Below are 144,179 nucleotides of genomic sequence, written 5' to 3'. Positions count from 1 at the left end.
ATCCTGTCTAGGTAGGAATGGATGAGAAAAGAATTTTTAAGCAATTTTTTAATGACATCCCAGTCCCCAGTTCCTGCTCCCTGATCTAGACTGCAATGCCTATAATGCCCTGCCTTGAATACCCTGAAAAAGTCCATCTTCCTCTTGACAACTTTTCATTCTAAATTCCAGTGTCTATATTCTAATGTACAATTAATCCTTTGGATTATTGAGGTGCATTATATAATAGCAAATGTCATGTTTAGCTTCTATATTTTGATCTGCTTATCTGATAGCAAATATATCCAATGAGACGAAAATGGTAAAGAAATCTAGCAAGGACCAGAGCTCTGTTTCCAAGAAGTTCTAAAGAGACAATGGTGTCAACTACATTTGTGTACATGGTAGAAAAATGTGACTGGCTGTTATAAACTGAATTGTGTTTCCCCAAAATTCATATGATGAAGCCCTGTTTGGAGACAGGGCCTTTAAGGAAGTAATTTAAGTTAAATGAGGTCATAAAGGTAGGGCCCTAATTGGATAGAAGTGATATCTTTACAAGAAGAGGGAGAGCCCCCAGGGACGTGTACACACAGAGGAAAGGCCATGTGAGGATCTAGCAAGGAGGCAGCCATCTGCAAGCCAAGAAGGGAGGTCTCAGGAGAACCAACCCTACCCAATATCTTGATCTTGGATTTCTAACCTCTAGAACTGTGAGAAATTCATTTCTGTTGTTTAAGCCACCCAGTGGGTGATATTTTGTTATAGCAGTTCTAGATGACTAAAACGCCAGCTATAGAGGTGGGTTGTAGCTGACAAGCAGTGCTAATCAAAGACTAGAGCTGAAGAGCAGGCAGCCTAGACGATAAACAAGAAGCATCTAGGAAGCAATGTGGCCTGGCACAAGAGCACCGGACCAGGAGATGGCCAACGCTGCGCAAATCTCCACTCTCCATTTCCTCAACTGCAATAATACCAAAAGAATTGGTTGGACAAGGTGGCCTCTAATGTCCTTTTCCTTCCTGTCACTGTGTAACTGAAAACATGCAATGATCCTCACCATCCAGGACCCTCTCCTGAAAGAGTTGATCAGTAAGTAGGACATGGTTGCTGGTCGTGCAGCCACTCCATGGAACAGCCACTAGAGGTAGCACATGGTAAGAAATTACAGGGGAGATAGAAGGGTCTACAGTTTATGATCTCTTCAAAGAACCAGAACACGCACAGGTGATGAACACTTCGGGGTGCGTAAAAAGCAACACAAAAACATACATGAATTGTGGGGTTCAACTAAGCAAGGAAACAGAATGGAAAGAAAACAAACCAGAATATGAAAGATAACACTGGCGTTGCATATGGAAGGGCTCTTAACGCAAAGGGAGGAATAGTAGCCTCATAGGTACAGAATACACCTAATCAGGATCTACTAGCCTGAACATCTTTTGGAGTAAGGGTCAGGCTTCAAAATGAAAAGGCATCTATTCATAAACTGAAAGCAGATAAAGATGCATCTGACTTACCTTTTATTTAGAGAAAGGTAGAACATAAATTGAGATACCCTCATCCACGTCTGGAGAGATAACTCATGACTCTTTTATAGGACTGTTGTTCAGTTTGAACCCACTTTTTTCTAAGTATTTTTCTAGACTAATAATCTATCTGATTTGAGTCAATATAGTTTTATTCTATTTTTATCAGCTCGTTAAATTGTGGCAAAGTGGCCCCATCAAAGGAACAGATCTTCTCCAAACTTAAAAACAAACAAAAAATGTTCATGTTTATCCCTTTAGTTATAACTTACAGAAGTCCCAAAGTACATATCACTTGTAAGTATTAAAAGCTCACTTTATGAAGATGTTAATTCCATCTCAAATTATTTTATAAATTCAATAAAATACTCATCAAAATCCTACAAGGATTTTTCAGGGAACTTGACAAAGCGATTCTAAAATTTATATGGATGTATAAAAGTGTCCAACAAGGTAAAAACAATTTTCAAAAAGAATAAAGCATAAAAGACTTCCCCTACCAGATATCAAGATATGTTACAAAACAGTAATAATGAGACAGACTGGCATTTGACAGGAATATAAGTAAATCAATGATACTGAAGAGAAAGCTCAGAAATAGAGCCACAGACAGATGGGAATTTGGTCTGTGACAGAGATGGCATCAGAAATGAGTGAGGCTCAGGCTGGGCACAGTGGCATATGTCTGTAATCCTTTGTAAAACTTTGGGAGGCTGAGGCAGGAGGATCACTTGAGGCCAAAAGCTCAAGACTAGCCTGGGCAACATAGCAAGACCTTGTCACCACAAAAAAAAAAAAAAAATTTTAAAAATTAGCCAGGTGTGTTGGTGAGCACCTGTAGTCTCAGCTATTCAGGAGGCTGAGGCAGGAGGATCGCTTGAGCCCAGAAGTTTGAGGCTGCAGTGAGCTATGATTGCACCACTGTACTCTACTCTGGGTGACAGAGCAAGATCCTGCCTCTAAAGAAAAAATAAAATAAAAAACAAAAAATCTTAATTAATAAATAAAATTTAAAAATAAATTATCAAAAAAAAAAAAGAAAAGAAATGAGAGAGGCTCACTGGTATTGAGACATTTAGCTCTCCCTATCAAAAAAAGAAAACTAGGACCTAGTGATGTGCAAAAAATGATGAGTTATAACTGTTTTTAATAACTGGATGTTGTAAAATAGATGCTTTTTCAGTATTTTCATATTAGTTACCTCGGAAGATTGTGGGGTTTGGGAGGATATGAACAGGGAGAATTTCTGAAGAACAAAGTGAGTAAAATGAGGACTTTGTACTTCTTACATTTGCTTTGAACTTTAACAAAATGTTCAATAATTACTAAAAAGAAAGAAAAAAGAATTTGAGGAAAATGTGAAAGAGGTCAGCCAAGTAGAAACTCTCCCTACCCAAAGCCTCTCCTTTTCTTGTTCCTCCCACATCTGTGAATGCTGTTTTCCTTTCCCCATGACTTGCTAAACTGGGGGTTCCAAACTTTTTTTGCAAAAATAAATTTAATTTTGGTTCAATCCATAATATAAACTTCAGGCTATGTTCAAAATTAAGGAAATTTCACTTTCTTCCACTTACAAAAGAGAAAGGTAAAACCAGTTACATAGTTTAATATGCAAATCACTGCTAAAATTCATATTGCACTAAACGGTTGTTTTTGCTCCTAAGCATGGTATGCACACACATCACCTGTAAGGCATAAATCAAATACAATGCCGTGTGTGCATGAAGCATCTTCATTATCGAAATAAAATGTGATAGTAACATTAAAATGTAATGCTTTATAAACATTTCCACTGGTAGAAGCTCTTGCCAAATGCCCTTAGCCACTTGCATGTCTAAGTACTGCAAGTAGTCTGTTATATTCAAATAATCACTCTCCATTTAAAAATCATTTTTAAAAAACTGGCCTTGTTAAGGTAAATGGCATGCACCTTTCACTCAGTCCATTCGTGATGAGAGGAAACTGTCCCAAGTGTTTTAAACAGGGTGTCTAAAAGTTAAAAGGAATCTTATTTATCTAAGTCTTACCTGATTAAATTCTGGCAGACCTGGCATACTGGAGCACACCTAATTAAAGAAATAAAACCTCTGTTAGTTTACTGATGCATCTGAAAACGTATTTAATGCATATACAGTGAATATCTATTATTTTCTGTGGTCTAGAAATCAATTTACTATCTTACTCCTTTTTGAAACAACAAAAAAAAAAGAAATCAATTTACTGAATTTTCATTTATAATTTCCCAGATATTCTGTCATTTATCACATATATTTAATTGTACTGCAACAATTAGGATCTAATTAATGAAACATTGAGTTTGGAACCAATACCTAGATTTGAATCTCGTTGATTTAACAATTCCTCTGGGCCCCCATTTTTACATCTGAAAATAATATCTTCCTCATAAGTTTATTAAGATGATTATCTGAGATAATATATGTAATGTGACTTATAGTACCCATACATTACAATGTGTGTAATAATAGCAGTTGTTTTCTTTTTTTAGAGAGAGTCTTGCTATGATGCCCACGCTGGTCTTGAATTCCTGGCCTCAGGTAATCCTCCCACTTCAGCCTCCTGAGCCGTCTGCCTCAGTAGCTATTATTGTTATTAAACTATGATCATGACAAAAACTTCTTGATAAAAAAAAAAAAGAAGCAGAAAAAAATTAAAATTAAAAAATATAAAAAAAGAAAAAAACCAGGAATCTGGCATGTGGTTCTAGAAACAAGAAAAAGAAGCAGAAAAAAATTAAAATTTAAAAAAAAGAAAAAAAAACTTCTTGATAATCAAGTAAGAAAAAATATGTATAAACAAGTTTAAAGCCATAAAACACTATCAAATCAATGGACAGTTGGTATGATTATAATGATCGCCTTGATTGATCTTTATTTTATGATTCAGAAGAACTTTCTGTATTTGGGGGTTAGCGTTGTGGTCATCAATGATAATATTTTCAATGCAAAGAATTGTAACAGGCAACTCTAGTTAAAATAATGGGAAAAAGGGTAGTGCTCATAAAATAAAGGTCACACTAAGTTATTCAGAAACTAATGTTCAGGCCTTTCACATCTTTCTGTCGCAGCCTTTTGGGAATGTCATTTCTCAGAAACTTTACTTCAACAAGTTGAAAATGCGAAGGAAAAAGACGTCATCATTAAGTCTATCAGATTTGTTTCTTATTGGGAGCTACAAGAAGAATCCACAAAAGAGATAAACTTTTATCAAAAACTATGACAGTGAACTATCACCCTTTTCCTGTCCATCATAGTGAAGAAAACTGCACATGAGCTACAACTTGGGGAATCCTACTAGAATCTTAAAAAAAAAAGGCTGGCATAGGAGGAAGAGCCATAGTCATCCATTAACTTTTTTTTACAATCCCACAAAAATGGAGACTGCTTTTTTCCCTGCATAAAATGTAGCATGCCTTGGACCATTCATGGAATTAGGAGCATTAATATTCTTTTGGAGTTCATAGGCTAATAATAGACTTAGTAATTTCACCCCTTTTTTGTGAGGTTCCAGGTGATTGTAAAGATGATTATCCATTTACAGAAGCGAAAGGAGCCAACTGAGCTTAATCTGCTTTCCACTGCGGGCACCGTCACATTACGAGACATTATAAAAAATGAAGGGAAAGAACAAGGTTACCTTGGCATCCTGTAAACATTTTGTAGGTAGGTAAAATGAGAATTTCCAATCACAGGGCTTACAAATCCTAGGTAATTCCATGAGGGTGGGACTAGTAAATGTTTAACCAAGTCAACGAACACTATTTCAGTCATTTCCAAAGAACTAGAATTTCGAGAACCTCAGCATGCTACCCCTTTATAAGCATCTGGTTATGACTACTAAACTTTAAATGAATGTAAGGCCAACTGCCCAAAGGAATCTAAAACTAGAGTGATTGCCCTAATTAAAATATTGATTTTCCTTTTCATTTTTTTTTTTTTTTCTCAAGGGCAATGCCATTCAATTTTAATTTCATGGACTCATTACCCTGGGGAATTTTCCATAGCCCTTTCTTCCCCTATCTTTCACTGGCAGCAGCTTTTCTGAACTTTGTCCTACAAGTAGAGCTTCCAAAGGATTGTCATGAACTCTGAGTAGTCAAACTCATTCCATTCTGCTGCCCATTAGCTGCTCAAATGAAAATCTTATGGGGGGGGGGCGGGAAATGGAACTAAAATTACCTGCTTGTATACTCTGAGCACAGGGTCCTGAAATATCCCAGTCATTATTTTCCATAAATACTTTAGTTGAGGATAAGGAACATTCACAATATTTTGAATATTCAATATTCAGAAGTTGTAAATTATTTATCCAAACCTGGCAAAACGGATGCAGCACTAGACAGTTCCCTAGTGTCTAACCCTACATCAAGAGGCACAGGAGCATCAAGTGGAATGAAATCCATCACAATATTAACAGTGATGCTGTTACAATTCAATTCTTTCTTCTTTATACTTCATTAAACAGACATTTATATCAGGAGCCAACTATGTGGCAGGCACTGTTATAGGCCTGGAGTTGGAGAGAGGTACAAAACTGACAAGGTTCCTGTTCTTACCAGATTTTCTACAATAACCATGTAATACTCTTATAAAGTGAAAGAAACAAACATTGAAAATACTAACTTTATAGATATCACCAAATCTTCTAGACAAATCATATGTCTAAATTTCTATGAACAGTCCTTCAAGTAGTATTGCTTTAGAAAAAAAATGTATGATTAAAAATTGTACCTGTGAGGAACTTTTGAGCTGGGTATGACTTTGTTACATTCTCTCTTGTCAAATATTCCTTCAATCCAGGATTTCTGGGCCTAAACAGAAAATGTCATCATTTAATACCCTAATTATGTAAGAAAACAGTGTAAGCACAGTAGTTCAGGTAGGTAAGATGCATATAAGGATTGTGGATGATAATTAAAATGCCCAGACTAAACATAAACAGGCTAAACATTTACCAGCTTCTGTTACTGATGACACAGGCACAGTTAAGCCAAGTGTGAACATTCAAATACAAGTTTACTGGTCCAAAAATCTCACCTTAAGTAACAAGATCCCTAAATATACAAACCTCTGGCAAGGAAGTAAAGATATAACTGGTGTGTTCTCTTAATTCTGCTAAAAGGCACTTTTATATCTTGTACCATAAGCCTATGGAGAGAATATCAAGCTCTCAAAACTTCAAAATTCTCACTCATAAAGTCCCACTTTGGCTAAGATTTCACCGGAAGCTGGAAAGAGGAGAGATGCAACCTCAGCAAGATTTGATGTGCATTCTGCAAGCATAGCTTAGCACTGGCTGTGCAGCTTCATGTTGCACAGGCTATACCTGTCCCTAAATCCAAGTGGGACATGGGTACTCACTCCTAATAAAATAAAATTCTCTTCCATTCTACAAAATTCAAAGCACAGCCAAGCTCCTCATAAGCCGTATCACAAGTCTAGGTAGAGTACACTGCATCCACGATAGACAACTAACTAATGAGGTTGGCCTTGTCCTAATATGAAAATATTTTGTCCTACTATGAAAACATTTCAACATAGCAGTAAGTGCCCATGTACCTTCATACACACATATGTATGAGAACAGAGTGAACGTGAGCTTTTTTCTACAGGGGGCTTTTTCATACTCCACATTGGACCAGTTGCCACCTCACTCTTATATCTACTCACATCCTACCATGGATGAAATAAATGCTTTGGGCCAGAAAACATGTTACAAATGCAGCTGTGGCATCTCATTATCACACTATCCTCAGGTCTCCAGATGATTTACAAATAAGGCAACTTACATAATCCTTTACATGGTTCAATGAATCTTGTCCAACGTGTGCCGACCCTAAACATAAGTGTTCACCACTGAATAGAACGCTAGATAATGGGCCCTTGTTAAGCAAAAGGGAGGGAGAAAAAACCAGATTGACTGATTGGTCCCTGTGTATTTAAAATGTATCTATAAGTAAGGAAAACTTCCCAGATCAAGGCCAGATTCATCTCAAATCATTCTACCTTCTTATCCTTTTGCATAGTCAGCAATATTTTTATACATTAAAAGAAATTCACTAAACTGGCAAAGCACTACAAACAAAAACTTGGAAAAATCCAGAGTCATAGAATTTAAAAGGAACTAAACAGAGAATTCACAATCTACTTATATCAATAAGAAATGACACAATTTTTTAGAATCAGTAAGCCCTGTCCCTTACTCAAAAAGGATAACAATTTCATTTATGTATTCTACAGACATTTCTTAAGTATTAATTTTTTCAAAGCACTGACAAAGGTGCTACAGAGGAGTCAGTTTGTCCTCAAAGAATTCTTCATTTTGAATTTCAAAATATCTGAATCTATGAATTCATTCAACAAATATTTTAGACAGGTTGCCATGCTGCAAAATTGATATTATTAAACTTCATGTACATCAATTAGCTATTAAAAACAGATGCAAAAAAAAAGTCTATAATTCAGGAGCCTAAATATATAAATTAAGCAAGTGGTGCTCAACTATTCCCTCTTTTAAAAGGCTGGGAAGTAGGATTATCTGGGCAAGTTTACTCCATTTCTTCATGCCTGTTTGCTCATTTATTAAAATGGAGATAAAAAAAAATAAAAAATAAAAATAAAAATAAATAAATAAATAAAATGGAGATCATAATAATACCTCATAGAGCTATTAGATAAATTAGGCTTAAATTAGATAAATTAAAGATTTAAAAATGCTTCCTGGGACTTATTAAGGCGCAATAAAATTTAGCTATTATTGTTAATATCAAACATAAAAATCAACTTTTGGTCGGTGGCCTGGGAACTGAACTTTGATGTATTTGTTTTCATAGAAAAACCCATCTTGACCTCCACATTTCCCTCACAGGTCGCTCATGCTCCTTTACTGTCCGCTTTCTCCTTCTGGACTCCAGCTCCTATAGGCCCAGTGCCAGTCATTTCTGTTGCCCCAGGGCCAAGGCAATGGTTATAGAACGAGTAATAAAATGAACACACTTAAAATAGAAATTGGGGAACGTGTGTATACAATTTTCCCTCCAAAGGTGTAAACAGGAAGCCTGTGTCTTAACAGGAACATAGAAATTTTCCTCCTGCAATTCCCATATCTTATCTCAAAACTACCAGGAAAAGAAAAACAGCCTTAATTGCAAGTGTTTCAAACTGTTCTCAGTTTAGAACTTTACTTTTCCCCCTACCTCGATCAAAATAGTACCCTTCTCTTTATATTCCCCATCACACAGTGGGGAGGCCCCAAATTCAGTTCAACAGAGAACCAAATGTTTGTTGGTTCTGATGCAACAGCATATGGGACAAACATCCAACATGCTGGCATCCACCACTGGAGCAGCAAATTGTTGTGGCCGTGATAGTTGAGAGTGGGGATGATGCCATTTCTGCAGTATCATGGCAGTCTTCAGAGACTGGATGTTTTTGTTTGTTTTTTAATTGTTGTTATTTGTGGGAGAGAAAGAGAAAGAAGGGAAGTAGTGTTGGTCTCAGTGTGTCTCACCCTAAAACTTAATCAGACTTGCCATCCAATCTTAGGCCCGAATGAAGGTGGAGATTTCCAAAGAAATGTACAAAAATGAACAAAATGAGATATTTGGGGGACAGCACCCAAGTCTAAATGAGATAGAAAATCAGCAGGCCCAACTCTATAAAGAGATGCAAGACCCGAACCAAGGTCTAGGACAAAAACAGGAAAATTGGATGCAGTAAAGAAGCAGGTTCAGGCCAGTAAGAGCCAAGATGGTCATGTAAACTACCTCTGCTTGCACTCTTTGCTCATTATCCCCTGCTTATAACTTATTAGCATGCTAAAAGAAACTCCCACCAGCGCCATGACAGTTTACCGTCTACATCACAACCCCTGGAAAGTACCTTACGTGGTATGAAAAGAAGAGGAGCCCCTCAATTCCTGGAAATCTCTACCCTTTCCCCAGAAATCCCATGAATATCTACCCCTTATTTAGCATATAATCAAGAGATAGCCATAAATAGAGTTCTCCAGCAATGTACAGGTGCTATCCTGTCTATGGAGTACCCTGCTTGCTGTTTGTTTGTTTAATAAATGTTGCTTTTGTTTCCAACTTAAGGTTCACACTTGAATTCTTTCCTGAATGAAACCGAGAACCTTCTTGGCCTTCAGGCCAGACCCCAGTTTTGGGGTCCATTTTCCTGTGTCATCACATGAAATTCATTTATTTTTCATACACAATTTATATACACAGCCTAAAGTTAGCTTTATACAATATTTTAATTTTGTATGTGAAATAAAGTTTTAACTGCATTTTGGCTGCCACTTATCACATGAGGTCAGGTGTGGAATTTTCCACTTGTGACATCATGTTGGCACTCAAAAAGTTTTGGATTTTGGAGCATTTTGGATTTCAGATTTTTAGATTAGTGATGCTCAGCCTGTGTTTTCTGCTCTAAAGCTTTTTAGTGTTCCCAGATAATAGATTCTCTCAGGGGAATTTCTGAAAAAGCATGATCTTAGAGGTGTTCCTTAATTTTCAGAAAACGATTTTTTTGTTTAACATCCATTAAGGCTCCATGATTGGAGGTAAAAGGAAACTATGGTAACAGGTCATTTGTCTTCTTTTTGCGTCTTAAAAAATAATCTAACATCTATCAAATACTTCTGCGGTGGAACTGACAGCTTACTCCCATTCTCCTGTTCCCCATTCTATCTTAACCACATCCACAGCACTAACAGTGTTTATTTGTATGCACTGGGCTACCCTTTCTCTCCTAACTTTATTGTAATCCACTTCAAAAGCAGGCATTCTTATTTACCTTGAAATCCACAACACTAGAATGCATCAAATAGGTAAGTATAATCTTATTTCCAGACTCCAGATCGACATTTGCCATTTTCTCTACAGAGCTTCTTGGATTGAGAACCCCTTCGAACTGAGTGCCAGGCAGATGGACTCCAGGATGTACCAACCATCAATCTGTGGGCTCAGGAAAACTCTTATCAGTGCAAAGCCAGCCCACTCACTTGGAAAAGTCAGCTCAGGGCCTTCTGCCCGCTTTTGTCAGGAATGATGCGGGGATACTTCATTTGACTCCCTTGATCCAAGAAGAACAGTCTCAGAAAAACAGCATCCAAACCCAAAATCAAGGGCCTGTTCCACCAACACTGCCATGAGTTATACTGACTGAGTTTCTACTATATAGTTTGTCTAGGAGGTAGCATTAGGCAGAGCTTCATAAAGAGTGCATAAGACAACCTTATACATTTTTCTAGTTTGGGGTGGGAAAAGGTGCACACTATTTGGCTGGTAGTCTTTGTTTTCGTAACATCTCTAAAAAATGGAATATTAAATGTCACTGCTGTGTAGGTGAGAAATTTTACTAACATTTCATACACTGGATTTGTCAAACAAAGACATTTGGAACCTCAGAAGGAATTTCTAGATCATATAAATTCATAAGAAAATGAGTAAAACATTTATGAATCCTCTACAAGGCCAATAAGAGGAATTCAACAGTGACCCTTCAAGTAGAGTTTATCATAAAGGTGAAGACTAAAGTAATATCATACCCCTTCTTCTTTCCAAATTGGATAAAGGCCTGATGATTTCAGCCTAAAAACTCAATTTCAAAATAGTAGTAAAAGACACCCTTTCACTCAATTGTTATACACACTTCAGGGTTTGACTAGTCTCCTAGTGAATTAAATATACAAATGAAACATTTATAATTTCAGATCATGTTAAGTCATTTTGATAAGAAAGAAAGAGGCAATGGAAGCATTGTTGGTGAGTGTTTTTTGCAACTGCCCCTGGATAGTAAAATATAGAGCCTTAATTGAATGCTGGGCTTACTTGCAGTATAACTACTCTAATCTATTAAGATTTTCCAATTAGATGCACTCAATCCTTCCAATTTTCAAGCAACCAAAAACCCACAAATTTGTTATCTGTGTACACAGATGGACTTTATGCTCCAAATATCCTTTTACATTACCCAAAACCTTACTGAGGCTACATCTCAGTGATCTATATAGTCTAAAAAACCTCTTCTTCGGTTGACCAGTGAAATTTATACTTTTAAATACTGACTTTTAGGAAACTTATCATCCTCTGGGACAATAAAGTCTTTACTAGGAGTTACAGGTTAAATTCTATTTATGTCATGCATAGTCAGGTTTAGATATACAATGAGATTATTTGTCTTATTTTGTTAGGGTAACACAGCAGAAAAAAAAAATGCCACAACAGGAATTTGCTTCATAAAATTTGGTAGAAACACATACCACATATGCAACTTAGACAAATTAAAAAGCTTTGCTAAAAGAATTAGAGAGAAGACTGGAAAGGTGAAAAGTAAGGCAGAGAGAGAAATGATTTTAAAAATGGGGGCAGTTTCATTACCACTCCACATTCAGGAATATATCATGCCCAACAGCAGTAGTTCTCAAACTTTTGGGGCTTAGGATCCCTTCCTACTCATAAAAATTATCAAGGACTCCTAAAAAGCTGTGTGTGTGTGTGTGTGTGTGTGTGTGTGTGTGTGTGTGTTTTAGAAACAGGATCTTGCTCTGTTGCCCATGCTGGAATACAGTGGCATATCACAGCTTACTGCAACCTCCAACTCCTGGGCCAAAGTGAGCCTCCTGCCTCACCCTCCCTAGAAGCTGGAACTACAAGCATGCACCACCATACTTGGCCACTTTTAATTTTTTTTATAGAGATAGGGTCTAAGTATGTTGTCCAGGCTGGTCTCCAATTCCTGGCCTCAAGTGATCCTCTTACTTCAGTCTCCCAAAGTGTTTGGATTATAGGCATGAGCCACTGCACCCAGCCCCCCAAAAGCTTTTATTTATACAATTCATGTTTACCAATATTTAACATATAAGAAATTAAAACTGGAATTTTTAAAAATATCTCCTTGTTAGTTGATTTGAACCTATTACATGCTAACATAAAAATTTTCAAAAAAATAAGTTTATGAAAAGAGCATTGTCTGGTAGTTTTGCAAATCTCTTTCATGTCTGACTTAAGATGGCTGTATTCTCATATTTGCTTCTGCATTCAGTCTGTTTCAATAAGTGATTCTGTATAAAGTATAAAAAGAAAATCAGCCTTACACAGACACGTAGTTGAAAAAGGAAAGAGTATTTTAATAGTCTTGTGAGATAACTGTGTATTCATCATGTAACCTTTGGAAAACTCCACTGTTTTGTAAAACTGCACTCATGAGAGAAGGAATAAAAATGGCAAATAGCATCTTAATGCCATTATGAAAATAATTTGACTCTGAAGACCCTTTGAAAGGGTCTCAGGGACTTCTAGGAGTCCTTGGACCACACATAGAGAACTACTGCCCATGAGTGACTGTGTGTAGACACCAGGGCAAGGTGTGTGAGAGCAAGAATATACCATTTCCCAGGTGGTCTCAGTTCCCACATGCATAGCTTAGTCTGTGTATCTTAGTCTACATATTTTAGTGCCTACCACACCCACTCTCCCAAAGACTTCATTAAAATCAGTGACCTTGGCCAGGCGTGATGGGTCATGCCTGTGATCCTAGCACTCTGGGAGGCAGAGACAGGAGGATCTCTAGAGCTCAGGAGTTCGAGACCAGCCTGATCAAGAGTGAGATCCTGTCTCTACTAAAAATAGTAAAAATTAGCTGTGTGTGGTGGTGCAAACCTGTAGACCCAGAGTTTTAAAAAGCCAAGAATTTTTGGAAACATCTAAACTTGAGGGTGCAGAAAAAAAGAGTTCAGGGAGTAAGGAAAAGAGTTACTAACCAGGATAGTGGCATGATTAGGGAAAGGAGAAAATTTCTCTCCTTAATAAAAATTTTTGCTTCATTAGAAAAGTAGGAAATTTCAAAGGAAAACTGGTAAGATGTGTTTAATACTGCCAAAAACAGTAAAGAGGATGTCAGTTTTGTTTATAATGAACAAACTGAGAGAGATTCAGGAAATAGGCTGCAATATAGAGGAGTCAGCTAGTCAGTATAAGATGCTCTTGGGAGAAACAACAGTAAAAACAACAGCCACTAAGTCAAATATATAAAGCAAAAGCCAACACTAATGTAGCCTTTTATATATGCCAAAGATTGTGCTAAATGTTTTATGTGCTTCAGCTAAAGTAATATGCCCAGTTATGTGACTAAATAATATTTACTCCCTCTTTATATAGGAGGGGCAGGTTCTAACTAATACTAATGCCAAAGGTCTTTTACGGTCACAACATTTTGTAGAGAAAGTTAAGATACAGTTTATTTTAGATGAGAAAACAGGACCTTATCTGTAGACAAATGAGAAGTCAACAAAAAGAGAGAGTGCGGGCACAGTAGCTTATGCCTGTAATCCCACCACTTGGGGATGCTGATGTGGGAGGATCACTTGAGGCCAGGAGTTCGAGACCAGCGTAGGCAACATAGCAAGACCCTGTCTCTACAAAAAAATTTAAAAATTATCTGACTGCAGTGGCATGCTCCTATAGTCCCAGCTACTCAGGAAGCTGAGGCAGGAGGATCACTTGAGACCAGGAGTTTAAGGTTGCAGTGAGCTATGATGGTACCACTGCACTCCAGCTCAGACAACAGAGTGAGAGGTTGTCTCAAATATATATAAAATATAAAACTAAGATTATTTTTAAAATGTTTAACTTAACAGAAAAATCTTTTAACTTCATTTAAACGATCTTTAAAATCTTTAATATTTTTATTATAATTTAAAATAATGATTTAGGGTAGGGTCCAAACCAGTTTTTTATTCAGGAGAGAAAAACAAAACCTCACATCCAAAATAACTGATTCCCCTAAAATTCTAAGAGGAAAAAGATGTTTTAATAGAATAAGGGTGGTCCAGGAAGTTGAGACTCAGAAGTCGGCCAGTAGGATACTAAGAATCCCATAACAAAAGTTGGCAGATGTGAAATATCACTTGCTAGGCTAAAATTTCCCAAGTCCTGCTTCTTGCTGTTACACTTGATATTCAAAGTTCCAATGTTGTTATTTAGAGACTAACTGTGCTTTCAGTGCAATTAAGGAAGGAAAGAGAGGATTCCTGCCCCACAACACCTTTCTCTAAGTCACTGAGGAGCTGAAATGCAGAACAGGTTTCCATTTTCACTGGGTTTTGATTACAAAGACATTTCTTCTCTATTTAATTTCTTCTGATATTATTAGATGAGAAGAAATACATTTTACCCGTAAGAAATAGACCTTGAAATTACCCAAAAAGGCAATAGTAAAGGAGAGATTTAAAAAACAGAAAAGAAGCTTTTCTTTTTTGAATAATGTGTCCCTCAAATGCTTATAATATTTTGTGATTGTATAATAAAGAGGAACATTATACCTTAGCCACCTCCAGTTGCAAAGCTAGGCCACCAAATAAATATATAATTTTTAAAACCACCATTATTATCTATAGGTCAATGAGTAAAATGGAAAAACACTGGAATTCCAGGCCTCACTCTGCACCTTACAGCCGCTCTTCCCTTCAGTTAAACTGAAAGGAGAGACCCTGCCACAGAGAGGACACCCACAGCGAAGGACCCAGGAAGGGCTCCCTCGGGGAATAGGATTCCTGGTCTTTCACCAGCCCTGCCCTTTAGCCAGATATTTGCTAAACCCAAGTGCCCACCAGAACGATGCAATTTCTTTCTTTCTTTCTTTCTTTCTTTCTTTCTTTCTTTCTTTCTTTCTTTCTTTCTTTCTTTCTTTCTTTCTTTCTTTTTTGATACAGAATCTCGCTCTGTTGCCCTTGGGTAGAGTGCAGTGGCTTCATCATAGCTCACTGCAACCTCAAACTCCTGGGCTCAAGCGATCCTCACATCTCAGCCTCCCAAGTAGCTGGGGCTACAGGTGCGCACTACCACGCCCAGCTAATTTTTCTATTTTTAGTAGAGACGGGGTCTCGCTCCTGCTCAGACAGGTCTCGAACTCCTGAGCTCAAGCAGTCCTCCCGCCTCAGCCTCACAGAGTGCTGGGATTACAGGTGTGAGCCACCTTGCCAGGCCAAGATGCAATTCCTTTCTGAATTGTCTTTGAGAGAAGAGTTGCTTCTCAAGAACAGTTTTCTTTTTTAGGGCAGTGGTTATGTGGAGCTTAAGAAAGCCAAATATAACCCCGAGCTTCTTTGTTCCCTTCAAGAATAAAGATCCAATCTGTAAAGTCTTACACCAGTTGAAGAATTCCCCCCCTCATTTGGCATTCCGAAAGCTGTCCTAAAAACTCTAGTTAATTTTAGAAAGATTTTACATTCTAAGACTTTGGACCTTCTTCTCTCTGTTTGCTTGACATTGGGATCAAAGAGAAAAACATCCTGCTTAGGAGGCTGAGTTTCTCTGGGCCAGATAAGGACAAAGATTGTTTTTTTTTTTTTTTTTTAAGCCCTCTAAGGCAGATACTAATAGTGGTGACAAAGGTTAGTGGGGATTAACTGATACAGACCAAGGATCTTTTACAGGGTACTTTTACCCTGTAAACTTAAATTCACCTGGGAGGAAAAGTCTCTTTCCTGAGAAGATTACAAGATTCAATTTAAAAAAAAAAAAACCTCCTTAAAAGATCAATGAAAGATATATCTACTTTCTTCAGAAAGAAGCAAGAATGTTTTCATATTCACAGGTTCACCTGCTCTGTAAGATAATATTAACTGCAGGGTAACAATTTATTCAGCACTCTCTAAGTGCCCACCTGCGTAATGCATAGCACTTTTGTTTATTAACTCACTTAACCTGCCCAAGAGTGCCTGTGTACAGTTATTATCCCCATTTTATGAATGAGGATACTGAATCTTAGAGAGGTTGAGTAATTTGCCCAAGTGACACAATAGCTCATAAAAGTGACATTAGGATTCATACATAGGCAATCTGACTTGAGTCCACACCCTTAGGAACTTCACTTCACCTCACTTACTCACAGAATTTGTGCTAATACCAATCCCTGAAACAGTATAGTGTTTTACAGTTCTCAAAGCATTTTCCTAAATATCTGATCATCACACAAATCCTTTGAGGTCCCTGGTAAATAATAATGAATGAGATCAAGAATATATAATGCCCTGAAAAACCTCTGCCACATGGAGTGTTCTCTTTGGGAATCCTCGGACCCACAAAGATATCAGGAAGATCATGAACCCTTAGAAATTGTACTAAATTTTTGTGTGGATATGAATACATACATTTCTCAGGAGAAAATCTCAAGAGCTTATCGAAACTAAGTGCCATACAAAGGATATGAATAGAAAGTTCACCAGAGACCAAATGGCTAATAAGCACATGAAAAGATGCTCAAAATTATTAGTCTTCAGGGAAAGGCAAAACCATGTGGTACTTCCTCACAACCACTAGGGTGGCTATAATCAAAAAGTCAGACAATACAAAGCATGGGGGGAAATTGAACTATCATAGATTGCTGATAATAATGTCATATGATGCAGCTGTTTGGGAAAAGAAAATTCTAGCAGTTCTTCAAAAGGCTAAACACAGCAATTTTACTCCTAGGTAACTACGGAGTCCAGCCAGTATGCTGGAATTCCACAGAGAAATGACAGGAAACACCTAAAGGAAGAAAGGAGAGGGAAGCAAGGAAGCCTGCTCAGTTGAGATCAGCTGGGAGCTTGAAGAGGCTCCCCAGTGCTGGGAAAGTGAGTGACCCCCAATGGTCCACATTCCCTCAGTGGACTCCTGCCAACCTAGCCATGGGAAAGCCCCTCGACCCACCAGACCCTGAGAGCTGCCTGGAGACCCCATGATGCATTGCTCCAGAGAGGAAGCTCAGGCTGGGTCCCACACACCCAAATCCTAAGCAGCTGTAGCAAGCACAGCATCATTTTGAGATCCAGCCCCCACTACACTGCATCCCGCCCTGGGGACCCAACAGGCTCTGAATCTTCACATCCTTGGAAGCCCATTGTCAACCCCTGCCCACAACTAGGCGCTCCCACTGGCTACTGCCACCAGGGCCAAAGCATATGCCATTGGTGGTGACCCCACTGCCCTCCGTAGCAGTGTTGCCACGTATTTAAAAGCACTCAGAGTTGCTGGGATGGTAGCTCACACCTATAATTCTAGCCCTCTGGGAGGCCAAGGCGGAAAGATCGCGTGAGGTCAGGAGTTTGAGACCAGCCTCAGCAAGAGCGAGACCCCATCTCTACTAAAAATAGAAAAAATTAGCTGGTGGTGCACACAGAGCAAGACTCCATCTCAAAAACAAAAAGCTCTCTGAGGAAAGACTGTCCTATTTATAGATATCACCTGGAGCTGAAACAAGCACTCTGCAGCCACCTGTTTATGGCTGCTGGCACTGAAACAGCCTGCCAGCCCTACCCCAGCATTCCACCACGGGTCTGGGGATCACCCTGTTCCTAACTTAAACAGCCAGTGCCCACATGTGCCACATGGGGCAGGGGCTGAGGACAGGCCTGCCCAGCCCAACTCCACCCCACCCCCAATGCCTAGACCCACCAACAAAATGCCTGGGGACAGCCCTATCCCATCCACCACCACTGGCACCTGAGCACTCCTCCTGGGGGCATAAGGATGGTCCCAGCCAACCTGCCAGTACCACCACAGATGGCACCTACTCCTACACACCACCTGCAGGCCTGGTAATTGCCTGCCCACCCTGTTCCAGTTACTGCCAACACCAGTGTGGACCACTTAGGAGCCAGAGAATTGTTCCAACACTGCTACTGCCATCACCTACACCACACCCACTATTCTGGGGCCTGAGAACATGTGTGTCCACCTGGTCCTCCACTGCCACTGCTATCACATAAGCAAGCTGTCGGGAGTCCCAAGAATTGGCCCACCTGAACCCACTAACACCCGTGCCAATGTACACTACCCTGGGGCTGAAGGACAGGCACACTTGGTCTGCTGCTGCCATCACCGAGGTCTAAGGATTGGCCCACCTGACATCCCTATTTCCTGCAAAACTTCACCACGGCCTCCACTGAGAACCACACTCTAAGCAACTGAGGAAATCTCAGATATTACTGACACTGGGTACAGCTAAAGAAATCGTATGGACCACCAGATGTGCAGATAACAACATAAGGACAAAATATAGGCTGGGCCCATTGGCTCACATCTGTAATCCAAACACTCTGGGATGCCAAGGTGGAAGGACGCTTGAGCTCAGGAGTTTGAGACTAGCCTGAGCAACAGTGAGACCCCGTCTCTACTAAAAATAGAAAAAATTATCTGGGTGTGGCGGTGTGCACCTATAGTCCCAACTACTCAGGAGGCTGAAGCATGAGGATCACTTGAGCCCAGGAGTTTGAGGTTGCTGTGAGCTAAGCTAACACCATGGCAGTCTAGCCTGGGCAACAGAGTGAGACTGTCACAAAAAAAAAAAAATGAGGACACAATAAACATGAGCAAGCAAGGAAATATGACATCTCCAAAGGAACATTAGAATTTTCCAGCAACAGATCCCAATGAAAAAGAAATTCATGAAACTCTGGGGAAAAAATTCAAAATATTGATTTTAAGGAAGTTTGCTGAGATATAAGAGAATACTAAAAATAAGACAAAGAAATCATATAAATAATTTAGAATAGAATGAGAAACTTAATGAAGAGATACATATCATAAAAGAGAACAAAACAGAAATAGAAATTCTGGAACTGAAAAATTAATTGAATGAAATACAAAATACATTAGAAAGCTTCAACAGTAGACTAGATAAAGCAGAAGAAAGACTTTCAAGACTTGAAAAGAAGTATTTTGAAATCACCCAGTCAGATAAAAATAAAGATAAAACAATAAAAAAGAATAAGCAAAGCCTACATGATGTATGGGACACTGTAATGTGAACAAGTATTCAAATTGTTGGTCTTCTAGGAGACAAAGACAAACTGAAAGGGATAGAAAATACACTTAATGAAATAATAACTGAATACTTCCCAAGTCTAGCAAGAGATTTAGACATCTAGATACAGGAAGCCTAGAGATATTCCCCAAAAAATAAAATTTAAAAAGGTCTTTTCCAGGACACATTATAGTTAAACTGTCAAAAGTCAAAAACAAAGAGAATTCTAAAAAGAGCAAGAGAAAAGTGTCTAGTCACTTATAAGAGAATCCCCATCAGACAAACAGTAGAATTCTCAGAAACCTTAAAGGCCAGGAAAAAATGAAATGATATATTCAAAGTGCTGGGAAAAACCCCTGCTTGTCAAGGATACTATACCCATAAATTAAGGAGAAATAAAGTTTTTCCCAGACTAGCAAAAGCTGAGAGAATTCAACATTGCTAGATCAGCCCTACAAGAGATGCTTATGGTCTGGTTCAGGTTGGTGTTTGGAAAGAAGGGGAAAAAAAAGAAGAAGAAATGTTAATGGGAGTCCTACACATGAAAGTGAGAGGATGATATTTACCATTATGAAAACAGATGAAAGCATAAAATGCACTGACAGAGCAAACACACAAATGAAGAAGAGTAAGGACTCAAATGTAATCACTACAGAAAACCACCAAACCACAATGATAAACAATAAAAGACAAAGAAAGAAACAAAGGATATACAAAACAACCAGAAATCAATTAATAAAATGACAGGAATAAGCACTTACATATCAGTAATAACCATGAATGTAAACAAATTAAGCTTTCCACTTAAAATATATAGACCAGCTGAATAGATAAAAAAATCATGACCAACTATATGCTACCTACAAGAGACTCATCTCAGCTGTGAAAGATTAAAAGGGATGGAAAATGGTATTCCACACAAATGGAAATCAAAGTGAGCAGGAGTAACAATACATATGTAAGATAAGACAGATTTTAAGTCAAAAACTATAAAAAGATAAAAATTTAATGAATAATCTCATACATAATCCTTCACTCATACCTATGATTGTACCATGAAACTCAGAAAGTTCATTTAAATTTTAGCAGTACAATTGGTGTTCTGTGACCTGTGCTCTTTTCTTTATCGTCAGAGGTGCAGGACTCTGTAATGATTATGGAGCACCTATTTCGCTAAATTCTAAATCCAGTCATAAAGTAAAACTCTGAACAGAGGATCTCTGAATTATGTTCAGGAAATGATAGCAAAGATAACAAAAATGTTCTTATGTAGGACTCAGGTTGCTCTTACCTTACATTGGTATGGAACCAGCTACAAATGAGCCACAGAGTACATAACTAGTTACTGATAGAGTGAAATAGAAAGTTGCCATCTACAAAAATAAATATTTCAGCAGACTCTAGAATACATATCTAGTATATTTTGAATTTCTAGGTAATCTTCACCAACTATTTGAACTATCTAAAGTTTAAAATGTTTCTCTTTATTATGCTTTTTAAATTGAATATATTTAAGATGTACAATATGATGTGGGTTTTTTGGTTTTTTGTGGGGTTTTTTTATTAATTTTTTTTTGAAACTAGGGTCTCACTCTGTCACCCCAGCTAGAGTGCAGTGGCATCATCATAGCTCACTGCAACCTCAAATTCCTGGATTCAAGTGATCCTCCTGCCTCAGCTTTCCAAGCAGCTGAGACTACAAGCATACAACACCATGCCCTAATTTTTCTATTTTTAGTAGAGAAAAGGTCTCACTCTTGCTCAGGGTGATCTCAAACTCCTGACCTCAATCAATCCTCCCACCTCAGCCTTGCAGAGTGCTAGGATTACAGGTACAAGCCATTGTACTTGGCCTAACATGACGTTTTTATAGTTAACTTGATATACATAGACACAGTGAAGTGATTACTGCAATCAAGCAAATTAACATGCCCATACTCTCATATAGTTATTTTTCTTTCATTCTTTCTTTGCTGAGTTCTTTCTTTCCTTCTTTCTCCCTCTCTCTCTTTTATCACACACACAAAAAAAAGTACCTAAAATATACTCTCTTGGCAAATTATCACTATACAATAAAATGTTTCTTTTAAAATTTAAAGAACAAAGCTTTAAAGAGACAAAGAAGGTCATTATACAATGACAAAGAGATCAATTCAGCTAGAGGACATAACAATTTCAAACATATATGCTCTAAACACCAGAGTACCCAGATATACAAAAACAAATATTAATAGATCTAAAGGGAGAAAGAGACTTCAACATAATAATAGTTAGGGACTTCAACACTCTACTCTCAGCATTAGACAGATCATCTAGACACAAAATTAACAAAGAAACCTTGGATTTACACTGCACTTTAGACCAAATATACCTAACAGATATTGATAGAACATTTCATCCAGCCCCTACAGAATATACATTCTTATCAGCACATGAAACATTTTCCAGGATAGACAATATATTACAACACAAACAAGTCTCAACTAATTGAAAAGAATCAAACTCATATTAAGTATCTTCTTGGGCCACAGTGAAATAAAACTAGACATCAGTAACAAGAGCTGACACTGGAAGCCATAAATACATGCAAAATAAACAATATGCTCTCAAATGGCCATTAGATCAAGGAAGAAATTAAGGAGAAAATAAAAATATTTCTTGAAACAAATGAAAATCAAACATGCAATACCAAAACCTAAGGAGTACAGAAAAAGCAGTGCTAAGAGGAAGATTTATAGAAATAAACACCAACATCAGTAAAAGTAGAAAGATTTCAAATAAACAGTCTAATTATATGCTTCAAGGAACAAGAGAAGCAGGCAGGCATGGTGGCTCACACCTGTATTCCCAGCATTTTGGGAGGCCAAGGCAGGAGGATCACTTGAAGCCAGGAGTTTAAGATCAGCCTTGGCAACATAGCAAGACCCTGTTTTTTTGTTGTTGTTTCTTTTTAAACAAATGCTTCTTTAAACTGACATATAAATTGCCAACAGGTATATGAAAAAATGGTCAACATCACTAATCATCAAGGGAATGCAAATCAAAACAACAGTGAGATACCATTTCCCCCCAGTTAGAATGGCTATTATTAAGAAAACAAAAATAACAGATGCTGGCAAGGATGCAAAGAAAAAGGAACCCTTATACACTGTTGGTGGGAATGTAAATTCACACAACCACTATGGAAATCAGTACAGAGATTTCTCAAAAACACAAAAATAGAACTGCCATACCATCCAGCAATTCCACTACTGGATATTTATCCAGCAAAAAGCTGAACCCCATCTGAAAGCAAATTCAACTACTATATTTATATTCCCATTATGAAGGAGTTTGTGTAAGAATCTTTTTTTGTTTGTTTGTTTTTAATTGTGGTGAAATATATAGAACGTAAAATTTACCATCTTAACCATTTTTAAGTGTGTAGTTCAATTGTGTTAAGTATATTCATGTTGTTGTACAACCAATCTCCGGAACTTTTTCATCTTGAAAAACTGAAACTCTATATCCATTACACAACTCCCCTTTCTGCCTCCCCCAGCTCTGCCAATCATCATTCTACTTTTTGTTTCCATGAATTTTATTTCTTTAGATACCTTATAAGTGTAATCATACAGTATTTATCTTTTTGTGTCTGGCTTATTTCCCATAGCATAATTTCCTCAAGGTTCACTCATGTGGTGGCATGCCTCAAAATTTCCCTCCTTTTTAAGGCTGAATAATATTCCATTGTGTGTATATACCACATTTTCTTTATCCATTCAGAAAATATATTTCTAATAATTAGTCAAGGGTAGCATGTGCCTGTAGTCCTAGCTATTCAGGAGGCTGAAGCAGGAGGATCACTTGAGATGAGGAGTTTGAGGTTGCAGCAAGCTATGATGAAGCCACTGCACTCCAGCCCAGGCAACAGAGAAAGACCTTGCCTCAAAACATTAAATGAAATTAAAAATTTTTTAAATGAAAGAATCTATTTCTATATATCAGTGGTATAGTTCTGTTGCTCTAGTGGCATTCAAAGTATTTAGCTCAACTTTTTTTTTTCTGTATACTCATTGAATAGTGGATAGCTCAACTTTTAATACCAAGAAAGAGAAAGAGCCATGATTATGTGATATTGGTACTCTAGGAAAGAAAAAGCAAGCAAACTAAAGCTGAAACTGAGCTCAATTCCATCAAGAAGCATCTCACTGTCCCTCTCTATCTCAAAAATAAAAGCTTTCTTCACTGTATATTCCCAAGTTCTGGAATAGGACTTGGCACACAGTTGGCACTCAGTCAATATTTGTTGGCTGAAGGAATATAGAAGACTGTTCGTGACGAGATAATACCGTATGTGTGATCTTGATTGCTCCAGCTTATCTGAACATACTATTCAAGAGAGCACCAATATGTATCAACATGGAAAAATATCCAGGAACTTTTGTTAAGTGAAAGAAGTTACAGATCAATGTGTACAGGATGATTCTATTTATTTTTTGGGACAGAGTCTCATTCTGTTGCCCAAGCTAGAGTGCCATGGCATCAGCCTAGCTCACAGCAACCTCGAACTCAAGCGGTCCTGGGCTCAAGCGGTCCTCCTGCCTCAGCCTCCCGAGTAACTGGGACTACAGGCATGCGCCACCATGCCCGGCTAATTTTTTCTTTATTTTTAATTGTCTGATTAATTTATTTATATTTTTAGTAAAGACTGCTCTCGATCTTGCTCAGGCTGGTCTTAAACTCCTGACCTTGAGCAATCCCCCTGCCTCAGCCTCCCAGAGTGCTAGGATTACAGGCATGAGCCAATGTGCCTGGTCCACCAGGCGGTGCATGCCTATAATCTCAGCTACTTGGGAGGCTGAGGAGGGAGGATCCTTTGAGCCTAGGAGTTCAAGACCAGCCTGTGCAACACAGGAAGACCCCATCTCTACAAAAAATTTAAAAGTTATCCAGGTGTGGTAGCATGTGCCTGTAGTCCCAGCTACTCAAGAGACTGTGGCAGGAGGATTGCTTCAGCCCATGAGTTTGAGGCTGCAGTGAGCTAGGATGATGACGCCACTGCACTTTAGCTGAGGCAGCAGAGCAAGACCCTGTCTCAAAACAATAAATAAATAAATAAATAAATAAAAATACATGCACAAATCAAAACAAAAATACATAATTATATTAATATAAAAGTATACTTAAATAATATACTCCACGGCCAGGCACGGTGGCTCACACCTGTAATCCTAGCACTCTAGGATGCTGAGGTGGGAAGATTGCTTGAGCTCAGGAGGAGTTTGAGATCAGCCTGAGCAAAAGCGAGACCCTGTTTCTACCATGAATAGAAATAAATTAGCCAAACAACTAAAAATAGAATAAAATTAGCCGGGCATGCTGGCACCTGCCTGTAGTCCCAGTTATTTGGGAGGCTGCGGCAGGAGGATCTCTTGAGCCCAGGAGTTTGAGGTTGCTGTGAGCTAGGCTGATGCCACAGCACTCTAGCCCAGGCAACACAGTGAGACTCTGTCTCAAAATAACAACAACAGCAATAATGATAATAATATACTCCAAATCCAACAGTTTGATTGTCTCTCGATTGGATGGAGAGTGGGTGAGGGGTAGAAAGCAAACTTTTTGTTTGACTTACTATTTGTAGTGTTTGAATTATTTAAAATAAGAAATTATTTTTGGATTGTTAGAAAATTTTATGTGGAAGGATAATCTGTTATAAGAATACATGGATTCAATTTATCTTACATATACCCTTTCTCGGAAACCTACTGGAGAACCTATTCCGTGTAAATAATGGAAGAAATTTTTTGAAGATTTAGACTCACTGGATTGTTTAGATATAAAAATCCAGCACAACAGAGGGACAGAGTGAATCCCCACGATGAGAATGAAGAGAGAGCTCAAAGTAACAGCCATGTATTAAACATCAAGGGCAACCAGTCTGGATTGGCAAAGCAGGTTAGAAAGCTGTACCGGAAATGAAATAATAGCTGTTAAATCTGACATCTTGACAGAAAATTTAGACAAGTGGTAAGGAATTTATGGTAAAATTGGTGAAAACTCTGCAAACACACACAAAAAGACAACTGGTGAAAAACAAAATTAAGAAAGGGAAAGTAATCATAGTATACTCCATAACTCAGCTCTTAATAGTGTGTAGGGATGTTGACCTAACTAAATATTGACCTAAGCAAAAATTACGAGATAAAAATATCCAGAGGACGAATGGAAGGAACAGGTAAGATGCGTGTGAGTGGTAGGGGGCAGGAAAGCAGAGGAGAGTTAAATCCACACATTCCACACTGGAAAGTCAATGCATGGTGACTAAACCTGAAAAATCAAGAAAGAGCAATTATAAGCATTATCTAGAGACATGCATAAATATCAACTAGCTAAAAGAGATGAGCATGATTACTTCTGAAAAGCAACAGGAAATGATGGAGGGGTCTGCTGTTTTGGGTAATAAACCTTATGAAATTATTTGATTCTGAAGCATGTGTATGTAATACTTCAACAAAACTAAGAAATAAAGAAGAAGAAAATCACTACTGAGACCCACATCATAATGCCTTACCTGACAGTGATGGATTTTGCAAAAAATAGGTGCCATGTAGCCTTCTAATGTGCCACAATGAAATAACTGGAGTTATAGATAGAATGGCCAACGTCAGTCACAGCACTGTATGACTCTACCAGAAATGTGGTGAAAAGTCACTCTGAGACTATCTGGGCTCTTTAGACTGTACTGAAAAGTCATGATGTAAAATGCAGTGAGCAGCCAGACAGTGGTGGCGGGAGGATGTAATCCCAGCTACTCAGAAGGCTGAGGCGGAAGGATCGCTTAAGCCCATGAGTTCAAGACCCTGTCTCAAAAATACAAAAAGCAAAACCCAGTGAGAAATAAAAAAGAAGAAAAGAAAAACGAATGACATGTTTCAGGCACAGTATTTACCAAATGTTTGACAGTTTAAACGTATATGTCCTGCCCCCCCCCAAAAAAAAAATTAGCTATAATAAAGAATCGTAAATAGGCAAAATATCAGAATTTGTATCAAATTGCCAATATATTGCTTGGTTCTTTCCCCTCCCCCTCTGGGAGACAATCAACTCAAATGCTATTCAATGCCCTTATCTATCAAGACAAGTTTAATATTACCGAAGTGTACTCATCTCCAACTTTGATCCAAAAAAAAAAAAAAAAGGATCAAAGTCCTTTCTTTGGCTGCTAACTCCCATCCCAGATGGTTACAATCCCTGGTGGCAAACCTAAGAAACAACCAAACCGATTCTTAGCCAAGCCAGATGCCAGTCCAGCCAAAATACCTAACGTGTTATCCGTGGTGGAAGAATCTAAAGCAGATGGCAATGTGAAACATCAACACTTGTATGGGGGGTGGTGGGAGAAACTGAAGAACTCAATTCTCACTTTAGCAGTTAAGGTGATCGATCACCTTTCTCCCTAGAACAAATGATCACAATCATCTGTATGGCTAGAACATCCCTGTTCTCACCTGAGTTCATACCTCAGCTCTACCTTTCTCCCTGAGCTTCATTTTCCTCACCGTGAAGCAGTGTGAGTTTGGGGGTGCGGTGGGGGGAGGGGTGTTAATGACACCTAGACTTTATAGGATTATCTCCAGATTAGGAATTGCAGGCCTGGCGGGCATTGTGGCTCACACCTATAATCCTAGCACTCTGGGACGCAGAGGGGGTAGGGTCGCTTGAGCTCAGGAGTTTGAGACCAGCCTGAGCAAGAGCGACACCCCTGTCTCTACTAAAAAGAGAAAAATTAGGCAGGCGCAGTATCGCACGCCTATAGTCCCAGCTACTCAGAAAGCTGAGGGAGGAGGACCGCTTGAGTCCAGGAGTTTGAGGTTGCAGCGAGCTATGATGACATCACTGCACTCTAGCTGGGGCAACAGAGTGAGACTCTGTCTCAAAAAAAAAAAAAAAAGTGCAAACTCTTATAACAGGCTGAATATATTAGGCATTGTTCCAAGTGTACATGGTATAGAGCATTTCATTTAATCTTCAGGCTATAAAACCTATTATCCTATTTTCCAGATGAGAAAGTGGAAGAGCAGAGGTTAAAGTAGCTTGCCCAAGATCAAAGGTAGTGATGGAGCTGGGATGCTAATTCAGGCTACCTGGCTCCAGAGACGGTGCTGTCGGCGCCGGAGTAGGCTGAAATGAGCTGACGTTTGTCGACTGTCCTGTGCCATGCCTGAAACCCAGCGTGCGCAATACGCACTGTGTTCTGGTCCAGACAAACTAGCTGAGAGCCAGTCTGAGGTCTGACAGCCTTAGAAAAGACCACGGCGTGCCCAGGATCTCCCCTCCTCTTCCTGACCGCACAAGCCCACTCCTGTCCCTAGCGTCGCCCGCGCTGTCCCAGCGGCCGGGAGCGCCCTCGCTCTCCAGGGCCCCAGAGCGTCCCGCGCGCCCCGCGCCGACAGTGGGGACGAGCCGGCGCGCGGGACTCGAGGCTGCGAGTCCCCGAGACGCCGTCAGGGACGCGAGTGGCCGGCGGGGGTGGGGGGCCGACGCTTACCTTACCTTGAGGCACGGGGACGCGCAGGGACGGGGATGGACGGCGGCCTGGGCACTTGTCCCGCTGCCTCCGCGAGCCGCGGCCCCCGGCTCGCCCGGGTCCCTGCCCGCGCGCCGCGCCCCTGGCAGCCGGGAAGCGCGCATTCCGTGCTCGCGGCCCGGCCCGAGCCGGCTCTGCCTCTCCTCCCGCAGGTCGCGAGCGCAGCCACCCAGCGGCCTCCTCTCCCGAGGTGTCCCCCGCCCCTCCCGCCGCGCGCGGGATCCCCGAGCCGCGTCGGGTTTCCACTTCGCCACCACCTCCGCTCTGGCCCGCCTCCAGCTCCTGGAACGGGGGCTGCGGGACCTGCCTTTACTTACGGGGTGCCCTATGTCAGCTGAGATCTCAGATATGTTGATCATCTTCAGGTGGAGACCGGAGCGCTGGAAAGCCGGTATTTCCTAAATCCTAGCAATTCTAGATTCTACTTAAACCTTGTGGGCCCGGCCCCACCCACAGCCACCTAAGGCCCTGGGCTCAGATCTAGCGAATCGCCTAAGGGCCTTATGCCCCGCAGTCGGATCCGCCACAGGGTACCTGGAGGCCCGGCATCGAAGGCTGGCCTTTCATTTTTGCTTTGCAGGGCCCGCTACCAAAGCCGTCGGAGCTTCTGACTGTGCAGGCAAAACTCTGGGCTCCACCTCCACAAGCTGCCTTTTACAGTCTTGTGGATTTGTCACAATACCTTTAGGCCTCAGTTACCTACTGCATTAAAAAAAAAAAAAGGTGACTTCCACCATACTTAGATCAAAGAAGTACAATGAGGGTCAAATGGCAAGGGCACTGTCACCAGACATATTTTATGGTATAGTACTGTTATTGCTGAGCCAGTGTGGTAGCGTGAGGACACCAGAGACGTAAGCTAACAGCACGTCAAGGGACCCCTCTGAGTCTCAGTTTACTTATCTATGCAATGGGAATAATAGTGAAAAAATCCTCTTCCTTCACAAGGTTATAGTGAACAAAAGAAATCGGTTAATGTGCTTTATGTGTAAAGTACCATATATAAATGCTTTGGCTATTTCTGTTATTTTCGGTGGGTTCCTCTCGCTAGGGAATCTTGATTAAAGCTGTGGTCAGTAATTTTGGGTGGATCCCAGAGGTGACACAAAGCACACAGGCAAGGTGATGCTCACTTTATTACAAGTGTGGTAATTAAGTAGTCATTCATCCATAAAAACTCCCTTAAAATTAGGGACACCTACCAATGTAGTTGTCAGGATTGCCTCCCCCACCCCACCCCACACACACACTTCCCAATGTGTTTTTAACGAGTATTTCTTTGTTTATTAGCAAACTGCAACATATCTTATGTGTATTGGCATTTTGCTGTTGTTTTTCTATTAACAATTAATCTCCTTCTGTATCTTTGCCGCATCTCATTCAAAGAGTTAATCTGTAAACAGTTAACAGGTTCAGAAGCTCTTCTAAAGCAAGTAAGTGCCTCTTGATCTGTGTCCTTTGTACAACTTCTTTGCTAGGTCTCTGGCGCTAGGGAGCAGGAACTCTTAGAAATCTTCAGACACACGAGGAAGACCAGCCATTTGAAACCCAAGATTCTTAAGAATATTGATGCACTGTGACTACCCTCTTCTAGTTTAATCTCTTTGGCAAATTTGCATGTTAGGATGATCATATATTCATATATTCTTCTCAGATCAAGCTAGGCAGTTACAGCCTAAAGTACAAGGGCAATTCCAAAAGCTTACAACATCTAATATGCTCGTTTACAAGCTGCCTTTGATTCCCAAGCTGCATCAGAAACAGCTGAGGCATTTGTTGAAAGTACAGATTCCCAGGCCCCACCCACCCCCACCTTTATATTAGGATTTATATTAGGATTATATCTTATATTAGGATTTCTGGGGTGGGGCCCAGGAATCTGTAATTTTCACAAGCCCTTCAATCAACAGAAAAGCTTGTCTATAAAAGTCTTCTGGGGCCAGCCGTGGTTGCTCACACCTGTAATCCTAGCACTCTGGGAGGCCAAGGCAAGTGGATCGCTCAAGGTCAGGAGTTCGAAACCAGCCTGAGCAAAAGGCTCAGTGGAAACCAGCCTTTCCACTAAAAATGGAAAGAAATTAATTGCCCAACTAAAATAGATAGAAAAAATTAGCTGGGCATGGTGGTGCATGCCTGTAGTCCCAGCTACTCGGGAGGCTGAGGCAGAAGGATTGCTTGAGCCCAGGAGTTTGAGGTTGCTGTGAGCTAGGCTGACACCACGGCACTCTAGCCTGGGCAACAGAGTGAGACTCTGTCTCAAAAAAAAAAAAAAAAAAAAAAAAAAAAAAAAAATTAAAAGTCTTCTGGCCACAAACATACCTATGCCCAGGGCTAGCTATGAAATTTAAATTTTAGAATGTTCACTAGTAGTCTAGCATGATCTGATTCAGGCCTACAAATATTTCCTGAGCACAGACTGTTTGTCAGACATCATGCTGGGCATCAGGAAAACAAAGATGAATAAGACATTGTCCAGTCTACAAGGAGCTCAAGTTTGTAGGAGAAAGATGAACAATCAAAAATGAAACTATACCTGGGGCACCACTGGTAACTGTCATCAACATAAACAGCACTTTCCTTTCTCATTCTTCCCCCTTCCTCCCTTTCTTCCTCTCCCCATTCTTTTCTATGTTTTTGTCTCTATCCTTTGTCTGACCTCCCTTTCTACTCTAGATTTCTAGATTTGCAACCCTGCTGATGGACCATGTAGACATTGTCAATGTTCAACTCCTGAGCTAACATGGTCTTAAGATACTGCTCCAACTTGTGAGATCAATCTTATGATTTCAGAGTGAAGGTAAATAGCTAAGAAAAATGAGTGTGAAAAATTTTTTTTTAGGGTGTGAAGATCTTTATGAGTTCCAATACTCAGGCTACTAAGGGGTGGTTTCTAATATATGTATTCTATTATACATATATATTCTATATATATATTCTAACATATATATTATTATATATTCTAATATATATATTATATATATTCTAATATATGTATTCTCTATGTTCCAAGCTTAGATTTGGATTTGGTTTCTTTTCCTTTATTTGGATGAGGGTGAGTATTGTTGAAGGTTTTGCACAGTGATACTTCCATCCTTTCTAGATAGCCCAGGGGAAAAAAACAAGAAATAAATAGCTCTATATCTTTGCACCAAGAAAAACAAAGGCAAAGTGTGCTGGTTCACACCTGTAATCCTAGAGCTCTGAGAAAGGTGGGAGGTCAAGGTGGGAGGATCAATTGAGACCAGCAGTTTGAGACCAGCCTGGGCAACAGACCCTGTCTCTACAAAAAATTTTAAAAATTGCCCAGGTGTGGTGGCACACACCTGTCGTCCCAGCTACGTGGGAGTCAGAGGAAGGAGGATCGCTTGAGGCCAGGAATTCAAGGCTGCAGTGAGCTATAATTGCGTCACTACACTCCAGCCTGAGCAACAAAGTGAGACCTTGTCTGTAAAAAAAGAAAGAAAGAAAGAAGAAGAAGAAGAAAAAACATCACGGGAAACCTCTTGCGCCCCTCATCATGATATATTATCATCTCTGGTTCACAGTCCTCACTTTGGGTCACTATTAGTTTCTTTTCAGAAACATAAAAGAAACAAAATAAATGCAGTGATGTTCCGAAAGGGGTAATGGAAACTAAAATAAGCCTAGAGGGCATTCCACAAGTTGGGAAAGTGTAAGGGTATGGATTACTAACTTAAGAAATCAGATAAAGGTGTATCATTAGTAATGAAAGATAAAATTCAGCTCTCCCAATCCAATCTATTCCTGTGTAACCCTTTCTGCTTTCAGGCCTTCCTAGTCAAACGCAAAGTGCTGAGTTTGATTCCACCCATTCATTTCCCTAAATTGCAAATCAGATTTCTTCATTCTTTCTGTTTGTCTTTCGAAAAGAAGCGATATATTTTCTTTTGCTTGTTGAATAATTTTTTCTCTTATTCATACTTCTATGGGAGTGTGCTCCAAAATTGTTTCTGTATTTGCTATGAATTAGATTATTTCTCCTGTCATAAAAGGAAAGATTAAAATATACCTGGTTGCCAAGGTGAAAAAATAGGAGTGTAAGAATATATGTTGTAGCACTCTTTGTAATGAAGAAGTACTAATAAGCTGATCTGAGTGCAGTGGTGTTCACAACTAATTGATCACAACCAGTTATAGATTCTTTTGTTCCTTCTCCACTCCCACTCCTTCACTTGACTAACCTTTAAAAAAGATTTTTTTAAGAAAGAAAAAGTACTTACTTCTGTAGTCACTTAAGCAAAAAAAAAAAGAAAAAAAATAAAAAAAAAAAAAAAAAGAAAGAAAAAGTACTAATAGTTCAAATAGCCATCAGTAGATGCTTAAGTAAATAAACTTGTGTGTCTATAACATTATATATCAGGCATCTTTGAAAAGAATGAGTTACATCTAAATGTACAGACACGAAGGGAAAGAATAGTAAATAGTAACAGTAAAAAATGATTCTATTTTTTAAAACTTATATAGATAGGCTGGAATATTCACAGGAAAGTTCTAGGAGAATACATGCCAAACTGAACTGCTAACAAGGGAAGACATACTTATTAAATATAATAAAAAATTATCCTCTACCAGTGAGATGTCTAAAAAATTATAAAAACATTATTTGTTGCTTGTTTGGAATTCAAGTTTAACTGGGCATCTTGTCACAAAAGATGGTTATGCAGCCTATACTAGTAACTTCAGGCATCTGTGGGTGCTTTAAAGTGTACCTTATAAACATTGGCACAAAGCATAAGTTCCTTCACAGCTTAACTGCACCTTCACGTTCAACTTTGAATGACTCTTAAATTGAAGAAAAAAGGGCTATTAAAATTGAGTGAGTGGCCATCTTCTTCAGCTTCTTTAAAACAAAGTTGACACTGTATGTTGTTTAATGACCACAAACTCTTCCCATCTCAGTGAGCAAAGCAATTTGCAACATGACTCTGCAATCGCAATAGCCTTCCCATGCATAGGCGGAGTCTCTATCCACTCACTTGAATCTGAGCTAGATTTGAGGCCAATAAAATGTGACAAAAGTGACCCGCTTTAAGTTCCTGAGCCTTCCATTCTTTCTCGTTTTTTGCCTCAACCAGCATTTACATGGTCCGGCATGCAAGAAATGTTTATTCAACCCAATTAAATTGAAGTAGTAGCATCACTATCTTTACTCTTTAATAAAGAATCATACTTGTTCAAAATTACCCTCTCCTACTTAAAAAGTTACCAAGAAATAGATGCAAATTGCTAAGCATCTATATTTTATGGGGCTCAGGAATTCTCATGTAGAAAAAGAAAATCATGAAGAATAAGTAAGCTGAAGCATTGTAGCTTTTTATGGCATGAGTATGCTTAGGCCAGCATGATTGTTATCTACAGGGAGAAACAGGACATATTGCACACGTATTAGTATCACATTTCCCTAATGTATTTTACAAAGTTATGATAGCATAGTGGAAAACAAAAACCACAAAAGAAGATGATTACTGCCGATAATGTAGCTCATCATCACAATAAGCAGAGACTAGAAGACAAATTCTCATATGGGCTGTAAACTATATCTAAATGACATGGTATAAGTATTTATAAGTATTGATAGCCTTAGAGTTACAACTACGACAGCACAGACAGGCCCCAGGAAGCCCTGTGACTATTGTTTGAAGTTATATTGAAAATCTTGCAACTCTATTGAGGGAATGTTGACAAACATCCTAAGCTCTCCTAGTTCTTGAACCAAACCTGGTATCAAGTGCTCATCCTTAACAGAAGGAGAAAGAAGAGCAAGTATCTGGATAGGTCTAAGTCGTATCTTCCTGAAATACCTTTGCTTTTCTGCATGGTCCTAATCCTGAATTTGGTCCCATGATCATAGTCTAGAATGGTAATGTAAGTCCATGGTTTAAAGAATTCATGTTCCAGCAGGGAATTGGGTTCTTTTCCTGACTCTGGCAGGACCCTGCCCAAAGGTGTCAAGGGTGGATTTGCATACTATTGGGAAAACCAAGGGAAGGGCAGAATCCATTTCTTCTCTGCAAAGATACTTCTTCTGTGTTAAGTTCTGAATGAGGTGTGTGCCTGCAGCTCTCAGAAGGCTGTCACATGCTGTGCTGGACCTAGAACCCACCTCAACTCTACTTTAGAAAAGCACACTCCTCCATATTCCACTCCTCTCCTTTGAATAATACTAGGAACTGCTTCAAAAAGTTGCACATACATCCTTCATTTCAGAAACACTCTTATTTTTCTAATTATAAAAGCAATCAGTACATCCTAGTTTTAGAGAACTGGGGAATTCAGAGGAGTCTAAGTGAAAGGAAGAATGGTCTCCCATCCGGGAGAGAGAAAGAGAGAGAGGTGAATCACTGTTAATTCAATCTCTTTGAGATAACCACTGTCATTATTTTAGTGTATTTCTTCTTTTTTTTTATTGTTTGAATTCAGTTGAAATATATTAGTGTATTTCTTCCTAGAAGCTCTCTTTTCAGGATTTCTTCACCCAGTTCTCCTCATCAGCTCCCTGTCTTGAACCTTCAAAGTCATCTCTTTTATAGAACTGATAGTTAAATGGATAAATACTTACATTAGGAAAAATTTTATTTTTTGGTATCAAATAGAACTTAGAGGAGTCCATTGGTTTGGACTGAACTCCTGCACTAGTCCCAACAGACTGAACCAAAATGAAGTCACTCATGCTAAAGTTCCATATCACCAAGCTGAAACTAAGCTGTTTATCTGATTTTCTAAGAAATCAGGAGAGAGATAATAGACAAATCCCCAAACAAGCCAGTTTTAGCCAGCATAAGGAAGCTCTTCTGCTTTAACTTTATAAGGAAGGTCACTTTGAAACAACTAATCTACTTCCCATTCCCTGTTTCTGCTTTCCTCAGCCCTTTTCTCTCTACAAAAGCAACTTCCTTTGCTTAGCACTCATTCTATCTTACAGAATGAGATGTTACCCAGTTCTAGAATCTCAAATAAAAGCTAATTTAGATCTTTAAATGTATTGCAATTTTGTCTTTTGACAGTGGAATCAGTAGTATCAAAAAAAAAAAAGTGGTTTTCTTTTAATATTACTATATGCAGTGGCGGTTAGTAGCCATAGAATGGTATCTATTCAGATAGAAGTCTATCTGATAGCAAAGTGCCCAAGACAAAGTCCTCCTTCCCTAACATTCATAAGCCCCATTTCTTCTTTGCCAACCCCACCACTACCACCAGGTACAGAAATTATAAATATTGCTACATATAGAAATTAGTTATATTACGAGCTACAGAAATCTGGACATAGGCGAGAGCCAGGGAAAATCTGTTCTGGGTTCCAAAAAACTTACTTACAAACTAGCTTACAGAAGAGAAATTATTTCTAGGAGGGAGATTCCCTCTGCTTCCATCACTGAAATAAGAGAACAAGAATAAGTGCTTCCCGTAACATTTGTGACAGGAGGTAACAGAATAACCCTGGTAAGGAAAGAAGTACAGTAAATTTACATAGGATTATGTGGAATGGCTAAGAGTTGGAAGAACAAGAGGGCAATTCTTCAAAGTAACTTCTCTATGAGGCTTTGTGTATCTCTAGTTTTTCTTCCTTCTTCTTCTTTTTCTATTGAATTCATTTATCAAAACTCAGCTCCACACAAGTGTGTGCATGTAAAACTGGGGAAATCTGGAAAAGGTCTGTAGATTGTTCCAATGTCAATTGGCTGGTTTTGATATTGTGCTGTATGTAGTTAGGTAAGATGTTACCACTGGGGAAATGTGGGGGAAGGGTATTTCCTGTGAGTCTATAATTATTCCAAAAGAAAAAGTAAAACTCAGCTCCAGAACTTTCTGCAGCATAGAGTCTTGCCTACTAACCAGATTCACATCACCTTTCAACTGGGCTTATTGTCCCTTCAACATTTAGCATGCATGTGCTATATATACATTATATATATTGTGATATATATATATATATGCATGCATGTGCTATATATACAATATATACTAATGTATATATGCATTATATATATTAATATACATTTCACATACATTATGACCTAAATGTCAGACATATATAATACTGTCTTATTTCCCAACTGTGTCATAAATGTACATATCTTGAATCTCCCAAGACTGTAAGCTCTATGTCTTTGTGCTTTCTTCCTTGGTGCTCCAGGGTACTGAACACTGCTAAGTCCTTGGTGGGTACACAAAATATATTACTTAAGTGACTGAAAAAGTGAGAAATATTAAAGGAAATAGGTATTAAAAACACTTGGCCAAATTGGGTTTTTTAAAAACACAATATAATCTGTCACCCAGAAAATATTTACTAGCCCAAGATTACAGTTTAAAGGCTGTAGAAGCCCATTTGATCCTAGTTATCATTAGAAAGAGGTCGCTATCAACAGAAAAGCACAAAGGTTAGTCACCAGTGTGTTGTTTTAACACTTGCCATGGAATAGCTACAAAAGTTCATTGAGGGAAATGCTGAAAAAGCACTTTGCTAACTCTAAAATCCACCCTTCACCCAGGTAATCTTGTCTGAATCAAAGGGTGAGCAGGTTTGTTTGTTTAATCTGAAAACCTGGGCAAAAAAAGGACAGGTAGGCCGGGCGCGGTGGCTCATGCCTGTAATCCTAGCACTCTGGGAGGCCGAGGCGGGCAGATTGCTCAAGGTCAGGAGTTCGAAACCAGCCTGATTTCACACCTAATAGGTATGAAAAGCAAAAAAAAAAAAAAAAGAAACCAGCCTGATCAAGAGCAAGACCCCATCTCTACTATAAATAGAGATAAATTAATTGGCCAACTAATATATATAGAAAAAATTAGCTGGGCATGGTGGCCCATGCCTGTAGTCCCAGCTACTTGGGAGGCTGAGGCAGGAGGATCATTTGAGCCCAAGAGTTTGAGGTTCCTGTGAGCTAGGCTGACGCCACAGCACTCAGTCTAGCCTGGGCAACAAAGTGAGACACTGTCTCAAAAAAAAAAGGACAGGTAAATTTTAAAGTTTATGAGATATGTGTACCTTCAAAATCAATATGAATGCTATCTCCACATTAAGAAAAATACTGACTTAATAGAGTATATTCTTAGACAAAGTATCCACTTTTTTAAACTGCTATTTACAGGTTAAAATATATTGGTGTAGCCTAGAAGTTGGAATTAACTTTATGATTGTATCCAATTTGACCCTATGTGATACAGAACAACCTACAAAATAAAATATTTAGTGAAATAAGCAAAGATCAGAACATGTGCATGGTAAGTCTACCATTTATGCTTTTAAAATGAGAGAGAGAATGTTATACACACACACACACTTTGAATAATTTACCATTTTTATGTATTATCTTCAGAAATGTTGTTTATCATCTTCTTAGTATAAAAATAAAACACACATACAGGAAAACCCCATAAAACAAGTTAATGTCTCAGTGATTTATTACCAAGTGACCACTCCTGTAACTATCGACCAGATCAAAAAAATAACACTTTTCTAGCTACTAAGAAGCCTCTCCATCTCAATCTACATCTCAATCACAGTCATGTCCCTCCCTCCTAAAGTAACAGCTGTCTTGGCTTTTATCGAAATTCTTTCTTTCCACTATCCTAGCTTTTATAACTTTCTTGTATTTCTTTACAATTTTATCAATCAAGTGTGCATTCCTAGCATCTGCCTAGTCAATCTCACCCATTTTTTAAAAAACGAATTTTTGTTCAGATCTCTAGAACTTAAAAGAGAACAAAAAAATGAATTTTTTATGGTTTTGTTTTTAAGAGACAAGGTTTTGCTGCTGCCCAGGCTGGAGTGCAGTGCCACGATCGTAGCTCATTGCCTCAACCTGCCAGGCTCAAGCAAACCTCCTGCCTCAGCCGCCAGAGTAGCTGGGACTACAGGCATGTGCCAAACACACCCAGCCAATTTTTATTTTTTCTTTTCTTTTTTTTTTTAGAAATGGGGGGTCTCACTATGTTGCTCAGGCTGGTCTCAAACTCCAGGCCTCAAGCAATCCTCCCACCTCAGCCTCCCAAAGCACTGGGATTACAGGTGTGAGCCACCACGGCCAGTTGTTTCTTTTAATGTACAGGTTCTCCTCCATCTCTTTCTTTCCTTATACTTGTTCTATGGAATAATCCAGGCTAGTTGGCCTATAGAGATTTCCTGTAGTCTGGATTTTGTTGACTGCACAGTCAGGGTACAATTCAATGTGGGCCTCTTACCTCTCTTCCTGTAAATTGACAGCTGAACCCAGAGGCTTGATCAAACTCACGTTTGGTCCTTTTGGCAAGATCTAGGTGGTGATGTGTTCTTTCATCAGTTGGCACAAAATGTCTGGTTTTTGTTCCTTTTCATTGTCAGAAGCGTTTGATGTTCAATGCCTAGATTCATTAATTTATTGGAAGCTTATAATGGGGTAATATTCTAATCCAATAATTTTTTTCCCATTTATTAGCTGAAATAATTATCTAAAGAAAGACTTTTACTCATCTATTTTTTGGTTACTCACTTCACAGTTCACACTGGAAAAGTTTGATTCTTTCCTTTTATTTTCTCAGTTTTCAAAATAATGTATGGTTCTCTGTCATCCTTAGAAGGAAACCAACTAGTTTGTTTATTTGTTTGTTTGTTTGTTTGTTTGTTTTTAGAGCTGGCGTCCCGCTATGTTGCCCAAATTGGAGTTCCGTGACAATTCACAAGCATGATACTCCTGGGCTTAAGCGATCCTCCTGCCTCAGCCTCCTGAGTAGCTGGGACTACAGGTGCACATCACTGTGTCTGGTCGTTCGTTGCAAACATTATTGTGAACTCATAGATTTAAGCACATCTGATGGGTTTCTGACTGTGGGAGCCAGCCTCAAAGATGGCCCCCAGCAACCACTGTCTCATAATATTCACATCCTTGTATAGTTCCCTTCCACATTGGAACCAGTAAGATACAGCAGAAATTATGGCGTGTCACTGCTGAGTTTAGGTTCTAAAAATCTTACTTTTTGAAGTTTTCCGGTTCTGCTCCCATCTCCCACTTTCATCTGGATCTTCCCTTTCCTCTTCTTCTATTTTTTCCTCTTGCTTAATTTTTATTTCCTTCCCAGCAGTTTTTCCCCAATTCAGACCCTTCTGGAAAGAAACCCTACATGGTCAGTTTCAAGGGTTCTCAGGGGCTGGACCGCAGGGTCCCTGTCTGCTTCACCACAAGGCTGCTGTGGGAGTGGACAACCCCCCCGGCCCCCCAGTTTTAGCTGCCATGCTCTAATTAGCCCACCACATTTTTGGTGAATACCTGTTGGACTCCCTCCCCTTTTTAAAAAAGTATTTTATACTTTGCAAAGCACTTCATTAGCTCATAATTGTCCATTCACATGAAACTAGGTAGGCCCTGGGAGGCTGGTTCACTCTCACTGTGCTCTCAGAAGTAGCACAAAGAGGTTCTGTCACTTCCTCAGACCATTCAGTATGCTGGCTGGGACTTGTGTCTCCATCTGTGGACTCCTTGGGGGTCCAAGATGAGATCAGAAGTATCTCCTCTATCTTCCCAGACTCCTGTCCTCAGGTTGCTGCTCTCACTTCCTGATAGCTCCAGCCTCACCTCCCCACCCCCACACCCCTTGCCAGGCTCCCCACCAGCTCCTGGTGCTCTCCAGGCCAGCTGAGATTAAGCAGGATTTAGGGACACAGGCAGCCCAGGCTGCAGATGTGACAGATGTGGGGCCAGGCTCAGAGACTAGAGGCTTCCAATCTTGCAGCCTCCTGCCTGTGATCATCTGTCTGTCACCCCAGGACAGGGCAGACAGACAGAGAGGAGAAACACTGGGGGCCCCAGAGTCCAGCCTTCCATCAGCCTGGGGGACATCACAGCATTTAGGCGTCAATCATAATTTAAACTGATCGGCCTTTGCATAATGTTGTTTAAATCATTTCTAAATAAAACAAAAATTCAGAATGTGTTATTTCCCTGGGATATGGGAACAAAAATCAAGTTCTGAGAGTGGCCTTAAGAAGCTTCTAGGAGAAGAACAGGGTGCCTTGGCGTATCCAGGAGCTGCCCCAGGCATCTCCTCTGAGACCAGCAATCAGATGACCTCCCTCTCCAAAAGGCTGGCCCTGGAGGGCCACTGTTAGTGGGGTCTCAGGAATGCAGCCTGATGAGGCTTCCTGGGGTCTTGACTGGGCCAGAGCTCAGTTCTCAGCAATAAGGGGCAGAAGAAGTCATGAGGTCAGCAGTCTCAGGGGCTTCCCAGGAGCCCTGGCCTGGTTCTGGAAGCCAGTGACAGGGAGGGCTGCCTCAGGAACCAGACAGCGGAGAAGGGGCTTCCTTCCAGTCACCTGGAATCTCTTTGAATTCTCCACAGTCTCTAGGGTGCCAGGTTGGGGTACAGGGACAGTGTAAGAGAGACACAGGATGTGGCGAGAGGAGACAAGGGCCTCACCAGGCCGAAGCAAGTAAGAAGGACAGGAGGCAGCAGCCGAGTGGTGGGACACCTTGGAGGGTGGCCGAGTCAGTCCCAGCAGGTGAAGACGATCAGGAAACACAGGTGACCAGTGGCCCCCAACGGCTGGGCTGAGCTGGGCTGGAGCTGTGTGGGTTTGGTGCTCAGCTGAGCTCCCAAGGTCAGGTCTGGGGTCAGCTTCAGGTCTGGGGTCTGCTGCACCCCCATCACGGGCTGGCTTGGCCCTGCCTCACCCCCACCTTGCAAAGCCATCACCACTGGTCTCCCAGATTCCACACTGGGCTTTGGGAGGAGCTGGCCACCAGTTGGCACCTTTGAGTTCCTCCTGTTCTCAATCCACCTGACAGCCTAGTGCTTCCTCCTGCTGCCTCCCACACAGGTTATAAGAACATGCCTAGTCTGTGACTGTTGGTGATTTCTCCCCAGCTGGTTGTATTTTGGGTTTCCTAGAGCTAACATCACCTAGTTTGGTATTTATACTGCTTTGTGTTCTCTGTACTTTCTGAATCTGTGGTTTGGTGTTTTTCATTAGTTTTCAGAAATTCCTAGTCATAATTGCTTCAAATATTCTTTGGTGTTTTGTTTTTTGAGACAGAGTCTTGTTCTGTCACTTCAATCTCCTGGACTAGAGTATAATCGTGTCATTGTAGCTCACAGCAACCTCAAACTCCTGGGCTCAAGCGATCCTCCTGCCTCAGCTTCCCGAGTAGTTGGGACTACAGGCATGTGCCACCACACCTGGCTGATGTTTTCTATTTTTAGTAGAGGTGAGGGTCTCACTCTAGCTCAGGCTGGTCTCAAACTCCTGACCTCAAGCAATCCTCCTGCCTTGGTCTCCAGAGTTCTTCAAATGTTTCTTGGGTTCCCTTCTCTCTTTTCCTTCTGTAATTCCTGTTACACATATTTATGCAATTTTTTTTTTTTAATCAAAGGGATGCCTGCATCCCTATTACGTTTTGTAACTGTCCCACAGTTCTGGGATATTCTGTTTCGTCTTTTTCTTTCTTTTTTCTCTTTGCTTTTGAGTTTTGGAAGTTTGTATTGACCATTTCTTCAAAGAAGAGTTGTTGACTTCCAGTTTATTCAGTTTTTGTGTGTGTGTGTGTGTGGTGGTGGTGGTGGTATTGGGATTGATGACTTCCAATCTCCTTTTTTTTTAAAAAAATATAAAAAGAATTTTCTTTTCCTATTTTTAAAAATTAATATTTTTCTTTTCTCTACTTTTCCTACTACTTAGTTCATTCTCATACCTTAGACTTCCAATCTCCTTACATGCCAGACCAGAAAGTAGAAATCTACTTAGTTTTGTTGTAAATGTTGTTGATGGGATTTTAGTTTTGCATTCATTTTACACGTGGAGATTTGGGAGGACCAAAAAACTATACATCCACTCCCATCTTCTCAGAATCAGAAAAGTAAGAGGTACTTGGTACAAAGTAATTCAGTGTGACAATTTAAGTTAATTTCCTAGGTTTAAAAAATAATGTTATAAACATTAGATTGTAAATTAAGAAAAATCCAAGAATTCCTTTAGAAAAATATTTACAAATGGTCAATTTACAGAAGAAACTGAAAGAAACATCAAGCAAGATTTTTAAATTCATTAGTAAACAGAGTAACACCAATGAAAAAACAATAAAATATCAACTAGAAAGCTGGGTAACGCTAAGGGTTGGTAAGGTTTTAGTTTATAGGCACTCTGTGTTGGTTGCAGGGGTAGAGGGCTGGGAAGGAATGTGGGCATAGACCAGGGCTACCAATCAGCAGAGAAATCTGTCACCTCTTAGTCAAATTAAATAGATGTATACCCTGTGATCCAGCACTGCCATTTCTGGATATATACCCCAAATAAATTCTAACACTGGGTCTATGAAGGAACAATATGAGGATGTTCATCATAGTTTATAGTACAGGGAGTTAAAGATAATATTAGTTTCCATCAGTGGAGGTGTAAATAGGTACAATGGCTAAATTCATAACATGGAGAATTTATATATGTAGCAATTAGAAATAATAGATCTATACCACAACAATATGTATAGATTTTTTTTTTTTTTTTTGAGATAGAATTTTGCCCTGTCACCCTGGGTAGGGAGCAGTGGTGTCATTGTAACTCACAGCAACCTCAAACTCCTGGGCTCAAGTGATCCTGTTGCCTCAGCCTCCCAAGTAGCTGGGACTATAGGCACATGCCACGATATCAGGCTAATTTTTTCTATTTTTAATAGAGACGGAGTCTCGCTCTTGCTTAGGCTGGTCTTGAATTCCTGAGCTCCAGCAATCCTCCCTCCTGGGACTCCCAGAGTGCTAGGATTACAGGTGTGAGCCACCGCGCCCGGCATGGACATATCTTTTTAAAAGACACAGAGTTAAGATTAAATCAAGTATAACTGGGAAGCATAAAACTAGATGGTGGGAACTGGGTAAGGAAGTAAGATTGAATCAGCAGAAAACAAATTTTAGAGGACTTAAAGGCTTTACCAAGAAGTCTTAATTTCATCCTGTAGGCAGCAGGAAGGTTCTGGAGGTTTTTCAGACAGGAAATGAAGACATCAAATCTCCCACCGAACACTGCTCAAGATCACACTCCTCTTTCTGTCCAGCCCCACAGTGGTACACCTTGTCTCAGGAGGGTCCATTGAGCTCCTATGACAACCTCTCCCTCTTTGCTGGCCTCCCCACTTTCAGACTTCCTCCTTTTGCTTCTTCCATTTCTTTGACTTCATAATTTGACCGCATCCCATCATGGTCTAGGTTATGTTTGTTCCCCTGGCATTCTATGCTTACCTCCACCACTTTAATTGATTCACGAGTTCATTCATCAACTACTTAGTGATCCCCTACTGCCTACTGCACATTTGCCAGGGGCTGAGCTCACAATGCTTAGCCAAAACAAAACTAAAGCCTGCCCTCATGTAGCCTAGAAGCAGAGAAGGAAGCTATATTTTAGTATGCTATTTTTCACTGTGGAATATATTACACTGTATTCCAACTGTTTTCTTTTATCTTCCAAAAATATTATGAACTCATAGTATCCAGCATATTGTAGATGCTCAATAAATGTTTATTGATTGAATGAATGCATGGATACTTGGGAGAATATGACACATACAGCCACAAGAATTATCATCAGACCTGGATTGATCATGGCACTCTCGTCCTTTCTGACAATGACTAATCACAATTGTAAACTCTAGGCAAACTTTTTCTGCAAAGTGATAATAAATACTTTAGTCTTCACAAGCCATATGGTGTCTGCCACAACTGCTCAGCTGTGCCATCATGGTGCAAAAGCTACCACAGGTAAATAAATAAATTCCAACTGTGTTCTACTAATGTTACATTTACAAAAATGGGCAATAGGCTGGATTTGGCCCAGGGGCCCTTGTTGGCCTAGCACACAGTAGGTTGACAATAAATCTCCCCTGCTTTGCTCAGTCATGCTTTTTTTGCCTTTAAATCAAATTGGCAGATATTTATTGAGAACTTGCTCTATCCAAAGCACAATTTCAGGTACCACTAAAACTATTATAAATCTTCCCTGATATCTCTTTCAACCACTAGTTCTCAAACTTGGCTATAATACAATTTACCTGGGAGCCTATAGGTACCGATGCTTGGGTCCCAACACTAGGTTTTGTTTTTTTGTTTTTTTGAGACAGAGTCTCGCTTTGTTGCCCAAACTCAAGTGCCATGGTATCAGCCTAGCTCACAGCAACCTCAAATTCCTGGGCCCAAGCAATCCTCCCGCCTCAACCTCCCAGTTAGATGGGACTACAGGCATGCACCACCACGCCTGACTAATTTTTTCTATTTTTAGTAGCGACAGGGGTCTCGATTTTTCTCAGGCTCGTCTGGAACTCCTGAGCTCAAGCGATCCACCTGCTCGGCCTCTCAGAGTGCTAGGTTTACAGGCATGAGCCACCACAACTGCTGTAGATATTCTTATATGAGTCACAAAGAGTAGCCTGGGCATGAGAACTATCCCCAGCAAATTTGAGAATCACTGCTCTAGACCAGGACTTTGGCTCCACTCAAGTCAGGATAACCCCTTCCTTACATCTTTGCATCTGCCTCTTCTTTAACAGTTAGAGCCTACATGCACATCTTTATAGAGCTAGAGTTGATTAGGTTCTTGCGTATGTTAGTGACTCATATTTGAATATATCTTAGGGAAAGTGGAACAGAAGAGAATGAAACAACCATCTTCCTTTGTGTTGTACATTTATTGTTTAACCACGAGGTATACATTCCTGAGATGGCAACTATCCTGATTTTTATTGGGGGATCCGCCTCTGCCCCACCCTCAGTCCACTTGGCCTGCTTGAGACCTTTATCAAATCCTGACCCTAGAAATCCTTACCCCCTTCCCCCCCCCCCATCCATTCCCTTTTGAAGGAGTATATACTGCCATCTAGAAGTTCTTGAAACCAGTGGCTTGGATCTCTCGGCTGCAGTTAGGGTTGAGTAGAGCTCACTATCTGAGTGAGTGTCATGATTCTGTTTCCTAGGACGGCTGAAGCAAAAACACTGACCTTTTCCTGCTGGATTGGAAACTGAAACTGATAGAAACTACGGTTCCTAGAGATTCATAGCTATTTTACAACCTCAGAAAGAAAGCTTCTTGAAGAACAGAATAACAGAGACAGACAACATTTTGAGCCACAGTGTTTAGCTGTCTCTCAAGTCGGGTGCACCATGAAACTGCTCCGTGAGCCAGCAAATTCTCTTTTGCTTCTGCTTCTGCCAGATTTGCTCATTCTACCAGATTTAGGTGTTCTGTCATTGGCAAGCAAAAAAAAAATCCCAAACTAGTAGAGCCTCCTTTCATCTCATCTCCTTCAGAACTAAATCTAACCACCAGTATACACAGAGATTGTATGCCACAATCAAGCACCAATTATTCATTCAACAAGCATGTATTCAGGGCCTAGGATACAATGCATGGTCTAGGAAGAGGAATGATGTCAGTACACCATCACTAAGAACTGCACAAATGTTTGTAGAATGAATACCCCGTAACAAAACCATACTTCTACTGTATATGAGGGTCTAGGCTAGGTACTAGGGACAGACAGGGCCATAAGACTGAGTCTGTATTTTCCAGGGTTTGCCATGAAATTGTAGATGGCATGCACAAAAAGGATAGGCAGCAATCTGGAATGTTAGATGCATGGATTCTCAAGGAAGAACATAAAACTCAAAGTAAGAAGCTTAGGTAGAAAATCTTAAGTGAGCACCAGTACAATAACATTTTTGTTTCCCTTTGAAAGGAAGAAGGACCAAGGGCTTTGAAAGTTGTTCTGTCATTTTTTTTTTTTTTTAATAAACGGGGTCTCACTACATTGCCCAGGCTGGAGTTCAGTGGTATGATCATAGGTTACTGCAACCTCCAACTCCTAGACTCAGGGCGATCATCTCACTTTAGCCTCCCAAGTAGCTAGGACTACAAGTGTACACCACCATGAACAGTTAATTGTTTTTTGGTAGAGGTGGGTGTCTTGCTATGTTGCCCAGGCTGATCTCCAACTCCTGGTTTCAAGCAATCCTCCCCCCCTCAACCTCCCATAGTGCTGGGATTACAGGTATGAGACACCACCATGCTCAGTCTGTTCTGTCATTTTTTTTTTTAGTATTGGAAAAAAGCTATTTTGTGCGTTTTATCTGCTTACAAATTAATCTCACTATTGTTTTTTTAATTTAAGCACTACGAGATAAATAAATGTTATAGAAATCTCATTCATTCATTCAACACTGTTTATTGTGTGCCTATTATGTGCTAGGCACCATTATATACACTGAAGTTTTAGCAGTAAACCAAACAAAGTTCCTATAAATTATATTCTAGTGTCTACAAAGTAAAAAGTAAACTTTCTTGTTCAATAGTCACTTTAAATAGGTGATCATCCTATAGACCTTGCAAACATAGATACATTTATTTATTTGTTTTTATTAAACAAATTTATTTGTTTTTATTAAAAAATGATAATATACCAAACTTAACTTTTTTTGATACTTGGTTTTTTTCTTAGCAATATACCTTGGACTGGTTTCTCATTAATAAATATAGATTGGCCTCTCTCTTTTTTATGAGTTATGTAGTATTCCATTGTATTTAACCACTACCCTATTCATTAATATTTGATTGTTTCCAGGTTTTCACAATAATGAGCAGTGTTGTGGTAAAAATATGTGTATCATCCCTGTAATTTTTCAAATACTCATAAGAAAAGTGTTAATTAAAGTTCTCCAAAATAAAAAGATACAATTTCAGGTCAAGACTTTATCTTCTACTTACTTTTTGATTCATCACTGACTTACTGAATATTTAATAAGATTTTTTACAAGTGATTAGAAAATATCTTTAAAATCCATTAATATAAATGCAGAATTAAAAAAGAAAAAAGATAAATAATCAGTCGCTATTTCCACAAAGTCTTCTACGTGCCCGGGACTGTTCTAAGCCTCAAAAAAGAGTAACCTATATTTTTCTTGAAATAAAGTGTCACCACAGTTGAAATGGACAAGAAAAGAATCAGTACTTTTCTAATGAAAGTCCTACTATTATACGAAAATATGATTTTTCTTTTCATGAAAGAAAATAGTTGAGATATCGATATAGGCTTTATTTAAAAAACTGTCATGACTGTTTCAAATAGATTTCAAGAAACAAGAAAAAAATCATCTTACTGAATAGAAACACACAGCCATAAAACAATACCTGCATTAGAACCTCATTTGACATTCGAATTCTGCCTCCAGATGTTCCATCCAGTTTCCAGCTTGGCTACTTCCAATATTCAAAATTATTTATGTCTTTTTGTTCACATAAAATTGTCTCCAGTCTATTTCTGAATAGTCCAATATTACATCAATGCAGAAAGACATTCCAATAACAGTTCAATTAACAAAGCAAGCTGTTTAATTAATAAAAACAATTTTTTCAAGAAGAAACTGAAGCAATTTCGTTATGCATGCCTCATTGTGCATTTTAATTTCTTGGTTTTAGCCTGTGATCACTTAAACACAGCCATCAAGCAAATCTAAATGGTTAACTGTAATTGCAAGATTATGCCTTGTGCATTTTGCGGTGTATAAAATGGAGCGTAAGAGAAAATAAACATAAGTGAAAGCAACAAAGACGTTTATTCACTTACCCTCTTCATAACCACAGCCAGCGTAAATTTCACTCAGCCTTCGGCCATTGAATTTTGTCCTGAAGTTTCCATGCACCACACAATCAGATAAACCCCAGCTCGTGGAAGTAACTAATGGAAATAGTGCTGTAAAATGATTTGCCAAACAAATTTCCATGTGCTTAACCTAGAAGGGAAAAAATAGTAATGTGAACTAAGTAAGAAGTTTGTATCGGAATTTAAACCAGAGGGTGTAATTTCACTTTTAGCAGGAACTTGTGACTAAGATCGCCTGGTAAGGAAATGATTAACACTCCTGTCGTCATCTGCTTGAGCTCTCCAGCTGCAAAAAATCTGCTGAGGGAACCTGATCAATCCTGGGCATGTATGTTTTGAATACACTGTCCACTGAGCTAGCATTTAGCATGCTGAATTCAACTTTGGTGTTAGGTTATTCTAAATAAAAATACATTTAGAACCTATGCAAACTTTATTAGTGGTTATTTTTACCCAACTATTGCTCTAAGAAGTTCTATGTATTTGTTTTTTAATATTTAGAATAGAGTCATTTCTAGGCAACAAAGAGAGCAGGGAATCTAAAACAAGAAGATGTGAGTTCGAGTGCTGACTTTATGATTCATGCAACAACCTTCAGCACATCTTTAACCTTTTTGAATGTCAGTTTCCACCCCTGCCAAGCAGGAACGATTCTCATTTCACCAAGTGCCACCTTCACGCCATGGGGCACATGAGTCGCAGAATATTTTGTAATAAAAGGTTTTATTGTTACCTTTCATTTTTGTGCCCCACATGAAAAGATGGATTATTGCTCAGACCCTTATTCTCAAAAATCCCCAAAGTTTACAAGTACAATTAATTAGCAGGATCTCTCTTCCTTCAACCTTGTCTTCCCAAATATGCTCATTTATAAAAACTTCAGTGCCCTTTTGAAATGCTCGTTGCGTGCCAGTAGTTACTCTTCTGGACGCCAGGGGCAGGGAAAAATGAGGGATAACTAATTCATCAGTATATATTAATATAATATGGAGGCACTAGAAAATCATCAATGGATTATTATTTTTTTCTTTAAATGATTGTTATGAATAGTAGCTACCACACAATCAGTCCTTCATAAATGCATCTAGAAGAAAAACAAAAACAAAAACAAAAACAAACTCACCCAGAAAAGAGAAATGGCAGATTTATTTACATAAGCTCCTGTGCACACACCCAACATCTTGTGAACAGGAGCCTGAGATGGTATCGCAAACACATGCCTTCTCTTAGGCCGTACCGTGGAGTTTCACTCCACCAACAGGGCAAAGTAGATTGTGCATTTCCTGCCAAATGGCTGACGAAAGTCAAAACTGGATCTCAAAAACAGTGCCATAAAAAAGAACTTAAGAGCTAGTTGTCAGTTGTGTCTATTATGCTAACAATGTTATTTTCCTGGTAGCCCTTAGATTGCTGATTTAGAAGTAGATTGATGACTTATCATCCTTCCTGAGGTATTTTCTATGAATTGCCAAGTTAGTTTGAAGAACTCAAATGCATCTTCCTCTCCTCACCCCACCCCCCACCAAAGAAAGCAAGTTTTAACTATTTCAGTGCTGTAAAACTATTCTAAATAAATTCAACTAGTTCCTACCTCTATACTCATATGTTGCTTTTGTCTGTAACATGTAACAAGTATTCTGAGTGTGTTTTAAATGTTCTATGCCTGCTCTCCCCAAGCCCCAGGCCTGACCAGTGACCAGTATCCATCGAGTCCCTGGCGTGTTAGCACAGCGGGAGGTGAGCAGCAGGCCAGTGAGGCTTCATCTGCATTTACAGCCCCTCTCCACCCTTCCCATCACTGCCAGAGCTCCACCACTATCCCCTCCCCACAAGGAGCTCCCCCTACCCCTGTTCGTGAGAAAATTGTTTTCCATGAAACTGATCCCTGCCGCCAAAGATATTGGGGACTGCTGTTCTATGTAATACCTAAAACGGTGGGCACTGGAAAAAGAAACTGAGCAAGATGGCTGTCTAGAGGATCCCAGCACTCATCCCTTCCACAAAGACAGCCAGAACAACAAATAAACAACTCCTTAAAGAAAAGGAGAGCCACCAGAATTTGCCAAAGAAGTCACAGAACCCCTAGTATCATGGAAACTCAGGACATCCACATACAGAACAGAAGGATACACCAGGACCCCACCACCCCTTCCCTCAGCCAGCATCAGCTGGGAACCAGAAGGAACTTCTCCCTATAGCGAAAAGGGAAGCAAGAAGATCCCAGCAGCCCCCACCTTGGCTGCCTATGGTCCTCGCCACTGGAGTTCCCGGCAGTTCTCACAGGCACTAAGCCCAGCTGAGAGAACTGCCCAGAGGCGATACTATGTGCTTCCCCCAAAGAAGAAGCAACACTGTGCCTTGCCCTCTGTGGCCTGACTGGCTACTGTACAACACCATCTTGGAACTGGAACTACTGCTGGAATTTGTTTTGCTTCAGGAGTGAGTAGACATGGCTCCTTTCCATCCCTAAGGCAACCAATCCCCAAACCACCCGAGCCCCATGGCCTGACATTCCCAAGCTAAGCTGTAAGCAACTGTTATACTCTTCCATGTAGTAAGCAGTGATGGAACTGCTCCACCTACCCATCACTCCACCCTCTCAGCCAGAGCTGAATCTGCACACTCTCTCCTGGGGAAATGGTGCTTTGGCAGAACAGCTCCATCTACTGAATCCCTGAACCCAAGCTGCTTAGGGGCTGCCTCAGAGTCACAGAGCCTGGTGCTGTGGGCAGCCTACATCCAAACATGCCACAGAGGGCAAACTTGCACCCCAAGACCCAGGTGCCACAATAGGTTCACAAGACCCTGAGCCTAGGATCCTGGCCCCACCGCTGCCCCAAGCACCTGCTCCTGGAACACAGTGCCTTGAAAGCTGCTTACAGGCCATGGCAGACCTGATACCAAAAGGGATCCCTCAGCTATGTCTCCCCATTGTGGGAAAAATGAGAATAGGAGGACCTCAAAGCCCTTGCCACTGGGGACATTAACAACCTATGATGATGATACAGTCACTACCACAAACTTCTACAGCCTAGGCTTCTGAGGTATCCACAGTTAAGAGTGACATTGAATGCAGCCAAAGAGGCTGCATGGGGACTATGCCACTGCACCTACCCAGAAACAAAGTCACCACACCCTTCCCTACTGGCACACTAAGAACTGATTGCAGATAAAATCTTTCCCTACAAAAACCACTTTTGAAGATTCGGAAAAGACAATTATTCCACCAAATGCATAGGCATTAACACAGGGACATGAGAAACATGAAAAAGCAAGAAAATATGATACTACCAAAAGAACATAATAACTCTCAGTAACAGACCTCAGTAAAAAGAAAATCAATGAATTGTTGGAAAAGAAATTCAAAATAATAATCTTAAGGAAACTCAACAAGATATGAAAAAATGAAAATAGACAATTTAACAAAATCAGAAAAATAATTCATGATATGAATGAGAAATTCAATGCTAAGATGACTATCATAAAAAAGAACCAAATTGAAACCCTGCAGCTGAAGAATTCAATGAATGAAATAAAAACACACTAGAGAGCTTTAATCTCAGATTTAATAAAGCAGAAGAAGAATATGTGAACTTGAATATAGGTCATTTAAAATTACTCAGAGAAGAAAAAGTAACAAGTATGAGAGAGAGTGAAGAAAAGCTGTAAGACTTATGGGACACCAGTAAGTGAACAAATATTCTACTTGTAGGAATTTCAGAAGGAAAAGATATGGGAAAGGCATAGAAAACCTATTTAAACAAATCATAGCTAAAAACTTCCCAAGACTGGGGGGCTACATGGACATTCACATCCAGGAACCTCAAAACTCCCAAATAAATTCAACCCAAAGAGTTCTCACTGAGGCATATTATAGTCAAACTGTCAAAATTCCAAGACAAACAGAGATTTCTAAAAAAACAACAACAGGGCCGGGCGCTGTGGCTCACGCCTGTAATCCTAGCTCTTGGGAGGCCGAGGCGGGCGGATTGCTCAAGGTCAGGAGTTCAAAACCAGCCTGAGCAAGAGCGAGACCCCGTCTCTACTATAAACAGAAAGAAATTAATTGGCCAACTGATATATATATATAAAAAAATTAGCCGGGCATAGTGGCGCATGCCTGTAGTCCCAGCTACTCGGGAGGCTGAGACAGCAGGATTGCTTGAGCCCAGGAGTTTGAGGTTGCTGTGAGCTAGGCTGACGCCACGGCACTCACTCTAGCCTGGACAACAAAGTGAGACTCTGTCTCAAAAAAAAAAAAACATCTAAAAAAAAAAAAAAAAAAAAAACAACAACAGAAAAGCATTAAGTCACATATAAGAGTATTCTCATTATACTAACAGCAGAATTCTCAGCAGAAATCTTACAGGCCAGGGGAGAATTGGATGATATATTCAAAGTGCTGAAAGAAAAAATTTGGTAGCCAAGGATAGCATACCCAGAAAAACGGTCCTTCAGAAATCGGGGAGAAATAAAGTCTTTCCCAGACAAGCAAAAACTGAGAGAATTCATCAATACTAGACCAAACTTACAAGAAATGCTCATGGGAGTTCTGTATCTGAAAGGGAAAAGACAATAACCACCATTATGTAAACATGGAAAGGTATAAAAGGAAAAAAAGAAAAAATCAAACTTTATCACACAAAACTGCAATGATAAACAATAAGAGAGGAAGGAAGGATATACAAGACAACTAGAAAACAACAAAATGGCAGGAGTAAGTCTTTACTTGTCAATAATAACTTTGAATGTAAATGAATTAAATTCCCCACGTAAAAGATATAGACTGGCCAAATAGATTTTTTTAAAAATGACTCAACTATATGCTACCTATAAGAAACTCACTTCACCTATAATGACACATATACACTGAAAGTAAAGGGATGGAAAAAGAAATTCCACACAAACAGAAACCAAAAGTGAGCAGGAATAACTATATTTGTATAAGATAAAATGACTTTAGGTTAAAAACTATAAAACGAGACAAAGAAAATCATTATATAATGACAAAGAGATCAATTCACCAAGAGGATATAACAATTCAAACATATATGCACCCAACATTGGAGCACCCAGATATATAAAGCAATATTAGATCTAAAAGGAGAAAGAGAGTCCAACACAATAATAGCTGAAGAATTCAACACCCCACTCTCAACATTGGACAGATCATCTAGACATAAAAGCCAACAAAAAAAAAAATTAAATTTAAACTGCACTTTAGACCAAGTGGAACTAATAGACATTGACAAAACATTTCATCCAATAGCTACAGAATTCTTTTCATCAGTACATGAAACATTCTCTAGGACAGATCACATTATATTAGGTCACAGAATAATTCTCAACAATTTGTTTTTATTTCAGCATATTATGGGGGTACAAATGTTAAGGTTACATATATTGCCCTTGCCCCCCTGCCCCCTCGATTCAGAGCTTCAAGCGTGACCATCTCCCAAATATTGCACATCTCACTCATTATGTTTGTATATACCCATCCCTTCCCCCACTACCTGCCCGACACTCGATAAATGTTATTCCTATATGTCTACCTAGATGTTGATCCGTTAATACCAATTTGCTGGTGAGTACATGTGGTACATTGTTTTTCCATTCTTGAGATACTTCACTTAGTCGAATGGGTTCCAGCTCTATTCAGGAAAATACAAGAGGTGCTATATCACCATTGTTTCTTAAAACTGAATAGTACTCCATGGTATACATATACCACATTGTATTAATCCACTCATGTATTGATGGGCACTTGGGTTGTTTCCACAACTTAGCAATTGTGAATTGTGCTGCTATAAACATTCGAGTGCAGGTGTCTTTTTCCTAAAGTGACTTTTGATCTTTTGGGTAGATGCCCAGTAGTGGAATTGCTGGATCAAATGGTAGATACATTTCTATCACTTTAAGGTATCTCCATTTTGCTTTCCACAGAGGTTGAACTAGTTTGTAGTCCCACCAACAGTGTAGAAGTGTTCCTTTCTCTCCACATCCATGCCAACATTTATTGTTTGGGGACTTTTTGATAGAGGCCATTTTTGCTGGAGATAAGTGATATCTCATTGCAGTTTTGATTTGCATTTCCCTGATGATTAGAGATGTTTTTCAACAAATTTTTAAAAATTCAAAACATATCAAGTATCTTTTCTGATCACAATGGTATTAAACTAGAAATCAATAACAAGACGAAGTTTCAAAGCTATGCAAATATGTGGAAATTAACAACATTCTCCTAAACAACCAATGAGTCAATGAAAAAATTAAAAAGGAAATTAAAAATTTGCTCTTAAAACATATGAAAATAGAAACACAGCATACAAAAACCTATGAGATACAGTAAAAGTAGTAATAAGAGGGAAGTTTATAGCAATGAATACTTTATTTTAAAAAGACAAAGATTTCAAATAAAGAACCTAATAATGCATCACAAATAATTAGAAAAGCAAAAATAAACAAAATCTAAACTTAGTAGAAGGAAAGAAATAAAGATGAGAGTAGAAATAAATGAAATTGAGATTTAAAAACTATGCAAAAGATCAACATATGATAAGTTGGTTTTGTGGAAAGAGAAACAAAATAAATCATTAGCTAGACTAACAAAGAAAAGGAGAAAAGACCCAAATACATAAAATTAAAAATAAAAAAGGCTACATTAACTGATACCACAGGAATACAAAGGCTTATTAGAAACTCTTATTAACAACTATATGCCAACAAATTGGCTGGGCACGGTGGCTCACACCTGTAATCCTAGCACTTTGGGAGACTGAGGTGGGAGGATAGCTCGAGGTCAGGAGTTCAAGACCAGCCTGAGCAAGAGCGAGACCCCATCTCTACCAAAAATAGAAAAAATTAGCCGGGCATGGTGGCGCATGCCTGTAGTCCCAGCTACTTGGGAGGCTGAGGCAGGAGAATCGCTTGAGCCCAGGATTTTGAGGTTGCTGTGAGCTAGGCTGATGCCCCAGCACTCTAGCCGGGCCAAAATAGTGAGACTCTTTCTCAAAAAATAAAAAAATTAAACCGACTTAAAAAAACAAATAACAACGATATGCCAACAAATTGGAAAAACCTAATGGAAATGGATAAATTCCTGGACACATACAACCAACCAAGATTGAACCAAAAAAACCCCAGAAAACTGGAATAGACAAAAGTAATGAAATTTAATCTCATTAAAAATGAAAGAATTTTTGGCTGGGTGTGGTGGCTCATGGCTATAATCCCAGCACTTTGGGAGCCTGAGGCAGGAGGATTGCTTGAGTCCAGGAGTTCAAAACCAGCATGGATAACATATCAAGACCCCATTTTCTACAAAAAGTTAGAAAATTTGCTGGATGTGGTGACACATGCTTGTCGTCTCTACTACTTGGGAGGCAGAAGTGGGAGGATTGCTTGAACCCAAGAGTTTGGGGCTGCAGTGAGCTGTGATTGCATCACTGCACCTCACCTTGGGTGACAGAGTAAGACTTGTCTCTTAAAAAAAAAAAAAAAAATAGAATTTTCCTATTGAAGAAAAGCCCAGGACCTGATGCCTTCACTGCTGAATTCTACCACACATTTAAAGAATTTATATAATTCTTTTTAAACTCTTTCACAAAATTGAAGAGGAGAGAAATCTTCCAAACTCATTCTGAAGCCAGCATTACTCTGACACCAAAACCAGACAAGGACACAATAAGAAAAAGAGAGAGCTATAGGCCAATATCCCTACTGAACATAGATGCACAAATCCTCAACAACTTTCTAGCAAACTAAATCTAGCAGCACATTAAAAAAAAAAAAAAGCACTGACCATGATCAGGTGGGATTTATACCAGGGATACAAGAATGATTCAACATACACGAGTCAATAAACACAATACATCACATCAACAGAATGAAGGACAAAAAACATATGATCATCTCAATGGATACAAAAAAAGCATTTGATAAAATTCAACATCCCTTCATGATAAAAATTTTCACCAACTAGGTATAGAAGGAGTGTATGTCAACATAATAAAGGCCATATATGATAAACCCACAACTAACATTATATTAAACGGTGAAAAGCTGAAAGCTCTTCCTCTAAGAACTGGAGTAAGATAAGGATGCCTGCTCTTACCAGTTTTTTTCAGTATAGTATTGGAAGTCCTAGACAAAGTAATTAGGCAAAAGAAATAAATAAAGAGCATTCAAATTGGAAAGGAGAAAGTCAAATTGTCCCTGTTTGCAGATGACATGATATTATCCATAGAAAACCCAAAAAGCTCCATCAATCTCTTAGAACTGAAAAATAAATTTAGTAAAGTTTCAGGACACAAAATTAACATGTAAAAATCAGTAACATTGTTATACACAAACAACTAACTAGTGGAAAAAGAAATCCTATTTACAATAACTACTGAAAAAAATACTGAGGAATAAATTTAACTTCTTTTAATAATAAATTTAATAAATTTAATTTCTTTTTCCACTAGTTAGTTGTTTGTGTATAACAATGTTTCTGATTTTTACATGTTAATTTTGTGTCCTGAAACTTTACTAAATTTATTTTTCAGTTCTAAGAGATTGATGGAGCTTTTTGGGTTTTCTATAGGTAATATCATGTCATCTGCAAACAGGGACAAGGAAGTGAAAGAAAGATTTCTGCAAGGAAATATACAAAAGCTGAAAGTAATTGAAGACATCACAAAAAAAGGGAAAAACATTCCACATTCATGGATTGGAAGAGTTAATGTGAAAATGACCATACTCCCAAATTTGATCTATAGATTCAGTGCAAATCTAAATGCCTATCAAATCTAAATCCCTATCAAAATGCCAATAACATTCTTCACAGAAATAGAAAAAACAATCCTAAAATTCATATGGAACCACAGAAGACCTTAGATAAAATGGCATTGTACTTGCATATAACCTATGCACATTGCCCTGGATCCCTTAGTTAGTTAGTTAGTTAGTTAGTTAGTTAGTTAGTTAGTTAGTTAGTTAGTTAGTTAGTTAAGACAAGGGTCTTGCTCTGTGGTTGGGACTAGAGTGTAGTGGCGCGATGATAGCTCACTGCAACCTCAAACTCCTGGGCTCAAGTGATCCTCTCATCTTGGCCTCCAAAGTGCTAGGATTGCAGGTGTGAGCCACCATGCCTGGCTTTTTTTCCTGTATACTTTAAATCATCTCTAGAGTACTTATAATACCTAATACAAAGAAGGGCAGGCATCCTGTGGTGGGCACCCAGGATAGGGCCTGCAAAGGGCATGAGGGGTGGGCACCCATGGAGAGGATCCAGTGGAAGGCAGGGTGGACTCCCAGGGGTAGCTCATTCAGGGAAGGGCAGTCAAGGAAGGGCACCCAGGGACCACCACCCAGGTGGCACAGTGGGTGGGTACCTGGGGTAGGGCACCCAGGGGATGACCATCAACCTGTACCCAGGATTGGGCCTGCAGAGGGCATGGGACAGGGAGAACTCACAAAAGGCACCTGAGAAAGGTCCCAGGGGAAGGCCAGGCTAGACACCCAGGAAAAAGCCTGGGTGCCCACTGTCTCAGAGCAGGGGCAGCCCTGCACCTGGCCTCCCAAGGTGGACACCTTCAAAGTGGGGGCTCTCTTTCAGCACTGCCAGTGGCCCCTTTCCACTCCAGAGACAAACCATGTTTCCTGCATGTGAAGCTGTGCTTCCAAGCCATAGATTATACTAACATTCCCCCAGTTCTCTGGTTTAGGCCTTGTTGTCCTATTTCCTCTTCCTGGATCTCCCTATATCTGGTCATATTAGGGTTTGGTTCAGTCATCTGTATGAAGTCATCATGACTGTAAATAATGGTCTGCAGCTAAGCCATATCTGGCATCCTGATTGCTTAGGGGTCCTCAAACTGTGGCCCGCGGGCCACATGTGGCCCTCTGAGGACATTTATCTGGCCCTCCAGGTGTTTTTGCCGCCGCTGCCTGTCCTGCTTAGCAGCCAACTTGTCCCAGGCCCACAGTGTGCATGTGTGGAATGTGCACACTCCAATGGTCTGAGAGACAGTGAACTGGCCCCGTTTTAAAAGTAAAAGGAACCCTGGTGAACATTAGATAATTTGCCCAGTTATCAAAGAACCCATTCTGGGTTGCTTCTCTAAGCACTCCCTCAGTGATCTGGATGTGGGACCTGCAGCTCTCCTCCCTAACTCCTGCCATCTTTCTCCTGTTGCAGACCCACTTGTCTTCCTCTTCTTCAGCTTACTTTCATGTTTTGGGTTTTGGAGGAGCACCTTCTTTAATAACTTCCTGAGCTGCATAGGGGGAATTTTTGGACTCATATCTCAGCAAGTGGCTTTACTTGATATCTTGGCTGGGTATAAAAGTCTAGGTTAGAAATTGTCACCATTCTTGTCACCAAGAATTCTGGTCACAACTTCCTTTTCTTTTCTTTTCTTTTCTTTTTTCTTTTCTTTTCTTTTTTCTTTTCTTTTCTTTTCTTTTTCTTTTTTCACTTCTGCCTCCCAAAGTGCTGGGACTCTATTTTCTTTCTGCCAGCTTTTCACTTAGAAGCCTACTGCTGTTCTTATTTCCAGGCCTTTATATGTGAACTGTGTTTTTCTCTGAAAGCTTTTAAGAGCTTTTCTTTATCGCTGATGTCTTGAAATGTCATGATGTGTCTTATTTTGTGTCTTTTTTCATATCATGTCACTGGGCACTTAGTGGGCTCTTTGAATCTAGAATGGGGTTCAGTGAAACACGGCCCTCAGGCCAGATGGAGCCCACTACCTTTTTTCCTAAATGAAGTTTTATAGAAATCCTTCCATGCCCACTTGTTTCCATATCATCTAGGGCTTTTGCCATACAATGGCAGAGTTGTAGTGGAACCCATGTGGCCCTTAACAATCAATTAAAAAAAAAAGATGGCTACTTATAATATCACAAAGACAAGTGATAACAAATGTTGGAAAGGCTATGGAGAAAAGGGAACCCTTGCACACTGTTGATGGGAATGTATATTGATGTAGCTATTATGGAAAATAATATGGAGGTTCCTCCAAAAATTAAAAATAGATTTACTATATGACCCAGTTATATCTCTTCTGGGTATATACTCAAAGGAAATGAAATCAGCAAATCATCACCTCCTAGAGATATCTGTGCTTCCTGTTCATTGTAGCACTATTCACAACAGCCAACATATGGAAATGACTTAAGTGTCCCATGATGGATGAATGCATAAGGAAATTATGGCATGTATATATACACACACACACACAATGAAATATTATTCAGCCTTCAAAAAAAGAAGGAGATTCTACTCTTTTGACAGCATGGACAAACCTGGAGGATGTAAGCTAAGTGAAATAAGCTAGACATAGAAAAAAATAAATTGCATAATCTCATTTATATGTGGAATCCAGAAAAAAGTTGAATATATAGAAACATAGAGTAGAACAGTGGCTATCAGGGGCAGAGGAGGTAGACTGGCAATGGGGAGATGTAGGTCAAAGGGTACAAAGTTGCAGCTATGTAGGTTGAATAAGTCTAGAGATATAATGTGCAGCGTGAAGACTATAGTTAATAATATTGTCCTGTATGCTGGAAATTTGCCAAAAGAGTAGATTTGAGGTATTCTTATCCACCATTTAATTTTTTTTTAAACCCAAAGCCTCAGAAGACACTTACTACCATTTAAAAAGGCAACTATGTGAGACGATGGATATATTAATTTGCTTGGCTGTAGTAATCATTGATCTATGTCTTTGTATATCAAAAATTATGTTGTACACTTTAATGTATACAATTAATAAAATCATTTCTATCCTTAGAGAGTTAAGAACACATTGCATTCAAGAACAAAAATAGGATTGCTATTTTAAATGAAAATATTGAGAACAAATAATAGCTATTAAAAATTAAAAGTGTGATAGCAGAAATAAAAAAAAAAGAAACCCACAATGGTATTGTTAATTGGAAGATAAAGTTGAAAAAAAAATCTTTCAGGTTCCGGTTGTGCCAGCGTTGGAAGAGCCGGTGGGTGTGCCGGTTTGAACTTTTTGTCCTGGAAGCTGTGGATCACCATGAGGCTTGTAATTCTTGATAACTATGACTTGGCTAGTGAATGGGCAGCCAAATACATCTGTAATCGCATCATTCAGTTCAAACCTGGACAAGACAGATATTTTACACTGGGTTTACCAACAGGGAGTACACCTTTAGGATGTTATAAAAAACTAATAGAATATCACAAGAATGGAAACCTTTCTTTTAAATATATGAAGACCTTTAACATGGATGAATATGTAGGACTGCCGAGAAATCATCCTGAAAGCTACCATTCTTATATGTGGAATAACTTTTTTAAGCATGTTGATATAGATCCTAATAATGCTCATATCCTTGATGGGAATGCTACAGATTTACAAGCAGAATGTGATGCATTTGAAAAGAAAATAAAAGAAGCTGGAGGAATAGATCTTTTTGTTGGAGGAATTGGTCCAGATGGTCATGTCGCTTTCAATGAGCCTGGATCCAGTTTGGTATCAAGGACAAGATTAAAGACTCTAGCAATGGATACCATTTTGGCAAATGCTAAATATTTTGATGGAGACTTAGCAAAAGTGCCAACCATGGCTCTAACTGTTGGTGTGGGGACCGTAATGGATGCCAGAGAAGTAATGATCCTCATAACAGGGGCACACAAGGCATTTGCCCTGTACAAAGCCATTGAAGAAGGCATCAACCACATGTGGACTGTCTCGGCTTTCCAGCAGCATCCCTGGACTATTTTCGTGTGTGATGAAGATGCTACTTTAGAATTGAGAGTTAAAACTGTGAAATACTTTAAAGGTTTAATGCATGTGTACAATAAACTTGTGGATCCACTATACAGTATGAAGGAAGGAAATTGAAGGAGATTGGAGCAAAATTCTTCTTGAACAGAGCACTTTTTTTTTATAAGTAGCAGATGAATTTTCAACTATGCAATGATAAAACATGGGGAATTTTGAAGACTGTCATTTTTGAAGTCCACTATCTATGTTAAACATTCCATATTTAGAATGTATATCTCACTAGAGTTCAGAAGTAGTTATCTCTCAAAATTGATTGGCTATTATAAAATACAAAAAGCCACAGAGCCACCTAGAAAACAGCATAGAAATGAAATGTCTGCCATTCAGAAATTTAAAGTCATGTTTAAAGGTAAAGAGTCTGCGTATCAGGTGCCATTGTGGCTTGACTCTAGTGGCATACCTAGATTTTCATATGTGAATGACAAGATGACACTCCAAACCTTTCAGGTATCAAAACTATCATTGCAAACCTTTACTTTTGGAATGCTGCCTTTGTTTTCTGTGAATTACACACATGCTCTCTGCACGTGGTTGCCTTAGTCATCTTCCTACAGTAACATCTAGACATTAAGAGTTATGCCATATATTGTTGGTAAAGGAAATTTGAAGAGATGACAGTGCCTAAGAGTACAGTTTACATCCTTTTAGAAAGTATGTGTAAGTGCATGTTTTTTGTGCACCTTCTATAGCACTTTTTTACAAATATGCTCTTATTTTTGTTTAATGACTTGGGTTCCTGCCCTTAATATAAGTTTCTTGGCAATTATGAGCTTTATATCTAGGAACACACTTGAGATTGTTTTGGAGAATATCTTCTTATTGTTAAACTTCATAAATGATTAGCTTTATTCCTTATATATAAGATATCTGAAAAGAAAATATGAAACATATAAAAGGAATTACTGTAAACTATTGTAGATTGACATAATTTGCCTAATCAGATCACAAAAGTATATTGTTTTCTATCTTCAACTGAAATAAAGACTTTAATAAGCAAAAAAAAAAAAAATCTTTCAGCAAGTAAGATGAAAGACAATGATATGAAAAATAGGATGGAAAAACTAAGAAAATTAGGAAACCAGCCCAAGAGTTTTAAGATAGAAGAGAAAAAAACAGAGTCAAGGGTATTGTAAAAAAAAAAATTGACTCAACAAAATTTTCCAGAATGCATGAGCCTAAATTCCCAGACTGAATGAGCCTATTGAACACCCAGCACAATGGATGAAAAGGATTCAAACTGTTGTGAAATTCTAGAACAGTGGCAACAAATAAAAGCTCCTATAAACTTTCAAGAGAAAAATGCCATACAAAAACTGAAGAGTCAGAAGAGCACTGGCTATGTCAACAGCAATATTGCAAGCTAGGAGGCAATCATCCAATGGTGTTAAAATTTTGAGGGCAAATTTTTCCCAATCTAGAAAACAAATTCAGGTAGGCTATAAAATGTGAGATTAAATAAAAATATTTTCAGGTATTCAAAATGCCCAAATTTTCCTCCCATGCTCACCTTCTTAAGAGCAACAGGAGGATTGGTTTCACAAAAATAAAGGAATCAACCGAGAATAAGGCAGTATGGTTTTTGGGGAACAGGGAGTCCAATATGAGGATAAGTGAAGACAGTCCACAGGATAACAGTGAAAAGAGAGGCCAAAACAAGCACTGTGCAGCAGACCCGGGGGAGTAACTAGACAGAACTGAGCAAGCCTGGAGAATGTGGTGTAATTTTCTTCAATGAATTGTAAATGATGAAATATCTAGAACATATTGAAAGTAATTTACAAATTAGGGAGAGTTTGGGTTCAAAATCCTGGTAAATACATGGAATACTAAGCAAGCAATAAAAACCAATTATTCATTCCATGAAAAGAATAATCATAGTGTGTGCAGATAAGGAATCACAGTATAGTACATACTCTCCTGTGAATAGCATATAGATAGTCATAATACTAAAAATCCTGAATGTTGAACTGGCCAAGATTACAATATATTGATATGGGGAAATAGGAATGTATATGTGTGTGGTAGGGGTGGCAGAAGAGAGCTAAAATCTCAGCTTCCATGGAGAGGTTTCAAAACATAATCTCCAAAGCTAATGAAGAAATAACAATAAAAACATTATTTAGGGATATAGAGCTACAAAACAAAATAATCAGCTTGAAGAGTTGAACCCTAAACAAGCAGAGCAATACATACAAAAATGAACCTTTAAAAAACTACATAGCAATGAAATCAGCCAACCAAGAGATGAATTTAAAAGAAAATTCTCGGCCAGGCATGGTGGCTCATGCCTGTAATCCTAGCACTCTGGGAGGCCAAGGCAGGTGGATAATTTGAGCTCAAGAGTTTGAGACCAGCCTGAGCAAGAGTGAGACCCTGTCTGTACAAAAGAATAGAAAGAAATTAGTTGGACAACTAAAAATATAGAAAACATTAGCCAGGAATCATGGCACATGCCTGTAGTCCCAGCTACTTGGGAGGCTGAGGCAGGAGGATCACTTGAGCCCAGGAGTTTGAGGTTGCTGTGAGCTGCTAGGCTGATGCCACGGCACTCACTCTAGCCCAGGCAACAAAGGGAGACTCTGTCTCAAAAAACTAAATAAATAAATAAAAATAAAATTCTCCAGAATGAATATGGTAAAAATATGTTAACAAGCATTTAATCCATTTAAATGTATGACTAAGACTAAATATAGGAATTATGATTAGAGAGAATGTAAATGCTTTAAAATTGACAAAGTAAAAGTAAGTAACAAAAAATTAGAGGGAGAAGGGAAATAGAAAAAAGTATAAGAATGTTAATTTCCTTGTCTTTTACTAAAGGAAATCAGTCAATATGATCTAAAATTGAAATATCTAGATCGTGCAGTATTCTTCATGATCTTTCCTTTTTAACTTTCAAATAATCTTTTATCAACACAAATATCTAGTGGTGAAGAAACATTTATCTCTGATGTTGAAAATGGGGAAGGTAATGCATGTGTCGGGAAGGGCAGATATGGGAAATCTCTGTACCTTCCTCAGTTTTGCTGTGAACCTAGAACTGCTCTAGAAAATAAAGGTTTTTTAAACAAGAGAAACATTCATCTGAAATTTAGCAATTTCTTCTACTTTTCTTCAATTTCTTTTCTTCTATTAAATTGTATGTAATTCTAATTCTAGTAAAATTGTATGTAATAACTTTCATTACCAGAGGCACGTATATTAATAGAATGATGTCATTTGATGAAACTGTTTCTATCTACCTTTTCTCCATCCATCTGTATATTTCCATCCATCCAACCCCCTATCCATCAAAAGGGGCTAGACGTGATGCTCATCTAGTGTTATTAAATATTACTTCTAAGTTAACAGCACTGTCATTTTTTAAATTCTTCTTTGCATTTATCTGTAGAGCTTAAACTTTTACAAGTATGCTTCTTTTGATTAAGTAAAGCAAAGCCATTATATTTGAAAATATTTGGGGATTTTAAGCCCACCAAAAGGTCACAAAAGTATGTTAAAACAAGAGTGTTCTAAAAATTATGTGAATTTGGAAAAAGTTAAACATGTTTAGCCATGACCATGTATTACTTTGATTAAATTAATAAAAAAATGATGAATTCAAATGTATGTGTATAACAATAGATTAACTGTGGTTGGTTCTGGGAAACAAGATTTTAGGTTTTTTCTACATCTTTTTGTATCTTCATAAATTTCCAAAATGGGCAATACTCTTTATATAATCAGAAATGAAGTATTCATTATTTTAAAAATTAATCGATATAGTTATGTAGAGGTAGAGAGTTATGTACTAGGTTAGCAACTTTGCCAGCTAGACTTTACAGCTGCTTGTTCAACAATGGAACACAATAAACAAATGATTCCTATAAAGTTTAGGGCTGGAATGCTGTTAACACCATTGAACACACCCACACTTTAGCACCTGCAGTTTTACAAGCTCAAGTTAGAAAACCTATCACATTAATAAAAATAAAAATATTGTCTCCACATTTTAATAAGCATTAAAGAATTATGTAATAATGCCCTCCATAATTCTGATAATTACCACCTTTCATCTAAAGGGCAAGCCAACATATTTTAAACAGTTGATTAAAAATATTGAGCTATTGATATGGAGAGCAACACTATTTTTAAAAATTTCAAGTGTTCAAAAGACTCAGAAAGCTGTGGAAACATTCAAGTAAAATGTTCAGGAATAATAATGACTACAATATCACTCTATCTTGGACTAAAAACCAAAACAAAAGAGGCAAACAAAAGAACAGAATTAGCTTATTATAAAGAAAAAAGAATAACATTTACCTTATTATAAAGAAAAAAGAATAACATTTACATCTATCAAACTTATGCTAGTAGGTAAGAGAGGAATATATGTCTTTTCATCTATTATCATTTTAACATATTGTTAGATTTGTCAATATTCTGCAGAAGACTTTTGTGTTCATGTTCATGAGGGGTACTGATCTGTAGTTTGGTGGGGTTTTTTTCTTGTATTAATAATATACTTGTCTGGTTTTGATATTAAAGTAATGCTGGCTTCATAAAATAGAAAGTTTATTTCTAAATAAACTCCAAATAAAGTTTATTTATAAAATAAACTAAGGAAACTAGTCTTTCCTCCTCTTTTATTTTTCTGAAGGAGATCACATTGTTTCTTCCTTCAATGTTTGGTAGAACTCTATAGTGAAACCATATGAGTATGGAGTTTTATTGTTAGGAGGTTTTAAGCTATTAATTTAGTTTCCTTAATAGATATAGGATAATCACATTATCTAATTTTTCTTGAAGGAACCTTGGTAGTTTATGCCTTTAAAAAAATTTGCTTTATCTAAATTCTCAAACTTATAGAAATAAAACTGCTTGTAATATCTCGGACACCAATGACGTGAATATTGCACATTTTGATATTGTCCCACAGGTTGCTGAAGCTCTGTCCATTTTTAAAATCTTGTTCTACTTTTCAAACTCAATGATCTCTATTGATTTCTCTTCTAGTTTGCTGATTCTTTCCTCTGTATTCTCCATTCTGCTACTTAGCGCATCTATCGAATCTTTTATACATTGTATTTCTTCTTCTAAAATTTCCTTTACTTTAGAGACAGAGTTTCACTCTATCACCCAGACTGGAATGCAGGGGTATGCATATAGCTCCAATTCCTGCAGCCTCCAATTCCTGGGCTTACGCAAAGCAATCCTCCTGCCTCAACCTCCCGAGTAGCTAGGACTGCAGGTGTGCACCACCATGCTCGACTATTTTTTCTTTTTTTAGAGATGGGGTTTCACTATGTTGCCCAGGCTACTCTTGAATTCCAGACCTCAAGGAATCCTTCCACCTCAGCCTTCCATCTGCAAAGTCAGCCGGGGAATTACTCTCACATGGAATCCGTCCCACACTTTGCATCTCTCTGACCTCTCCTCCATTACTGAAAGGGTTCATGTGATTATCTGGCCCAACTAGATAATATCCCTATCTTAACAACTGGTTTGGGACTTTAATTATCTATGAAATGCTTCACAGTACCTGAGTTAGCATTTGATCAAACAGTTGGATGTTATACCAGGGGCTAGGAATCACAAGGCCATATTAGAATTCTGTCACCACAGGGTTGTATCAAAAGGACCAGCCTGACCAACAGTGAGACCCTGTCTCTATAAAAATTAGCCAGGCATGGTGGCACATGCCTGTAGTCCCAGTTACTTGGGAGGCTGAGGCAGGGGGATCACTTGAGCTCAGGAGTTTGAGGTTGCAGTGAGCTATGATGATGCCACTGAATTCTAACTAGGGGGACACAGTGAGACCCTGTCTCCAAACAAAACAAAACCAGGACACCACATACAACAATCAATGCCTATAAATCGCTAGAATATTATTTAGATTCGAGGACTCAAGAGAATCCAATCACTAGAATTGTTTAAAAGTGACCTTAATCAGAGTGTTTGTCTCAGGCAGCCTCAGGTATTGTCAGAGATCACTGATAGTGATCTATCAATCATCTATCTACCTAGCAGATAGTGAAAGCACACATTCCAAGTACTATAAAGGGAGAGGGACCTGAAATGGTGTCCACTATGAGTTTCCTTCAGCCATTATATTATTTCATCCCCATCCTACTTTTCTGAGACGTTAGTACCCCCATTTTCTGAGGATACCAAAGCTCAAATTGTTTAGTGAATGACACAGTGTTGCACAGCCAACACTGGCTTCCATTCATGAATCATGTAAATGCTAAAGTGCACTGCCAACGTGAACCAGTATTTGCACAATAAATAATACAATATATATTAGAGGGAGGAAGGGGCAACTTGAAGGACTCCCAATGCCTAAATCTGGGATTATTTGTGCAACAAAATGATAGTAATGAATAACTCATAGACTAAAATATACACCCACTAGTCCATACTGATCTTAATAAAGAACTTGTTAAAGAAATGGGAGTGAAAGGAAAGCTCTTCCTTTACAGAATTCCAATAAATGTTGAAAGCGTGATAGAAATAGAATATTACCATTTGACATATACCAGAGCAGTATTTCAGACAAGAATCAACATATTCTAAAATTTGTAGGCAGAATATAAGAAATGGGATATTCACTTAGTCACAAAGTATCTTCCCAGAAGGTATTAAATACAAGAGAAGACAGTAACTTTATAATAGAGAAACTGGCAGATACCACCTGAACCCGGAAATCAGTTATGATTACTGATGAGACAAGATGACATCTTGTGCCTGCTGGTATGATATACTGGGAAGGATCCAACAGCACTTCCATCAAGTTCTTACCAAGAATACATAATTATGAGAAACATCAACCAAAACTGAGGGCCAACTACAAAATACCCTACCAGTACTCTTCAAAAAGTATTAAGGTCATGAAAGTCAAAGAATTCTGAGGAATTTCTTTTAAAAAGACTGAGGAGATACAACTACTAAATATTAATATCATGACCCTGAATGGGATCGTGGGCTTCTTAGAAAAAGAATGTTAGTAGGACAATTGTGAAAGTTGAATTGTCTATAGATTTCATCTTTTTTGTTTCTGACATATAGCCTGTAAAATAGTGGTCTGAAGTCATTCTTTCCATATCCTCCTAATTGCATATTAAAATTATACCAATGTTAATTTCCTGATTTTCATAATTGTACTGGGGTAATAGGTAAGAGTTATAAAACTTTTTAAACCTACACCTTATCTCAATTTATCCATAATGAAATTTTGCCAAGTTACCTGAGGTTTACTTATTAAACAAAATTTTTTTAAGATGGTTTCACTATGTTGCCCAGGCCAGTCTCAAACTCCTGGCCTCCCAAAGTGATGGGATTATAGGCATGAGCCACTATGTTAGCCCTAAGCAACATTTCTTAAAAGACAGAATTATTTCAAATCTCTCTCTACACACACACACACACACACACACACACAGAGTCCCTGACTTATGATGGCTTGAATAACAATTTTTTAACTTTACCATGGTGTGAAAGCAGTATGGATTCAGTACATTCAACTTATTATGGGGTTATGTTGTCATAAACCCATCATAAATTGAAAATATCATAAACTGAAAGTTTGAATTCCAATTCCTTTCCTGCAACTTCTAATAACAGTTAAAGTAGAATGAAGTAGAACTATAGGAAGCATGTTTATTCTAACGAATAAGGTAGGTTCTTTCAATCTACCTTAAGATTACGAGAATTAAACAAGATGATATATGTAAAGTACTTAGAACACTGCTTGACAATAAACAGTCTGAGGTAGATACTATTTATTATTTCTCATTTTACAGGTGAAAAATCTGAGGCTTGAAGATGAAAAATAACTTGCTTAAGGTTACATAGGTAGGAAGTGGCAGTACAAGACTTTGAACTGTGTCTGACCACATTATACAATTTGTCTTATTAATGTCAACCCATTCTTAAATCCTGCAGTACACACAAAACATCAAGTTTTCTCTCTCTCTCTCATTGGCACTTACCATCTTTCTTGAGTTTGGGATCTAATGTCATCAACAACAACAAAAAAAACACAAGCAAGGAGGAGTTACCCAATTACAAAGCCAAAATTCTGGATGCAGTACAAAAGTTAATTAACTTAGTCACTGATACATAACTCAAACACAAATTACTTACTTTATTTCTTTAACAATGAAATAGTAATAACAACACAATAATTTAGTAGTAACAAAGATATCAACAGAGCAAAAACCAAAGCTAATTAAGAGCGTTGTTTCAGCTCAAATTAGTTATCTCCTTTAAATAGGAAAAAACTACCATTAGTCTAGTGGTTCTCAAACCTGTCTGCACATTAGAGGAATGAAGAAAAAGAGGATTGGTGCTTAAAAAAATAGTTATATCAAGGCCCACCTCAGAACAATTAAATGAGAATCTCTCAAGAGTGGGTCCCAGGCAAAGATTTTTAAAGTGCTATCAGTGTTGAGAACTACAGGTCTAGAAGAATAGCAATAAAAACCACACCTTCAAAGCAATTCAAAGCCAAGAATTTCTTTCCTCTTATCGTGGGAAAGGAGAAGGGGTCAGGCACTGACTCATTTCTCATTGTTCTTTATCCATTTTGGATTGCCCATAGTAGACCTTAACAAGCATCCGATATTGGAAATTATGCAAACATGCTATCCAAATTGAAATTCTCCCTACTTTACATTTAGAAAGCTCTTTTAAGTAAAGCAACACTAGCTTTCAGAAAGAATCCCTCACATTTTAAATTTGCATAGATGTTCAAGTCAGCTTTGTTCAACTAAGAGTCAATAAAATGTATTAGAAAGTATTTTATTAGTAACAGCTATTATAAAACAATTATTTATTTCATGTACCACAAATAAACTTTTTGGTGCAGACGGGAGGAATAGTTGAGTGTTTCCTACCTATTTCTAAAACTGCCAGAATTTCTTTTCATAAGGTCACTATCTTCAAATTTAGAGTCTAAACAAAGCTTTTTTTCCTTAAGAATGCATACATAAAATACTTCCCCAACAACTGCACTATATCCTTGACAAATCCCTATTGGGAGGTTCAGTAGTAAATGCAAATATTTATTGTCAAAACAACCTTTCCTCATTTTTCAGGTTTGGAAATGATATCACGTCTAGTATGGAAAATAACTTTTTCCTTAAGAATACATGAATTCACTTAGAGATGTTTCCTCAAATTCAATGAATCCCACTTATTCAGTTCCTTATGTCAGGACTCCATGTCAATCTCAGCCACTTCATTCTTGCCCTCAAGTGTTGCTTCTGTCAAGTTGTCTCCAGTTGCATCTTCAATGTCTGCCAGATCAATAGGTGGTAAAGGATTCCTCCAGTACTGGAAGGTATTATACTGCCAAAATTCTTCATTGTGCTTTACAGAATAAAAAAAGAGAGAGATGAAAGTACATCAGTGGCTTAGAAAAAGTTAAATTTTTCAGGAAACAATTCTGTTTTAATAGCAAATTCATAAGATTTTTCAAGCTTTTACTTTGCATTTTTAACAAATAAACATTTTTGCCTCATCAAAGTATTTTGTGTATTCAATTAAATCTGTGTATTTTAATATTTATAGATTTGTGAAAGTATTTGCTGGTAGATTAAATTAAAAATTTTTTTTAAGAGACAGGGTCTTAGCTGGTCTGATGTTAGTGGATTATCAGAACTTATTAACATTAGTGTCACTAAAGTTGATATACAATCCCCCACTGCCAAATTTGACTAGCTAAAAAAAAAAAGAGTGTGAGAGAGAGAGAATACTGGGTTCTCACTCTGTCAGGCAGGCTGGTGTGCAGTGGCCAGATCATAGCTCACTGCAGCTTTGAACTCCTGGCCTCAAGTAATCCTCCACGTCACCCTCCCAAAGTGCTAGAATTATTGGCATGAGCCACCACACTTCCATCTCTCACATTTTTAACCCAAAGAAAATATGTGAAAATGGTCTCAACATTTTTTTTTATCTTTCAATTGGGAAAATAAGAATTTTAAAAATACATACTTACATGCCCCTTATAATGTATATTTGGTCTTTTTTTGAAGACCCTCCAAAAAGTATTAGGACATGAACATGGTGAATAGCAAGAAAACCTTAAACTGATCATTTTATTTAAGAGACCACTTCATGCATGACATGACTAACTTTTAAATCAATATATCAAAACTTTATAAATCCAAATGAATGCTGACTCCTTAAAAATTCAGCAGCTTACTCTGAATGGCTACAAAATTATTTCAGGTAACTATGAAATGAAGCTGATTTTCCAATGAAGTTGAAAAATTGGCAAAGAATTTTACAAGCATCCCTAAAATACTTTGTGCAAAGGAAACGACACTGAAATCACATATAGGCTTCTAAGGTGACAATTCTGAACATTAACACCTTTCCCAGGTTGATATCTCCATCTATTCTATGTTGTGTTCTTATTTTAAGTTCATACTTGCTATAGCAGCACCAACAGAAATATAATGGAAAGCACATATGTAATTTAAATTTTTCTAGTAACCACAATACAATAGGTGAAATTAACCGTAATATCTTATTTGACCTAATATACCCAAAATATTGTTTCAACATGTAGTATTTAAAAAATTAATATTATACATTCTTCTGGGTCATACCCTCTAAGTTTTCAAAATATGGCATGTATTTTATACTTTCAGCACTATTTAGACTACTCACTTTTCAATGCTCAATAGCCACATGTGGTTTAATGGTTACTGTACTGGAGAACACAAGTCTGTAAAAACGTGTCATCGGGAAGAATTGTTTTACATTCTAAGGCTTAGAGAATCAAGAGTCTTTCAGGAATTTCTTAATATTGGGATAAAGATGTAGTAAGTCAAAGGATACCAAGAAAAATTTCACTTTAATAACAAGATGGAGTTAAAATCAAGGTTCTAGTTCTCTTTGCCTTTTGGAAAATCTGTTGTTCAAATTATCTACTCATAAAAGCTGGATCAAAAAAAGGTCCTTTAATGTTAGTATAACCTAGTAGCTAAGGGCACAAATTCTGCCACCAGACAAACCTGGGTTTGCAAGATAACTACCACCCACTAAGTCTGATCTTGACCTCATCAGTAAAATGGAGAACCATTCCAAGAATTAAGGTTTTAAAAAAAAGAATTACGGCTTAGCATAGTAATTGCCAAGTACTGGTAGGTATTATGTTTCAATAAGCCTATGAATTATGAATCACTTTCTCCTTAGAAAAACAACATTTTCACTGACTTTCTGTTAAAAATATGGAACACCAAGAGGCACCACTGGCAGAGCAATGAACATGCATAAAGTAACACTAGCAAAAAAAACTACATGAATATGTAATGAATAACTGATTTTACTTTAGTTCTCCAGTAAAAAAAAAAAAAAAAATCTGAAACAACTTAGGAAGTATTCTGAAATTCCAGGACAGAAAAAATGTACCATTATTCTGCCTAGATTCCATTCTCAATGTAGAAAGAAAGTATTTGAAGTAGTATTTCCTAAAAGAGGTTTCAAAGGTGAGGGAAGAAACTTAAGCCCTATTCTGAGCACAACAGAAACCAGGCATTTCCTGCACTGAACTGTAAAAGCTTTTTATTTCTCTCTGTTTTCGTTATATCTAGTTTTCCCTTGGAAATTAGCTGTAAAACCCTTAAAACAAAAAGCCTGTGTCTTTGGAGGCAGGAAGGAAAGACAGAAAACTGGAGAGAGCACGTCCTTCACTTAGGTTTGCTGAAGAGCAGCAGCTCCAGGAACAAACCTAACAAAAAGAAGGAACATGTAGTTATTGGGCTTTCATCAAAGAAAAAAGACTAGTCTTGCTGAAGGGACCCCTGTAGACAAACTTTTTCCCTGCCGTGTACTTGCCACAACTTCAGGAAACAGAGAACTGCTAGATCTACAGTCACTACTATTGGGGAAGATACAGGTAGGTCTAAGAGATTTTAAAGCAGGTGTCTTTGTGGCAGTCTACTGAAGAACTACCATTCTTCTATCAACCTCTCATTTCCTTATTTTCCTCTTATTAACTGTGTGGCATACTATAGTCAATGTATTCTGGTAGGAAAGACAAGCATCTGGGTGGGATACAAAAAAAAGTGTGACAAACTTTCAAAAAGTTTTCACTACACAGTCCCTATTTCCAAATCCAACAGTTTTGGATGGCTATCTGAGTGAGCTGATTTTGAATATCTAAAAGCAATCTGAAGAAAAAAAGTCTAAAATAAGGTTGTTTTCTAAATTCCAAAAAAAAACCAAACCATCCAGGGGTAGAAATATTTACAATGTAATAATTTCATCCCAAATGATTAAATCTAAAAAGATACCTGAAAGATAATTTCTGACAACCACAGGGGTGGGGGTGGGGGGGAATCGTTCTCAACTATAAAACTTGCATTATTTTATTGGCTTTTTCACTTGAAAATTCATCATGCTACAGAAACGTCAATTTTTTTCTTGGAAAGGCATCTGATAAAATGTCATAAAATACTGAATAGAAAAATGTTGGGTGAACACTATGCTGTAGTAGTTGAAGAGAGTTTGGTGAATTCTGAGCCCTTAACTTAGTTCTTCCACTCCCCAAACCCCCTGGGGGTGAGTCTTTCTGCAACTGTGAAAAAGCAGTCTGAATTCCTAAGTCTAGACCAAAGCTGTCCAATAAATACAGGTGAGCCACAAGCGTAACTTCTAGTAGCCATATTAAAAACGTAAAAGAAACCTGTGAAATTAATTCTATTTTATTCAATCCAATATATCCAAATTATTTCACATGTAAGCAAGAGCTATTTTATCTTCCTTTTTTTTTCTTACTAAACCTATGAAACCTAGAGTGCATTTTACACTTACAAAACATCTCAATTCGGACTAGTTACATTTTAAATGTTCAGCAGTCTCACATGACTAGTAGCTGTCACACGAAACAGCAGATATTTAAGCGAATCTAGACAAACCTAGATCTTCTCAGGATTCTCAAGGTGCAGAGCCAGGCTCACTTTCAGAGAAGTAGGATCTGCTTGCTCCCAGCGATTCTCATGTATGTTCTACCTTAGGGCCCTAATTAATTCTCAACAACCATCAGATTTAACACAAAGTTTAAAAAGCTTCTCCCAAGAAATGGCAGTCCTTCCTCTCTGCCCAAAGAGCTGTCACCGCCTACACTACGTCCAATTAACTGACGGCTACCACAGTAGTCGCCCTCTAAAGAATCCATCACCTATTCTAGAACAATCACCGTTAAACCAAGGAAGGCACGCTACACCTTTTCCTGATGTTTGTCGTTGGGCTGAACCTTTCTCTGATCACCGTCAACGTCTTTACCAGGCTCTACGGACGGTCACGACTCACGCTCCAGCTTCCCTGTCACAAAGTGCCCGCGCCCAGGCGGCAAGGCCACCTCCCCCCACGCGGACACCGTCCGTTTCCCTCTGGACCCGGGAAGTGCTTTTTGCCCGCCCGACTCCCTCGAGTGTTGCCTAGGGAACAGGGCGGGGGGTGACGGCGTCCATGCCCAGAGCGGTGACGCCGGCTCTTCGCCTTGGGAGGGGCCTTAACGAACACAGTCACGAGTGGGACTACCTGTTCCTTCCCGGGCGCAGTGTGTGACCCGGGAAAGACGAGCCCCCTGGCCCCCTCACCCCGCCTGCCCGCTCCAGTCCCTACCTGGCGCCGGGCGGCCCCCCAGTCTCCGCTCGGGGGCCCTGCGCGCCCCGCCCCGTCGTCGCCACCGCCCCTCGGGGGCTGGGCGCCCCGGTGCTCCTCCCCCGGCCCGCGGGGCTGAAGGGGCGGCTGCGGCAGCGGCGGCTCGCCCGTTTCGAGGCCGCGGCGCTCGGACTCTTCGCCGCCTGGGGCGCTGCTGTCCCCGCTGTCACGGCGTTTGTTGGGCGAAGCCGAAGGCTCTGCCATGGCCCCAGCCTCGATTTTGCGCTTTCGGTGCAGCTCCGGGAAGTCGAGAGGCTGCCCAGGATGCGAGGCCCCCGGCGGCCGGATCCAGAGCGGCGAAGACGGCGGCGGCTCCTCGGTGCAGTCGCAGAGCAGGAGCCGCTTCCAAGGCACGTGGAACGTCACCGGCTCGGCCGCACGCCGCTTGGCCATGGGCCCGGAGGCTCGGGCTCCCGCCCGCCCGGCGCGGGAGACCGAGCGCCGATAGTGACGGGTGTGGAGGGCGAGGGCGGAGCGCGCGAGGGCGAGGCCCACGTCCAGCGAGGCTTCGACAAGCTGACGGAGAAGGCCGAGGGGGCGGGGCGGCCCGGCCGGGCTTGGGCGCAGCCGGCGCACACTGCCCTCGCGGCCGCCGAGGTGCGGCCTGGGCGTTGGGGAGCAACCGCGAAGCGGCGGAGATTCGAACCTGCGCACAACGTGCGCGCGCGCTCGCGCCGGCCGAGCGGAGCTGCTGGTTGGTCGAGGCTCGCGGGGCGCGCTCCCGAGCGCTCTCGCGGCCGGAAGTGCGCGCCCCGGGGGAGGCGGGAAGGCGGCGGCGAGCTTATTAAAGACCGGGTCGAGCGGCCCGCGGCGGGGCGTGACTGTTTTTTCCCCGGTTGTAGCTGCGGTTGTACTGCTCCGGGCTAGGTGAAGGGGAGTACCTTCTACACGCTTATTTAGGAGATTTAGCACGTTTTCTTTAGTGTTTGTTAGTGTTTTCTTCCTCAAGTCAGTGACCACTGGGACACCTCCACGACTTCAGGATGAGAACTATACAAACTTTAGATAAGGTAGTGGCTTTATGCTAGGTTATTATTCAAAACAAAAGACTGAAGGGAAGTCAGGGCTGAGGCAAAAGCTGACATGCAAAAATCACACACAAAAAAACGAAGCGTGTATTTTGGGGCGGCTGCTGTAGAAATTGAAGTAGGCACCACATTCCTTGAAGATCTCTTGATTAGAAACTTACTGATGAAGTTGCAGACGAGATGTGCAGCCCTTCCAAAATAGCTGCGTAGTTGGCAAGAACGAAGCCTGGAGCACAGCTCTTTTCTTTCCCAGATGAAACCTAAAATTGTTTGTCTCTGAAATTATGTACGGAGCCTGAGTTCCCTGCTTACTGTGGGCTCAGTCCATAGTCCAGAAGTTTTCATTATAGCAAAATTTTGTGTTAGAAAAAGTGAGGTGGAGACAACCAAAGCCTATTTACTGTAGCTTATATTTTAATCATTTGATAAAGACAGTAACCAAGTAAAACAAAAACAGAAGAAAATAAGACTATATCAGTGCTTTGAAGGGAGAAGCTAATATTCTGAAGAAAAAGTATGTAAGGAAGATTATTTTAGCGGTAGATACTATCTAAATATTAATTACCCCATCCCCCTACACCTCAAAGTGGTTGTGAGTGGAGTTGATTATTTTCTTCACAAGCACAAAAATATAACAAGGTAAGGGAGTAAACAATAGCATTTCTGTTTGATCGTTCCATTCTCTTGTTTGAAATTGATAACTCATCTGTCTCCAACAGATGAAGAATTTGCCATTTTCAAACCAGTGGTACAGATTATCCATGAAAGAGTTTAATACCAGCCATCAGATGTTTTGTTTGAAAAGTTTTGAGGTGACCCTGCCCAAAAATGATAGTGTAGTTTAGCTAATCGTTCATTGCTTTGTGTTCCTCTCCACAGACTTTTTTTCTAAATTGTAAAATTTGTCATATGCACAAGGTTGTATAAAACATGCATGTAGATAGGAAGATAGTAAGACACCCAGCACTCAGTTTCAGATACAGAATATTACCAGCACCAGAATATGACAAGCTCCCTATGTGTGCCTCTGCCACTGGTGCCTGCCTCCCGTTCCCTCACTCTTGGCAATTGCTGTTTTGAATTTTTCAGTTAATCCTTCCTTTGTGGTTTCTTTGTAACTTCCCCATCTGTATGTATATTTCAAATAACATATTTTTGGTTTAGCTGTTTTTTTTAAAAAACTGCTTCATTGGGGTCTAATTGACATACAGTAAACTGTGTGCATTTAAAATGTGCAATTATACATAAGTATACACCTGTGGAACCATGACCACAATCAAGATAATGCACATATCCATCACCCTCAAAAGTTTTGTCCATCCCCCCCAGGTTACCATTGATTTACTTTTCTGTCATTATAGATTAATTTGCATTTTCTAGAGTTTTATATAAATGGAATTATACATTATGTACTATGTTTGGCTTCTTTCAGCATAATTGAGATTCATCCATGTTGTTATATGTTCTTTCATTTTAATTACCAAGTAGTATTCCATTTGTATGGGTATATCACAATTTGTTTATCCATTGATATGTTGATAAATATGTGTGTTGCTTCCTGTTTGGGGCTATTACAGATAATGCTGTTGAGAACATTTGTGTATAAGGCTTTGTATGGACACAGGCTTTCTTTTCTCTGGGTAAATACCTTTGAGTAGAATGACTAGATCATATTGTAGGGATATGTTTAACTTTTTTTTTTTTTTTTACTTTGGATCAATCATTTACACCAAAATGTTTAACATTGTTTTTTTATTTTAGCATATTATGGGGGTACAAATTTTAAGGTTTCAAATAATGCCCTCCCCCCCCCCAAGTCTGAGTTTCCAGCATGAAGGTTTCCAAAGTGTTGTCCCATTTTACATTTCCACTGGCAGTGTATGAGTTCCAGTTTCTACACATTTTCTCTGACACTTGGTATGGTCATTGTATTTTAGTCATCCTAAATAGGTATCTCATTGTAGTTTTAATTTGCATTTCCCTAATGACTAATGATGTTAAACATCTTTTAAAAGCCTATTTGCCATCTGTATGTCTTCTTTGGTAAAGTGTTCAAATCCTTTGCCCATTTTTAAAATTAGGTGGTTTGCTTTCTTATTTTCCTTATTTATATATTTTATATTTGTATGCATACAATGGTATTTTATTCTTTTATATTGACTATTCCATCACATGAATTTACTTCCCACTTCACTATTGACAAACATTTGAATTTTTTCAGATTTTTGCAATTATAGTCTGCTATGAACATACTTCTTAATAATTTCTAAGGCACATGTGCAAGAATATCCAGAATGGAATTAGATATTCCACATACCCTGACCACCCTAATTAAAATTGCAATTCACTCTACATTTCCCCTGACTCTGATTACCCTTGTTTTTTCCCCCATAGCATTATCACCTTTCAATCTAGTATGTAACTCACTTATTGTTCTTATTGTCTCCTTTTCTAGAAAGTAAGCTCCTTGAGAGTAGGAAACTTTGGTTTTTATTTTGTTTTGTTTTTTTCCACTGATACACTTAAGTATGAAGAACAGTACATGGTATGTATTAGGTGCTCAGTAAATATTTTTTGAATGAATATTCATTTCCACTTGGATGTTTCACAGGCACCTCATACTGTCTTCCATTGTCTCCTATATATCATCATGCATCTATCCAGGCATGTATACTAGATGTATAACTATCCTTTCACAGTCTTATATTCACTCATTAATTTATTCTTTGAATAAATATTTTGGGCATCTGCTATGGACCAGGCAAAATTCTAGACATTGGGATTACAATGAACAAAACAAAATCTCTGCCCTCTGACTCTCCTAGTGAAGCTAATATTGGGGGATATAGAAAATAAGTAAGTGCATCTATCAGGTGCTCAGGAAAAATAAAAATAAAGCAGGATAAGAGGGATGGGTGGTCAAGAAGGGCCTCTCTGATGAGACTTTTGAGCAAAGACCTGAAGAAAGGGGCAAATCACATGTATATTTGGGGGAGTGATCCTGGACAGAGATAATAGCAAATGCAAATGTCCAAAAGTGCAGAATAGCAAAAGCAAATGTCCAAAAGTGCAGAATAGCAAAAGCATGAGCAAGGGACAGCAAAAAAAGCCAGTGTAGCCTTTTTTTCCCTCTCAATGTTTTATTTTGCTTAGTTTCTATGTTTCTATGTCTCTTAGTTTCTATGTTTCTTAGTTTCTAATTCTTCAAATTCGCTATTCTTCTCTTGTGCCTAATCTCCTGTTAATCCCATACACTCTATTTTTCATCCCACATAATGTATTTTTCATCTCTACAAGTTCAATTTGGGTCTTTTTTTGTATCTTCCATGTCTAGATAACTTTTTGAACATATGGAATAGTTATTTTCACTGTTTTAATGTCCTTTTCTGCCAATTCTAATATCTGTCAGTGGTTTCAATCGATTGATCTTTCTCCTCTCTATGGATTATGGTTTGTTTCTCAGCACATCTGGTGATTTCTGATTGGACGCCAGATTTTGTGAGTTTTACTATGTTGGGTGCTAAATATTTTTGTAATTCTATAAATATTCTTGAGTTTCGTTCTAGGATACTGTTAAGGTACCTAGAAATAGTTTGACCCATTTGGGTCTTATAAGGTCTGGCAAGTGGGACCTGAGTTTTGTTTAGTCTAATTATTCCACACCATTGAGACAAAACCTTTCTCTGTGCCATTGCCAGTGCCCTGTGAATTATGGTTTTCCAGCCTGGGTATGGGAACGGGCACTCTTTTTGGTCCTGTGTAAGCCCTGGCTTCTGTTCCCGCTAAATACTTTCAGGTGCTTCTTTCTCTAACCTTGGGTGGGTTTTCTCACACACATGCACTGATCAGTACTCTGCAGATTACTCAAGGAGGACCGTCCTCTCCAGTGTTCTGTGTGCAGCTCCCTCCTTTCAGGTACTCTGTCCTGCAAACTCTCACTGCCTTGGTCTCCCTGGACTGTCAACTTCACCTCCTCAATCCAGGGATACTGCAAGACTTTTCTGGGGTTTTTCCTGACAATCCTATATCCTGGGCAATAAGTAGGGCTCCTTTTGTTTGTTTTCTGTCTCATGGCAGATCACTGTCCTTTGTTGGCTGATGTCCCATGTTGTGAAAAATATTGTTTTATATATTGTCTGGGTTTTTGGTGGTTTTATGTGAGAGGGTAAATTTGGTCTCTATTACTTCATCTTGAGTAGAAGCAGAAAACTCTTTCCCATAACATTTTACTTTGACTTCAAAGGTATAGTATAGTATAATTTTTCACTATAAGTTATGATTCCTGTTTCCTTGTTATAGGAAATTGTATTTATTATATGTGTGTAGGAAATTGAACTTCAGTCTGCTCATCAACCTTGGACTATGACGTGCCTGATCTTACATGATGAGCTTAACCAGTATAAAGAAAATTGTACAAATTTCTTAAACAGTGAAATATAGATCCTTGATTTTGTGTGTGTGTGAGAGAGAGTAAGTCCTACTTATCCTTCAGGCCCCAGTTCAAATGTCATTTCTTCAGGTAAGTCTTCTCTAAGTCAGCACTCTCCTACCCTGTTGTAAGTGCTCACAGCATTCTGTACCTGTCCTTTATACCTTAATACTTACAATTGTGTAACTACTTGTGTGACACCATTCCTTTGCTATACAAGCTCTGTGATAGGAAAAACAATATCTATCTAGTCAACTACTGAATCCCTAGAACTAATTTTGTTGTCTGTCACAATGCAGGTTCTCAATAAATATTTGTGGAACATGTGAAAAAGTGAAGCTCACACAATAATGAGGCTAGGATACTGACCAGGTCTCTCTTTCTCCACTCAAAACCATCTTTCCCCAGGCTGTCTGTAGAGGTAAAGTGCCAAATAAACAATAAGACACTGCAACTTTCAAAAGGATTTAGTGCAATTTTCAGTATTAGATTGGCTATCATTCAAATGTTAGTAAGAGGTTGTGTTGGTGAGGATATAGAGAAACACATATTCTCCTTGTTTTAAAGTGTAAATTGGTATAATTGTTTAAGAGAGCAATCTGACAATATTTGTGAAAATTTAAAAATACAGACACACATTCAGCAATTCTTCTAGGATTTATATTCCAGGTACAGTACTGACAGTAGGCAAAGAAGTATGTACAGGATTATTCATTTCAGTATAATTCTAACAACCTAAATTCTAACAACCTAAACCTATAATTCTAAAACAACCTAAATGTTACTTATTAGTAAGGTATGGTATATATTATATATTAATAATATTAATACTACATTAGTATAATGAACATTATTAATGATATATAATGGAATATTGTGCAGCTATTTCTTAAATGAAGTAAATTTATGTGTATGGATATAGAACAATTGGAAAAACATAATGTCAAGTCAAAAAAGCAAGGTACACAATAGTAGGTATTAGCCAAAATATGTAGGCAAATCTCGGAGATTTTGTGGGTTCAATTTCAGACTACCACACCACGGTTAAAGCAGATTTACAATAGAGTCACATAGTTTTTTTGGTTTCCCAATACATATAAAAGTTATGCTTACACTACACTGTAGTCCAAGCATGCAATAGCATTAAGTCTAAAAATGCAATGTATTTTAATTGAAAATAATTTATTGGTAAAAAATGTTAACAATCATCTGTGCCTTCAGAGAGTTGTAATCTTTTTGCTGGTGGAGGGTCTTGCCTCAACGTTCATGGCTGCTCACTGATCAGGGTACTATTCAAGGTTGGCGTGGCTGTGGCAATTTCCTGAAATGAGATAACAGTAAAGTTTGCTCCATCAATTGACTCTTCCTTTCATGAAAGAGTTCTCTGTAGCATGTGATACTATTTGATAGTATTTTATCCAAAGAATGTTTTTCAAAATTGGAGTCAATTTTCTCAAACCTTATGGCGACTTTATCAACTAAGTTTATGTAATATTTAAATCCTTTGTTGTCATTTCAACAATGTTCATAGCATTTCACCAGGAGTAGATTCCATTTTAAGAAACCACTTTCTTTGCTTATCCATAAGAAGCAACTTCTTATCCTTTCAGGTTTTATGAGATTGCAGCCATTCAGTCACATCTGTAAGCTCTTTTTTTGTGTGTGAGACAGGGTCTCACTCTGTTGCTGCAGCTAGAGTGCAGTGGTGTCATCATAGCTCACAGCAGCCTCAAACTCCTGGGCTCAAGTGATCTTCCTGCCTCAGCCTCCCAAAGTAGCTGGGATTATAGGCATTTGCCTTGCTGATTTCCTTCCCTTCCTCCCCTCCCCTCCCCTCCCCTCCCCTCCCCTCCCCTCCCCTCCCCTCCCCTCCCCTCCCTCCCTCCCTCCCTCCCTCCCTCCCTCCCTCCCTTCCTTCCTTCCTTCCTTCCTTCCTTCCTTCCTTCCTTCCTTCCTTCCTTCCTTCCTTTTTCTGTCTCTCTCTTTCTGTCTCTCTCTCTTTTTTTTTTGTCGAGTTGACGTTTTTTGCTCTTGCTCAGGCAGGTCTTGAACTCCTAACCTCAAGCAGTCCACCCACCTCAGCCTCCCAAAGTGCAGGGTTACAGGAGGGAGCCACTGTGCCTGGCCTGGGCTCCACTTTTACTCCTAGTTCCTTGCTTTTTCTACCACATCTGTAGTTACTTCCTCCACTGAGGTTTTGAACCTCTCAAAGTTACCCATGAAGGTTGGAATCAACTTCCTCCAAACTCCTGTTAATGCTGATAGGTTTGCTTCCTCCTGTGAATCACAAATGTTCTTTATAGCATCTAGAATGGTGAATCCTTTCCAGAAGGTTTTCAGTTTACTTTCTCCAGATCCATCAGAGGAATCACTAAGGCTGCTGTAGCCTTACAAAATGTATTTCCTAATTAATAAAACTTGAAAGTGGAAATTACTCCTTGATCCATGGGCTACAGAATGAATATTGTGTTAGCAGGCATGGAAACATTAATTTCCTTATACATCTCCATCAGAGTTCTTGGGTAACTAGGTGCATTGTCAAGCAGTAATATTTTGACAGGAATCTTTTTTTTCTAAGCAGTAGATCTCAACAGTGGGCTTAAAATACTCAGTAAACCAGATTGTAAACAGATGTGCTGTCATCTAGGCTTTGTTCCTTCCATTTATAGGATCAGGCAGAGTAGATTTACCCTAGGATTTTCAGAATGGTAAATAAACATTGGTTTCAATTTAAAGTTACCAGCTGCATTAGCCCCTAAGAGATTCAGCCTGGTGTTTGAAGCTTTGAAGGCAGGTATTGACTTCTCACTAGCTATAACAGGCTTAGATGACATGTTTTTGCAATATAAGGCTGATCCACCTACATTGGAAATCTGTTTAGTGTAGCCACCTTCATCAGTTATCTTGGCTGGATCTTCTGGATAACTTGTTGCAGCTTCTATAATACATAACCACTTATTGCTTCACCTTGCACCTTTATGTTATAGAAATGACTTTCCTTAAACTTCATCAATCAACCTCTTCTAGCTTCAGACTTCTGCAGCTTCCTCTCCTCTCTCAGCCTAATCATTTTGAGATTTTCATGAAAGTGAGAGATGTGCAAGTCTACCTTTCACTTGAACACTTAGAGGTCATTGTAAAGTTATTAACTGGCTTCACTTCAATCTTTTATGTTTCAGAAAATAGAGATGCCTGAGGAGAAGGAGAGAGGTGAGGGAATGGTTCATTGATGGAGCAGTTAGAATCCTTACAACATTTATCAGTTAAGTTAGTTGTCTTACATGGGCCCAGTTTGTGGTGTCCCAAAACAATTACAATAGTAACATCAAAGATCACTGATCACAAGTCACCATAACAGATATAATAATTAAAAGTTTGTCAATGCTCACTCTTGTGCCAGTAATAATCATAATGAGCTTGAAATATTTTAAGAATTACTAAAATGTGACACAGAGACACTAAGTGAGCACATTATTGGAAAAATGACACTAACAGACTTGCTTGATACAGGGTTGTCACAAAAAAAATCTACAAAGCACAATGAGATAATGCTTGTATTAAAAAGATATATATATAAGACATATACATTATATACCTGTATGTTGTGCGTATGTGTTGTATTTTTTAATCTTTTTGTAATGCACAGAATGTTTCTAGAATGATACTATTATCAGTAGTTGCCTATGTGGTGGGATACTGGGGAACAGGGATAGAGAAGGCATATGGAACACATCTTTGAACCACCTCAGATTATATTGGTGTCACTAGTATCTTGTATGGATGGGTTGCAAGTTTCTTCACTAGAGGCCAACACTGTTATCTTCCACTAAGCAGATTATTACTAGTAGATAAATTCTCTCTCTCTCTCCTTTTCATGGACTATTCTTAGGGTATTTCTTTTCAGCCTGTTCAGAGACATTCCCACATAGTTAGGTGACTGTGTCTCTTTGTGAAGCAGTAGCTATCTTGATTACAAATAACTTTGTATTTTTTCCCTATTCTTCTATGTTGCTTCTTTATAATCTACAAAATCATAATTTTTCTTAAGCCTATAAGACTGACATTGCAAAGTAATTAAGTAAACTGAATTAAAGAGGGACAAGCCTTTTAAAGAAGAGATGGGGCCATGAAATTTTCACATTTGCCAGAACACAGAGGAAGAGGTGACTTCCTCCTAAGCTGAAAAAATTTTACATTCTTGGCAATTGTACATTAACATCTATTTGGAATAGCTGGGGGTCCCAGTCACAAGGGATGTTTCTATTCATAAGCCTTTTTCATGGTCTTCTGTGGGGTGCTCAAAAGAAAGACTGGTGAAATGACAGGAGACTGGAGAGATACCTCTTGGGAAGGCAAAGATATACATTAGAGCTGCTGCTGAGGTGGGTATAGACACAAAAGCTCACTATTTCCCTATAAGCAAAAGCCTTATGTTACTGACAGAGAACCAGCAAACATTTTCCCAGGGCACAGACATGGCTTTTGTGGGAGTAGTAGAAGCAAACCTCTTCTGCCTTGGAGGAGTAGGAAACCCTCTCATTCAAAGGACAATGGCAAAGATTCTTTATTTCTAGAGGAAAAGTAGAAGCATAAATCTTCATTTTGGGGAGAGGGACAGAAAATAATTTGGCACCTAGCATCCTCCACTGACACTACTACTGAGGAGGAGCAGGAAATTCCTGCTGAAGATCAATCACAAATACATAAGAGGAGGGATGGGAATGTTAAAGAAGATCCACTCCTGAGGCCTAGTTGTGGAAAGCCTGCACAAGAGCCTGAGAACCAACCTACCTACACAGCCCACCTGGAGGCCCAAGAATTAGTACATCTGGACCCACTGGTGTTAACCAGTGTCAGTGTATGCCACACACAGGCCCAAGGATAGGCACATTCAGCCCACTGCTGCCACCAGTGGGGCCCGAGACTAGCCCCCCTGAGGACCCCATCCCTAGCAAAATTTCACCACATCCTCCACTAAAAACCACACCTTAAGCAACTGAGGAAATCACAGACACCACTGATGTTGTTTACAGCTAAAGAAATCATACAGAGACTATACTACTGCATACACCCAGAATCATATCAAATCCAAATCCTACCCAACCAACATAATAGATACATCTTCAGGAAAAAAATCCTCCCCTATGGAAAAAAATAAGTGACTGTTACACCAAATGCACATATATCAATGCGAGACACAACAAACATGAAAAAGGAAGGAAATATGACACCTCCAAGGGAAGACAATAATCTAGCAACAGATCTCCTACATCACCTTATAGTCAAACTGTACAAAGTGAAAGAAAAAAAAGAATTCTAAAAATAGCAAGAAGTCTGGGTACAGTGGCTCGTGCCTGTAATCCTAGGACTCTGAGAGGCCAAGGCGGGAGGACTGCTTGAGCTCAGGAGTTCGAGACCAGCTTGAGCAAGAGTAAGACCCTGTCTCTACTAAAAATAGGAAGAATTTGGCCAAACAACTAAAAATAGAAAAAAAAAAAAATTAACTGGGCATGGTGGCGTGTGCCTATAGTCCCAGCTACCTGGGAGGCTGAGGCAGGAGGATCCCTGGAGCCCAGGAGTTTGAGGTTGCTGCGAGCTAGGCTGACGCCACAGTACTCTATCTAGCCTAGGCAAGACAGTAACACTCTGTCTCAAAATAAATAAATAAATAAATACATTAAATAAATAAAAACAGCAAGAAGAAAGTGTCTAGTCACTTATAAGGGAATCCCCATCAGACTAACAGTAGTTTTCTCAATGGAAACTTTACAGGCCAAGAGAGAATGGAATGCTATATTCAAAGTGCTGAAATAAAAAATTGCCAAGTAATGATACTATACCCTGCAAAGGTATCCTTCATAAATAAAGGACAATATAAAGTCTTTCCCAGATAAGGAAAAGGTGATGGAATCTATCACCACAGACTGGGCCTAAAAGAAATGGTTAAGGGATACCTACACGTGGAAGCAAAGGACTCATATGTTACCACTACATAAAACCACCAAACTATAATGATAAATAATAAGAAAGGAACAAAGGATATACAAAACAACCAGAAATCAATAAAATGGCAGGAACAAGCCCCCACATATCAATAATAACCTTGAATGTAAACAGATTAAACTTTCCACTTATAAGATATAGACTAGGGAGGGGAGGACTAAGAGAAGTTCATTAATGGGGACAAATATATGGTTTGATACAAGAAATAAGACCTAATGTTAGATAGACCATTAGAGTGACTATAGTTTACAATAATCTATTGTATATTTCAAAATAGCTAGAAGAATTTGAATGGTTCTAACATAAGGAAAAGACAAATATTTAACTTGATGGATATCTCAAGTACACTGATTTGATCTTTATAAATTTATGAATGTATTAAATTATCACATGTACCCTGAAACTGTGTACTATTATGCATCAATTAAAAAGATATAAACTGGCTCTCTCTCTCTCTCCCACACACACACACACATCACCTCTTGAAACACCTTCACAGACACACTCAAAATAATGCTTTACCAGGTTTCTAGTTACTCCTTGATCCAGTTGACATCTAAAGTTCAGTCCACAAGTCTGCTCCTTTAATTTCCAAATAAAGACAATAATAAGGTAAATAGTTACACCTAACATTATGCAAGCACACTACAAACTAATTCCTTCTCCAGTGTTCAGCTTGTAGGATTTCAAAATTCAGGATTTTAATCTTCCAGAATTTAGGATGTTAGGGATTTTGATGTTTCAGGATTTCAACATTCAGGATTATGATGTTCAGGACTGTGTCCTTTGGGATTATGATCAGCACTGAAAGTAAGGGGTCCTGGAGGCTGGATACTCAATGGATGCTGGAGGGAGATGGGGGAAGAAGTAGCTGCAGTCCTCAGGCACTGAACCTGAAGACAGAGGTCAATGGAGAAAACTGCTGCAATCAAATTTCCTCCCCACTACCATCCTTCTCACTGTCCCTGTGGACTAGCCTCCTCTGCCACCCTATACTCCCAGCTGGGGGATAATTTGGTCTTTGCTCCTATAGGAAAAAAGACCTTATCAACTGATAAGGTTTAGACAGGGCTTACATCGGGGAAGGGAAACTAAAATTGTTAGGGGCCAGAGGGAGCTGACCTGGCAGGTGTTGGAATAGCCGATTCAAACAAGAAAAAAATGAAAGTAACGGCTTTAATCACTTACTGAAATAGTATTAATATAAGCAAGAGGCTAAACTGGAGAAAGCACTTTCATTTCTCCCCGTGGAATAGTGCAATAGCTGAGGGTCAGGTGGATCATGATACACAGGCAGTCTTCTCACTGCTGAGGGAACTCTTAAAAGGCTCCTGCAGCACTATATATCCCTGGGGTGAGAGGGGAAGGGGAGAGGAAAAGGGAAGGGCCATGAATGGAAAAAGTACCAAGTCAGAATGCAAAAAGTGTCTTCAATCCCCTTCCTGCCCCCAACACACACATACACAGCGAGTCTCAGCAGAGGCACTTAGGCTAAGAATGTAGATATGCTTAAGAGCATGACTGGTGGGGTGGCTCAAGTCCTTGACTGCAATTCCCTTTAGAAGTCCAATGCCTTATCCAATGCATGACAGAGCTCAGTGCTATTCCGTTTAGAGACTGGAATGCGTTGGCCGTGCCCCAAGTCTGGTATGGAGTGGGCAGCTTTTTCTTGTGATACCTGCCAGGCAAAGCCTTTGTAATTAAATGTTTGGACATGAAAATTCATACAAGTTTTTGAGCAGGACCGGGACACCTCAAAAATAATCTGTTGTCAGAGCTCTTTGGACCTATCTGGCATACGTATAATAGCACTACTGTATTTTATGCCTGTACTTCCCCATCTTGACTCACTTTCAAGGAGTACTCTGCATGGACTGTCCCCTCCTGGGTGGTCCAGCCGAAATAATATAGAACCTCAGTAGGAGGAAGAAGGGCAAAGACTTAATGGCTCCCTGAGTGCTCATTATACTCACTGACCAACACTATAATAGGCACAATTGCCTGACCCAGCCACCAAGTACACCCTTGTTTTTACAAAAGAAGGCAGCTTCTGCCTGCTGCTACTAGGCTTTTGTTGAAAACGTGTAATTCATTAAGGCCTTATGACCCTTTGGCTTGACATCCCCATTTTGGGGTGGGTCTACTTGGACTTGATGACTAACAAGGTGAAAGGAACCTGACAAGCCTTGCCCGTCAAAAAGAAATAGTATATTCAGGAGGGTAGCCGGCCTGGCCAGAGCAGCTTTTTGGTGCTGCATGAAAAAGTGGCAGCTGTCTTTCTAGGGGCAAATTTACAGCCAACTACACTGCCTAAAGCAAAGCCACTGGTTCAATGGGGCCCTTGATTCCAAGTTTCCCCTTAACTCCTAGGCTTACTTAACTGATTATTTGGCTAAGATGAAACATAATGGGGTCCAACGAGCTGCTGCTTCAACTTTGGTGCCAGCTATGTAAGACTAAAACCAGATATGGTTGCTTCTCTCAGTTGACAGAACTCAAGGCAGTTCTCATGGCCCTAGCCAATATTCCCTTTGATGAACCTGTTTTTATTAACTTTGGGGTTGGTGTCTGCCACATGAAATCCTAAAGGCTGACAGATTAAAGACACCTACCTCTCTTTGGCCATTAAAATCATGGAAATTGCTTAGTTTTCCTAATAATTAAATGAATATTAAACTAGATGCTATTTTTTTCTCACATAGGCATATCTTGGAAATGTTGTGGGTTCAGTTCCAGACCATCACAATAAAGTGAGTTGCACAAATTTTTTGATTTCCTAATGCATATAAAAGTTATGTTTAACCATACTGTAGTCTAGTAAGTGTGCAATAGCATTTTATCTAAAAGTACAAACTTTAATTTAAAAATACTTGAATCGCTAAAAAATGCTGATAGAGACACAAAATGAGCACATGCTGTTGGAAAAATGGTGCCAATAGACTTGCTTGATGCAAGACTGCTAAACCTTCAATCTGTAAAAATGCAACATCTGTGAAGCACAATAAAACAAGGTATGGCTGTGTTGCCAAAAATGAAAAGCTCAGTCATATGCAGTATTGACCACGGAATGGACACAAAGTTAAACAGTTGCTAGTATGTATATTGGTTCCGTCTTTTTTTCATTATAATTCCCACCAAACTTTTGTAATCTGTACCTATACCTACCATTTTACCATTTTTTTTACAGTTCCCCCCATGATTCCACTGAAACAGTTTTCAAAAGGTTACTTACCATAACATTATTACAACTAATGCCCTGCTACCAACCTGCTTGTTTTTCTATCACTGCATAACAGTCAACAGAGACTGAAATTACATTCACAGTAATTGTGCACCTCATGCTTTTATACACACACATAAAAGCTCATATGACCTAATAAAAAACCTTTGAAATAGGTAGTATTAATCATATTTTTAAGATGAGAAAACAAGCTCAGAATGGCTTGCCTGAGATCACAAACAATAGTTCAGGAAAACGAACCCAGAAAATCTAAGTGTTCACCCTACTAATGGCTGGTCCTGGAGTCCTCTTTATAATTCTTTTTCTATTATTTAATAAAATGAAAGATTAATCTTTTTTCTCTTGGTAGATTCCAACTTCATTACAGTGAACTTAAATAAAACAAAGTGAAAATAAATAGTATAAAGCCTGGCATACTCAAAGGCCAAGTACTCATATTACTAACTTTCTAGTACTCATATATCTGACTTTCTAGAAACATATAAAAATAGGCTAATCCAAGTGTTCAAAAGTATATGTACTCAATGAATTAAAATTCCCCCATCTATGGTTACACTAACTTACATGGAAACAACCAAGCAAATATTGTTTCATAGCAATCAGCAGACTTTAATATTCAAGAAAAATTAAGTCCATCATACACGTTAAAAATATAGGAAATTTCATGCAGACATGAAGCTTCCAATTCAGCCTGTGTGACAACTTTTAGAATGAGAGTTACATATAAATACAGTACATTTTACAGTTCCCAGACTTCATAATTTTATACTGTGATTTATACAGCTTCTCTTTATATTTTACATATTCCACCTTGCTCACTTGATTAACATACCCTAAATCTGCACCACTTCAGAATATAGAAATTTATAAAAAGCAAGCATAATGACCTATCTCCTTCCACCTTATGAAAATGAATAAAAACGTATGTGTATACAGCTAATTTAAGAAAAAAATTTAAAACTTTAAGGCTTATACACTTTAGTAGCTAGGACTATAATTAAGAAAAACAAAATTAAATAAATCCTCCAGTGACACTTCTATTGATTGATACCACATTTCAAGTTTAGAATATATTAACTACAAAAGCTTTATGAAAAAGTGATGTAAATTTGTATAGAACATTTAAGAAAAATTCATGATATGAGGGAAAAATTAACAAATTAAATGACTGATTGCAGAATTAAGTAGAATATATGTTATAATTTAGAAAGTAACATTATTAAAGAATAAAACCTAATAGCAAAAAAATTTTAAGTAAAAAAGCCAACCCCCCAGTGTCAACCTGTTTTTACCACTGTGAGAAAAACAAAGATACCTGTTTTGATACAAGTTGTAAAAAAGAGAATATTAGTCACTGAATGAAAAGCATTTCTAAATCACTCAAAAACAGTATGCATTCCTTTCTGTTCAATGGATTTTAAAAATACTTATGCACCTTGTAAGTTTATTTTTCTTAAAAAAAAAAAAAAACTGGTTTTGTTTTTCCCCTTGCAAATTAATTTCAAGTTCATTCCCACCAAATATTCATCTGTCAAGTATTGAGGGACACAAAAGGAGAAATAGTTAAAAAAAATAATAAAACTCAAAAGGTTTCAGACCTCCCTAATTTGAAAAGTCATATTAACTGGATGGAATCTTCTGAATAGTGAGAGTAAAGGTCATAAAAGTTCCATCACTGTTTGCAGAAAAGTTCCCCCCAACACACTTGTAACATGTCAAATAGGGTAGTGGCCCCCCACCCCCAACCTAAGTAACAAAGTCCTAAGATTTACAAATAAGTTTTCCTATTAAAACATGACATTTATGCTACCAGCACATTACCGAGATTAAATTTATCTAATTCAAAATTGCCAGAGGTCATGTAAAGCAATCACAATCATCTGTGAAAATATTCAATAAGATTTCTTCCTTTTCTCCAAGAAAAGGTTAAAACATTGGTCATCTCCACTTTCCAAGCTATTAGAAACAGAATAATATACATTTAAAAAATTACAAAGGAAAACTCCCTCCAATAAAGATCTGCTAGAGGTAGAAATTTAAAGCAGCATATACTGTTTAAACTCCATCCATCAGAGAACAAAATTGGTGTTAATCTGAAATTACATAATGGCTGCTGCTTATAATAATGAAAACACAGACCATGGGCAGTAATTTATCCCTGAATTTCATATTCAAAATTTCCCACATTAATATTAGTATGACAGCTTTTACTAGTATGTAATTGTTTTAATGAAAAAAAGTGCTTGCTTTCATAATCCAGATAATTTAAAGAAAAGACATTATTGTAAACATCACACTGACAAACTCTGTATTCATTTATAGTTTGAAATCATTCATTTCAAATGGGTAAATTTTATTCTTCTTTTCCCAGTTTCCTAGCACTACCTTTAACAAAGGTTTTATGCCTCCCTTCAACTGTTCATATCTCACACATTTCAAAGTGATCCATGATGAGTATGCTTTCATAAAGTGTTCAGTTTAGTGTAGCCAAAAGACTTGTTAATTTCTCAGTTACCTGAATGCAAATTTACTGTCCTGTGATACTATTAAATTTGACATTTCATAAAAATGAAATGTTTGATGCTTCTCTAAATTCAACTAAGCTAGAAAAAAATAATTTGAATGATAAAAGAATAGACACACATTTGATGTATAGATTGCTTAGGCCTAAAGTGAACATCCAACTCCCAAATCCAGATGTTGAATATGACAGAGGATCCTCAGACTTTTCTAAAAATAACATGTGCAATGCATACAAAAAAAACCTGGAAGATTATTATGGACTTCAATACTATTGATCATTAATATGGCAAACTTGCAACAGACATCTTCATGGAGACACTGGAGATTAGGTTTTTTCTACTGAAAGATGATTCTGGGTTTCAAGGAAAAAGTATACTTGCAGACATTTCCTCCATTTTTACTCATGTAGTACAAATCTGCATGGCATAGTATATTTCTGAAAATGCAATAGACATATTAAGAAAATAGACACTATTTCTAAATTTTGTTAGGAATAAGAAGGCACCACTGATTTGAGGTTGTGTCCTGTCATCACTGATAGTTGATTTTGAGTTGTTTATTTCATCATTTGCTCTTATTAAATTTTTTTCCAGGTAATATCACTTGAGACTATTATTGTGGTTTACGGACCACAAACAAGACACATTCATAGTAGTATTTCATCATAGAGAGATCATTCACAGTATATGTTGACAAGACAGATTCTTCTTCCACCTGAAATGCAAATAATAATCATAATGATGATGATAGTCATGATGATACCACCACTAACAAATACTGAGCATTTGTAAGTGGCAGGCATTATTTTAAGCATATTCATTTATTACATAAAGCTACTCCTAGAAGATCAGTACTACCAGAAATCCCACTTTACAAAGAATGGGTGATATAAGTTGCTAAAGGTCACACTAATAAGTGGTATAAGTGGGATTCATACCCAGGCAGCTGAACTCCAGAGCTTGAACTCTCTAAACTACAATAATATGTTGCTTCTCTGTATTCTTTCTTTCTTTTTTTTTTTTTTATTAAGACCTTTATTAACAGGTGCTTGCAGTTTGTTGACTTTTTTCAAAAAATCAAGTTTGTGAACTTTTATTACAAATTAAAAATGAAGTTCTTAAAAATCTCAACTTGACCAGATATGAAACAATTTAAAAACCTTTAAAGGCATAGAGAAAAACCAGGCTTTTTTAAAAAACACATTTGTTATTACCAAAAAAGATGTCTTTAGGTAAAAATAATAAAAACCCCATGCTGCATAGATAATGCAGATAGTTCTAGCTATCTGGTTAACGGGCAAAAAGCAAGCACTTAAGGTCTTTAGTTCTAATCTTTTCTTCATTTCTTATTGCTGGAATTTCATATTCATTTCTTGTTGGATGACTAAACAGGACAATCTTCTCTGTATTCTTAAGAACAAATCTATTGTATATTATTTATTTATTTAGCCACCCTTCAAGGTGTTTATACTATTTATTTTTAAAATGAATGAAATGCTTCTAAATGAACTAGAACACAACAGCCAAAATATCATAAAACCTTACAATAATGTAGACAATTAAAAAAAGATCAAGCAGTACAAAAGGACATATAGTGAACAATATCCTTCTTACACTTGCCTTCCCATCCTCTATGACTCCCCCTAGAGTCTAGTCTACTTGGTATCTATCGGTGAGAGTCCACTGAGGCCAATATTATGATAAAGATCAGCTACCACTTATTGAAAGGCTATTTCACCAGGGATTATAGTTTTCCTTCTATACACACATTATCCCAAATCCTTATAATTCTGAAAGTTAAGTAATACAGGTTGAGCATCCTTAATCTGAAAATCTGAAATGCTCCAAAATCCAAAACTTTTTGAGCATTGACATTATGCCACAAGTAGAAAATTCCACACCTGACCACGTGACAGGTGCACAAAATTATTAAAAATATTGAATGCTTTGAAGTAACTGAGCCAAAGTAAAAAAAAAAACAAAAACAAAAAACAGTATTGTATAAAATTACCGTCAGCTTATGTCCACACAATAAGGGATACTCAACTTGAATTATCTTTACTTTACGGATGAATGAACAGAGAAGTTAAGAAGGATAGAATCTGAGGGTATTTTGTAAAAAATAAAAAAAAATAAAATATAAAATTAAAAAGATAAAATAAATAAAAAAAAAAAAAAAAAAGAAGTAACTGCCATTATCACTATTTCTGTTTAAGTGCTTTGGAACTTAAACTTTGGTAATATTTCATTCCATCCTTACCTCTACCTGGAATCCATACTGCAGAACAACGTTTTTAATATCCTCATAGCTCAATTCTATGGAAAGTTCATTTGCCAAATTTTCAAAGTGGTACAGCAAAGGACCTATGGTAAAGATACTATGAATGAATTACTTAAATATAAACATGCACTAAGAAGCGGTGTTATACTGAATTCCAAGTTAAATAATAAGTTAGGTGGTAGATGAGACAAAAAGAAATAGAGAACGTTTACATTTGCTGAGGACACTTTTCCAGACCTCTGAAACTCTGGCCAACTGACATCTGAGAGCTGGGCCTACACTCATGGGACTGAATCCCTCTGATATACCTGCCTTGCCCTCTGATACTTCACACCATGGACCTGTGCCTATCAAATTACTGAAGGAGTAGCTGCATCAGAAAATGCTAAGTCCCTAAATTCCAAAGGTATTCTGTAATTATAATTCCATAAGTAAATGCAAAACTGCAGTTACAAACTGGTTATCATGAGAAAACAGAGAAATGGCCTCAAGCTAGACTGTGTAGGAGAGAGTGTGGGGGTGAAAAGAAGTTATAGGGAAAGTCTCCTGGAGAGGAGGTGACACTAGAGCTGGTGTTTTATGTGTATTGTTCATATTCAGCTCTAACACTTATTAACTGTGTGTCTATGGGCAAGTCACTGATTCTGCTCCATCTGTAACATAACTTTTTGTGAGATAATATGCAATATACCTGTTATAAATAAGGCATTAGACATTAAGTAAATGACAGCTATTAGAGGTATATTTATGTCATTTCCCCCTTGACTGTTCTCTCATTTCATATATTTAAGGAACTAACATCTGATTCAAACCAGGATTTTCCGATCTTTTGCGCAGTCCATCGGCATCATCCAGGCAACATTATCACTTAACAGTTACACTTCAGACTAGAGTCTTCTCTCTGCCTTCATTGGATTAATTATAAATCCTGTGACCAGCTATTTCCACTCCTTATATAATGGACTAATCATGGGAGATGAAAGTAACAAATAGGATAAAGTTTTTGCTTCCAAGAGGCTCACCAATCAGTAGGTCATACTTTGGGTAAAAAAGTTTTTCTTCCCTTCTCCTCTTTTATATCCTACATAAACTACTAGAAAAAAATGACCATGAATATAATTTATATAATGTTTACTGCTCTTTTCAAACGATAACAATGGTTCCTTATCAAACTATTTTATTTAGCTTAAATTCCTACTGGTTGTATTAATATTAGTAAAAATGACTGGATCTACCATTTACTGATCACCTGCTGTGTCCCAGACTACCTCAAAACCTTTTTATAAGAATGCAGAGCCTCACAGCAAAGTCTTTCCAGCTTTTAAAGCTTATGTTGTTCCTGCTGCATTTTAAGAGCCTCCAATAACATGGTTGTTTTAATCTCTCCATATATGCATTCCAATGATTCGTACATACTGAGGCTGTATTTTACTCTACTCATGTTGTGTTCTACCTCCTAGAAAGCTCCAACCCTCCAACTCAATCTTTAGCCATGCTTCAAAAGCTTGCTGAATGAAATCCAAGTCATCAGCCCTACTGCTCATTCTTCCTAATAGGGCATACTTTAAAACTTATTTAATGCAGTGTCGCATTGCTTACTGATAATTTCATGTAATTCACACTGTTTTTTAAGCAGATTGCAAGCTACATAAGTCAAGGAGCATGTCTTAAGCTTCTTTTGAACCCACCATAATGCCCAGTTTAGTGCAGAATATACAGTAAAGCATCTAAAGACAACAGCTGTGGTGTACTTTTTTTTACAGTCTTCTATTATAATGGTAATTCGACAGATATCTCTGTGCATATTTCAGATTCTCTCTTACAAAGACATTTCTTCTTTTTCTTCTTTTTTTTTGAGACAGGGTCTTGTTCTGTTGCCTAGGCTAGACTGTAATGGCATCCATGTATTATTTTATAATGTCATTGTTTATCCAGAAGAAAGGTACATCACTTTATATTCCCACTAGCAGCATTTGAGCATATCCCATCTCATTGTATTTATCTAAGCTTTATGTAAAAACTTTTAAAAAACCTACCCAATGTGATAGGTGAAAAATGGTTGCTCATTTATATTTATTTGACTAGCAATGAGGGTTAACTTGTTTTTCTAATGTATCATTTACATTCATTATTTTATAGATTGTGTATTTACGTTGTCTGCCTATTTTACTTCTGGGTAGTTTATTTTCCTTTTTTAAATAATCTTTTAGGCTAGGCGAGGTATCTCATACCCATAAACCCTGGCCGTAGGAAGGCCAAGGCAGATTAATCACTTGAGCCCAGGAGTTTGAGACCAGCCTGGGCAACATAGCAACACCTTATCTCTACAAAAACTTAAAACATTAGCCAGGCATGGTGGTGCACCTATAGTCCTAAGCTACTCAAGAGGCTTAGGCAGGAAGATCTCTTGAGCCCAAGAGTTCAAGGTTGCAATGAGCTGTGAATGCACCACTGCACTCCACTCCAGCCTAGGCAAGAGTGAAACCCTGTTTCAAAAATAAATAAATAACAATTTTAAAAAATTTTAAAGCTTATTGTAAAAGAAATAAAAAACACAAAAATATATAAAATAACTTTGCTTCCTATAAAGAAGTAGGTTAAGTTATTCAGACCCATGCTCCAATGGAAAACAACTAAAGTTGGCGCATCAAATTTATTTTTAAAATTTTATAAATACAAAGTTAAGTTGGCTAGTAAGAAATTACCAGGAACTCAGAGAATTAACCAGTGGTATACCTAAATGCCATTTTGCCCTGAGGGTATTTGACTATCCAGATGAAACTGTTCTGCAACTTGATAAACTGTTTGGGCCAAGGAGACACAAAATAAAGCCCTGGGCCTACCACAAGTGGAGAGTCTGCAAGATCACCCACCATGATAGCAGGAATAGTAAGGGCTGTCTTTGAGGTGAAAGTGAGAAATAGGTAAACTTACTTAGGTCCTTTAGCCCCAGAAGACTACAGGAAAAACTGAACTAAACTTTCTAAAGGGAGGGGAGGTGGTTGGAAATCATGGTTTAACCCTAGAGTACATTTGTAGCCTAATTTAATGTAATAAAAGTGGTCCAATAAACTTCCTGTCCTAATTTTAGTTTAAAACAATTCTGGTCTGACAATGTTCCAAACTCCTGGCAGAAGCAAATACAAGTTCCCTTAGGGGAAAACACTTCAACCTAGACCTCAGCAAGTCCAAAAGTGATTTCCAAGAACAATCAGCAATAAATAGTTAAGGTCATCAGCCCAGAGAAACAAGGAACTATGAGTAAGAATCAGGACAAACAGGAGAAAGCAGAAAATGACCTGCAATATTAGAATTACCAGATACAACATGCTCAGTATTTTCAAATAAAAGACTATCTTCAAAATATATGCAGGGGATAGAATATAAAAAATGACCATAGCTGACTAAAGACAAACAAATAGAATATACAATAACCAAGACTAAAAACTCTAATGAATGCATAGATTTTAGATTATAGAGAGAGAATTTGTACAGGTCAGAATAAACTATCCAAATGCAGCAGATAGACAGATAGCAAGGGAAGTGGTTAAGACACATAGAAGCTAGCATGAGAAGGTCTAAAATACATCTGATTGCATTTCCAGAAGAAACAGAAAAAGAATTAGGCAGAGGCAGTATATGAAGACATAATGACAGTTATTGTTTATTTTAATGCTAAACTTGTCTCAGATTGGCAAGTGGGATCCCTTTCAAGCTGAGAATTTTTCATAACTCATGACAGAAGCTATTTGAAGCCACCAGAATGATATATTCCATTTGTTGAAAGCTACCTGCCAACCTAGTATTCTATACTTAGTGTTGCCATGGAACTAAAGGTAGCAGTATGAACCCATGACCTTTCTAGACACAGACACATATATCTATTTCCTACTTCTGTCTCTTGAAAAGGCCTAGAAGCAATACTACACCAGTGGCTCATCTCAGAGTTTCATTTCTATATACCATTCCACACTAAAAGGAACCAGGAATCCTTGGAAATAATAACTAATCTCAGGGTTTGCCGGAGAAACTATAAGATGGGCTGGAATATCTGGCTGTTCCAGAAAGGAGGTGCCAAACTATAAGGGTTATGTGAAAAAGACAAGAGCCAGCTTAAAGGGGGTGGGGAGTGGGGGATCCCAATTGCCCAATCTGTAACAAACTGATTTAAACCATTTATACCTGTAAGGCTCTAAGAGTTCCAGTTAACAAAGATTGGATAATAAAACAAAATCTTATTGTATGCTATTTATAAAAGATACATCTAAAACATACAGAAAGGATTTAAGAGACAGAAAAAGATTCACTATACAGTCATAAGTAAAAGAAAGCTCATGTAGCTATACTGAGATGCCCCCTCCAAAATAAGAAACATGGCTTGCATCTGTTCCAGAGAGCTGGAACTCAAATCCCAGCAAAAGTTTTGTAGGCAGGATAGGGAAGGGTAGAGGTTCAGGTGGAGTGGGCTGGCAGTCATTGCTTGATCATTTTCCAAAGCAGACTTTTAAAGATTCCCTTTCTTTTCTGCCCTACCTTTCACCCTCACTGTCTTTGAGGCCATGCTTTCTTAAATTCTGCTCCTTTCTTATATACTTTTTCCAGTTAATTAAACTTCTGGTCTCCCACCTGAGCATGGAGTGAAAATGAACATAAGGTAGGCATCTTCATTACCTGGTTACATAAAGACAACTGTTCCCTATCTATCTATCTATAGATAGACTGATAGATAGATAAACAGATAGACAGCTTTTCAACTTGGGTTTTTCCATATAGCACCTTATTTTACAGGGTTATTCTGGGTTAGATGGCTCTCTCACATTGGTTTCTCTTTGCAAAACTTAATTATCTACCCCATCTTCTAAAAAATTGTTACATTCTTTTGTCCCCAATGACATCCTGCCATTCTTTGTCTATGTGTTCTGTATCTTTTTATACTTTTACTACAACTGTAATAAGGTCCCATGAAATGAGGAAATAATGTGTGTTCAATCATCCACCTTATATAGGAAATGTTTCATGGTTTTAAAAATTCTGTACCTTTATAACACTTTTTTTTTTTTGAGACACAGTCTCACTCTGCTGCCCTGAGTAGGATGCAGTGGCATCATCGTAGCTCACTGCAACCTCAAACTCCTGGGCTCAAGCTATCCTCTTGCTTCAGACTCCCGAGTATTGGGGACTATAGGTACGTGCCAGAATGCCCAGCTAATTTTTCTATTTTTAGTAGATACTAATATTTCTATTTTTAACAGAGACCAGGTCTCTCTCTTGCTCAGGCTGGTCTCAAACTCCTGAGCTCAAGCAATCCTCCCACCTTAACATTCCAGAGTGCTAGGATTAAAGGCATGAGCCACTGTGCTCAGCCTACATCTATCTATTCCTTTGTGTGTTCCTGTGATTGCTTGCATACTATAACAGCAGAGTTGAGTAGTTGTGAGAGACCTTACAGCTTGCAAAGCTGAAAATATTTGCTGATTCTCTACCGAAGCTTGCCACCATACCTGGTCTGTAGCTCTATAATACTTTTTTTTTTTTTGAGACAGAGTCTCACTCTCTTGCCTAGGGTAGAGTGCCATGGCATCAGCTAGCTCACAGTAACCTCAAACTCCTGGGCTCAAGCAATCCTTCTGCCTCAGTCTCCTGAGTAGCTGCGACTACAGGCATGCACCACCATGCTCGGCTAATTTTTTCTATATATTTTTAGTTGTCCAATTAATTTCTTTCTATTTTTTTAGTAGAAACGGGGTCTTGCTCTTGCTCTTGGCTCAGGCTGGTTTCGAACTCCTGACCGTGAGCGATCCTCCCGCCTCAGCCTCCCAGAGTGGTAGGATTACAGGCGTGAGCCACCATGTCCAGCCTATAATGCTTTAAAATCTGACAGGACCCATATATCATTACACTTTACAAAGATCTCCTTTGGTGCTTTTACCTGTTTATTCTTCTTGATGTAGTTAGATTCACTATGCTAACTGCTTGCTCTTAGACCACTACCTGACTATAAATGTAGCCATGTGTACACACAAACACACAGACATATACTTTTTAGAAAAAATTATAAATAAATGTGTTTAAGGGGTACTGGTCAACATGAAAAATTGAAGAACAGGATTCACAGGCCTTCTTCTGCACTCTGCCAAATCACAACCTTACCCGAAGAACATATGTATAACAGTTCCCTTACAAAGCATACTAGCTTTCCCTAACCTGATGTGTTGGTTTTTTTTTGTTTGTTTGTTTGTTTTTTGAGGCAGAGTCTCACTTTGTTGTCCAGGCTAGAGTGAGTGCCATGGCGTCAGCCTAGCTCACAGCAACCTTGAACTCCTGGGCTCAAGCAATCCTTCTGCCTCAGCCTCCCGAGTAGCTGGGACTACAGGCACACGCCACCATGCCCGGCTAATTTTTTCTATATATATTAGTTGGCCAATTAATTTCTTTCTATTTATAGTAGAGACGGGGGTCTCACTCTTGCTCAGACTGGTTTCGAACTCCTGACCTCGAGCAATCCGCCCACCTCGGCCTCCCAGAGTGCTAGGATTACAGGCATGAGCCACTGTGCCCAGCCCCTAACCTGATGTATTGCTAAATGTATCTCAAATCCTCCTTCATCAAAGTATTTTATAAGTTAATAATCCTTTCAACTTTGATTTCTTGCAATTTGGGCAATATTTTCATTATAAATTTACTTCCAATGCTATTTGTTCTAGAATGGTTGGCAGTTATATTTCTCATTATATATATGTGAGTATATTGACATTCTGGTCTATGTAAGCATAGTTAGGGTAAAATCATCCCCAAGGGGCTGATCTCTCAATTTACAGAGAAAATTAAGCTTTCAGGTCTACATGACTAAAGCCAAAACCATGAGAATGTTATGAATTTACCAATATAGATGCCACTTTATCATGTCTCTTGGTAGCCAATTTTCCTCTAAGACACCCTCTTTCAAATTTTAAAATAATACATTCATACCTATGTGTAAGTCAGTAAATATCCACTATTTGTCTGGCTCTGTACCAGGTGACAAGGAAGTATTAGATCCCCGCTCTTGGCAGGTGTGGTGGCTCACGCCTGTAATAACAGCACTTTGGGAGGCCAAGGCTGGAGGCTCACTTGAGGCCAGCAGTTCAAGACCAAGCTGAAATATGGCAAGACTGTCTCTACCAAAAAAAAAAAAAAAAAAAAATCCTGAATCCTGCCTTGATGGAGCTTAGAGACTAGTAAGGGAAACAAAAACATACAGGTGATAACACATCACTGTGGTAAATGCTATAGCAGATTCTCTGAGAACGTAAAAGAGGAATACAGAATACTTAACCCAGCCTGACAGGATCACGTGAGCTAAGTGTTAAAGAAAACACAGGAACCAGCCAAGTGAAAACAGAGGGGAAAGAGAAAGGGCTTTCTAAATCAGAGGAAGGAGGTCAGGAAAGTAATTTAAAAAAATGAAGCTGAGACATGAGAGACAGAAAAAAGTCACAAAGGGCATTGTATACAATCATGAACAGTACAGTTTATCAAGAAAGATTGAATTTTATGCAGGGAGTCTAAAAGGAATAGATTTGCATATTGGGAAGATCACTCTGGTGATAATATGGGAGAACTGAAAGGGGTGTGTTTAAGGGTTAAAGACAACTTGAAGGCAGGGATACCTTTAAGGAAACTACTACAGTATTCCCAAGCAGAGCAAGCAATGAAGAAGTCAGAGCAATGGGCTTCAACAAGGGGGTGATTTTGCTCCAACTCAGGATGTTTTCCAATGTCTACAGACAATTTGGTTGCCAAAACTGGGAGAACTACTGGAATCTAGTAGGCAGAGGCCAGGGATGCTGTCAACCATCCCACAATGTACAGGACAGCTCCCCCCACTGAAGAATGATCCAACCCAAAATGTCAACAGTGCCACAGTTGAGATACCTTGGGATAAAAAGAGATTAAAGAGCTAATAAGGAGCCTTAAGACATATAACTTTCAGACTAATGAGATGCAAACGGTGATGAAAAATAGGCATGTTATGAACTAGACTGAATGTTTGTGCCTGCTCCCCTGCCCACAATTCATATGCTCACACCCTAATTCCTAGTGTGATTGTATTTAGAGGTAGGTCCTTTAAGGAAGTAATTAAAGTTAAATAAGGTCATATGGGTGAGGTCTTTACCCAGCAGCATTAGTATCCTTATAAGAAGAGATACCAGGCTGGGTGTGCTGGCTCACACTTATAATCTTAGCACTTAAGGAGGCTGAGGCAGGAAGATCACTTGAGACTGGAAGATCACTTGAGGCCAGGAATTTAAGACCATCCTAAGCAACATAGTGAGACCCCAGCTCTACAAAAATAGAAAAATTAGCCAGGTGTGAGAGCATGCCTGTAATCCCAGCTACCTGGGAAGCTGAGACAGGAGGACAGCTTGAGTTGAGGAGTTTGAGGCTGCAGGGAGCTATTAATATGATCGTGTCACACCTGAGTGACAGAGGGAGACCCTATCTCAAAACAAACAAACAAAAGAAAAGATAGCAGAGAGCTCACTCACGCTGTCATTCTCTCCTTCTCCTCCTATGCACGTACCAAAGATGGGCTATGCGAACAGCAAGAGGATGGCTACTTTCAACCCAAGGGGTGAGCCCTCACCAGACACCAACCTGATAGGCACCTTATTCTTAGAATTTCAGTCTCTATTACTGAGAAAATAAAATTCTGTTGTTTATGCCACCCAATATGCACTATTATTATAGCAGCCCAAGCAAACTAATAAAAGGGGTAACAAAGAGCTCCCAGATTTTTGGTTGGAGAAATCTCAGTAGATGATGGAACAGAAAAGGTACTGGGAGGTATGGACATCATTTTCTTGAGACACATAGATTTTGAAGTATTTGTCGTATATCCAACCAAGTTGGACATACCTGCTTAGAGCATGAGAGAGATATTTGGACCAGAGATACAGATTGGGAATTGAAAAAGGAAGAAAAGCCATGAGATTAGGTAGGAGGAACATGGAATAAAAAGGAGTATGTGGCATAAAAAGTGGAAAAGACTGATAAGATGATACTTTGACACACCAATATTTAAGAGAAAACTAATTCTGAGAGTATCATGCTTTTACATTTTTTAACACACATGCAAAGGATTTTATTTGTAAAGTATTAACCTTCCAAATAACTATTTTGAAGGACTATGTTTCTCTATTATTCCAATTCTCCAAATTGTTTTGAAAGTCAACTCCATGGTAAGCAGCATGGAAGCTCTCCTAATTGACTTCCGGTTAACCGACGTGCTCCGTTATTTCTGATGCCCATGACAAATCACAGGCCATGCTGTAGCACATCTACTCTTACCAAACAGTATCCTTACTAAGCAATTATTGTTACTGTGTTAATTACTGTATTACATAGCCTAATAAAATATTAATAAACCAATAAAACAAATATCCAACAAAAGCTGTTTCTATCAAAGTTAAGGTGCTTTGGAAATACACAAAACCTTAACATAACTCAGTAAATGGGTTCAAAAACTTTAATCATATAAATACAGAGTCATGTTGATGCTAAGTTATAAACTGATCCAGGGTATTCAAGAGGTTGGCTCTGGACTATGAGCCTGTCTCTGCCACATACAAGCTACAGTACCTTTCTGCTAGTTATTTAACCCAAGACTCAGTTTCTTCAATGATAAAACAGTGCTATTTCAACATAGGATTGCTTTGAAATTAAACAAAGTATTTATAAAGGGACCAACACAGTACCTAACCCACAGTGAACAAATACCAATAGGTAATATATTTCAATCAGTCCTTGGGAAAAATTCCCAAGGTAACTACTTTTTCAAAAGACCTACGCTTGGGTATTTCTTATTATGATTGCATTTTACAACCACTCTCAACTCATCCTAAAGTGAAGCCCCTACTACCTCTAGGTCTTAGTCCTAATGGTAAAATTTCCAGTAAAATAAAATCACTAAAAAGAGAGTAGGTGACCTGGCACGGTGGCTCATGCCTGTAATACCAGCACTATGGGAGGCCAAGGAGGGACGACTGCTTGCGCTCAGGAGCTTAAGACCAGACTGGGCAAAAGCAAGATCCTATCTCTACTAAAAATAGAAAAATTAGCTGAGCATAGTGGTGGGCACCTGTAGTCCCAGCTACTCAGGAGGCTGATATAAAAGTATAACTTGAGCCCAGGAGTTTGAGGTTGCTGTGAGCTACGATGACACCACTGCATTCTACCCAGGGTGACAGAGCAAGACTCTGTCTCAAAAAAAACAAACATAGGTGACAGAACTCAGCCACAAAACTAGACCCTCCCTGAAAGCCAAGGGCTTAAAACAACGTATATCTGTCCTTTTATGTAGTATAATAACCCTCATCTTAAAAACCTTTATATTCTATCTAGCCTTGATGCTTTTCTGAACATAGATTATATATCTCACTAAAAAGACATGTATATTTACCTTGATATTATCATTATACTTCCTTTTATTTTAAGGAGGAGAAAAGTAGCAATTTTCTTAGACTCTGGAAGGAAGAGACCATGTCATACCCATCATTTAATTTCCAGTATCAAGCAGTAAAATGTAGTAAAAAAATTTTTGCATAAATGAAATTATATTCCTGTTCTTTCTTAAACTCAATAATCACAAATCTTATCATACCTACTCTTTTCTCAGTATACGGATATACTGGGGAGGAAGATCACACGGAGAGATAAAATCTTTCCCCAAATGCTTTATATACAAAGAAAAAAAAGAACACCCTCTTCTTAACAGAATGGACTTCCATCTTGATGGAGATGGATATAGGGATGATGAGGGAATGATTACCTACCATCAGATCAACAATTAATATATACTGGAATTACAACTATTATAAGACTGACCTCAGTGTGAATACACAACTTTTGAGCTTCCACTGCTTTTGGAGGCATCACCTGTGGCATGCAATCTAAAGGAAACTGTAAGGCCAGGCATGGTGGCTCATGCCTGTAAGGGAGGCCAAGGTGGGAGGATCGCTTGAGCTCAGGAGTTTGAGACCAGCCTAAGCAAGAGCGAGAACCCGTGTCTATAAAAAATAGAAGAATTGGCCAGGCATGGTGGCAAATGCCTGTAGTCCCTACTCAGGAGACTGATGCAGGAGTATTGCTTGAGCCCAGAAGTTTGAGGTTACAGTGTGCTCTGATGACCCCACTGCACTCTAGCCAGGGTGACAGAGTGAGACTCGATCTCAAAAAATAAAAATAAGAAAATAAAGGAAACTGTAGAGGTTTTATAACATGTGTAACATAATTATAACATTCATGAACATTTGGTACTACGAAGTTACCAAATGTAAAACAGCTATAAGTATTCAGATTAATGTGTAAAATTTTAATAAATACTAAAGAACTTACCTAGATTTATCCAAATTCCACCTGGCTTGAGTATTTTCCATATTGTATCAATATAATCAATTACATTGTGAGCTGTGTCTATGAAGAAACAGGTGGCAATACAGTCCCAGGTATCTAATCAAGAAAAATCAAATTACTGCAAATGTTGTTATTTTGCTTTTTAAAAAAATCCTTTAAACTTGTCAGTTACCTCTTACAGGGTATTAATATTTTATTTAACTGCAGGGATACAGAAGTTAAGCTCTTCTTATCAACACTATAATCAAGAAACCAAATAATCACTTAAAGGACATACTCTGTAATTCATAAAGGTGTTAATAATCTGATAATGCAAACAATTTAGAAATCATTTTTTATATCCTATCACTAGATATTATTACCAAGTGATATTTATAGGAATTTTTTTTGGGGGGTGGGGGTTCTTCTAGTGAGGACTAGAAAACCTGTTAGACAAATTCTAAAAGAGCTGTAACACTGTAAGAGTTTTTTTTTAAATCATCTACTCAACTTCTAGCCTTCACTTTAAATCAGTTTAGACAAAATAATAGTATTTGCATTTAAACTAGTATTAACTATCAATTCTGGTAGGTTTCAGAAAGACTACAGGCACTAGTTGCCAACTGAGACATGAGTGACATAAAAATACCTAAACATACACATGATTTTGGATGATCAGGGAAAAAGGGGCGTGGGGAGCACACAGAAGCAGTGGGTGAGAACCCTGCTTTTTTTTTTGGAGGCTGTGGCCTGACACAGAGAGCGATCCAACTGAAGGTGTGGTGGTGTGGTGTCTGTACAAATGCTGATGCAGTCACGGTAACTTGATCCCACCTAGGATTATCCTCACCATCTGCTCTCTCAAACCTTGCTCCAGAAGAAAAGAATTTGTACTTGCCTAAGTGATATTTTCCATTATTTCACTTCTTATCCCTAATACCTAACATCTTTCACCTCTCCCTTTCTTCCTTCAGAGTACAAGTTGTCTCAATCTCAGAGTTCAGAGAAAAATAAACAAAAACTTTCTATGCTGTAAAAAAATAAATAAAAACATGTTATGTTGTTACTTCCCTGCTCCGAGCCTCCCAATGATGTCCTGTCTTCCTCAGATTACAAATTAAAGTCCTTGCTACGGCCTACAAGTGTGCCTCACCCAACCCTCTCCTGGCTCCCACCACCAGGCCTGTTGCTTACTATACCCCAGCTCCTCCTAGACCAGAACAAGCATCTCTCTAACCCCTAATCCTCTTCCTTCTACTCCCTCTGTCTGCAACATTCCCCCTCCAATATCCAATGGCTTGCCTCTTCACTTTTTTGAGATTCTCTGCTTGACATTGTTCTTTTTAGTTGCTGCTCTCAGACAGACCTCCCTGACAACTCTTTATAAAAGCAGCAGCCCTTCTCCAGTCACTCTGTATCCCCTCTACCCTGCCTCATTCTTCTTCCTCACAATATAATATTTATTTGTTACTGCCTGGCTCTCCCTACTAGAAGTTCCCTGTGGACAGGGACTGTTTTGTTCACTGTTCTTTTTCAAATGTCCAGAACCACCTGGTACTTAATAGGTATTCACACATATTATCTGTTGACTGAATGATCTTGCATTCTATTTTTCTCTGTCCTTTTACTGCCAATCTCCCTTTCTCTAATGCCTAACACAAATTTCGCCAACGGTTTGCTAGACTGAAGTCTGAACTTCACAGCTTGACTATAATTTTTCATAATTTGGAATGAACCTACTTTTCCAGACATATCTCCCCTTAAATCTTCTCTTTCTCTGCCAGTCCAACTGTGCTGCCATCCCCAGTAACTTTATTCATTATATCTTTGTACCTCTGCCTGCCTCGAATACCATTCCTCCCTGTCCTTCGTCACAGCCTAAGAGTTCCCTTCTCACAATAACCTACATCTTCATTGCATTAATTACTCATTTGAACTTTGTTTACATGCTGTCTTACATTAACAGACTCAACAGATTCTAAACTTCTTGATTGTAGATATCTTATACTTCTTTGTATTTCCTATCATTGCCCTGTACATAACCTTGAAAACATTCTAAATTAGCACTAAAGTATATCTTATATTCTACCATCAAAATGAATGACTAAAACTTTGGCTTAGGATAAAATTAACTCATTAATTTTAGAATAGAGGACAAGACCTTTAAAGTGCTTGCTTTGGACTTACTGCATTCTGAATAAATCTCCTGAAAATCTCCTGCTGTCATAGAAAAGTTAGAACCAGGAGGAAGACTGTGGGGGTCAACATCAGGGAAAAAGATGGGTCGAATCTGATCAGCTGATCTCCGGTTATTGCTAAACTGATGGATCCAGGGATAAAGTTTATATTTATTAATTTCAGAACATCTGCAAAATATGAGCATAAAATTCAGTGTTAACTAAATGTTTTACCAAGAAAATCTACTTTAAACACTAAAGTATAATCTGTTTGATTGAAGGTTTGCATACATAATTCATTAACACTTAAAGTGTCACTATTACACCCTATCCAATTATCTGAAAATATATATAATATATATAGATGAGCAAAAATCATGGATTAAAGACAGAAAAAAAAAGTAAATTCAGAGATATAAATATGCTGGTCATTCAAATTTTTAAAAATGTATGTATTTTCAAGTTCAAGTAAAACAGTCCAACTAGTTTTTTAAAAAAGGTATTGGTTTCAACTAAAACAGTTTGCTATTTTAATTATTTTGTACAACCCTATTCTTTTTCCCCTCTTGCCAACCTCCTAAAATTCATACTGCCATCCAAAACAACATATTACTTATATAAGGCAGCTATTTATTTTTCTGTAACACGTCTCTGGCTTTAAAAATAAGAACTCTTTTCCACTACCTTCCAAAAGAGGCCACAAGTTCTAAGAGATCTTTCCAACTCAGCCATGTGAACATACTTGGCCATTTTATAAGAATGTGATTAAATAGTTATAACTGCTACACTAAACTGTTATTCACCAAAGAAACAAAAGGGTGAAGAAGTTTAGGGAATAATGAAACAAACAAAAATAATAATCCTTCCTGGATCATACCTAGTCCAGAAGATTTTGTACAGAAATCATTTCTTTCATGGAATGCCCAATCACCTTCTAAAAAATCACTTACCCATCCTGTTTTAACATTCTGTTAACTAGGCAACTGGTTAAAGTGGTAATTTGTATAAGCACTTTGATTTAACATAAGAAACATTTATGATATATATCATAATCAAATACTACGTACTTATCTTCAAATTCAGAATTGTTCAAGAATAGGTAACTCAATCTGATTCTGAGAAATTACTATTTCCAGCAAAAAATAAATTAAATACCTGTTGAGTACAAAGTTGGAAGAAAAGAGCATAAAAAAACTCCATTCATTTCCTTGACAAGCATAACCTAGCATAGCTATTTCCCAGGCCAGTCTTCCTAGTCCAGCACCAGGTACCAGAATATTTACTTTAGAAGGATCCCTGAAATGAAATAAGGCAATTATGTCCAAGCCCTCCAAGGAAAAAAAAGACAAAAACCACATTAATGACTAAAAACTTACTCAATTATTCAATAAGAAAAGCTCACTAAGACTCTGACTTCTTAAAATTGAGAAATACTTCTAAATATAAGAGGTATAAGGAATTATATGTTCAGATATCAGGTAAAGGTTTTATCCCCTCAAAATTATTTTTCAGAAAAAAAGGAGTCACCTTGTATCTGAAGACATACAAACTGACTCATATTCCTAATAGCAATCACCTAAACAAGTGTCTTAGAAAGACAAATTATTCCATAGGGATCCCAATTAAATATGAAGAGTTTGACCAAAATTACTGCATCATGGGACAGTAAAACAAAATAAACTTTATTTCTAAATTCAGTATATAATACAATGATTTATGTAACTAAATTAAATATATATAAAATTTAATGTAGCAGGTATATCTCTACATCCTTATATAGTTCAGTGGGCAAAAGAATTTGGGAGGGGGAAGAGTTTCATGAGGAAAATGGGAAACTGCCTTCTAATTGAGCACACTCAATGGCAAATATATTACACCAAAACAAAGGTTCACAACCAAACTAATGTCTTCCACTTACTAGTATCTTATTGCCATCAAACATTTCCTTTGCTGTAAGATCCACGATTCTACTTTCAAACTGCTAAAAAGCCGTAGCGAAAAGCCCTTTCTCAGGAATTTTGGTAAATCAATATAATCCAGAGGAAACAAAAATGGTATTCTTATAGGAAACCAAAGGAAAATGTATATAATCAGCTGGCATCATGCAATTAAAAAGGAGTTTGACTATTATATATCCTAAATATGGTTCACAAATCAATTTCCAAACCTACTCCCACTCAAAATTCTTTTTTATCTTTAAACTACCTGGTCTTCGAGTTTGGTTTGCTCTCAACAGCAACAGGGCATTTTACTAGTAGCCCATATGATAACCTTTGCATAACCCACTTCAAAATGAAAAAGAAATAAACAAGGGCTTTCAAAAGTTCAGTCTACAAATATAGTAACAGGGGAATTTGCCCAAGGTTATTTAGTCTTATCTATATATGGAACATGTGTTTATATGAAAACCTTAACAAAGACTAATTTATTTCACTGTTGAACTGTTATACACAATAAAGCATAAAAGAAAACTTGTTAAAAATGATTTCTGACAAATAGACCTATTACGATTAGTTAAGATATCCTTTAATATTTGATATGGGTAAGCTGATAAGAAGGAGCCATGTAACAGTATTCACTAAAACATTTTCTTCTCACTCCAGATTATATATAATTTGTGTATACGCGAGTGCACACTTTAATTTTAAGAGAATGGATCCATCCTTTCACTTTGTTCAGGCTTTCACTGTGTTCAGGCTTTCACTTTGTTCAGGCTTATCTATATATCAGTCACCTAACAAGAATATGCATATTTTTAATATTAGTATTTGAAATACTCCTAGCTCTAGGACTCCCTGCTACTCCTTGTATAAAGGATCTGTCACTATGGCACCTCACCCAGGCTTCACTCTCTCTTTTCCCACTCCCTAAAGACCCACCAAAAGCTCCACTCTCTGGAATTACCTTTCTTTTCTCAGTTCCCATTTGCCTAATCAAAACATGCATTTCCATCCCCACTCTCCAAATGGCTGTTCTCAGTTTGGAATTAAAAAATATATATATATATATCTGATCAAAGCAATGCAACAGAAAGTAAAGGATTTAGAAGTAAATTCATATAGTATTTAAATCTTTATAAAAAATCACTAGCAATCCATTTCTGAATGGATGATAACCCAAATGAAAAGTTACCATGCAGAAATTAGAAATCATACTAACCTTAAGGGAAAGCTGTACTAATAATGATACCAACAATTATTTTGGTAAGTTATGGAAAGTTAACTTTATGACTACTATTAACAAACTTGCCCTAACTGATCAGAACCATAGGACTCTCTACTCCCACCTTATGGCAGAAAATATATTAGCAACAACTTGTATAAAACTGCTCTTAAAAGGCTATAATCAAGCCACAGAATGTAAAAATCTTAAGAGTAAGCAGAGACTAGTAGAGATCTACAAATTATTTGCATTAGGACAAGAAGGATTTAAGTGGGTATATAAGAAGAGACATTAAAACAAACCCTCTAGTCCTGAAAAAATGATCAAGAACTAATGAATGGGTGAGCTGGAGAAAATTTTTCCCTAAATCTTTGTTCTTAGCTAGATTTTATTCATTTGCTCTTTATACTAACAGCATAAAGGGAATTTCCTCTAATTATAATGTATATGAAACTAAGCCATTCTATATGGCAATTTCTGCAATGAATCCTTATAAACTCTAGACTCAAAAGCATTTCTTTGAAGGCATTCTGTGGAGAACAAACATAATATAAATCTAAACACAGTGTGTAAGGGGGAGATAACGTTAAACCAGGCTGAAACTTTAAAAAACTGGAATAAAGAAGCATGCGATATGTAACTTAATGATCAAATGTTGCCTTCTTGAGATTCTTGGCAAAAATTAGCAATTCAGCCAACAAGTTTACCAAGTTAATAAGGTCCAAATATGGAGAAGCAGTATATTTACTACAAATGTGACACCCCTGATAACTGGGGAGAAAAAGTTTCAACAGTTGAATCAAGACAAATCAAGATAGAGAAAAAAGGGTACATCTGTACACAGATAGCACGTGTGTCTGAAGAGGCCGTGGATTGCATTTCCATCCCCCTTTCTGCTTCAACTATTTCACCAACAGTAAATGTTGATCTTGATAGAGGTTTCCTTTATCATACACAGAACTATCTTTGTTTGCACTGCAGTTGCAGATTAGAAAACTCCAACACAAAATACTTTCTCTGGTTGTGTCACCATTATGACACTTGACTGACCCCTGGTGGTAGTACATACAACTTTTAAGCACCAAAAGTGGTTCTCTTTGAATCACAGATATTCTCCTATAAAACAAAAACTACTAACTACATGTGGCTATGGAACACTTATAATGTGGCTAGTCCAAATTTAGATGTTTCTTAAAGTGTAACACATCATATTTTAAAGACTTAGGCTAAAAAAGAATCATAATATCTAATAATCTTTTATATTGACTATATGTTGAAATATTTTGGAAATATTGGGTTATTAATGTATTATTTTTAACTGTTTCTATTTATGGCTATTAGAAAATTTAAAATTACAAACATGCTCTGCATTTGTGGACTGCGCTACATTTCTATTGAACAGTGCTGGTCTATATTGTACACATAAATCATAAAAACATAACACTGAATGAAAAATAATTGTGAAATGACACTCTAAACCATCAAACCTCAAAAATATACAGAGCAATACGTGTATAAACATTTGGCTAATGTGGAAATGCAAGACTAGAATAACAAAACAACAAACGCATGTTAGTGGTTATCCCAAAAGACAGATAAAAGTGCTCTGTGTAGTTTGCAGGACAGTTTCAACTTCACCTGTAATATTTCTTTTAAAAAATATATATATAAAAACAAATCTGAAGCAAAATATGGCGAAATGTCAATGTTTAATAGAGCTAGTGTTGAAATATTTTTCTGTTCATTGTAGAAAATAGGATATAAATCAGGAGTGTCTTTCAAAAATATGATCCCAACTTACTTCTTCATCTACTCCCAACAAAGGACTCCTTACTTCAGACAACTTCCCACTGATCCCAGAAAAGACTCTATTTGAATCTTTAGAGCTTCTACACATCCACAGAAACTCAAATTATCACTTCATCTATCATTCTTACTATCCCAGGCAAACCTTGAACTCACTTCTGTATGCTTTCAGCACTTCATCCATACCTCTGTTATATAAGTTTACATGCCAAGTTCTTCACTTTGCTTTCTTCATTTAAGCAACTACAGCCCACGGGCCAGTCATCTGTGTTTATAAATAAAGTTTTACTGAAACACAGTCATGCCCATTCACTTAAGAACTGTCTATGGCTGCATTTCCACAACAGCAGAGCTGAGAAGTCCCCACAGAGACTGTACTGGCTGCAAAGCCTAAAATATTTAACATCTGGCACTTTGAGAAAACGTTTGCCATTCCCTGATCTAATGTTTTTTTTTTTGAGACAGAGTCTCGCTTTGTTGCCCAGGCTAGAGTGAGTGCCGTGGCATCAGCCTAGCTCACAGCAACCTCAAACTCCTGGGCTCAAGCAATCCTTCTGCCTCAGCTTCCCAAGTAGCTGGGACTACAGGCATGTGCCACCATGCCCAGCTAATTTTTTTCTATATATATTAGTTGGCCAATTAATTTCTTTCTATTTATAGTAAAGACAGGGTCTCGCTCTTGCTCAGGGTGGTTTTGAACTCCTGACCTTTACCAATCCACCCGCCTCGGCCTCCCAGAGTGCTAGGATTACAGGTGTGAGCCACCGCGCCCGGCTGATCTAATATGAATCATTTTCACATGCAGAAGTATGTCTGTAGAACAGCTTCCCTGAAATTGAGCTGCAAGAATAAAAGATCTGCACGTGAATTTTGACAAATATTGCCAAATTACTCAACCTAAGATTTTTTACTAATTTATTCTATCGGCAAAATATTTATTTAAGTTTCCTCACACTTTTCTTGATAGTTATCTAACTTTTAAATCTTTGCAATACAATACGTGAAAAATGGCACCTTAATGTGGTTTTTACATTTGCATTTTCTTATGAGATTGAGTGTCTTCTTGTATTTTTTTCTGTGAACTACCCATTAACACCATTTTTATACTGGGTTATAAATGTGGAATGGTTTTTCCATTGGGTTATCCCACTTGAAATTTTGATTTGAAAGCAATCTGAAACACATACTTGTCTTTGGTCTAGGAAGGCTTTCAAATGAGAAAGAAATCTATTTTCATTCTCTAAAACTACTGCCTGTATTATCTGGCAGTCTACATTTCCTCCATTTTTTCTTTTAAAATGGATTCTCTTAGTGAAAAGAATCTTTTCAAAACTATAATTTACATTCTTTATTTTAACCTAAGTGGAAAAAATGCTTTAAAGCTCATAGTTTTCTTTCCTAATACTTACTATGTAAAAAAAAAATACATTCCACCAGTCAATAATAAATCAGTACCTTCCTGGAGTGTCAGAGTATGTATATTGAAATACAAAGACATAAATTTCCCCCAAAAAACAAAATATCACTTCAAATTTTTCTAAAATTGAATGGGCTAATGAAAATAAGATCTGAAAAATATAGTCCAGGAACTTTCAGGATTCATAAAAAACATAATCCTGTATGTGATCCCTCCTTTCAGATAGGATTCAAACTTAAGAATCCATATTTCTTTATCAACTATAAGTTTTACAGCACTGAACTCTTCAATTTAAATGACTAGACACTTAACTTGGAAAAACTGTAAATCTCAATGCGCACCATTCACACCATCAATTGAGAAGAGTTATATTGTGATGTTCAATGTATGAAAAAAAGGTTTAAACCCTGTGTTCATACTTTACATTAAAACATATGTATACATAGATAGCTAAATTTCAAAGAGCAACTGCTCACTAGAGCAGGGTTCAACATCTACTTAAAACAAAAATAAAACATAGGCTAATAATTACTGAAGTATTTGGCATTCAGCACAAGGAAAACAGCATTTCCTTAATTAACAAATAGACCCTATACAGAACTCAATCTATGGCTTCAAAGCTACTTGTGCTTGCAAATTCAGGCGTATTAAAAATTCTAAACATAGACAAATTAGAGAAACTGGTAAGTCAATTATGTTCCCGTCAGAAAAATATTTTAAAGGTCACAAATATAGTAACTCTATGCATACTCCAGTAAATATACTATCTTCTACAGGCAGTTCACTTAGAAAATACCTTAAGTGAAATTTCAAAAAGAAGAGAACACAGTGGAAATTTATCTGAGAAACCCAAAGCTGACCACGATTTATCTAGAACCAAGCTGGATTCTGAAGGACTATAATTAATGCCTCTTTTCCAGGCCCTTGGGTTTCCTCTTTATGGCAAAGCTATGACTTTAATATGGATATGGCCTTTACTGTGTTTCATTAGCTTTCTTGTTCAGGTTTTTTGATAGCATATTATCTACTATAAGGAAATCAATCTAAATTAAGCAAGAAAAACAAATGATGTAGGAGTAAATGTAATTTTTCCACTGGGTCCAAGAATGGTAAAAAAAAAAAAAAAAAAAAAAAGAGTTTGATAGATATTTCAGTGCACTTCATTTAAAGTTTATATATACATTGTCACTTTTATAACATTAATTACTTCCAGGGAAAGAAACTGGGTAGCTGGGGAACAATTAGGGAAAGGAGACTATATATCCCTTGAAACCTTTAAATTTTTGAACGCTGCAAAATGTTTTACCTGTTCAAAAACTGTTTTTAATTATTCTTTTATTTTTAAAATCACCTATTAGAACCATTGAGTTCATTCATCCTTTCCTTACCAATCTACATTCTGTTAATAGTAATAATAATAATAGCAGAAAAACAATGGTAAAATAGCAGTAGTTCACTAAGTATCTTTAACAATGGCAGGCCCTTTTAGTATTGCTGACATTGTTATGCTAATTAGATAGCATGATAATACATGATTCCATAATAACTATGAATAAAGTCATGTTTTAAGTACTAGAAAACGGTGTTGACATTTAGCCTTTGAAATTCACTCACACTTTGGTAAATTCCTATTGTAAAGAGCCTTACTAATTATAACCTACTTTTAGAAATAAAGATATTTTGAATTTTGAGAGATAACTGGACTTTATAGAAACTATTAAACTATTATCTAGTACTTTATAGAGCATAGCACTGAACATACACATTGAGAGAACAATGTTTATTAAAGTTCATGAAACTGAAAATCATTTATAAAGATTATAAAATAAGAACATATAAAAGATTAGATTATAATCCTAATAGTTGTAGAGTATTTAATGTATTACTATTGATAAAAATTAACAAAATAACCTACATTAGCATTTATTACAGTAAACAAGAGTAGCCTTTAAGAATGGTTATTTTTAGTTATTTATTCCAACTTAAGCCATGTCTTATTAGGGAAGACTTTGTATCTTTTTTTGTTTGTTTTTTTCTTTTTTTTGAGACAAGGTCTTGCTCTGTTCCCTGGGCCAGAGTACAGTGGCATCATCATAGCTGCAACCTCAGAATCTTGGGCTCAAGCGATCTCCTGCCTCAGCCTCCCAAGCAGCTGGGACTACAGGCATGCTACCATGCCTGGCTTTTTTTTTTTTTTCTTTTAATCTTTTTTGTACAGACAGGGTCTCACTATGCTGTTTAGGCTGGCCTTGAACTCCTGGATTCAAATCATCCTCCTGCCTCAGCTTCTTTGTATCTTAAATAAAGAGAATTTAAAGCAGATTGTTATCTCAATATTCCATGGTAAGACAAAAATCCTTCCTAACAAAGTAAAGTCCTGGACAAGATGTGCTCACAGGTGAATTCCACCAAACATTAAAGAATTAACACATTAACAATCCGTCTCAAGCTCCAGGCCAGCATTACCTTGATACCAAAAGTAAAAAAAATCACAAGAAAAAATTACAGATCAATGTCCCTTATGAATATAGATGTAAAAATCCTTAACAAAATACTAGCAAATTGAATCCAATAACATATTAAAAAGATTATTTACCATGACCAAGTGGAATTTATCCCAAGAATGCAAGGAATGCAAGATAAGAAAATCAGTCAATGTAATACATCACATTAACGAAAGAAAAAACTATAGGGTAATCTCAATTGATGCAAAAAAAGGCCTTTGACAAAAATCCAACACCCTTTCATGAGAAAAACTCTCAGAAAACTAGTACTAGAAGAAAAATTCCTCAATATGATAAAGGGTATTTATGAAAAACCCACAGCTGATATCATATTCAATTCTGAAAAGACTGAAAGCTTTCTCCCTATGAAAAGAAAGAAACATGATAAGGAAATAAAAGGCATTCAAATTGGAAAGGAAAAGGTAAAAACTATCTCTTTTTGTATGACATGATCCTATATGTAGAAAATCCCAAAGCATCCACAAGAAAGCAACAAGAGCTACTAAACAAATTAAGTAAGATTGCAGGGTACAACATCAACACAAAGAAGTCAGTTGTGATTGTACACATCAGCAATGAAAATTCTGAAAAGAAAGTTAAGAAAACAATTTCTTTTATAATAGCATCTAAAAGAATTAAAAACTTAAAAATAAATCTAATCAAGGTGAAAGACTTGTACATCGAAAACTATACAACATTGTTGATAGAAATTAAAGATCTAAATAACTGGAAAGATGTCCTGTCTTAATGAATGAGAAGATATAATAACACTGTTTAAGATGTCAGTAGTATTAATACCTAAAGCAATCTACATAATCAACACAAACCCTACCAAATTCCAACAGTTTTTTCTGCAGAAATGGAAAAGCCTACCCTAAAATTCACATAGATTTGCAAGGAGCCCCAAATAGCCAAAACAATCTTAAAAAAAGAACAATGCTGGAGGACTCACACTTACTGATGTTGAAATTTACAAAACCACAGCAATTAAAATTGTATGATGCTGGCATAAGAGCAAACATACAGACCAATGGGATAGAATATAAAGCCCAGAACAAACCCTCACATACGTGGTCAGCTGATTTTCAACAAGAATACCAAAACCGCTCAATAGGGAAAGGACAGTCTTTTTAACAAATGTGATGATGGGAAAACTGGGTGTCCATATGCAAAAGAATGAAGTTGGACCCTTATTTATACCACATATAAAAATTAACTCAAAATGGACCAATGACCTAAACCTAAGAATTAAAACTATAAAAATCTTAGCTTATTTGTTAAATCCTTTTTTTTTTCCCCCAATTTTAGAGACAGAGTCTTACACTGTTGCCTAGGCTGGAATGCAGTGGCTATTCAGAGGCACAATCATAGCACATATCACACTACAGCCTAAAACTCCTGGGCTCGAGTGATCCTCCTGCCTCAGCCTGCCGAATGGCTGAGACTATAGTATGCGTTGCCAAGCAGGGACCAAGTAAGTATGTCTTAATGATGCAAAGATCTACTGCAGGAAAGATGTCAAAATCAATGGGCATAAAAGGTGAGATGCAGCTGAAACTTCAGAAACTATTTCATGTTCTGGAAAGCAACAATATCCCTACACTGCTACATTTCTAGGTGCAAGGTTTACACAAATAAGTGATTGATTGATACAGCTAATACATGCAAGCACATTAGAAATTATAAACACTTAAGTGATTCACTCAGCCCTCCCACTCCACTAGCAGCCTGACTAAAGAGAATGCTTTTTTTCTGGTTAATATTATCGACTTCAGTGTCTACTATTTCTTTACATACAATGTCAGACATTCAAATCAAAAAATTATGAGATATACAAAGAAGCAAGAAAATGTAACCCATTATAATGAAAAGAACCTTTCAAGAGAACAGTCCCACAAACAGCATGTATGTTGGAATTACCAAGCAGGAATTTTAAAAATATGTCAAAGCATCTAGTGGAAAAGGAAGCTCACATGTACAAACAGGGAATTTCAGCACAAAGAGTGAGTATGTGTGTGGAAGGTATTAGGGAGAGAAAGGTGCTAGAAATAAAAAAATTAAAAAAACAAACAAACAGAAAAACAGTATCAAAGAACTCTTTCAAAGGACTTATAGGAAAATTAGCAGAGCAAAGAATCACTGAAGTTGAAGTGAAGTCAATAGAAATTATCCAAACTATAATATATAGAGCTAGGGAACAGGTAGTGTGGGAAAAGATCCATTTGAAACCTGAAAAATAATATCCAACAGTTTAATATACTGTAACTGAAGTACCAGAAGAGAAAAAAGTAATGTGGTGACAATAGCAAAAAATTTCTGAATTGATGATATAGATCTACCTAAACCCCAAGAAGCTCAGCAAACCTCAAGTGGGGTAAATATAAAGAAAAGCACATTTAAGACACCTCAGTCAAATGACTAAAAAACAAAGGTCGGGTGGGGCAAATGGGGAATAACTGCTTAATGGGGTATGAGGTTTTATTTTGGCTGATGAAAACGTTTTGGGCCGGGCGCGGTGGCTCATGCTTGTAATCCTAGAACTCTGGGAGGCCAAGGCGGGAGGACTACGTGAGCTCAGGAGTTCGAACCAGCCTGAGCAAGAGTGAGACTTCGTTTCTACTACAATTAGAAAGAAATTAGCCAAAACAACTAAAAATAGAAAAAAATTAGCCTGGCATGGTGGCACGTGCCTGTAGTCCCAGCTACCCAAGAGGCTGAGGCAGGAGGACTGCTTGAGCCCAGGAGTTTGAAGTCGCTGTGAGCTAGGCTGATGCCACAGCACTCTAGCCCAGGCAAGAGAGTGAGACTCTGTCTCAAAAAAAAAAAAAAAAAAAAAAGAAAAAGAAAATGTTTTGGATCTATATAGAGATGGTGGATACATAATATTGTGAATGTACTGAATGTCACTGAATTGTATGCAATGATTACTTTTGTAATATGCATTTCACCTCAACAAAAAGGTGAGGGAAAAAGATATGAATATATAATTCTCAAAATAAGAAGATATAAAATGACCCTTTAATGTATGAAGATGTTCAACTTCACTCATGGTAAGAGAAATGCAAGTCAAAACTATGCCAAGATACAATTTCCCACCCATCAGATTGGCAACAAGTGCAAAAGCTTAATAATGCAAATGTTTGTGAGGACTATTAAGTAAACAGGCACTGTCATACATTGCTGGCAAGACAACAAGAATACAACCTTTACAGGAAAATACAGCAATAACTAGCAGACTATAATGTGGCCCTACCTCCCGGTCTCCATTCCTTTTATATTCCATTTCCCTATGACAAAGAATGTCACTCCTATGACTTTCACACTGTATGACTCTGTTTAGAACTTACTTATCTAGAGACTCTCCTCGCTGGCTTGATGAAGTAAGTGGCCATTTTGGAAAAGCCCAAGACAAGGACTTTGGGAAGCTGAGGCAGGAGGATCACTTAAAATCAGGAGTTTGAGACCAGCCTGGGCAACATAGCGAGACCCTGACTCTACAACAAAAGAAAAAAATTAGCTGAGCATGGTGGTATGCACATGTAGTCCCAGCTACTCAGGAGGCAGAATCAGAAGGATCACCTGAGCCCAGGAGTTCAAAGCTGAGTGAGCTATGATTGCAACTCTGCACTCCAGCCTGGGTAAGAGAGGGAAACTCTGTCTCAACTTAAAAAAAAAAAAAAAAAAGACCCTACACAGAGAAACCAATTAAGCCATGCCCAAACTCCTGACCCAAAGAAACTGTAAAATAAACGTCTGTTGTTTTAAGCAGTTAAGTGTGTGGTAATTTCTTGCACAGCAAGAAACTGCAGGAATCCCACCTCTAAGAATTCAAACTAAAGACAGAACCTCTTGCACACATACCTAATGGTAAGAAATATATGAGGGTCTTCCCACTAGCAAATGGGAGCTTCATGGTCTTGGTTCCAAACACTATAAACCCTTGACCAGTTGACTTTGATTGCTGTCACTTATACCCAAGCCCTGTGTGCACATTAATATGCTGGGTCAGTTAAAAGCTCAGATACTGGAGGGCTTCAAATTTTAATGATTTTTAAAGAATTAAGACTTCTTTTCTTTAAGATGATCCATGCCCAAGTCCACAAGCATGCTGACAGTGGGTTTCTGTGGCAAAGTGTAAGTTGTTATTACATTGTGCTTTTAGAAATTCAGAGACCATGAGATCTACTTATCAGGATCAGGAAGATAAACCCTTCAGGGCTATTATAATGGATATTTCTTTCCCTCAAAACCTCGTGGACACTGGGAAGGAGGTTCCACAATCCTATGTCTTTGATATTTCTAAATCCTCACAAACACATATAGGTGCTATAATTGCAACAGGAAAATGCATGATGGAAAATTTTCATGACCCATGCACTCAAACATCATCCTAGCTGGATATAATTTATGATGTAATTAAATGCCAACCAATATTTCTTACCATAGGACTGGCCAGGAACTGCTGCAAAGACAAATAAACAGATCCCTCGGTATTATTTACATTTTAATACGTGGTAGCAAGAGATCAGGAGAAATTAGTTCTGAGATTATAATATGGATTTTGTTTAAGATTATGGAGTAAAGTTAATTTTAAATTAAAAAAGTAGATATGCTTCTAACAATATGAAAATACATATGTATGTATGTTATTAATTGTAGCCTTATTTATAATTGCCAAGATACTGCCAACTAAATAGCCAAATGTACGAGTGTGGCTGAAATAAACTCTAGTATATTCAAATAACAGAGTACTCTGTAGGCTGGACTTTAACTCCTAGACTAAATCTTCTTGCCTCAGTTTCCCAAGTAGATGGGTAACATGCACACACTACTGCACCCAACCTGTTCATTAATTCTGCAGAGGTATTTTAGAGCAGTTCTCAGATATTGCTATCTTTTCCCCTGAACTTCAGTATGCATCTCTAAGAAAATTTTTTAAGATAACCACTATGCCATTATCTCTATCAACAAAATAATAAGTTCATAATATCATCTAATACTCAGTTCTTATTCAAATTTTCCCAACTGCCCCAAAGATGTCTTTTTATAGTTTTTCAAAATCAGAATAGTATGCCTACTACATCTCTTTTAATCTTCAACAGTCCCTAACTTCCCTCTACACTTTCTTTTTATTATGCCATTGTTTTGTGGGTTTGTTTTGAGGAAAACAGATCATCTGACCTGCAGAATATCCCACAATTTGTATTTGGCTGATCATTTCCTCATGGTATAGTTTCTTGCTTCTTTTACTCAATATTATAAGGATTTATCTGCTTTGTTGTAACAGCTATAGTCTGTCCATTTTCATAGTATGAAGCATTCCACAATTTATATATAATTAGAGGCATCTTTTTTTCACATACACCCCAGATCCTTTAACCATTTTTCTTTTTCTTCAGAGCATTAGCACTACTAATTGGGCATATAGTGGGTATCTTATTCAATTATCTTGAGGGCAAGAATCAAGTCTCTTTTTTTGTCTCCTACACTCCTTCTATATAGTAGTACTAATATATGTTGTTCAACTTGCTTAATTTCAATTTTCTTCTTAATAGTGAATTTGGCAAGGAACTTTCTTTTATCATTAAGATTCTGTTGAAAGCTACTTAACCTAACCCCTGGGTCATGATTTTTAGTTGCAGACAACAGAATCCACTTTAGGTAGTTTAAGCAAAAAAATGACTTGTTAAAGGAAATTAAGTACACACAACTTCCAGGAAGACCTGAGAACCAAGCTTGACTGCCACACAGGAACAATATAGCAGCCATACCTGTTGTTTCAAAAGAAACTGTTTAAATGGACACCAAGGCAACCACTGCCCACTACTCAGCTGTAAAAAATAAAATAAAAAAAAAATAACTAAGAAAGATCTCCATGAACCCATCTGCTTATTTCCCCCCCAAAAGAAGAGGAAGAATAAACCAGAAACTGATGATATTGATATTTACATGGGTGTAAATATCATGATGGAGGTGCTAAGATGGAGTATAGAAGGAATATGGGAGGAAATGAATATCACTTCTGAATATCACTTTTTTGTCTTTGTTTAGTTGACACTCTATGAATAAAAAAATAACAATAAATCAACAAGGATATGGGGGCACAACAGGTCTGTCTACTAAAAGGCCCAGAAATAAATGTCATCTTAGTAACAATGAATATGCCTAGTGCCAGATCTTGGTTTCTACCTACCATTCCACATTAAAAGGAGCCATGTCTTTGGAGAAACAGCCAATTCCAGAACTGAAGGAGTGAAGATAAAAGATAGGCCTGAAATATCTCACAGTGCCAGAAAGCAAGGAAGACTCCAAAAAAAGAATAAGATTGGGATATGCTGATATGTCAAAAGGACACAGGAGCCAACTTGAAGGGACTCCTGGTGGCCAAACTTGAGGCAATCTGAACAAAATAAAGCACAACAGTAATGGATTATAACCCACTATATAAAATAGGAATCAGGAGCCCTTCCTGATAAGGAGATGAGTATCTAGATACACAGGCAGGGGAGAAGGAAGTGCTATTCGTTACAGTACAATGCCAACTGATAATGTAGTTAGAAAAATCACCACTCCACAACCACCACAGCACAGACTGGTTCATGCAAGAATCATCAGTGGCTTATAATTCTAGGGGAAGAAAAGTCTAAGGAGAAGCAGGATATTAACTGTATGGTCTCAAAGTGTCTTGCCAGAAGTTGCTTATTATAATAGTTGTGAGAAGAAAAACATTAACTGACTGGTAGAGAAACCAGGTAACATTTTGATTGGGTGATTAAAACTGGCAATGATGGTCTGACAGACATTGTATGTCTCTGGATGTGATTACCTTTTAAAGGACATAACACGAATTATGTACTACTTTCACTGGGGATATTCAACCTAGATTTAATCTTAAAAAAAATCAGACGATTTCAAACTAAGCAATAATCTATAAAATAACTTCCCTATATTCTTCAAAAACATCAATCAATGTCATGAGAATAAAGTAAGGCCAAGGAACTGTTCCAGCTTTAAGACTAAGACATGGCAATTAAATGCAATACAATATCCTGGATTGGATTCTAGACTGATGGAAAACAAATGTTACAAAGGACATTACTAGAATAATTTATGAAACTTGAATATAGACTATAGATTACACAACAGTATTCAAGGTTAAATTTCCTCAATTTGCTTATTTCGTGTATGTGTGGTTTTAGACGCATACATATATAAAAGTAGGGGAAGGAGGGAAGAATGAAGAGGAAACAATAATGCAAATGTGGTAAGACGATAAAAATTGGTGTATTTAGGCAAAGAATAAATGGGAAATTTCTGTACAATTCATGTAACTTACCTGTAATGTTGAAGTTATTTTAAAATTAAGAGAAAAAAGAGACACACATATGTACTGAGATTTCTGGAGGGATACACCAAACTTAAAGTTGCCCATTGATGAGGGGAAAGAAATGAGGAAAAGGAGGCTCTCTACAAAGATCCCTTAAATGAGTGAATTCTATCCAGAGGTTCTCTTTACATATATGTCCTCTAAGTCAAGGGTTCCTAACCTGGGATTGACAGATCCAAGGGATCTATAAACAGAATTCACTTGGTCTATGAAGGGGATGAGAAACAATTACATTTTAATTTCAGTAACTGATATTTTTTCTTCAATTACAGATGCAGGCAACAAACAATAATAGTTTTAGCAATACTTGTAACTTTATCACCCATAGAAATCACATAGATTTTCACCTCTCATTAGTTGATGAGGTTCTCAAAATAATGTATACACCACTCAGCATTTTCATAATACTGTAATTACACTTGCTATTAGATTGTATTTAATGTGATACATGTTAAAAAAGCATGTCATATCACAAATTTCCTTTCTAAATATTTTAATAACTGTATTTCAAAATAATTAGTTTCCTTGTAATCCTATGCATTTTATTTTATTCACTTAAAAAATGTTATTCTGAAAAGTGAACCATGGGCCTCAGACTGCCCAAGGGTTTACTGCACAAAAAAGTTAAGAACCTCTGTTCTAAGGAACAGATCCATCATTTGCTTGTAAGTATGTCACAACGAGGAGAATTAAAAGTTTGCAGCTTTCTGCTTTGCCATGAAGTACATTATAAAAGCAAAAATTATTCAAAATACTAACTGCAACCTCACACATGGCATCTAATAACAAACATAACACTCACACATGCAAAACATACAGATACTCAGCAACTATAAAAATGAATCAGGATTGCAAAATGTCTTATAGAGAAACTCAGTGCTTGCATATCTTAAAGAAATTGGTTAAAAACAAAGTACTATTTACCATCTCTCTTTTGGAAAATTTTTTAAAATTTCTTTAATGATTGGCTGGTAGCAGGCATCCCTTTCTGCTTTCCCAGTTTCACTCCAGTCTCTTACAAACTGTTTCAATGTGGATTTTAACTTATCCATGTCAAATGTAGATGCTGGCATAATCTTTCCATTCCCCTGTTTAAAAAACAGAAATCAATTAGCTTCTGAGAAAATAATCAATTTTGGTTATGGTTAAATAGACATGCTACTAAGGAGTTATACAGGTGGTTTAGTGCATAAATCACTAGCCTCTCACCTCAATGGGGGTTCAAGTGCAGCTTGAGTTCCTAAATGAAAAGAGTTTGGAGGTCTCACTTCTACCCTCAAAAGATTAAGATCCATTAATCATAAAACCACCATATAATTAAGCAGTCTTTACTCAGGAGAGGACCAGAACTGAGTTGCTATGGAGACCAAACATCCTCTCTCTAAGAGAGGGAAGAATGTCCCTCCAGGTCATTGATGGGGCAGCATGGAGAGGCTCACTGGAGTGGCCCAACTGTATCCATCCTGTGGATACAAAAAGAGGACTTCAGTTTCCATTACTGCCAGTCCCTTGAGATTTATAAGTGAAAATAATTTCTTACAGTAAAAGATGAATATCAATGGATATACTGAAAAAAAATATGAGTTAAACAACAGAAATTAACTTTATATAGCTAGTAAAGTTGTTTATAAAAATTTAAATCACTAATCCTATATGCCAAAACATTTAAAATACTATGTGAAAATGCCAACAATTATATTAGTATTAAAAAAAAATCAGCAAACAAATCTAGTCTCTATTAAGCCTAATCAAATGACTGAACATATAAAAGAAATATTCTAAATAGAGCAAATGGCCTTTGCAGAATTATAAAAATGAAATACAGAAAGATAAAAACCTCAACATATAGAGGTTAAACCCTAAAATAAAAACAAAGAGAACAAACTTTCACATACATCTTGTCCATATTCTTTATTTTCAAACATATGTATGCAATCATTCACAACGGTCAGTAGTATTTCTTGATTATGATCAATGCATTTCCGAATCTTGTCCAAGTGAAGGAGAAACTGAGGAAGTAGTTTCTGTTGATTAGCTGGAAGTGATCGAAACTGTCTTTCTGTTCGGTTCACTCGCTCATGCATACTGGTGCTAAAACATAAAAGGTGTTTTTTAAATTGGCAAAAGAATCTCATCAGAGGCCAAACTTATTTTAAGGTTGTCTTTCTGCACAATTACTCCCTTATTATGTTGAATACTGTACTACCATTTACAATCTCTTAGCTTTTTTAAGGATACGAACTTACAAAGTTTCATAGGTTTTTACTTTATTACAAATACTTCTCTAAGCAACCAAACAACATACAAATGGTTTCTAACTAGTAAAAGTAAGCATCTGTGCCAATTAGAAAGGGAAAAAGGAAACATAAAAAGGATTAGTGTACAATTAGTTCATTTTTATGATTTCAACTTTCAAACTTAAAATTTTCAACAAAAACAGCTGAATTCTTTAGATTTTTCCATTTTTAAGTAGCAAAATGCTGCTGTGAAATTACTTTAGAATATACTTAATATGTTTTGAAATGAACTTAAAAGCCAACCAAGTTGTTTTTAAAAATATCGTAACAGGCCGGGCGCTGTGGCTCACGCCTGTAATCCTAGCTCTTGGGAGGCCGAGGCGGGCGGATTGCTCAAGGTCAGGAGTTCAAAACCAGCCTGAGCAAGAGCGAGACCCCGTCTCTACTATAAAATAGAAATAAATTAATTGGCCAACTGATATATATATAAAAAAATTAGCCGGGCATGGTGGCGCATGCCTGTAGTCCCAGCTACTCGGGAGGCTGAGGCAGAAGGATCACTCGAGCCCAGGAGTTTGAGGTTGCTGTGAGCTAGGCTGACGCCACGGCACTCACTCTAGCCTGGGCAACAAAGCGAGACTCTGTCTCAAAAAAAAAAAAAAAAAAAAAAAAAAAATAGAAAGAAATTATCCAGACAACTAAAAATATATAGAAAAAAAAAATAAATAAAAAAAAAATAAAAATATCGTAACAAATCTTATATGTGACTAAAGTACAAAGCAAATGAAAAATTTAAATTCTGTAGGGTTTAACATGACAGTATCGACAATTTGCATTCCAAAAGTGTCCACATAACTCTAAAGGTCACTTTAGGGATTATTCATTCATAAAACCAGAAAAGAGAACTCTTTTAAAAGTGAAATATACATTCACAATGTCATTTTATTTACGTCAACCAAATGGGCAAAATCTAAAAGCCTGCCTATATCAAATGTTGGTGAAAATGTGGAATAATTAGGACATTATATACTGATGATGGGTGTATAAATTAAAATTAGTACAACCACTTTGGAAAATACTTTAGAGCACTAACTAGTAAAGCTTAATATGGTACATGCCTTATGACCTACCAATTATACTCCTACACACATAACCAAGAAACTCTTGCAAATGGGCACCATGAAACTTGAATAATCTTCATCACAGCACTGCTAGAAATAACAAAACAAAAAATCTGGGAACAACCCAAAGGTGCATTATCAGTAGGCTGAATTTAGAAATTACAGTGTAGTTATACAATGGAATGCAGTGAATGAATACATTATAGCTACACATAATATGAATAAAACTCAGGAATGTAAATATTTGTTGCAAAAGCAAGTTGCAGAAAATTACATAATGTACAATTTGCATTTTATATAAAACTAAACAATATGTTGTTTAGGGATTGAGTATATGTGGAAAAACCAAAAGGAAAGCAAGGAAATGAAAATTCAGGATAGTGATTTTCTATGAGGAGGAAAAGAGGATAATTTTTTTTGCAAAACTGGGTAGTAAATTCATGGGTGTTCATTCTTACATTATATATATATTATATATATATAAAATATTTTATATATTTCTTTTAAATGTTCTTTGGTATTTAATCAACATTAAATGAAAACCAAAAATACTTTTTCACTTGGTTGCCTAAATCTATTTATCCAAACAATTTTCTCATTTTTTCACCTTCTTATACCAAATTATTCTCTACTTTATGAACATAACAAGAAAGTTCAGAAGAAGCTCTTAACAAAACTTAAGCAAAAACCTCGCCATGTTTTTTAGAAGATTGTGTGTGGTGCTTCAGTAGGGGGGCCCTTAAAGAGATCAAGTTTGCAGTGAAGAGAATGTAATAGTGAGTTTTAAAGACAGACAGATCTGGCTTATGTCACCTATTTGCCATGTGACTCAAGGCAAGTAATTTTCTTCCCCTGTGCCAACTGTCTCATCTAGAAAAGCAAGATAATAAATAACAACAATGATGATGATCACAGAAGCTACTATTTATTAAGATTTAATTAAATGCCTGGCACTAAACTAAGTCACTAAATATGGATTACTCTGAAAAATATCCATAAAACCCCATAAGGTAGGTACCTTTACATTCCTCTGCCTACCCAACGGGGTTTCATTGAAAATAATGTACACAAAACATAGCCCAGTGGCTGAAAACATAGTAAGTGCTCAAAAAATAGTAGGCATATCTAACTGATATAACATGTTGACAGTGAAAATATAAAAAATGCAGAAAATTAAGAGTACTCAGAGAAAGCAAGCCTACTAACCCCTCTTCTGGAAGAAACCACTTCTAACCTTTTAGCATATTTCTGTTAAGATAAAGTCATCTGACACCTTTTAAAAACTGAATTATAATCATATATATTTATGAGGTACAAAGTGATATTATATTAATATATGTATAAATGTGGGAAGACTGAAGATAATTAACATATCCACCACCTCAAATACTTATAATTTATTCCTTCTAACTGAAACATTGTAACCGTTGACCAACATCTTTTCTTCCTCTTCCAGCCTATGGTCACTGCCATTCTACTCTGTTTCTATGAGATTGGTTGTTTTCGATTCCACATATGAATGAGAACATGTAGTATGTGTCTTCCTATGCCTGGCTTATTTCATCTAGAACTTTTCTATTCCAAATGTGGTCCAGAGAACACCAGATCACTTGGAAATGGCTAGGAATGCAGAATTTCAGGCCTACCCCGGACCTACTGAATTGGAATCTGCCTTTTAACAAGTTCTGCAGGGGATCCATATGCACATTAAAGTTTGAGAAACACTTGTAATTCTTCATCCTTATAAGAAGTTTCTCAAATCAGAAAAAAGTTCTCAAATATAACAATGACTATAATAATTGTTCATCATTCCATCTTATGCAGCCAGTATTTACTTAGCTATGTCCCAACTATTAGGCATTTAGACACTTCCACTTGTCTATATGATAAACTTTTTGTGCTCAAAATGTCTGTCTTAGAAAGAAAATAATTAGCATACATTCCCCAAAGGAGAATTACAGGTCTGAGGGAATAATTACATTTAAAGTTCTTGATACAAAATGATTTTCAGAAAGACTGTATCAATTTACATTCCTATCAGTAGAGTATGACACAAAGGAACTATTTAAAAGTGGCCATAAGAAGTCAGGCATACTTACTATGCAGTAGAGCTGCAACAGTTTACAATTCACTGTCAACACATTAACAGTCTCATATAACTTCCTTTCTAGTACTGATTCCTGGTCACTGGATGCTCCACAACCTCCCTCTTGCTACACCTCAAAACTCATATCCAAACTGAATTTATTTTAGCACATGCCCCATGAAAACTTTCACTCCTTCCTATACAGCTAATATTGATGAATGGTACACCATAAATGCACCCAAGTCAGAAACCATGGAGTCATCCTAAAATGCCTGTTCTCTTAGTCCCACAGTCAATAAGCCCAGGATACAGTCTTTTTTTTTTTAATCGACAAGATCTTGCTCTGTTGCCCAGCCTGGAGTGCAGTGGTGCTATCATAGCTCACAGCAGCCTCAAACTTCTGGGTTCAAGCAATTGTCCCACCTCAGGCTCCTGAACAGTTGGGCCTATAGGAGTAGCTGGGACTATAGACGTGTGTCACCACTTCCAGCTAGTTTATTTTTCATAGAGACGGGGTCCAGGCTGGTCTTGAGCTCCTGTCCTTGGCCTCCCAAAATGCTGGTATTACAGGCGTGAACCACTGCACCTAGCCCAAGATACTTTTTTAATTTACTTCATAAAACTATCAGCAAATTACCCCATCTTTAATGCTTTACTTCAATCCCCATTATGTCTCTCAAAGATTACTGAGCGGCTTGTTACCTAGGAGTACTGTTACTAGTTGAATGCTGTCCCCAAACTAACTCCTCCCCCACTTTCTCCATCCCTACCTGTAATCAGATGAATTCTTCTAAAATACAAGTCTCATCTTTGTCACTACTGAACCTCCATATATCAGCCTATTAGAAAGCAAGTAATAAATGTTCAGTTATACTACTAAGGTATCACTTATTGGTTCTCCGTGGAGACTACTTATTACCATAGTTGCAGGGGGTTGAGATGCATTATGTATTGGTCAGAAGAACTGTCAATTCCTGATACAGAAGTGGAGTAATCACACAGAGCAGGATGAGATGCTGCATATCCCTTAACCCCTGGTTACTTAAGGATGTGCAAAGCTGCTGGTAACACACCCACAGTCACTCTTCAAATAGGTGAGGTCTCACCAAAGTTGAGAACATAGTCCAACCTTAACTATATTAATTGGGGTTAACTTCACTATCCTGGAAATGTCTACACTATCAATATGCTTTAAGGCAGGGGTGGGCAAACCAGCCCACTGGCTACGTCATCGTTTTTGTAGACTCTTATTAGTACAGAGCCACACGCAATTGTTTACACATTACCTATGGTGGCTTTCACTCATGTTGAATAGTTCTAACAGAGACCACTTGGCCCTCAGAGCTTAAAATATTTACTGCTTAGCCCTTTTAAGAAACTGTACTGAAGCTACTTTAAAGGAATGTTTCACAAACATCAGACTTTGCTTGGTTCTGAACTAAGTCTGCATCAAGAAGCCACATCCTCTAGTACAGCAGTCCCCAACCTTTTTGGCACCAGAGACTGGTTTCAATGGCCCAATGATTTTGGATTTCAGGACGGATTCTACCACAATTTGATTGTGTAACTCTGGGTAACCTGCGCACCTTTTTATATGCCTATCTTCTCACCTATAAAAATGAGCTCTAAGTCTCAATATTTAAAATCTCACTCTAACCATTATTTACAAAATAATAAGTTTCTGAAAAGACCTTTGATTTTTCGGCTGGCTGTGATGCCTACAATCCTACCACTCTGGAAGGCAGAGGTGAGAGGACTGCTTGAGCTCAGGAGTTCAAGACCAGCCTGAACAAGAGTGAGACCTATCTCTACACCACACACACAAATAGAAATATTAGCCAGTTGTGATAAAAGGTTCTTGCACCAAAATCACTTCTGAAATGGTCTGCATCCCTCCCTGTTACTACTAAATCTGGAAAAAGAAAATATCCAAACTACCAATTCCCTTGGGGCTCCATAAGTAATACGGTCTATGGTCTCTATTCCTAAGTATAACTAGTAAAGTATTTCGCTAAGATATATGAACTCCAAAAATTCCTGTCGCAAATATAATCAAGATGCTAAATAACCTTAAACTTTTATTAAGCAAGCTTCTAAAATCAGACTAATAACAAACTTGTTTAACTATTAGTCAAAACACTGATCAGACTGGGAATGAGAAATGTATTTCTTTGCTACTATTTGTTTTATTTGCTAAAAGTAGAGCTTCAACAACATATGTCAAATAAAGCTCAGACCCTGTCCTTGAGGTTGTCACAGTAAAGCAAGAGAATACAATACAAATGAGACTAACAACATAAAAGAAGTTTGCATAAAGCAAACCTAAGAGAACAGGTTTACCTGAGTGGGAGATCATGTCTGTCTATTTCCCACTGCAGACTCAACACAGCCACTGGCGGACTTTCATTACCTCTCACTTGAATAAAAGTGTTATCTTTACTGGAAAATCTAATTGATTTAAGTCTCTTTCAGATCTTGGAATTCTAACTTTGTGATTAAGCTATTTTAACAACAAGGAAGTTAGGAAGTTGTTTTACGAATGAGGTAACATACTTAAAGATCCTACCACCAATACCAGCCTACAGGGAGAATTCGATACATATTTGCAAAATAAAGAACACTAAGGTGGCTCTTACTGTGCCTTCTCTCATTTCCCTGCTTCATAACTAGCAACGTTTAGAATATCCGAACCACCTCCGCACTTAGATACACTGAGCGGCAACATTCAATCGCTCACCACAAACGTGCAAGTACATTCACAGCGCAAAGTAGAGTGTGGTGAACATCTTAAACTGCTCTTAAGAACTGGCAACAGTTTGGGAAAACACATCCTCCGGTACCCCACGTGTAGGTGAACTTGGGCTGAGTCTGGAGGACACCGACAAGACATAACAATCAAGCCCAGCGCTGGACAGTTTTACCACCAGCATCTTCCATGTGAAACTGTTACAGCAATTCTCAGGTCACCCCCACCGGCCTCAAAACCAAACCTTTACCAAGGGACGGAAGGGCAAGAAAGCTAATCTGATCCTCAGGTCAGAAGACACGAGGATGAGCAGCAGACGGCGCGGCAGGCACGCGGGTGTGCAGTGCCGGGAGGGGTTGGGGTGGTGCGAGGTGACCCGCGGGGCTCCGAGGACAACTCCAGCTGCCGGTTCGGGACGCCCCGGAGGCGTGGCGGCCGGAGGGCGAGCGCGACGGGCGCCACCGTTCCGGCCGGTCCGCCGCAGCCGCCGGGCGCCCCGACGGGCTGGGCCGGGGTCCGCCACAGGCTCCTTACCCGTAGTAGCGGAAGGCATTAATGATCTTCCAGAAGTGCTCGCGCTCGAGCCTCTCCTCCTCCTCCTCGGTGCTGCGCGCGGCCGCCACCACCGCCGAAACCGCCGCGGCCGAGCCCAAACGCCCGGCGGAGAACTGCACTTCCACCTCCTCGCTCCCGCCGCGGCCGCCGCCGCCTCCCCCGCAGCCCTCCGGCAGCTGAGAGACCGGCGGCGGAGGGCGCCGCCGTCGCTGCATCGCAGCCGCGGCCCTGGGCCTGGCTCGCTTGCGTCTCGCCGCGATTGAAAGCGTGGTGGCGGCTGCTTGGCCTTCCTCTAGACGGCGCCCGCCGCGGACATGCACCCAGCTCGCGGCGCGCTCCGCCCCCGCCACCCTCAAGCCTCCATCCGCGCCGGGCTCCGCCAGGTCTTCGGGGCTCCCGGAAACAGCGCGCATGCGTGTGCGAGTGTACGACGGAGGGCCCCGGCCGCCAGCGCTCATTTGCTGCCGGGCTTCGGCGACGGCGCGCTGACGTCAGGACGGCGCTTCCAGGGGCGGGGCCAGGGACCCCGCGTGGGGGCGGAGGAGGCGCTCCTTGGCAGGGTGGGGCTGGCACGGCTGGCACCTGTGCGTGGCCGCGTGGGTGGGGCTTAGCTCGCGAGTGCTGGATGGTGGAACGCGAGGCCGAACCTAGGCTAAGGCACTAGCCGTGGAGGGAAAAGCAGAAAGAAACAGTTCAGCGTTGATGAATTCGGAATTTTTATTCCAGAAAGTGTAAAAGTCTTGCATTCACCCCAACTTAAGTTTTAATCCACTTCCTGAATAAGTTTCTAATTACTTCAGGGGGACACTATCATCTTTCCAGTCTTTAGGGGCTTGCAAAAGTCCTGATGCTGCTCTCACTGGTGATGGCAGCAGACGGAAAATGCAGGAACCTAACTCCACCCAGTATGTGTGCTTGGGAAGTCCATAACACCTACCCGACCTGACCTAACCTATTCCTCTTTTTGGCCTATATTCATTCACTTTTTGCCTCATTTGTCGCTGTGCTCTGAGCTAAAATGGCTGCCCTACCTGCATTTTAATGTTATTTTCAGGAAATAACTCATCCCGCGCAATTTAACCCACCGCCCAGCAAATCAGTCTTACAAAATAATTATAATTGGGAAAGATTGTTTTTATTCGTAAGAGTTAAATATGCCTAGGGAACCACAGAGTCTGTTTAAAAAGATATAATCATTGAAAATGAAGTGGCTTCATATTTTCATAATTCAAATTAATAACTGAAATAAAGGCAATACTAAAAAAAAACACTGATTATTTTAGGAAGTGATGCATGGCCCTGGCCAGGTGGCCACTCTACCCCCACCTTTCACGCTGTCCTGCCCGCAGGTGGTTTTGGTTTTGGCCACTGCGCTTGGGGAGAGAGGCAGCAGAGGCCAACAATGCCTGGGAAACTCCTCTGGGGGAACATTATGGAGCTGAAAGCACACTTTGTGGAATCCGAGAGCCAGAGGAAGGAAAGGCAAAAGTGTTTTATGAATATTGGAATTTCAGATGATAGATTATGGATCCCTACTTCCCTTATAGGATTGTTATGAAGATTTAAACAAGATAAGCTGAAAACACATTACACAATGCTTGAGTGACAGAATGAAGTCAAGGCACCATTATAACTTAAAAGAGAAATCAGAAACAAGAGAAAATGATGTTGCTGATGATCTGGATGTTCCCAAACCCAAAAAAGCTAAAATGAACGAGAAGCTAAGTGGAGACACTGAAGAAGGATTTAATGGACTTTCAGATGAATTCTCTAAATCTCATAAGTCAAGAAATATCCAATATCAAATGGAGATATTGATGAATATGAAAAAAATCAAAGCGAGAATCATCCTTAGATAGTTCTATTCATGAAGCAAGTGATAATAAACTAGAGGAGACCCCAACATGAACAGAAAGAAGCCTTCTCCAATTTCCCCATTTCTGAAGAGACTATAAAGTTCTGAAAGATTGAGGGGTAACATATCTCTTTCCTATCCAAGTTAAGACCTTTGGTCTTGTATATAAAGGAAAAGGTTTAATAATTGCTCAAGCATGAACAAGAACAGAAAAGACATTCTCTCTTGCTATCCCCTTGATTGAAAGACTCCAAACAAATCAAGAAACTAAAAAGCTGCTCAGCAAAGGTACTTGTTTGGGCTCCAACAAGGGAATTGGCAAGCCAAATGGACAAAGACTTCAAAGATATACTAGGAAACAGTGTGGTATTATTTTTATGGTGGAGCAACATGGGAAAGCCAAATTAATCATATTCAAAATGATATTGACATCTTGGCTGGGATCCATGGTCATATCAAAGATCACCTGCAGAGTGGTCAATTGGATGTTTTTAAAGTTCACCATGTTGTGCTTAATGAAGTGGATCAAATATTAGGTTTTGGTTTTGCTGAGCAAGTTGAAGATACTGTTACTGAATCCTACAAAACTGATTCTGAATACAATCCTCAGACTACTTTTTTCTGCAACTTGCCCACAGTGGGTATACAAAGTTGCAAAAAAAAATTACATGAAATCCAGATAGGAACAGGTTGGCCTGGTTGGAAAAATGACTCAGAAGTCTGCAACTACTGTGGAACATTTGGCCATCCAGTGTCATTGGTCTCAGAGGCCAGCAGTTATTGAAGATGTCCTTCAAATCTACAGTGGGTCTGAAGGGAGAGCTATTATTTTCTGTGAGACCAAAAAGAATGTAACTGAAATGGCTATGAATCCACGCACAAAGCAGAATGTCCAGTGTTTACATGGTGACATTGCATAGTTACAAAGAGAAATTACAATGAAAGGTTTCAAAGAAGGTAGTTCTAAAATTTTGGTGGCAACCAACTTGGCTGCCCATGGTTTAGAGATTCCTGAGGTTGACCTGGTAATTCAAAGTTCTCCTCCTCAGGATGTTAAGTCCTATATTCATCACTCTGGATGCACAGGTAGAACTGGACAGACAGGGATTTGTGTATGTTTTTATTAACCAAAAGAAAGAGGTCAACTAAGATATGTGGAACTTAAAAAGCAGGTACTACTTTTAAACATGTGTATGGTTCCTTCTACAATGGATTTGGTTAAATCTAAAAGCATGGATACCATTAGGTCTCTGGCTTTGGTTCTTATGCTGTTGTTGATTTTTTCCAACTATCAGCTCACAGAAAGGGGCAGTGGCTGCATCATTAGCCCACATTTCTGATCCATCGAGCTTTAAACCACAATCTTTGATCACCTCTGATAAGGGTTTTGTGACCATGACTCTGGAAAGCCTAGAGTAAATACGGGATGTTAGTTGTCCTTGGAAAGAATTTAACAGAAAGCTGAATAGCAATGCTGTGTCCCAGATAACCAGAATGTGCCTCCTAGAAGGAAATACGGGTGTTTACTGTGAAGTTCCCACAAACCAAGTCAGAAAGCTTACAGGTAGAGTGGCATGATTCAGACTGGATACTCTCAGTGCTGGCCAAACTACCTAAAATTGAAGAATATTATGATGGAAACACATATTCTAATTCCAGGCAGAGAAGTGGCTGGTCAAGTGGCTGGTTAGGCCGGTCAGGTGGTTGATATGGTGACTGGTCAGGTAGACAGAGTCGACAGGGGAGTTGCTCAGTATGTTGACAAGATGGTAGAAGATGAAATGGGAATAGAAGTTGATCAGAAACAGTTTTGACTGAGTATTGGATAGTTAATCTAATCCAATAATAATCTACTGGTGTGAGCTTGCCTATTTCTTCCTAAACATGTACATTATCCATCAGAAATTAAGTCATCATAGGTGAGTTATGTGTCTGTTATTTGCAAAGAAGTTGGTCATATCTTATTAAAAAGTATTTCACAAGAATGATTGCAAACATATCTCCTTATCCAGTTATACCTTTGAATTAAAAAATAAACCTCCTTTTACTGTCAATTTTATTAAAAAACTGATTATGTTAACATTACATTTTTATATAAGACTTTCCTAAAGTTTTAGTCTATTTCTTTATAGTAATGCAAGTATACATGGTTCAAAATTTTTTTTAAAAAAAGTGCAAAGGATTACAAATATGAATTGTTTCTTTACCCCTGTCCCTAGCCAACTGTATTTTCGGAACAGACACAATATGCCAATTCCTTGCCTATTCTTCCAGATTTCCTATCTAATGCCTATTTTTCTTAGAGACTAGTGTTTGGAAGTTATATATTATATAAATTGGCCTAATATTAGCTGTTACTAATTCTGTTTTCAGGTACACACACAAATTATATATTTGTGATACATATATAGGTATGAATGACTTCATTGATACAGGCTAGCATGTCATGGATAAAGATAATAAGCTACATACTTTTCAACATCCTAGGAAGTATAATAAACATTTTCAAGTTAATTTCATATGTAGAGGTTTGTTTGGCTCTGTCTCATAATTCGGTGAGTCTTAGAGTTTGTGTTATTAAAATGCTCAACTTTAAACTCAATTGTGATTTTACAAGTAAGGAAACTAGGGAGACAGAGATAGTCAGCAATATTCATGTATCCAACCAGGTCTTGTGCCTATGTTTTATCCAGTATTCGGTTATGACTACAACTGTACTTTTAAAATATTTTGCTATCTAACATTTATCACTTAATATTTTTTAAATTGTTTTTCCTATTTTATCATCTTATTTGTTCCTTATCTGAACTCTTTGACCTAGGTGTTATTATTATTTTCCTTTAACAAATGAAGAAACAAACTCAGCTAAGTTGATTTTCCTGCCCCCATACACCTAAATAGAAGAGCTGAAGTTCATTCCTTCTTGTCAACAAATATGTTGATTGCTAACTATGTTTCTTACACTGAGCTGAAGGTAGTGAGAAGCTAGTGGAAGTATGAACTTTTTGTTCTAGCTTTGCCACTTAGTAACTCTGTGATCTATTTGAAAAGTTACTTGAAGTCTCGATTGTATCATTTCTAAACTATGCATTGTACCCTTTTCACAGGGTCATTGGGAGAAATAAAGGGTGATAAATTGGCTCAATGTTAGCTTTCTTCCCTCATTTCAGATGTCTATTTATTTATTTTGAGGCAGAGTCTCACTTTGTCACCCTGGCTGCAGTGTGGTGGCATCAATCATAGATCACTGCAACCTCAAACTCCTGGGCTCCAGTGATCCTCCTGCCTCAGCCTCCTGCGTAGCTGGGACTACATGCGCGTGCCACCATGTCCAGCTAATTTTTCTATTTTTGGTAAAGACCAGGTCTGATTTGTGTGTGTGTGGGGGGTGTGTGTGTGTGTGTGTGTGTGTGTGTGTGTGTGTGTGTGTGTTCATTTATTTATTTAGAGACATAGCCTCGCTCTGTAGCCCTGGGTAGAGTGCAGTGACATCATTGTAGCTCACTACAATCTCAAACTTCTGGGCTCAGGCAATCTTCTTGCCTCAGCCTCCTAAGTAGCTGCAACTACAGGCATGTGCCACCATACCAGGCTAATTTTTTTCTATTTTTAGTAGAGACAGGGTCTCGAACTCCTGAGCTCAAGCAATCCTCCTGCCTTTGCCTCCTAGAGTGCTAGGATTATAGCACTCGGCTACATGTCTTTATAATAATTTTTTAGCCTTGTTTTAAAACACTTCTCTTAGGACTTCCTTGACCTAAGTCCTTTGCAGTGAGTTTCGTCTCTAGACATCTTCCCAAACCATGGAGTCATTTTATGCTTAAAGGTTTGGAATGTTTTCCTCAGAAGGAGGTCACTTAATCTCCAGGAATTAATAATAAAAAAAGCATCATTATGCTTTCTTTAGATTTTTATTCTAAAGAATTGTTAGTTACGTAGTTAAAACTCAACATTCATGTATTGCTGATGGGAATATGAAATGGTACAGCCACTCTGGAAAAAGAGGGCAAAGCAGGTTTGCAGGGTATTGGTTACCAACTTGTCCTGTCTGGTGAGAAAGCATACCCATGTATACATGTTACACAAAGTGGATTGATTCTTTACAAATGGGCAGCAAGGGACAACAGAAGCATAAAATTCATTGCAAGCCAGTCCCCCAAGGCTTAGGAAAGTTGCCCTGGGAGGATGGAGTTTCATCTGCATGTGCCCTACTTGCACTGCAGCTGAGTGACCCTGAAAAGCAGATCACTTTGGGTTTTGTATCCTGGGGGCAACATGACACACTGGGCTGAAATGACAAACATGGGGACTAGAACATCACCTGAGCTGGGCCAGCCAGTCCTGCATCTCAGGATTTTGCCTTTGAGCACATTCTACAGTTATTCTTGAGAACTACAAGTGAGAAAAGGTGGAGCACTGGGTCAGCCCAAGGCCAGCGGAGAACTGTCATTCAAAGAGTGTAGCCATTTCTTACAAAACTGAACGTGTACTTAGCGTACAACCCAGCAAATGCACTCTTAGACATTTATCTCAGAGAAATGAAAACGTATGTACCCACAAAAGCCTGTACATGAAAGTTCATAGCAGCTTGGGAGCTCACTAAAGCATTACTGGTTTGGGGTGTTCCCCTTCCCCAAAAAAGAGTTCCTAGCAGCTTTGTTAGGTAGATAGTGGAGACCTCCAGGTCTCCTAGGGACCAAAGCAGGCTCCTTGCCTTGGTGCTGCCCCACCTTTATCCTGCTCCAGGCCTACTATACGTCTTTTTATCTTCAAAAGTCTCTGCTTTTCCTTTGCCCTTTCTTTTTATTATGCCATTTGTTTGTTTGTTTGTTTCTCTGTGTGTTTCGAGACAACTAGATCATTTGACCTGCAGAATATCCCACATCTTGTATTCGGCAGATCGTTTCCTCATGGCATCATGTCTTGCTTCTTTTACTCAGTATTACAAGGATTTGTCCCTATTGCTGTAAATAGCTATAGTTGATCCATTTTCATAGGATGAGATATTCCTTGGACAAATATATCACTATTTTTTTTTTACTTGTTCACTCCCTTATTAAATGCAAAATATCACTATTTTTTATTAGAAGCACCTTACCTTTTTCACGCACACTCCAGCTTTCTTAACCATTTTTGTTTTTCTTCAGAGCATTAGCACTATCTGACGTTGCATTACTTATTGGGCATATAGTGGGCATCTTATTCAATTGTCTTGAGGGCAAGAATCAAGTCTTTCTGTATCTCCTACACTCTTTCTATATAGTCAGTACTCAAATATGTTGTTCAACTTGCTTAATTTCAATTTTCTTCTTAATAATGAATTTGGCAAAGAACTTTCTTTTATCATTAAGATTCTGTTGAAAGCTACTTAACCTAACCTGGGTCATGATTTTTAGTTGCAGACAACAGAATCCACTGTAGGTAGTTTAAGCAAAATAATGATTTATAAAAGGAAATTAGGCACACACAACTTCCAGAAAGACCTGGGAGCCAAGCTTGACTGCCACACAGGAACGATACAGCAGCCATACCTGTTGTTAGTTGTTTCAAAGGAAACTGTTTTAATGGGCACCAAGACAACCGCTGCCCACTATTCATCACTTACAGTGTTAAGTACCAGACAATAAAATCTGTGCTATAACTATCCTAGAAGAACCAGATGCTTCTGCCATAAATTCTAGTTTCCCTATTATGTTGTTACCTTCTCACTGTGCTCACTTCTCCTTCCAAGCTGGAACTTTAGTTATAAGGGAATATGGAGATGGAGTTTCTAGCTTTCTAAATTCTAAAGTAGAGGAGAGTGTGCTAGAAAGTGGAAGGAGGTGATTGGTGTTCAGTGAGCTAGCGTAACTGCCAGAGTGACTACATGTGTGTCACTGATTAACATTATGGTTAACACTGGCTGAATGGGGCCAAGTGAGAAGGGGCATTGCAGTGTGGGAGCAGGAACACCAGATTTGGCTCCTGATATTGACCATAACTAGGTATGTGATGGTGAGCAAGACATTTAACCTATCTGGAATCAGTGTCCTCATATAGACAGTGAAACAATTGCACTATTCTTAAAAGATCCTTCTACCTTGAATAGTCTATGACTCAAAGATAATTTGGCAGGCAATATCCTTTGATTTCAACATTTTCTTCAGAAAAAAAGTTCTGTTAGCAATATTTATATCTGCAGCTTTCTATGTTTAGTTGGTTCTTTTCTGATCTCAATGTGCATATTAAATTATTTCCTAAAACACCTTACTATCTAGCATGGGATACTTAGATACCATTTCTAAAGCTGGTCTTTCCCACAGGTATACAATTGATGAACATGATGAATTGAAGAGAAGGAAATTCCATGTTGTATCATCAGAACAGGAAGTCGCAAATTGTTTTTCCACTCTAAGTCAGATGCTAAACGAAAAATCTCTTAGTTTTCCCGGCCATACCAACAAAGTTACTCCCTCATTATTCTCAATGATGTTTCGTAATCAATAAATGTTTGTAAATAAAGGCTTTGAAATCTGCAGCTCTGCTCATCTGTTAATCCTAAGTGTATTTTTATTAGCCTCACATTGCCCAGGTGGATGCCTCATTGAAGCTTTGTAATTATATGTTGATTTTACCTGATCTTTTAACTACTTTGCCTACTAGACTGTATGTTCTTTGAGATAGGAGGCATGTCTGTTTTATTCATGCCTGTATCCCCAACATCTAGCACGGTATTTGGCATGTGAAGATTTTCTGTAACCAGTTTGTGGAATAAATAAATGAATGTACAAATACCATGCATGGCACTAAGCACTGTAATATATCATTGCATATAATAATACTTAAAATAGTATCATTACTTTTTTTTTTTACAGATGAGAGCACTGTAATTTAAGATGTTAAGTGGCTCTATCAAAGTCATACAGCTATTAAATGGTAAAGCCCATATTTGAAAGCAGGTCTACAAAGCCAAAGAAAGTATTAACTACTGGATCTACTGCCTCTACCGAAGTTGGTCTTGTCTGTCTTTAAGTAAGTTTCACAAAGTACTTCTACTTTTGGAAATCTTATTAATTTGTAAGTGTTATTCATAGGCATTTAGTATTCTAGGTAGGCAATAAAAATATATTTTGCTGACCAAAACTAAGAGGAATGGTTTATGGAGACAAACTATTTCTTACTCCTTAAAAATCTAGTTTTATATCAACAATGATTCAAACTGCTATTGATCTAGGGCCTTAAGGGGAAGGCAGCTAGGGGCTTCCTTGATCCAATACAGGAGTCCTCTTACAATTATTATCGTCACTCTAGGATTTATGATTTGGAATTCGTCTATTAATTCTGCTCTTTATAAATACTGTCTTTGACTTAGAACTAGCTATTATGGTTTTGCTTAGGTATTTTTTGTTCTTGTACCTGGATCTAGGCTAAGCATACAATAATTTAGTTTTAAAATAATGAGAATACTCTCTACTATGGAACTGGAAATATGATTCCTATAAATGGTCATCTTGTACCTTTAGTGAATCTTTATATTCTTAATTACAGGAACCAAATCCAGTTGCAATCTTTGTATACACATTGTTTTAATGCTCTCAATAATTATCTCAAACTTGGAATGAAAATTTTATTACTCGCAAGATGAAAGTAGAACCTAAACAAAAAGAAAATTCTATTACTATTGTTAACCTTTTTTTGTTAAAAAGTGAAGTAAAATGGATTTTGTGTAAATGATGAGTGCTAAGTTAGTTACAAAATAAATCACAGGCTATCTAATATCAGTATTTCTTTCCAGGGGCACTAAAGTAGTCCCTACAAAAGTATCTTCCATCCCTTACGCTTTAAGTTTTTTTATTGCTGTTGTTGGGGAACATTTCAAGTTAAAAGGATACTTTGAACTGACATTATTCCATGATTCCCTACCCAGAAATCCAGGGCTGAGTTACCTAATAGGCCTACCCATGCATGCTTAGGGTTTCAGCTAAGCAAATGTACCCAAATGAAACATTTTGGAAAGAGTTATGTATTTATTACTTCCCAAAAAAGCATCAAAGTAGTAATTATAGGGGAAAAAGTCAGAATTTTGTGGCACTTCCTCACACTTATTTTACACATGATTCTTGTTGTTCTAAATTACTTATATGATAAATATGGGAGCACCACAGTATTCTCAGGGCAAAAGGACTACAAAAATCCTCTGCATGCTCTACCAGAAACACAGATTTGTGCTTTGTCTGAAGACCTCGTACAGGTAAAAAAAGACATGTTCTACTTCCCTTTTCCCTGCAAATCCATCTGGCTTTGATCTTTTCTGAAATTATTATTAAGGAATAAAATTGGGCTATCCTATTTGGATTAGCTGAATCAGTCCAACATGCTATCATGATTCCTGTCTCTCCATTTAAATCCTTTCAATCTGGGAGGTTCCCCTCTATCCAACCTCCAATGAGCTATACCTATGGTCCACATTTGCTCTTCAAAAGTATAGACCCTGCACCCGCTTCATTGATATCTCCTGGGAGACTATTAGAAATGCAGTACTTCAAGCCTCACCTACTGAATCTGAATCTGCATTTAAACAGATTCATAGGCACATTACACTTTGAAAAGGATTGCTGTAGAAACAATACAGAACATATACATCTCAAGCCTTTTACTGATAGATTAAAGTCTCATATATATCTTTCTCTCTGAGAACCTATGTTAGGATGCCTTCAGCTATATGAACAGAGCATCCAACTTAAATCAGCTTATACAAGGAAATTTACTAAGACAAATAACAAGAATAACTCTAAGTGGGGTTATCGGTGTCATCAAGAACCCACTCTGTTCCATCCTTTGGCTCTGCCATTTTCAGCATGTTAACTTAGTCCCTCATGATCACAATGTGATTGCCACTGTTCCAGGCATCACATCCAGATATAAAAAATCCAGAAAAGAAGAAAGTCTGTTTTTTCCTAGACTTATCTCTTTTCAGTAGGGACACCTTTCTTGGAAGGCCCTCAGCAAACTTCCCAGAGGTGCATCATATTACTACTCACAGGAAAAAATATAAAATTACCTTATCTGGCTTAGACTAATTAATATCATCTCCATGATCCTGAAACACATGATACTTGATACCTAAGACAATCAAGTTTCTCTTATCTCTTATCATGAAAAAAGGTAAATGGTGAGGTAGGGATGGGGCCAGTTTGCTGCTAGGAAGGCAACTGATAATAACTTTATCTTCATGCTTAAGTAGGAAAAAAAAATAAGCAAAAATCCCATAAAGTCAGAGGGACAGAAATCATCTTTGAGGAACAAATCCTCTCTGATTTAATATATACATACCCACACCATAAGCATAACTAGCTAAATATATATTTTAATTAATGCTTGGCTTCAGTTTACTTTATTGTCCCCTATGCTCTATTCCAGATGAAATGCTGGTGTGTACTTTACTTGCTAATCTATAGGCTTACATAAAAATTATTTGGGGCATGGCTTGGCCTGCCTAGTCCAAAACTTTGACCTAATGCAATACTTCCTAACTTATCTGCCAGTGCCAAGCCTTCCCTCAGTGCTATTAGATATATGAGTGACTTTGGTTTATTTTTTTCAGTAAATAATTTCTTTTTCCCATGTGAATTGATTATGTTACTCTTCTAATTCAAATTTCTTAATAGCGTTCCACTGCCTACTACATAGAGTCTAAGCTCCTCAAGATACCATACAACATCTTTCCCAAGTGGGCCTCAGGCCATCACTGAAGTCATATCCCATGCCTCCCCTCCCTGCCCCTCACCTCATGACCCCCTAAAGAGTTACTCCTTCCCCTACAAACTCAGAACTCTCCTTCCTCTCCTGCTGAGTTTCTCACATTGCTTTGTAAGTATCCCTTTAATATATCTGGTTGCCAAGTAGAATGTGAACTCATTTGAGGCACAGACTACCCCTGTTTCTAGTACTGTGTCTTACGCAGTGTCGGGGATCTATAAACACTACAACGAACATATAGAGCAGGGGTTGGCAAACTTCTATAGAGAATCAGACAGCAAATATTTTCAGCTTTGCAAGCCATAAGGTCTCTCACAACTACTCAACTCTGCTGTCATAGCGTGCAAGCGATCACAGGAACACACAAAGGAATCCTAGCACTCTGGGAGGCTGAGGTGGGAGGATTGCTTGAGCTCAGGAGTTAGAGACCAGCATGAACAACAGTGAGACTTGGTCTCTATTAACAATAGAAACATTAGTCTCTACTAAAAATAGAAAAATTAGCTGGGCATCCTGGCACGCGCCTATAGTCCCAGC

At 38.1% G+C, this 144,179-nt stretch overlaps 3 protein-coding genes, 1 long non-coding RNA gene, 1 other non-coding gene and 2 pseudogenes across 5 annotated transcripts in view; 3 read left to right on the top strand and 4 right to left on the bottom strand.

Moving 5' to 3' along the window:
- TRPM6 (transient receptor potential cation channel subfamily M member 6) overlaps positions 1-47,736 on the bottom strand; it is a 162,915-nt gene extending 115,179 nt beyond the window's left edge. Inside the window, exons 1-3 of the mRNA XM_012759807.3 lie at positions 47,477-47,736; positions 6,257-6,336; positions 3,536-3,574 (exon numbers count right to left, since the gene is read on the bottom strand). Of these exons, the coding sequence (XP_012615261.2) occupies positions 3,536-3,574; positions 6,257-6,336; positions 47,477-47,485 (128 nt within the window). The 5' untranslated portion in view covers positions 47,486-47,736. The remainder of the gene's footprint in view (positions 1-3,535; positions 3,575-6,256; positions 6,337-47,476) is intronic.
- Positions 47,737-59,472: 11,736 nt separating this feature from the next.
- LOC105868688 (glucosamine-6-phosphate deaminase 2 pseudogene) lies at positions 59,473-60,612 on the top strand (annotated as a pseudogene).
- A 7,451-nt stretch (positions 60,613-68,063) lies between these two features.
- Positions 68,064-74,852, bottom strand: C12H9orf40 (chromosome 12 C9orf40 homolog). The gene is made up of 2 exons (XM_012759812.3): positions 73,936-74,852; positions 68,064-69,669 (listed from the first exon to the last, which is right to left on the bottom strand). Exons 1-2 carry the CDS (start codon positions 74,365-74,367, stop codon positions 69,511-69,513), a joined length of 591 nt encoding a protein of 196 aa, XP_012615266.1. The 5' UTR covers positions 74,368-74,852; the 3' UTR covers positions 68,064-69,510.
- Positions 74,237-104,859, top strand: LOC142874272 (uncharacterized). The gene is made up of 3 exons (XR_012922081.1): positions 74,237-74,324; positions 88,137-88,184; positions 102,047-104,859. It is a non-coding gene; the product is annotated as an uncharacterized LOC142874272 (long non-coding RNA).
- Positions 91,008-132,496, bottom strand: CARNMT1 (carnosine N-methyltransferase 1). Its single transcript, XM_012759799.3, has 8 exons — positions 132,029-132,496; positions 125,200-125,395; positions 124,229-124,392; positions 108,184-108,324; positions 107,039-107,217; positions 104,855-104,968; positions 93,458-93,561; positions 91,008-91,912 (listed from the first exon to the last, which is right to left on the bottom strand). Exons 1-8 carry the CDS (start codon positions 132,460-132,462, stop codon positions 91,811-91,813), a joined length of 1,434 nt encoding a protein of 477 aa, XP_012615253.1. The 5' UTR covers positions 132,463-132,496; the 3' UTR covers positions 91,008-91,810.
- Positions 105,269-105,331, bottom strand: LOC142874695 (U7 small nuclear RNA). The gene has a single exon (XR_012922338.1). It is a non-coding gene; the product is annotated as a U7 small nuclear RNA (small nuclear RNA).
- Positions 132,497-133,611: 1,115 nt separating the features above from the next.
- On the top strand, positions 133,612-135,684 carry LOC105868706 (ATP-dependent RNA helicase DDX50 pseudogene; annotated as a pseudogene).
- The last annotated feature ends 8,495 nt before the right edge of the window (positions 135,685-144,179 follow it).

Source organism: Microcebus murinus, chromosome 12 (genome assembly GCF_040939455.1).
Source record: "Microcebus murinus isolate Inina chromosome 12, M.murinus_Inina_mat1.0, whole genome shotgun sequence".
NCBI lineage: Eukaryota > Metazoa > Chordata > Mammalia > Primates > Cheirogaleidae > Microcebus > Microcebus murinus.
Note: the sequence above shows the minus strand (reverse complement) of the source record. Positions and strands in the feature narration are given on the sequence as shown.

What these genes read in the sequence shown, in the direction of transcription:
- CARNMT1 (XM_012759799.3), bottom strand. Translation starts at nt 132,462, where the DNA reads ATGCGCGCTGTTTCCGGGAGCCCCGAAGACCTGGCGGAGCCCGGCGCG. An exon ending in TCCAACTTTGTACTCAACAG is followed by an intron (nt 107,218 to 108,183) that starts GTATTTAATTTA and finishes CATATTTTGCAG; the next exon opens with ATGTTCTGAAATTAATAAAT. An exon ending in GGAGATTTATTCAGAATGCA is followed by an intron (nt 104,969 to 107,038) that starts GTAAGTCCAAAG and finishes TTTCTTGATTAG; the next exon opens with ATACCTGGGACTGTATTGCC.
- C12H9orf40 (XM_012759812.3), bottom strand. Translation starts at nt 74,367, where the DNA reads ATGGCCAAGCGGCGTGCGGCCGAGCCGGTGACGTTCCACGTGCCTTGG. An exon ending in GGGGGGCCGCCCGGCGCCAG is followed by an intron (nt 69,670 to 73,935) that starts GTAGGGACTGGA and finishes TATTCTGTAAAG; the next exon opens with CACAATGAAGAATTTTGGCA.